The sequence below is a fragment of the Mytilus galloprovincialis genome, chromosome 1 (genome assembly GCF_965363235.1).
Source record: "Mytilus galloprovincialis chromosome 1, xbMytGall1.hap1.1, whole genome shotgun sequence".
Taxonomy (NCBI): Eukaryota; Metazoa; Mollusca; class Bivalvia; order Mytilida; family Mytilidae; genus Mytilus; species Mytilus galloprovincialis.
The window spans coordinates 124,895,257-125,017,112 of record NC_134838.1 but is presented as its reverse complement, the minus strand read 5'-3'; the positions used below and the strand labels follow the sequence as shown (position 1 = coordinate 125,017,112).

The window sequence follows — 121,856 nt, the reverse complement described above, 5'->3', positions numbered from 1 at the left end:
AACGCGATATTTATGCATTGTATAGTCAAAAACAGCTCATATTTATGTAACAGAAGCATTTTACTTTCCAAAATATAGCTCATGTAAAAACTACGGAAGGGAAAATTGACAAAATGGTAACGAAGTATGACGCAGAAATTGAGAATTTACGAAATAAAATTGACGTAAAAGACATTGAACTTATAAACCAAAAATCACAACTAGCTGAATAACATGATAAAAATACGAAGTTACAGTCTGAATTGAAACTGAAATCACAACAATTACGAGAATCAGAAGATGAAAACAGACAAAACGAAGAACAAAAAGAAACAAATTTTAAGATTTTTAATCGTTTAGAAGCGATCGATGGAAAATATAAACAGATGTCTAAGGTATCGAAAAAACAGTTTCCTGACGTTGTTAAAGATTCAAAGTTTTTAAAACCTAATATCGAATTTATAACACGAGAAAATGATACAGACCAGCTTGGAAATGAAGCACAAATTGAAAGCGTGAGCAACGACATTACCCAACGTACACGGATAATGATATTGAAATCACAAACGACCGTTTTAATCAAACTCTAAAACCTAATCACGTACTGTCAAACCTAGTTGTATTATCAGGTAATAACCAAATACAAAAAGGGAACACAGGACAACCAATTGAACCATTAGTTTCAGACAGCGATACTTCAGTATTTAGGGGAGTAGTTCAAAAAAGAACTAAACGTATTGTACTTTATAATGTTCGAGCCGACAAACCATATAAACTTGTAAATGGAGCCGTAAAATCGTTTGCAGAAAAAAAGGTGTTAAAATAACTTTTTCAAAACTACTTAAAGAAAGAGGATATTCTACATATATAATGCGTGTAAACATTGCTGAGAGTGACTTTGAGATCGTAGAGTCGAACGAAAACTTCTGGCCAGCTGGTGTATACTGGAGAGCATACATACCCTACACTAGTAACTTTAACAATAACAACCAAACAGAACAATCATGGAATTAAAACCTATATTATATTTTATATATTTTTTATTTTTTGTCATGATAAGGTTATTATGTTGGAACATGAGGGGTGCAATGTACGGTGTGTCGTACTTTCAAACTTTACTTAAGCAATCAGATATATGTTTTTTTACTGAACATTGGTTGAATGAAACTAATGTATGTTTTCTTCATAATATTGCTGACGAATTTCATGTTTTTTAAAGTATTAGTATGAATAGTTCAAGGGGCTCGGGTGGGACAGCAATATTGATTAGAAAATCATCAGGTTTTAAAATTAAGCCCGTAGAAATTCAAAATGACAGAATATGTGGTGCGATATTGTCAATCGATGGTTTTCAAGATATATGTGTAATTTGCACTATTACCGTCCACTAATTATTCTCAAGATGTATATCTAGATTATTTAGATGTTTTATCGTGTTATTATGATAGAATGAGTGAAGACTATATTACAATTATAGGTGGTGATTTTAATGTTGACATATCTTGTGAAAATGTTAAAACAAAAAGTAATGCTTTGAAATGTTTTTTTTGATAGTCGTAATATTAAAGTTCCCCACTTGTTGAATGAAGTAACTGGGCCTAATTATACTTTCAAAAATAAAGATAAAAGTAAAAATTTGTCAATAGACTATATATGTATACCAGAAATTTTAGAACATGATATTTCAAACTTAGGGGTAAAAGGTGACTGTCCATATGATTTTTCTGATCATTACCCTACATATATGTCTCTGAACATTGATCTACTATGTGGGTCGTCAGGTAGCTCCAAATTAGGCCGTCATGTTTTAAAATGGACGAAAGCTGATGAATTTGAAATAAAGATGTATCAAACAGAAATTGATAAAATTTTGGACATTATCAAACATAAAATCGATAATTGTACCATTAATGATCTGGAACATTATAGTACAGTTTTAACTAATGCACTACACATGTCGGCGAATGCATATGTTCCGTGTGGAAAGTTTCGTCACTACCTTAAACAATACTGAAAATCTAATGACATGAATACAGTTCATTACGAACAGCGCGAAGCACGTCGTGAATGGAAAAATAACAACAAGCCTCGTAACAAATCTAACCGTCTTTACAAAGAATATAAAGATAAAAAAAGAATTTTAAGGAAACGTAAACGTCAGGCCGAAAAACTATGGCGAGAAGAAAAGAATGAGGACATTAAAAATGCGGCAGAAGTTGACACCGGAGAATTTTTCAGAACTGCGCGTAAAATGAGGAAACAGGGACCGACAACAGATAAACTTGTTTATGACGATACCGAAGCAAAGACACCTGGAGATATATATATATGTTATGGGGGAAATATTTTGAAAATTTATACTTTATAAAAGAAGAGAACTGCTTTGACAAACAATTTCACGGGAAAATTTCCAAAAAAAGTCCATGATCTTTTCAACAATAAATACCAAGGTAATATTGATACTCTCGACAAACCGATTACTGTAGATGAAATCAAGGATCAGGTACGAACATTGAAAGCCGGTAAATCACCAGGACAAGATTATATATCAAATAAACACATACTATATGGTGGTGAAAACTTATTAAAACATCTGAGTGTATTATACAATTTAATTCTCGAATAGGAATATTTACCTATATCATTTAGACATGGAATACGTATACCTCTTTATAAAGGAAATAATAAAGACAAAACAAATCCAAATAGTTATCGTGCAGTTACTTTAACTTCTTCATTAGGAAAACTGTTTGATAAGATAATTTCGAATCGTATTCATAAACTCCTTGTTGATAACAATAGTGTGATGCCGCATCCACTCCAGTTTGGATTTGTAAAAGAACATGGTGCGATACCAGCTATTTACACCTTGAAAGAAGCAATTCATTATTATCTTGAACGTAATTCGATTGTTTATGCCATTTTTCTTGACAACGAAAAGGCCTTTGACCGAGTGTGGCAAGATGGCCTACTTTACAAACTGAACCAAATGGATTTCAAGGTAAATTGTGGAATCTGATATATATGTCGTATAAAACTGCAACAGCACATGTGCAGCATAGTGGACTAACAAGTCAAGTGTTTCGGATTGAACAAGGAGTAGGTCAAGGCCGTGTGTTGTCTGCCTGGTTATTTTCCGTATTTATGACTTGATTTGTAAACTCGTATCGACAAAGGTGGACTACTAGTAGGCCCAACAATCTTGTTAGCTGATGACATAACTTTATTTAGCGCAACTGTAAATGGTGCTCAGACATTATTAAACGTTGTTAACAGCTATGCGCTCAAATGGCGGTTAAAATATAATGCATCGAAAAGTAGTGTTTTGACTTTTACACCACCAAGAAAGACTCGCAACAATAATGACTCTGCAGCATGTCTTACCCTAGGTAATATTGAACTCGAAAGAAAACGTACATGTACTTACGCTGGAACACTTATTAACTCAGATGGAAAAACTGTCGATAGATCAGATAAATCCAGTAAAAAGTTAAAACAGAAACTTCACTCACTATATACTGTTGGTGTTAATCCACGAGGGATGAGTGCCTTAACATATAACGTGATATGGAAAAGAGTTATTCTTACAACTGCACTTTATGGATGTGAAACTTGGGGTCAGCTACCCTACCGTGAAACTGAAATGTTGGAAATAACTCAAAAGATTTATATTAATGATGGATAAACGTAGTCCCACTGACTCTTGCATTATTAATGTTGGTTTGTGGTCTGTCGAAGGATATACTGATAAAATGAAACTTTTTTTGGGAGATTGTGTCGTGCAAAATCGACAACAATACATAAACGGATGTTTAATTTTCGTATGGGACAAATATTAACCGGTGAGTCCAGTCAAATATCATTGACTTACGATTATATCAAAATTTTGATGAAATATGAATTTGATGTTTTTGTTGAAAACTTAGTGGCTGAAAACTTTTTCCAGACAAGCTACTGTGGAGCATAATTGTAAAACAGACTTTAGACATATACGAAGAAAACAAATGGAAACACCCAGTTGAACGGCGACCAGAACTTAAGCGGTACCATAAAATACATACATGTTTGACGGAGCATCGTTTGTTACGACTAGCGGTAACTTATCCATCTCTTAATTCAAAATTTATGACGCTTGTGAAATTAGGAGCCATTGCTATTCAAACAGGCAAACGCTCCTTGTGTAACTTATATAATACGGATATACTTCTGCATTATATACTTTGCTGTACATCTCTTTTACAAATTCGGACAGAAATGTCCTACAAAATTGTCGATATTCTTGACGTAGAAGATTCCGTTCGTTTCTTTAATCAAGATGATGAAATTGTCGAGTCGTTACTTGGAAGTATGAATCATACCATGCAAACTTTAAATGCTGATGTATGCATGGAGCCTCTTGGTGTGCCACATAGCAGATTATATGTATAAACTATATCAGGTCTTCAATTATGATCTTTATAGTCGCATATTTGATCTTAACTAATAATGTTCTTGTATGAAATTGGTGAATTATAGATGTTTTGTTTTCGACTCTATTTCATATAATTATGTAACTATCTATGGACTTTTTTTTTATTGCTGTTTATATACTTTGATGTTGTTTAGAATATGTAAATATGATAGTGTTATGTTGTTAAATCTGTTCTTATAATATAGATTGTAAAATCTTCATATATATGGAGGAAATAAAAATAATCAATCAATCAATCAAATATGCCAAAAAACGTCACTTTACAGATGGTTTTTGTCAAAAATGAAAGTGGCCGCATCCGTGTTTATCCTCAACCTTTATACATGTTTTGTATTATCATCAAATACAACTTACATTTCAATATTATGAATAAACACGAATGCGGCCACTTTCATTTTAGACGGAAACCGTCTAAAAATTAACCAAAATGCTAAAAATTTGAAGATTTCAGTAATTTAGCATGACTTAATGATGCTAAAACGCGATATTTATGCATTGTATTGTCAAAAACAGCTCATATTTATGTAGCAGAAGCATTTTACTTTCCAAAATATGGCTTACAGATTACATTTTCACAATTTTCTAAAACTGCTATATTTTGGGGCCAAAAGGGGTCTTACTGAACCTACTCCTTTGATATTTTCGGTAAGAAAAATTGTGCTCATTACGTAACGTTTTCAAATTGAAAAACTGTGATTTCTTATACAATCTTGCCAAATCTTTGTTGATTGTTTACTTTAAGATGACAATCGGTAAATTACGGCTTCAAAACAAGACAATTAATGTGCCGCCACATTTGCATATCATAACAGACAGAGACGATATGTTTGTGTAAAAAATGATAAAATCGTGCACAGAGAACTAAGTTTATGATATATACATGCATTGGTTTAAGAATTGAATAAACATTTTTTTCATCAGTCACTCGTTTCATATGACTTTAACTAATTTATAATGAAGAAAACGGATTTTATTCCGCCTTTTGAACTAATCAAATGTTGAACGGCAGACGCGTTTTCGTCTAAGAAAAAAAAACTCATCAGTGACACTTGAACTAAAAATATTTGAGTGTCACTGATGAGTCTTTTGTAGACGAATTTGTAAGCCTGGTATCCAATATGAGTTAATTGTTACACTTTCCAACAATAATAGATAAGAAATGAGCTAAAGGGAACAATTATTTAACACTTTCATTGAGTAAGTAAAAAAAGAATATGCTTTTTAAGACTTCACACACAGGTATGATATTAATAATGTGAACTATGAACCTTAAACAAAATGCAAACACAAATCAAATCAAGTTTAAATCAATATAACATTAGTATTGTTAGAAGAATTTGCTCATACAACATGGCACATCATATGATTTATCTTTATCAATCATAAGACCTTCGTCGCTTAATAATAAATGTTTACTTCTGTGGCAAATACCTTGTAGGTGAATCAATGTTAATTCTAAAATTGCCATCATTAATGAACTGGCAACCGAATTGCAACTATATCCCTTGTGAATAATAGTTGTCAGAGGTACCAGGATTATAATTCAATACGCCAGACTCGCATTTCGTCTAAATAAGACTCATAAGTGACGCTCAAATCAAAAAAGTTATAAAGCCAAACAAGTACAAAGTTGAAGAGCATTGAGGACCCCCAAATTCCAAAAAGTTGTGCCAAATAGTGCTAAGGTAATCTTATTCATGGGATAAGAAAATGAATAAGTCTGGTTAAATGTTTAGCTAAGGTGAATTTTGTGCTTAAAAGACAGGCTAGGAAATACTTGAACGTATAAGATGTCTGTATTTTGATTTAAATCTACGAATGATGGTCTTGCAGTGATTATAAGATATAGTAAAAGTTTTGGTGTAATAACTTTTCGGTTATACATAGATTTTTTTCGCAAAATCAAATACATTGTTACATTCACAAGCGAATCTAACAAGTTGAGATGTAAAAACACCATACGATGTTGGAAAGGAAACGCCACCCTCTGAAAAGTATGATTAACAAAAATAAATGAATTATTCTGTCTTTTACCGTAAATTTTAGTTTTGAGCTTTCCTCTAGAGATATTAATATTAGACAAAGTTCATTAAAGAAGGCTGTAGTGCACATTTTCTGTATGAAAGAGGGACGAAAGATACCAGAAGGACAGTCAAACTCATCAATCGAAAATAAACTGACAACGCCATGGCTAAAAATGAAAAGGACAAACAGACAATAGTACACATGACACAACATAGAAAACTGAAGAATAAACATGCATCACGAACCACACCAAAAACTAGGGCTGATCTCAGGTGCTCCGGAAGGGTAAGCAGATCCTGCTTCACATGTGGTACCCGTCGTGTTGCTTATTAGATATCAAATCCGGTAAATAGTCTAATTCGGTAGGTCACATTTATGAAAGGGAAGGGGATTGTAGTTACGACGCAAGGAACATATCCGATATCATTTGTGAAACGGTTATTCCATAACGGTCAACCAACTCGTGATGGCGTCCGTAAAATTTACGAAGAGATGATTTCAACTTCACATTTGGAACTCTTGATTTATTAGCTTCTTTGTGAGCAACAACAATCTATCAAGCAAATCATGATTGGAAATGCAAGTACGGGAATATCGTATCAATTGGGAGATATATACACCGTATGCAGGTGCTGCTGGAATGTTGCTACTTATAAATGGAAAGTTCACAATTGAAAAGCTGAAATCATCTCTTTTGTCGTAAAGTTTTGTTTTCAATCGACCCTCATTGTCAATTTCTAAATGTAAGTCAAGATATGAGGCCGACTTAACTGTATCTGTTGTATCCTTTATCTCTAGTTTACTTTCACTATGAGCAATCTGATAAACCAGCAAGTATAGCCTGTCACTGATTACAAGCTCCGGAATACAGGATTTACGTTGGTTATGGTCTGCAGTAATTGTTTTTGTTGACTAATTCGTACGCAATGGCAAATATACACAACCATCATTACATCCTGTTCTCCAATTAAAACACATCGATTTGTAATTTTTTAAAGCATTTACATTTAAAATTTTAACAGCAGTTTTTCCCTTTGATTTTGAATAAATATAACATCGTTTATATATATATACGATTGTTTATATGTATGTGAATATTTATTTTTTCATAAAATTATCCTTTTTTTCGAGGCAGCTTCACAAAAAAAGTGTTTAGGTGTTCCTTATGTTTGAGATGTTCTCTTGTCTTTATTACTAGTATATTATCATTTTGATTTTTCTTTCTCACTGACTATTTAATAAAAGAAGTATAATTTTATAGGTATGTTTCCATCTTACTTATAATTAATGATCGAACCCTTGCAACAAAACAATGTAAAATTACCAAAATACAACTTAGATTCAAAATACGTGTAAATACAAACTACATGCTTGGTAACATAAGGTTCTTTTCCTTTTATCGTTGGTACAGATCGATTTTGAATTGTAACACAATGATATTTATACTTAGAGCCAAGTTTTTAATAATACATGCATAATGAGCATTCAATTTGCATTTAAAACTTAACCGGTAACTTGTTGCAATAAAAATGAGTATTCCGTAGACTCTATTACTTCACTTAAATCTCAATATGTGCTCGGAGATTTATCTTTTCTTTTATCTTTATATATGTATATCAGGATTCATCTTTTATTGCATCTTTAAATGTCACAATCAAAGTTTTATTCATGTACATGTATGCGTGCACTTGCATAAGCTCGATTTTTCTCTGACACAGATCGTAGTATTTGGTGTTTGCTTTCACGTTTGCTGTTTAAGGAGTGCAGTTTTTTATGTTTCCTTCTGATAGTAATGGTTGAAGCTTATTTGCAAAAAGAGTCATATCACCACAAAACAACGTCGATCGAAATTTATTCAATATACGTATAATTACAAAGCACACTTCATACTTGGTAAGTAAATGATTGTATTTCTTCGATAAGATTACTTTTAAGATTGGTCAAGTTTAAAATTTGAATAATAGGCGAACAATAAGCGAACAAAAAAGCATTGCATTTAATATTTAAACGATATCTTCGTGCGATAAAAATGAGTATTCACCATAGACGCTAAAACTTCTCTCAATTTGTTTCTATGAGATTTCCTTAGTCATTTGTCTTTATTTTTCATAATCGGTTATTTCTAGTAAAAAAAGATTACCGTATAGAACTAAGTTTTGTTTTCCAAAATGTAGCGTTTATTTTATAAAAATGTCTACCAAGTCAGTAATATGACAGCTGTTGTCCATTCGTTTGTTGTATTTGAGCTTTTAAGTTTTGCCATTTGATAAGGGATTTTCCGTTTTGAATGTTCCTCGGAGTATTTTTGTGACTTTACTTTTTATGTAATACAAACAGCCACATCGGATTTTTTCCTTTTGTCATTATTACAATCCCGTTCCCTTTCACGAATGTGACCTACCGAATTGCTATTTACCGGTTTCAAAATAATATGAGCAACACGGCGGGTGCCACATGTTGAGCAGCACCTGAAATCACCCCCAGTTTTTGATTGGGTTCGTGTTGTTGTGTCCCTATTTGTGACATTTTGTTCACGTATCTTTGTCAATATAATGGAATTTGATTCTACTGTCGTACAAGTAAGAGGTTTAGCGCTATAAAACCAGGTTCAATCCACCAATGGAATATGACAGTTGTAACCATTAGTTTGATGTGTTTTATCATTTGATTTTGCCATTTGATTAGGAACTTTCCATTTTGAATTTTGCTCGGAGTTAGTATTTTTGTGATTTTACATTTTATAAACTGCTACTTTGTAAGTAAAACACTATTTCTCCAGTATTGTTCCTCCATTTTAATAATTCTTTTCACAAGACAAAAATACATTACATGAATATAAATATTGAATATCCACCTAATTTAATCTATTGCACTTTTGAGATCAAAAATACACAAAAATAAAAACAGTCATATATAGTATAGTAAATAATACTGAAAACAACAGAAATAAATAAATAACAAAACAAAACAAAGGAATGTCCAATAAATAAACACAAGAAATATCTACAAATTATGAACACAAATGAGGCAGATTATTAAAATGATTGCCTTTAAAGTTAAAAGTAAAACTTTTTTTTTAAATGTATAATGATAAAACAGTACAGGATTTACTCCAGTAACTTTTTATTTCAATGCAAACATGTTATCTCATTTCTTGGAATTTTAGCATCCCACGATATATGAAATTTGTTTAACTAAAAGAAATAATTTCATGTCATTTTCTTTGAGTAACCTGAGAAGTATAAGATTTTTCTTACTCCTAATATCGAAATCAATCATTGCACAACGTCCTCTTATATCATAAAACAATATTTTGATTCAATTCATTAATAAAAATATTTAAGAATTTTACATTTTTCTGAACAAGCCACATGGAAAATAACTGGTCAAGATTGTTATATCAAAACCTCTCATTCGACTATCGTGTGAAAGACACAAGTAAAGTCTCTTCATTATGATTTAAGCATATTTTAGATTAAAAAATATTAGCATATAGTTTGTACTTCAATATCAAAACCAAATATCTTTTTTTTACAAATAATTTATAATAATGTTATTGTACTATGTTAATAAGGATATAGTGTTATGGTATAGGAAAAGTAGCAAAGGAGACAGAAGGCTACAGGGTAAATAACCTGACCAAAAAATGTGTAAATGTCCTAAATTTGATATAAATAGTTTCACATTTCTTTAACTTTCTTTCGAGTGCTATGCCATTAATAAATCACAGGTTTATTCTCACATTATAAATGATAAAATAATGTAGCTTCAAAATACTTTTACTTTAAAGCAAAAACACAGAAAATCATTAATAGTGTACTCCAAGACCACGAATTAAAATTAACTCGTGTAGAACTGTTTATTTGCATGTTCGATAAGAGTAACACTCATTCGCTTTTCAAAAACAATAATGAAAGTACTTCAAGCTATTGAAGGTTTAAGAACAGAAAATATCGAAGGTTTTAAAAAGTTTACAACAAAATAAATAAGAAATGACTTAAAATCTAAGAGAATCTAGCACTTTCCTGGGATATTGTGACCACAACTGCAAATTCATACAAATATCAAACATTAAAAATACAAAAATAGCTCTGTAATTGTAAAATATAATATCAATCGAAACACAGACAAGTAAGCCCACAACTATACACATGAAAATATATAAATGTAAAATTTGACTAGTTATTTAATATCCCTGCAAGATCACAGAACAATGAGCTAGAGCATGAATATGCACCACATAAGTTATGAAAATCAGCCCAAAAATAATATGTTACAATTTATCCTGGTATGAATATATAAAAATCAATTCCGTATTTGAAGTTTTAAAAAAATGGATTGTCAAAAACTATAAAATTTGTAGTGACAAAGCATGAACCTTTAAAATATGCAGGTATGAATTTTCCTTGAAAATAAATATTTAATGAAAATTAAATCATATTACAACACTATATCCAGGATATCTCATTCAGACATTTAAACGCTTTAGTTTGCGACGATAAAGGATTCTTTCTAACCAATGCAAAAAGTTATCAAAGGTACCAGGATTATAATTTAGTACGCCAGACGCGCCTTTCGTCTACATAAGACTCATAAGTGACGCTCATATCAAAATATTTATAACGCCAAACAAGTAAAAAGTTGAAGAGTATTGAGGCAAAATAGAACATCGAGTTAACTCTCTCAATCATACAAAACAACAATATATTGTATATAAACCATGTTTAGTTCAAAACATGATTCGGGAAATTGTGACAAATCATACAAATTGGGGCCTTTCACCAAGTGAACAAAAACATTATGCACATGGTTGACTATCATTGAGAGTTTTCTTTACAAAAGAGTAGTTTTAAACAAAATACATACTATTTATAATCAAGTAATTACATTATATTCAAATAAATTTCACAAGTTTCAATTGAACCTCATCTACTATCAGTTTTGCTGCAGAAGTAATTGTTCAAGTTCGTCTGCTGATCGATACAGAAAGGCGGCAGATTCACGATATCCTGCAATGAGCTGCTTAATAGTTGTTATCTCAGTAGAACTTAGCTGGTTCTTTGCAGAATTTTTCTTCAAGCTTAAATCGGTTGGTCCTGAATAAGTAAACAAACGAATTAAAGTTACTAACTGTTGTAATCATGTTTGTGTACTTTAAACCTCAAACTTAAGGAGAATACATCATGAATTGCATATTATGCCATAGGGAATAAAAATCTCTGTTGTATTTAAAAACAAAAGTCCAAGAAAAAAGTAATTTAACCAAAATACCGAGCTCCTAGGAAATCCATAACGGAAAGTCAAGTCCGCAATCCAATGGCAAAACCAAAATCTCAAACACATCAAACGAATGGATAACAACTGTCATATTCCTGACTTCGTAGAGATATTTTCTTACGTAGAAAATGGTGGATAAAACCTGGTTTATAGCTACCTAAACCTCTCACTTGTATGAAAGTAGCATAAAATTCCATCCTATTGACAACGATGTGTGAACAAACAAACGGACATAAAAGGGAAAATTTGTCAAAAAGAAGACCATTCAAGCTTTATATGCAGCATTATTGTAAATAGTTATCAAAGGTACCAGGATTATAATTTAGTACGCCAGACGCGCGTTTCGTCTTCATAAGACTCATCAGTGACGCTCATATCAAAATATTTATAAAGCCAAACAATTACAAAGTTGAAGAGCATTGAGGATCCAAAATTCCAAAAAATTGTGCCAAATACGGCTAAGGTAATCTATGCCTGGGATAAGAAAATCCTTAGTTTTTCGAAAAATTAGAAGTTTTGTAACAGGAAATTTATTAAAATGACCACATTATTGATATTCATGTCAACACCGAAGTGTTGACTACTGGGCTGGTGATACCCTCGGGGACGAAACGTCCACCAGCAGTGGCATCGACCCAGTGGTGTAAATAGTTATCAAAGGTACCAGGATTATAATTTAGTACGCCAGACGCGCGTTTCGTCTTCATAAGACTCATCAGTGACGCTCATATCAAAATATTTATAAAGCCAAACAATTACAAAGTTGAAGAGCATTGAGGATCCAAAATTCCAAAAAGTTGTGCCAAATACGGCTAAGGTAATCTATGCCTGGGATAATAAAATCCTTAGTTTTTCGAAAAATTAGAAGTTTTGTAACAGGAAATTTATTAAAATGACCACATTATTGATATTCATGTCAACACCGAAGTGTTGACTACGAAGTGTAGACCTTAATTTAATCTACCACATTATAATCTGCTTGCCAAAAGTGAACAAACTGTTCTTTATAGTATGAGCGCTTATTGGTTTCTGCTTTCTACATGTAGTAATGATTTCTGTACATCGATTAATGCACCCAATTTTAGTTCGTATTCATTCTTTATAAAGCTATGCAGTCATTTTCAATTGTGAATACTCGTTCAACAATCGTTTATCTCATACATATTTGTGTTATGTCTTTCTTTTTATATCCGTTACCCATAATTTCATACGGCCTTTTAAAGAATTACTTAAAGAATTATTATCACATACCATTTTGTACAGAGTTTGCTGTAATAGAACTATGTGACAACACTGTGGGGTGATGATGGGCTGGATGCTGATAGGTTGGCGGAAAACCTGGACGGAAAAGTCCGTTTCCGTTCGGAAAAAATGGCGAATGAAACTCTGGAGGAGGCCTAAAGGCGGGTGGTGGAGGCTGATGTCGTAGGAAATCACTGTTACTCTGTGAATGTCTTTCAGCCTGAGAAGTTGCTGAGGGTTGTGGTGCTGGTGAAGACCGACTATGGGCAACCTGGACAGCAGGTGGCGCTGGTGGTGGTGGGGTCGTCTGCTTCTGTGATGAAGGCGTTGATTGTGGTGTAGATGTTTGACTTTGGTTAGTGGTGGATGATTCCTTTGCTGAGTTCATCACTGATGCCTTCAAGTAGAGAAAAACTATTTCAAAATTATGAAAAAAAATGAGAATTTGTTATAAATGTTTAACAACTAATAATGCAACCTTGAGTTTTCAAATTAATATATATATATCGATTTAAAATCACATTTTTTGTATTAAAAGAAGTGACTATCATTCAATTGTATAAAACATATTTTTTTGTGTCAAATTTGAAGTATCAAAACATTAAATTATGATGGCTTTAGGAATTTGAATGTTAAAGGCGATTTATAGTATTAATAATGGCATCGCCTCATAAACATTAATACACAAAACAATTAAATTAAGATAGCTTTCAAAATCATAGTCTTCCCTTAAAAAATAAATTAACACATTTCCGAATTCTTACCGGAAGTGGTTCAAGTCCCATGCGCATTCTCTTAGCATTATTACTCTCATTTTCACATGCACTACTTAGAAGACCTTCTGCTGCGGCTGAAGTCAGGTGGGGAGGTGTTGGTCGAAGCTGCTGCAAAAGTTGCAAGAATAAACAAGTTAGCGTTTCACAGTTAAGCCAATGCATGGATATTTACATTTTTTTTATGTTATCATAGAAGTGCTAATTAAACATGACGTCACACTTTATTAAATATTCTAGAATAGTTGTAATTCACACTAGTATATACAATTAAATTTATGTTTTAAAAACTATGCAAGTAACAAAAAAAAAGTTGTACTGTTATGTTTTCATTTATCTTACTCTTCATGCATTTGAAGATATTTTATTTGACTACGTTATGCTATTTTGGTGGCGTTTTTTTTCATGCAATTAGTTATTTATTTAGTAAGTAACAAATAATCGAATCTTAAACAGAGCGAAAGTTATGTTAAAATGCAATTGCAAAATGTTTCAGGATTGACGACTTTAATGATTTCGACACAAATAAATGGCACCAAGTCGGGTGAAGCGGAAAGACTTCTGTGTTTAATTTTTTTCTTCAAATTTTCAAAAGTGCACGCCCCTTATTATTCATAAAACATTTCATTATACAAACTTACCGGTTCCCAACCATTTTGCTCTTTAGTTCTTCTCATTCGTCTGCAGGACTTGAGGTAAGTTCTAATCCTTTTTCGTGATCTCTCGTGAAATTCCGGAAACTGACGATCACATGCTTCAAGAATTGCTTGAACTTTATCCTTAGGTTGTTTTGATATGGGTACTATTCTGTCCAAGTTTTCATCGACAAATAATCGAACAAACATCTGTAATTAAGCAATATCAATTTAATTAGATGATAAGGAAATGTTTTTGGATACTTGTCCTTCAACCAATGAAAAAAGGAGACGAATTAAATGATAAACTTAAAGGTTATTAATAACAATGCCATCGCCTCATAAATAAAAATAACAAACAAGGTACACCAACAGACGTCCGCGCACATAAGGTTCAGCATATTTAAAACATGCATTTTAAGGCAATTGTCACAAATATCTTTATTTATGAAGTGAGCCTGAATAATTGGCGTTTGTATAAAAAAATAAACTAAGGTCAAACGATACAAAAAATACAAAGTTTGTTCTACAAATTTCATATAAAAGATGCCTTTCTACTAGTTCCTTACATTGAAAGCTTTCAGTCTCTCGGGGTCAATTTCTTTCCCAACTGGAATTTTTTCGTCATCATCGTCATCATTATCATCGTCATCATCTTTGCCGTCTTGATCATCGCCCATTTCTACCTCACTAGTCTTGGTTGAACTCTAAATAATCATATTTACAATATTTTGAAGCAATGCAACTTTTTTCCATTCGTAAACTAGCTCGTTACAAAAAACAAAGGGAGAACGTTCAAGATATATACAGATGCCATACACAAAGGGTTTTAAAATTTAAAAAAAAAGAAATCTGTATCTATTACAAATTAATAAGGTTTATTCACTATAAAAGGAAAATTGAAATTATATACTTTTTTGTTTTAGAACTTACACCATTTAACTCAAAATAAAAACAGAAAATGAATGAACTAGTATTATTCAATTTTAATTAAACTTGTAATCTTCAATTTACACGGAAACAGAATTAATTACAGGTGTCAGATTACTATATAAAAAAAATACACTTAATTAAGATAGCATGGTTTTATTCTGTCATCATATACAGAGGTCCTCCGAATGGACCATTGGGTAACGTGTGTGGAAAGTGGCACGGCTGGAATACGTTAAAGATCCTTTCTGTCGATTTGGAGAAAAGATTATGCACAGGGAGCTACTATAAAAAAAATCTTTTCTGTTTTTATTAAACTCATCGTTATTTCTCATTCATGTCTCTTTGAGTCTCATCCCCTTTTTGAAATCATCTTTTATAATCAATTGTCATCGTTTCAATATAACCTTTTTGTACTTCTTAGTTTACTAAAAATATCTTTTCTTGGTTCTGATACCTCTTCTACGTTAGCATTAGTTTTTGGACTTTCAATATTTTGGGCTTCGAGCATCACTAGATAGACTGTATTTGTCGAAAATCGAGTTGCATTCTAAGAAGTTGGGAAAATAAGATTAAGTATGGCATTTTTCACCAACCAACTACAATAAACAAGGTGTTCAGGGTATACAATCAGAGTTGGTTGAATTCATTGCATTCTCTAATCACTATAAATGATCAAGACGAATAAAAATTCAAATAGCATTTACTTAAATCTACAATGGGTAATCCATCGCCTCCATTGCCCATTACTCACCTCTACACTACTGTCGTCGCTTGCTCGTCGTTTTCTGTCATTTCTAGGGGTTGGTGATTTAGCTATTGGTACTTTATCTTCTTCCATTGGACTATCTGTACTCCTTGAACTTTTTGGTGTTGATAAATTCACAGGTCCATTTACAGCGTCTCCGTTCTCAGGTGGGGCATCTGTAATAAAATTTGATTTTTTTTTTCATAAATAAGAAAATATTATCCAGTAAACGTCTGAATTCAAGTTAACTACATAAAAAACTCAACATTGTTGCGTTGATTTCGTTCTGCTTTTTATGATCTTTCTACAATTGACTTTTCTTATTCTATTATTGTTGTTATACATCTTGTATCATATAAAAATGAACTGCATACACACTACTGATACACATGCCTTTATAATCCAGCTGGATGAAGCAGGTATATATAGTCACGGAGGTTGGATGAGACAACATTTAACCTTCTTGATATAGTTTACTCTGTGAACATCACGGGTTTTAGTTTAAACATATTTATTTATAGTGGATTGGGAAACAAGTTATTGCAACTTATATTAATCCCTTTCCACTTTGCTGGTGCAAGTGCTTGCTTGTAGCGGCATTAGCCTGCTCTTTTACTAAATCTACAAATAGCGGCATTAGCCTGCTCTTTTTCTAAATCTACAAATAGCGGCATCAACCTGCTCTTTTTCTGAATCTACAAGGATGTCTTTTACGTGCAAGAAATATGGCTCTCTCTAAACAAGGGTCAGCCATTTATCGTACCCTTCCGATGGACTATCATCGTTTCTCAGGTAGCAATACACAGAAGTTTAGTTTCGCATTATGGCCATGGTGAATTTTTTAAATATGAAAGTTTTTGTACAATAAAATTGATTTTTAGATAATTGAAGAATAATATAGCCTTCTTAGTGTGTTTATACTAACATTTAGATTGTTTTAGCATGTTTTATATGCCATTTATCTGTTTGACAGTCCGTATTTCCTATCCGTACCGTCCATAGGTTCATAAATTATTGTAGTGTTTATCAACAAAGATTTTGCGCTCGATCTTTTCAATTCAATTTTATGGAAAAACGAGCATAAATGCATATCATTTTCTTTAGACCACTTGATAGATATAAACCTATGGTTTCAGGAAAGGTATCACTGTAATTGATTGAAATTTTCCTTTGGACTAAATTTTGGAGACTTTTGTGACATGTTCCCCCCCCCCTTTTTGCTATATTTTGTATCAAAGAAATGCAGATTGTTGCCATGGTGACACCCAAAAGGGATTATATTTCACCATTATGACCATTAAAAATCAAATCTATGGAAGATTCTCTTTCTATAAATATATAAATGCATAACACAAATATGAAGCCTTATTTGTCAGACAGGAGGAGACATGAGTGTCAATTTTAAGTTTTTTCCTAACTGTGTATCGCTACCTCAAGATCATACTCGCAAATGGTTTCAAAGGAGAGTCGAAAATTCAGTCCCTAAAATTTTCTCCCCGGATCGGAGATCGAACTAGGAACCTTTGTCAAATGCGTTAACCACTGCACCACGGCTCTCCTACGGGTACACACACATGTTATAAACCCGCTGGATAAAGTAGGTACATATAGACCAGAAGGTTGTATGAAACAAAATTCAACCTCCTTGATATAGTTTACTATATGACACAAGGGTACACATGTAATCAACCCGCTGGATGAATTAGGTCATATAGACCAGAAGGATGTATGAGACAACATTCAACTCTACTTGATATAGTTTACTCTGTGAACACTACTGGCGTACTGGTCAGTAATTATCGTCACACTCAAGGGAGTTTTCCCTAGATACAGTTTGAACTGACCAGTTTTATTATCTTTGGACAGGACGGCAAGATCTTGTGCAAATAAACAACCGAGAGTAGAGTAATGAAAATGATTGAAGTTACCGAAAAGCAAAAGGATTATGTATAGTATGTCTATAGAAAGAAACGTAAAGGTACATTACTAGAAATGTTTTAAGAAAAAAAAGACAAGGAAAAGTGGGATCACTGATCTTGATTTCTACTGCGCTGAATAACAAAAATGTTTTAACTTTAAATCATCTTAATTTATCACATTCTAAATTAAAATTTGCAAACATTTTAATAATATCTCCTTGTATTTAAGATAATTTTCTATAAGATTTAAAACTTAAATAGATCTGTGGAGGTTTGAATATTGTTTTCAATTTATACGTGTATTTATGTTATATAAATATATGTAAACTAGCTACATTTTTATATTAGTTTTGCAACTTGCGGTAAAAATGTATTCTGGCCATTTGAATCCATACAAGTTTCGATATCCGAAAAATCTTTAATTCAATGCTCATATACATAGTGCATGACTCGATGTCATATAATTTCACCCCAAGTCCTCATTTTTTAACCAAATTATGCAAGTTATCATATGAACATACTGGAAAGGGCACAAATGCAACAAATCACAAAAGACTGATATTATCCGACTTTTCGCGTGCATTGTCAAAGAACTGGAAGAAATCAACGGTTGCGTTGCCAAAATAATCCATTTAATGTCCCGGAAGAAACTTTTTTTTTCTTATAATTATGATTGACCAACTTAGGTACCAAATTTCCCCTTATTTTAAATCTTGAAAACTCGGATTATGAAATTTAGAAAGACAGAATTCGTATTATATTCAAATATATTTTCCGTTTTTCCACAGTTATAAAACGTGCTTCATTTGCTACCACAGTGAAATAGAATCAAACGTATGTTATGATTTTTTTTCTTACAAAAAGTTTGTATGGTTCATTCCCTTTAATTTCACACACAACTGCGCGTTCACTCATTTGAACAAGAGCACTGAGTGAAGTCTTTAAGTAGCAGATGTGTTACTCAAAAAATGAGAAAATTAAATTTCATTCATAACTGAAGTTGTGAATTCGAGCTTTAAAATTACAAACCTGTTATTTCTTTTTTTTTCCAAATTAAAACGAAAATATGTAATTGTAAAATGTTATATATATTTTTAATCAAAACTATGACTACTTGATCCTTTCTCTAATTTCGAATCACCATCCTTTTTCTATTGATTTAATTCCATATCGACAAAAAATGAGAAGGTTTTGTAAGTGCAAATGACAAATTAGATAGTTCCTGTGTACGTGATGGAAGGTCTGCGAGCTACAACTTCGATCAGTGGACGATTAGACACTTTGGTTGCCATAGAAATCCAATTTTCTTACCTGTCTCTCTTTGTGTTACCTGATAATATCTCCGTATCCAAAAATATCGATCTTATTTCAAAATATTTTTTTCTTACCTTGTAAAAGTTTATCCATCAACTGTTTATTCTGTGAAATTATTTTCAAAAGTATTTTAAATCACCATATTCGGTGTTAGTTACGCGTTTATGTAGTAAGCACAGGAGGTGATACGTGTTTCTCTTGCATGCAAATCCGATTCCTTTGTGACGCTTCATGAATAATGGTTCTACTCTTACATATTGATCGTCTGCTGAGAGGTTTAGCAGACGACACCATACCTACGGTTCCTGACTTTAATTATCCGGTATTAGGTTGGGATTTACCTTCAGCAAACACTGTTGACAACCTGTCGTGGTGATTTGTATCAATTCATCTACGATTTTATGTTTCCTTGACGATATTTCCAACTCCCCATTTTTTAAACAATAATTAATAGTTCCAAATTTTTTTTTTATTTTCTTAAAAATAAAATAACTGTATCGTCCTTTTAATATTGTCATAAAAAATGTCCTTAGGCATGTATTAAATGGAAAGTATCAATAAAATCATTGGAGCAACTGTCTTTGTCCTTCTCAAGAAAAGATGAAATATGAAACAGAATAACCGAAGTGTCTTCAGTTTCTATATAAAAAATATCATATATAATTGTCAAGGGAATGTTTTACGTTGATTTACCTGTCCTACATTTCTCCCCAATTCTACTCGTTCCTTTCCGCATAACTAAATGTAAATACGGATATGTTTACCTATTTCTTTTTTTTAAATTAAGAACGAAACGTATTCGAGTTTATTTGTTTTCCGCAAAACAATAGACGGAAAAAGGATTCCGCATAAGATATGAATACAAGGCAATAGATATTTGGAAATCTTTGTATGTATCTTGTAGCCCTGGAGTGTGCGTGCGTGCAGGTGTGTGTGAGCAATGATGACAGAGTAACAAAAGTCTTGAATGATGGTCTTAGAAATACACGAACATCAAATCCAATTCAAATATCAAAGTAAAAATCATAGACAAAGAAATCAAAAAAGTATTTTTTAGATAAAAACAAAAACCTAACAAAAAGTGACAAAAAAACAGCAGATCTAACCGGGCATTGATGACTTGGTAGTGTACTCCAGTGAGTCCAAGGACATTATTCACGGTTACAAAACAACTGTCAAATTTCTTTGAATATTCTGTTTTCATTAACCGTCTTGTATATAGATATAAGAAGATGAGGTATGATTGCCAATGAGACAACTCTCCATTCAAGTCACAATTTATAAAAGCAAACCATTATATTGTACTTATTATAACAAAGAGTTTAAACCAATTGGTTCCTTTGCTTATTTTTATTTTTTCCTCCATATTCTATTTACGTGTCATAGAGGATAAAAGTCCTCTCGTAAGTGTTTATAAATTAACCAAATGAATGAATTACCTTATTCGTCTAAGATAATAATCATACGTCATAAGCTTTAAAGAAAATACACAGTTGAGTGAGCACGTGGCTAAAATAGAACGGTTGACATTTGTTCCATCGTCCATATTGTTATTTTATAAGAATATGTTTTTTTTCACGTTTAATGAGTATTTTAAAATTTCTTTTAAAAAGATTTTCTTGCAAAAAAAAAATTAAATTAAAAAGTTTCAACTGACAAACATCATACTTATAACCAAAAAAGGCTTTTGAAATTCTGTCTGTTCAGGTCGTCATTTACTGTAAACAGCTATAAATGTGAGTAAATCTAATACTGTGTTTGTTATTAAGACATGCTGGGTGGTGTATTTGATCTGCCCATATCAAGCTTTTCTCTGATAAGGCATCGATTCCTGGTGGTTCAGAACCATTAATACGCTGAATCGATCATCTACAAACATCGCCAAAGTGGCACTCATACCATCAAACACAGTTCAGATGTCTCTACGGGGGCTCTCTACGCTTCTAATGGTAGCTATCAGGGAAATATTGGAAACTTCATCTCTCCCCAGTCATGGCGACAGAATAATGTCACATATCAATGTAACATCATCAATAAACACAATTTTATAACATCTTTACATTGCTACTCATAAAAGACGATAATATAACACAAGTGCTGTAAAATGTACTGATACATATGTCACCGAATACACGAAGGCAAACATTTACAAGTTTTTGTTAGGAATTGTTTTCTTTGGTTTTAATGATTTGACAGAGAAAATTAACATGCGCGCGGATCACTCAAAATGAACTACTCCAAATCGTGCACCTATATACTTGTTATAACTCATACTTATTACATTCAATGAAATAGTTCATTTTGTATTATTATACACCAAAAATAATAAGAAATGTGTGGTGTATACGTAAATAAGACACCAATCCTATAATGCATTTGAAAACATACAAGCTTTATTTGGTTATTATTTTTTTACAATTCTTAAGCAACTCATCTTAATGGGAAAAGACATGTTCTGTTTTGTTTTTGATCTGAAGCAGAACCTAACTTTGATGCCTGTCTCTTATAAATCTGAATTCCAAGGTTTTCTCTTTATTGTTTATCGTAAAGCATTTCTAGCATCATGACCTTATTTTGTTTTTATTAAGCTCCAAATCTTCTTACAAATAACGTCTATGCAGGAACTCAGAGTATTTACAAATCACTAGCGTATCAGGACTTCCCAAGCCATCGATTTTCTCTCTCCCAAACTATCTTATCAGTGAAATGAGCGATCAGTCAGAATTTTGGTCTCAGAACTAACACAGGATTACACATCCTAAAATGAACGACTGGTAATTCTATTTGAACATTATCGTGATAGTACGTAAACTCTAGCGTGCCATACAAACTGTAATTAAAGAAGCCGTTTTATACATTTTCAGTTCCTCAAAAATGATTTTAGAATTTTTTTGGGTTTATTACACATTGTTATATTTGGCTAACTTTAATAACATAGAATATCTAACAACAATAGTATAGCTGATATGAAAATCTTCGTAAAATTTAAATTTATTATATCTGGTATTGACTACTTTTATTGTCTTTTGTTCTCTCAGATAGTTCCTTTGGTGTTCTTTCTCGTCTTTTGTAAGCAAATGCATGTGCAAGAGCATATGTATAGAATAACCATACATTATCAAGAGCATACGTATAGAATAACCATACATTATCAAGAGCATACGTATAGAATAACCATACATTATCAAGAGCATATGTATAGAATAACCATACATTATCAAGAGCATACGTATAGAATAACCATACATTATCAAGAGCATATGTATAGAATAACCATACATTATCAAGAGCATACGTATAGAATAACCATACATTATCAAGAACATACGTATAGAATAACCATACATTATCAAGAGCATACGTATAGAATAACCATACATTATCAAGAACATATGTATAGAATAACCATACACTATCAAGAGCATATGTATAGAATAACCATACATTATCATGTATAGAATAACCATACATTATCAAGAGCATATGTATAGAATAACCATACATTATCAAGAGTATACGTATAGAATAACCATACATTATCAAGAGCATACGTATAGAATAACCATACATTATCAAGAGCATACGTATAGAATAACCATACATTATCAAGAACATATGTATAGAATAACCATACATTATCAAGAGCATATGTATAGAATAGCCATACATGTGCAAGAGCATATGTATAGAATAACCATACATTATCAAGAGCATACGTATAGAATAACCATACATTATCAAGAGCATATGTAAAGAATAACCACACATTATCAAGAATATATGTATAGAATAACCATACATGTGCAAGAGCATATGTATAGAATAACCATACATTATCAAGAGCATACGTATAGAATAACCATACATTATCAAGAACATATGTATAGAATAACCATACATTATCAAGAGCATACGTATAGAATAACCATACATTATCAAGAACATATGTATAGAATAACCATACATGTGCAAGAGCATATGTATAGAATAACCATACATTATCAAGAACATACGTATAGAATAACCATACATTATCAAGAACATATGTATAGAATAACCATACATTATCAAGAGCATACGTATAGAATAACCATACATTATCAAGAGCATATGTATAGAATAACCATACATTATCAAGAACATATGTATAGAATAACCATACATTATCAAGAACATATGTATAGAATAACCATACATGTGCAAGAGCATATGTATAGAATAACCATACATTCTCAAATGAAAAGGACAGATTATAGGAGGAGGAAAACCTCGTTTCCCCTGAAATCTGTCAGATTATAGGAGGAGAAAACCTCGTTTCCCCTGAAATCTGTCAGATTATAGGAGGAGAAAACCTCGTTTCCCCTGAAATCTGTCAGATTATAGGAGGAGGAAAACTCGTTTCCCCTGAAATCTGTAAGATTATAGGAGGAAAACCTCGTTTCCCCTGAAATCTGTCAGATTATAGGAGGAAAACCTCGTTTCCCCTGAAATCTGTCAGATTATAGGAGGAGGAAAACCTCGTTTCCCCTGAAATCTGTCAGATTATAGGAGGAAAACCTCGTTTCCCCTGAAATCTGTCAGATTACAGGAGGAGAAAACCTCGTTTCCCCTGAAATCTGTCAGATTATAGGAGGAGAAAACCTTTTTTCCCCTGAAATCTGTCAGATACTTGTGAAAGCTAGTGTGGATCACGTGGTGTGGAGTGTGTAATTGTATGTTTTTCTGTGCAAGATACAAATATGTTGAACCATTACTTCCATGGTTGAACATTTAAAATTTAAAATCAGTCTGTACATAATATAACCGCATAAAGGTCTTTTGATGGCATATTGTAAGGTTTATTGTTTTACACCAAAAGTTAAGAAGGTTTCGTATTGAATTAATAGGGGTATTCTGGAGAAGTTTTGTAGGTTGGTAGTTGGAAGGTTCAGATATTTTACATGTTCTAGTTCGGTCTGTAGGTGGTATGCTGTAATGATGGACTTCTGGTATTCTGGAGAAGTTTTGTAGGTTGGTAGTTGGAAGGTTCAGATATTTTACATGTTCTAGTTCGGTTTGTAGGTGGTATGCTGTAATGATGGACTTCTGGTATTCTTGAGAAGTTTTGTAGGTTGGTAGTTGGAAGGTTCAGATATTTTACATGTTCTAGTTCGGTCTGTAGGTGGTATGCTGTAATGATGGACTTCTGGTATTCTGGGGAAGTTTTGTAGATTGGTAGTTGGAAGGTTTAGATATTTTACATGTTCTAGTTCGGTCTGTAGGTGGTATGCTGTAATGATGGACTTCTGGTATTCTGGAGAAGTTTTGTAGATTGGTAGTTGGAAGGTTTAGATATTTTACATGTTCTAGTTCGGTCTGTAAGTGGAATGCTGTAATGATGGACTTCTGGTATTCTGGAGAAGTTTTGTAGGTTGGTTATTGGAAGGATTAGATGTTTTACATGTTCTAGTTCGGTCTGTAGGTGGTATGTTGTAATGATGGACTTCTGGTATTCTGGAGAAGTTTTGTAGGTTGGTAGTTGGAAGGTTCAGATATTTTACATGTTCTAGTTCGGTCTGTAGGTGGTATGTTGTAATGATTGACTTCTGGTATTCTGGAGAAGTTTTGTAGGTTGGTGGTTGGAAGGCTTAGATGTTTTACATGTTCTAGTTCGGTATGTAGGTGGTATGTTGTAATGATGGACTTCTGGTATTCTGGAGAAGTTTTGTAGGTCGGTAGTTGGAAGGCTTGGATCATTCCCTGTTCCTATAATTCACATGCGTCGCTAGTCTGTATTTCGTGTTCAATCAATCAGCTTTATTGACAGTTTTTTACAGTAAGTCCTAGTTTAAGTGGGTCTGTGTTTGTTTAATTTAGATATTCAAGAGAAAAGGAGAGAATTAAATGTAAACATTGAATAAGATAATGTTCATTCAAAATTATTTTTTTAACATACTGTCACCATTTTTTTTAAAGACTATATAGATAGAATAATTTATTGGCAACTCGAATCAAATCATATCTGTACAAAAAAATATTTTGGGTGAGATACATTCTGGATTACAAAATTAAAAATAATTGGTACTCATTCTCGTTTTCTTTCTATTCTTAAGAAAATAAAAAGAAACAATACAACACCAACTTACGAAACAAGCAACACATTCTAGGTGACAAACCCAGCATATGGCCATTTCAATGCCTGAATACAGTTTTTAACTCACATTAGTTAACTAGAGGCCTCGGTAGTGAGTGGTCTTAGTAGGCACGTGGTGACTTCTAATGGCAAGCTCATAATCATCATTATTCTAGAGAATTTGTGAATTATTTAACAGACGAAAGCGTTGAGACATATACTAACAAAACCAATGGCGAGGTTCCTGGCTTAGGACAACAAAACACGGGTTCAATAGATAAAGCTAAACATGTACTTTGAAAATAATATCCGGACCTTCAAAAATCCGAAAAAAGAAGCTGTTATAAAATCAACAAAAGACTTTTATAATCAATGACATCAAAAAAATAAACCAATTTTAGCGAAAGTGACAATCAGTAATTTTTAAATATGCTTTCAAGAGTCATATGCTGTTGATTATTACTGTCAAGCAAGGAACCCGTTTGAATAATTAAAAAAAAGTTATCTCGCGAAACTTCGTTAGCTTTGATAGACTGAGAATAGACTTCGTTAGCTTTGATAGACTGAGAATAGACTTCGTTATCTTTGATAGACTGAGAATAGACTTCGTTAGCTTTCGTCAGTAAACGGGAACCCATGGAACTTAGTTAGCTCTAATAAATAAATGATAACTCGCGTAATTTCGTTAGCTCTAGTAAATAAATGGTAAATCGCTAAACTTCGTTAGCTCTAGTTAACTATGGTAAATGGTAACTGGCGGAACTTAGTTAGCTCTATTAAACTATGCCATGGTCAATGGTAACTGGCGGAACTTAGTTAGCTCTATTAAACTATGCCATGGTCAATGGTAACTGGCGGAACTTTGTTAGCTCTATTAAACTATGCCATGGTCAATGGTAAATATCGGAACTTCGTTAGCTCTAGTAAACTATGCCATGGTCAATGGTAAATCGCGGAACTTCGTTAGCTCTAGTAAACTATGGTAAATGGTAACTCGCGGAACTTTATTAGCTTTGGTAAGAAAACTCGTCGAACTTCGTGACAGAGCTTTAGTAAATTAATGATATTCGTGGTACTTACTTACAAACTTTCTTATACTTGATATTTCAATGATAGTGTTCGTAAGTTAATAGTATCTCGATAATCTGGGTTATCTTTTGATAAGTTAATTATGGCAAAGGAGAAGCAACCTTACTTTTAGTCTTATTAAATATACGAACTTACAATTTACAATAACATTATTTGAAAAAGATTACATGTGCAAAGTCATGATTTAATATTCTTGTTGACATTTGTACGCATTTTTTTTCTTTTCAATCAAATTTGTAATTTATATTTGTTGATAAGTGTATGAACTTTACTCATTATGTTTTCCACCAAGATTGTGTTTACCTCACTACAACATCAAACGCGACCTCATGACTTACCTTTAACAGGTGTGCTGGTCCTAACGTCTGTTACAGGGCTCGCTTCACTGGCCAGACTGTCTGTAGTAGACATACTCTCCTACAAAAAACAAATCAATATGATAGGTTGACCGGTAGGATTGATTGATTGTTGTTTGCTTAATATCCAGTGGCAAATATTTCTTGCGTATTCAAGATGATGGATGATTCATAATGGATTAAAAAACATATATATCAAAATCACATTTGAACTGAAGTTGGGCTAAGGTTGGCTAAGTCCGATATTCGAGTTGCATATTGGCAAGGGAAAGTCGACCAGGCATATATTGAAAACAAGCATGACCACAGAGTTGAGCCTACCACAGTATGAGGTTGCAATCAAACTTGTAATATCTTCGAAATGATAAGCTACAGCTAATCTGTAAAGTTTTCTAAGAAAAATTGAAGCAAATTTAATTTTGTTGCAAGGTGTGTTGAGAATACGCATACAAATACCAATTTTGGCGTCAATCTCATAAATTTAACACCTTTACGTCACTTCTATCTTAAAAATCTTAAAAACAAAGTCGTATAAAGTAGGAGAACGCAGATGTTAATTTAGTAATAACTCTTTACATCACACACGCACATATTCACATGCTGAGGGTGTGACTAAATGAGGTCATGTATCTCAGAAATTATATAGCGAGTCTGTTTTTTTTTCACATCAGGGTTTTCAATTGCTTTCATTGGATAACATAGAATTCCAATCTAATTATGATGAAAAAAACATAATTTTAGATACAGTTTACCGTTTAACCCGGGTCTCCTGATCACCTTTCCGGGCAAGCAATTAGAGCTTAGTAAAAAATCAGTCTTTTATACAAGTATGAGTATATTTTTATGTATACAAAAATAAAAAAGATCGTCAAATGAGAGATTATACTAATATATACATTACTGAAATCGTTTAAGAGTATATATTTGATATGTAATGGGTGAGGTAGTATAGTACCAAACCCTTGATGGTTTCATTCAGATAAAGATCTAGAGTTGTGGTATCATTTAAAGACTATAGCGCTGGATATGAAAAGTCTAGCACTCAAGATGTTAATTCCAGCACTTGTGGTTCTAGGGAATACGATTAATTTAATAAGCTGAGAGGGATTTGGTGGTGAATATTGTTTAAATACGTTGTGGTGTTCTATATGTGGTGGTGAATATTGTTTAAATACGTTGTGGTGTTCTATATGTAACTGCAAGATAACCTGACAATTAAACACAAAAACAAATTGTATCGTATAAGTATTTCACACATAATATCTTTCTTCAGAGTGATATACATAAAACAAGGTAGACTATAGAACTGTGACCATCTCAATAATATTTATAAAGATTTTAACTTGTAAAGGTTGATTTACTTTTTAACCTTCTAAATTTAAATTTTGCCTATTTATCCGTAGCTTTCCATTGTTAACCATTTTAATAACGAATATTTAAGTACGACTAATACACATAACAGGAGTGTAAATATTATACACATTATATTTGTCTCCCATAAATTATTGATAAAAAATTGTCCAATAATGAACCCAATGTAGATCACGTTCCCCAAAACCGTTGATACTAATGTAGTAAAGTGGTTAATGCCGAAAGTAGCCGAGAAAATCAATATTAGAATTGTGTGACATGACTATGTCCGCTGAGAGTCTGCTTACATTATCATCCAATCTCAGTACCATCAACTGGAAACCTCATTTGCCCAATTCAAAGGCTTAATTGTCCCAGGTAAAATCAATACAGGTGAACCGTTACTGATCACAGAACTTTTCAGGTAAAAATATCGACGTCCTTTTTGAAAGAATATACATCTTTTAAAAAGGATTCCTTGTAAGATAACAAATTTTGCATCATGTCAAAGATAAAATAAAAAGGAAAAATGATTTTTACAACGTTAGTTCTTCGTATTTTGTAACCCTGAATTAAAATTAGTTCAACAAATGAAAAAGAACAAAAACAAAAACAAAAACACACGTGTAAAAAATTGTGGTGGTCACAAAAGTTCAAATCAAATCGTAAATTATATACGAAAAAAACTTACTGTTGAGCGATCCTTCATTGCTAAACAAAATCCTTTATCTCTTTAAACACAAAGAACAAATTTTTGATGTTTATAACTTAAAGACAAATCCTTCTATTCAGATCTACCAATAATATCTTCTTTATATTTTATTTTTACTTTAGGCTAGGTAAAAGCTTTAAAATAAGCAAATAAAAAAATGGGGTCACCGACCTCGTTTTCGATTTAAAACGCCATCTTTTTCACGGAATTTGGAAATTGGGACTTCTAGTCAATAGCAGTGTAATATTTTTTTTAAAGTCCGTATCCAATAAAAACTTGTCTGTTTTGTTAACCTAGTTGTTAATACAAACTATTTTAATAATATCACCCTTTACTGAATGGAAAATAATAATGATAAGTCGCTATAATAGTTTTCCCGCCTTTTTTTATTGTGAAATACCTATAAAAAAATAAGTTTAAAAAAAATTGACCAATAATTTCTCCATGAGTCTTCAATAGAATATGCGTTGTTTATATCTAAACAAAATAAGGAAATAAAAAGATGGGGTCACCGTAATGGAAAAAGAGATATTTCAAAAAAGGGGTTAACAATTTGAATTGGCGGGAACACATTGCGCCAATTCTAAAAACAACGTCGAAAGACGTTCGGCCGTTTTAGGCTATATTCTCACAAATTAGAGACAACCCAGTTCTCGTTATTTGCTGTTTTGTTGTTTGTTTGTTTTAAACTACGATAAATTCACAGTAGTCTACACATGATAGTACTTAGTTTTCAGTCAGTATCACAGACACGTAATATAAATGCGGTGGTTGGAAAACAATGCGTTGTACAAAAGTACACACGAATGCTTCTGTGAACATTTCATTTCAGGTTATTCATAGTGCTTACGTGTTGAACAGAAATTCTTTTTAAAATAGTGAAGACATTTTATATAATATCATTGTTCAATCAAAGTACATCTGAAAGACAAGACAGAATTTTGCTTCCGGTATCATGAATTTTATTTTCGTTTAAGAATGTTTTTTATTTTGATGATAATTACTTAAAATCATTAGAAATCTTAGACTCCGTTTCCAATAACAATAAAGATCGATCATTTCTGAGATCGCCGATCTTTAGTATTGCAAAAATGAGAAAGATCGATCTTCAATCGGACGTAAACATTCCATCCCCAGACGTAGTTTTAAAAGAACGATTTTTTTATGAACCGATTTTTCTTCAAGTGAAAACGCTTTAGATACATCGCGATCGACTTTTCAATCAATCAATCGATATAAAATTCCAAGTGTTTTATGTAGATATAAAAATAAATCTGCGCATGGTCAGTTTAAAAATGTTTTCAGTGTTTATTCTCAAATGATTTGACAAAACGTGCCATGGACATGATAAAAACCAAATTAATATATTCGACGTTTTTTGCGTCATTCTTCTGAAAATATATTAATAAAAAAAGAAAATGTGGTATGATTGCAAATAACACAATGCTCCACAAATGACCAATTGACACTGGAAATTATTAACTATGGGTCACCGTACTGCCTACAACAATGAACAAATCCCATACCGCATACACAACTATAAAAGGTCCCGAAAGGACAAATGTAACACAATTCTAACTAGAAAATAATAAAAAAAAAATAATTAATGAAAAACAAATGTGTGACTCTTTTGCAAACAACAACCACTTTAAATTACATACTCCTGAGTTGAGACAGGACTCGTTACAGCGCTCGACTGATACCGTTACTTATTCGTTCCTTATACGTTGAAACACATTGCACCTATTACGAAACAAATCTTTTGAATTGTTTTCTTGTCTCTGGTGTTAGCTATAGGTTCTTAAAAGTGAAATATACCTATTAGCGCGTATGTTCCAGTTTTAGCGTTAGACCGATGACCTGCTACTTATTCGCTTACAATATGCTTGTTATAGGTCGCACCTTTTTTGTTCTTGTCTCTGATACTATATATTGGTTCTAAGAGATAAAATAACCCTATTCTAAGGCGTAAATACTCGTTTCAGTGCTCGACTGATGCCCTGTTACTTATTCGTTCCATATTCTCTTACTATACGTGTGATATTCGGTGCACCTTTTTAAAACAATATCTTTTCAATTGTATTCATTCAGTATTTTTTTTTCTGTGGATTACTCATCTTCAAACGAAATGAGCGTTATAAGTAATTTTTCTGACAATTCTTTTTTTTTAATTACTTATGACATGTTAATCGAATATAATATTAATAAATGCAGAAGCATATAATTATCTAATGAACCAAATATTTCCTTATTCAATTTTTTACGATTTTTTGTCAACGAAATGGTTAGGCTGATTATTTTAGATATGCAATGTATACTAAATGTAAACGCACAAGTTCTAATTATCATATTCATGTAAAAATGTAAGTGCAGTACACATTCAAAATACGTCAGTGCAATTTGCCATATCCATACCTATTGCTAAAGATACAGTGAATTTTGAGGACATGATAAGAAAGATTGATGATTTTCGTACTTTCTTAATGATTTGTAAAATATCGATGTAATTAAGAACCTACAAAAGTCTATACATGTAGAAAATTAAGGAAAAAAGTATTATATTATAATTTGATTGGCTCATCTTGTTGTCGAGTATCCAGATTCTATTTCGTTTCTTTACGGTCATTTTTGTGTATTTTTTGTTGTTAGATTGCTGTATAGTTGACTCTCTTTTCATTCTCATATTTTATCCAATTCTGGAACATGTCTATTATTTAAAAACAATTTTCATTTTTTTCTCGGCAAATTAACCTATCAAAACGATTGTCACTCTCTCCATCGGCTCAAAGAGGAATAACTCTAATAAACGTTTCCAGTTCGCGGAAACCGCGACGTCATAAACCACTGACGGCATAGTACTGTTGCGCTTGTATATGCGCATAAACAATAGAGGGATTTGTCTTTAAACGTCAAAAATTTATGTCTAACTGGAGGCTATTTTCTCCCAAAAAAAGCGAACAAAAATACTTTCAATGATCCGTCCGCTATTGTCCCGATCCCGTTATACACTTTTCCAATACAGGTGGTAGTTATACACCCTTTGATCGTTGAATTAAACCCATTAACAAAGGAATCAATAATATTTTGTGAGACTATTATAATCGATTACCCCATCTGCACCTCTGCTAAAGGGTAACAGCTGTGTCGCGTGCCATGGTGTGCGACTTTTGTCAGCCTATGACCCGATGTTACCGATCGATACGAACGTTTTTCGGTAGCGTTGTGATTATCTATTGTCAAAATAAATTTACCCTTCTCTCATTGTTTGGGCTAGCTGCTACGATCATCATGTTCACTTTTTCAGATATAAATATTAACATTAAAATTGAGTTCCTCTCCTAACAACAGATATTAAAATCATCTTTTATACTTACTATACACACATCTTCTCCGCTTGGTAAAAATTCAATATCGACAAATAAAAAAAAATCTGAAGAATTCAAAATGTTTGTATCGATTCATCTTCACCCTACATTCTCAGTAAATGTCTCGTTCTATCTTAAAATCAACAGTTACATCACTTAATCAATACTAAAGGTTGAAAAAATTAAAACTTTTTACCTCGGATTTTCCTTTATCTGTTTTACTCGTCTTTTTCGACATATTTCGGCACCCACCTCTTCTTTCCCTCTGTTCCTGATTATGTTACTATATAGTCACTGTTCACTAAGAATTAACCAGTTTTAATAATTACACCTGGTACAATATTTGTATGAATAACGAAGGTGAACTACACATCAATACAACTGTCACCAATGTATTGGCGACGGATGCTGGATAACGTTCCTCTGAATATCGATCGCCAATAACTAAATATGGGTAAAGTTAATTTTCCAAATCTTTACAGAAGCTGACATTATCCGGAGCATGCGCCGTATCGATGACAAAAGCCCCCATTAACAATCGGTAGAATTTAGGGCTAGCTATTGATCTGATTCTTCAGTGCACCCATACGCTTGCCTCTAGGCACCTTCCTACGTATCGATTGGTGTTATAAATAATGAAGTACAGTGGTTTTGGAAGAGTGGTTTAACATCTAGCATCTGTTGTCAACTGTTTTATATTATATGGGAGAAACAAATACCCTTCACAAAAACATACGTTTCGTTTTAAATCATTTGAAATAACGGAACCAGTTTTAGATTAGGAGATATTCTTTTCCAATCGATGGAGGATAAGCTTCTCTGATGATAAATAATTGATTGTCGCCTAATAGTGTGACATTTTATATAAAACACTCACACAGTTCCTGAGAGAATGAGGGAAAATCGGGTAAAATCAAGTGTCTTCTCTTTCAACTTCTTTTTTTCCTTTTTTTAATAATTTATAATTTGCGACAAGGACAATAAATTCTTTAACTTCTTTTCCGTGTTTATACAGTAAATATTATGAATAAGTCACTTGTTGCCGTTACTAATACAATGAAAATGTGATGTAAAACAAATTTTATAAATGTTGCATAAAAAATTAGGTATTTTCATTTTTACAATTCTTTTAGGATCTTTCATTAATTTTTATTTTACTATTAATATTGTTTGTCAATAGAATGTTTTCACTTTTGTTCTTGGTCTCGTAGTAATAATTTAGAAAACTTTAGTAGTTGACTTTCACGATTTCCTTTTTGTTTTTATTACTCTTTGGTGCCTTTAAACTTCATTCTTTTGCAATGATTCGGCGTTAAACATATCAAATTTTTCCAATTTCTAATTTTGTTTTAAGATTCAGATTCACAGAATGCATCAAGATACCACAGGAACCACCGCTGGTTGTCGTCTCTTAACTTTCGTTTCGAGTCGACCTTATTATTTATTTTTAATTGATGGTGATAGTTAGGTTAAATTTATATAAGAAGAAGAAGATGTTTTATTTCCATTAAATTGGCTCAAAGAAATGGAAGTTTTTAACGACCTTGACTGGCTGTACAGCCCTTGCACGGTCGGTAATTGGCTCACAAGGAGCATTGTACAATATAACCGGACATTTATAATACAATAACAAAAAAGAAACAAGAATGTGTCCAAAGTACACGGATGCCCCAATCGCACTTTCATTTTCTATGTTCAGTGGACCGTGAATTTGAGGTCAAAACTCTTATTTGGCATTAGAATTAAAAAGATCATATCATAGGAAATGTGTGTACTAAGCCCGCATTTCTTTCTAACCAAATTTTGTAAACGTTGTGTGGCGTTTGTTCTGTTTTCTAAACGCTACAAAAGTAGAAACAAAAACATCGTTTAATACAAAAGTAGAAACAAATTCACCGTTTAATAAGTCTTTACTGGCCCTGTTTGAACTTTCAATAATGCATGCACATGTTGTTGGTAAACAAACTTTTTACAAACGTAGAAACAAATACTTCGTTTAATTAGGTTGAAGTTAGAAACAAATGTAGCGTTTGTACTAACAAACGACAAACGACAAACTGCAGACGCATTTCTAGTGTGTGCATAGTTTGTCAAAGTTTATGTAAACTTTTCAAACGTATGTTTGAAAGAAATGATCAAAACATGTGCGCGCTTAGTCGTTTTTATCGTTTGTGTTGCACCCTAAAGTTTCTAGTTAATTGAACTTCAACTTCATCAAAAACTACCATGACCAAAAACTTTAACCTGAAGCGGGACAGACGGACGAACGAACGGACGCACATACCAGAAAACATAATGCCCACAAATGGGGCATATAAACAATAATCTAGTATACATACAAAGAAAAAATAGGTACACCCCAACATGAAAAAATTCCTAAAATAAATTGACAATGTTTTGGATATTTGACTGCAAAATCTACCAACGGACGCTGCTGTAAGGTGTGATATAGACTCAATAAGATGGGTCTGATTTTGGGAGGTAGCACAATGACTTTTGACTTTTTCGTTTTATTTTCACATATGGCATTTTAATTTGAATTGTCCATTTAGTGCCTAAAATATGATGACACGATATGAAATTTGTTACTTGTAAGTTACATTTCATTTTATTTTCGACATTCCTTCGTCATGACAATCTTTTTATTTTACATGCAAAATTTTCATAAAAGTTAAATATATAGGACACTTAAAAAGTTCATTTTAATCTATGAGATAAAAAAGAAACTAAACTTTTACTAAAGACTTAATATAAGTTACATTAACACATTCGTATATATGATAAGGTCATAAACTTCAAACTGGCATGATATAAAATTTTTCTTTCATTTATTTTGAAAATCATTACAAATACGTTGATTTTAAAGATATAATTAAGAAGTGTTGGTATGAGTGCCAATGAGACAACTCTCTATCCAACATTGTTACAAGTTATAATTAGCAAAAAAGGTAATTTTCTTTTATAAACCAATAAGCGCAAGCAATGTACTATATCTTGTATGCGTATGTTAATTTGGGTAACCTATGCGTTTAATTTTATCATAACAAATATCTATACTATTAAACGAGAAGACATCATTTTGTGTGTCGCTTCTCTTCCTTCCACAACAAATCAATCATCATGTCTCTGTGTCCTATAGGTAACATGGAAAGTCGCATTTGTCATCCATTTTTAATGATTATTCAGATTGAGTTATTTTGGGAGAAAAACGACAAAAAAGGAGTCCGGATATGATACCGTCATCAGACTGACTTTTAGTCACAGATATGATTTCCGGTTTGATACATGCACAAATACAACCAATCGTATGATAGATAACAAAAATGAAAAATAAATAAGCCAATCAGAGCGTTCTCCATATAATGGTGTTTAGATCGCAAGAACCACAATTATTATACCTCCTTATAGAGGACAATTATTTTTCGCTTTAATCTACATGTAAACCACGATTATACTACTTTAATATATAGATACTCTCTGTATTCTGTCTACTGTTTTCTTTGAAATGTTTACTATTTAAGGGGTCATACCAGTTGCAGTGGCGGATGCAGAAATTTTCATAAGTGGAGGCCCACTGACTGACCTAAGAGGGGGCCCGCTCCAGTCACGCTTCAATGATTCCCTGTATAAGCAACCAATTTTTTCCCAAAAAAGGGGGGGCGGGCCCCCTGTCACCCTAAATCCGCCTCTGAGTTGCATATATATTAAAATAAGTAAAACATGTGACACAAGTACAACCAATCGTATGATAGATAACAAAAATGAAAAATAAATAAGCCATTTAGAGCATTCTCTATATCATGGTGTTTGAATCGCAAGATTAGAATCACAACTATTATACTTCCTTAGAGAGGACAATTATTTTTTGCGTTTATCTACATGTAAACTACGATTATACTACTTTAATATATAGAGACTCTCTGTATTCTGTCAGGGACTTTCTATGTAAGTATAAAAAGTCTCTGATTCTGTCTATTGTTTTCTTTGAAATGTTTACTATTTAAGGGGTCATACACTTGCATATATATATTAAAATTAGTAAAACATGCTCAACTTCATCTAAAACTACCTCGATCAAAAATTTTAACCCGAAGCTGGACAGAGGGACGACCATACGCACGGATGCACAGACTAGAAAAAATAATCCCCATAAATGGGGCAAAACAAAATATTGTTGAAAGGGAAAATAGTGATTTGGCAAAAATGAAAGTAAGGTAGAGATTAGAGGGAGGCAAGACCTTTTTCAGGGCGTCGGGATCGGGTGTTTTTAAGCTCGGGATTTGGGGATTGATCTTTACGGGATCAGGGAATATATTTTTCGATTTCGGGATATGAATTTCTTTAAATTCTGCATCTCGGGATTTCATGATTATAAGTCCGGGATTTTGGGATCAGGATCCCTCCGACCACCCCTCAAATTAGCCGTAGTCGGTTTTAGTCCTTTATACATGATTCATATCCTACCAATGGCATGTTAATAAGGCTCTTAAAAGAGAAAGCACTGATGGGTTGTCCTAGAAGCATATTTTGTTAGACTCATAATGGTCTATATATAAGCAGTTACATTTATTACATGTTTGAAAAGGTGCAAATTTTTTATTTGATTTGAGGAAGCATTGTAGCAAAGGAGAAGAATAATTGTGGTCTGAGGCCAGAAACACGAAAATGAATTGAATTTAACAGAAAGGAAACAAATATCGGACTTTGGAAAAAGGGAGAGGGCTTTTGGTACCTTTTATGCGATTCTTCATACATAATATGTTTTACAAAAAATCATCCTGCAACAGTTCACAAGCTGTATGCCCGCGATTTCGCGGGTGTGTTCTAGTATGGTTTAAAATTACTGATTGTCGTAGATTTCGACAAATAATCTCAATGTTGTGCTAACTTTGGAAGTAGTTATTTTGTTCATGCAGAAAAAAGCTTCTACGTTTGTCTATTCAACTTTGTAAACTTATTTGAAAACATGATAACGCCGATCACCTACACATTATGGTCCTCATAAACAATTACAGTGTGTGCGAACAGCTACATGCACATCCTGATAACAAAAGAAGCTGAAGTAGTTGCTAAAAAGTATCATGCGATGCTTTATTTTACAAATCTTTTGGGATAAAACATTTATGGAACCACAACAAATGGAAAGGTCAAAACAAGGTCAAGAAACAATCTTTAAAATGTGAGTTTTGCTTCCATCACCAGCTCTATTAAAAATATCATTTGTTCAGCACTCATTTCATTTTGTGAGTCATGATATTACCTTTTTTGTCATTAAACTTCATTATCATGTGTAGCCTTGTACTCATAGAGATAAAACGGAATAATAAATCAACAGTTGTCTTATGAAATTAAGAACAGGGAGTGCAATTTATGAACAAAACTGTCAAATTAGTATACATGCATGTTTTGTATAAAATGGCAGCATTAATCGATATTTTACAAACTCCTGCTTACTTTACGAATAGAATAGATTCTGATTCTGGCTATACACTATATATTTCTAACGTTCGTTGATATAAGTATCATTTTTTTTAAATACTGGCCCTTTTTCCACAGACGAATAGTTATATTCAATATAAAAGTCAATTTAACAGTTGGAGAATATCGCATGAGTTTTTACTTTTTACTTGACCATCTTTAAAACTGACTCATATTCATTTTTTCTTTTTAATGTTTTATACAGAAAAGAGCAATAATCCTAACACCAGTTCCCTTCTGCTTTAAATGGAGATCTTTCTATCCAAGTAGAAAGAAGGATTGGACAAGAAATACTTATTGGTATAGAATTAAAATAACATCCTTAAAAATATACACTTTTTCAACTCAAATCTTTGTTGGAAACGTGAAAAACATAGAAGGTTTTATCTCTTTCTATGTCGTAATGTTATTCTACTGTTTCATGTTAGGGTGAAAGTTGGCGCCTGTTTAATCGTTTGAACCCACTACATTTGTTTGAACCTGTTGTTCAGTGGTTATCGTTTGTTGATGTAGTTCATAAGTGCTTCTCGTTTATTTTTATAGATTAAAACGTCAGTATTCCTGTTTGAAACATTTTGAGTCCTTTATAGTTTGTTATTCAGTGAGAACCAAGGCTCCGTGTTGAAGGCCTATAATGTTTCACTTTTTACCTATAACAGTTTACTTTGACCTATAATGGTTTACTTTTTGTACATTGGGAGTTGGATGGAGAGTTGTCTAATTGGCACTCATACCACATCTTGAATAAAGATTTTAATACAAATTCAAACGTTATTTGAAATTTGAATTTTTTATTTATTGAATTAATTTAGTATTATTTTGATTTACCAAGAATTATTTATTGTTCGTGTTTAACACCACTTTTGGCACTTATATTGAAGGGAGTCGAGTGCGCGGAGGGAACCACCAACCTTCTACAGGAACATTGGCAATCCTTATTGATTAAGATTGGAGTAGAACACACCTGTCATGGGTTGTTCGAACTAACCATCTCAGTGTTACTGTAGATAAACTTGGACCACTCGACAATCGGGCTCCCTATCCAAAAAGATTGTTAACTTATGTTCCTATAACTGGATTCTGTTTTTTTATGGTGGGAATAGTAGTAGATTTGTTTAACTTTAAAATATAATTATGTATTGAATCGAAAAATTTTCAATTGTTTGGTTGCTATTACTACTCTCATCTTTTTCATTCACACATGTGATTTGGCAGAAGAAAATGTAGAGTTGAACATGATTTTTTTAGTTTAAGAATAGTCTTATCAGTGTATTTATGTTTTATATATCATTTCCAGGCGTAAGTTCTTGTAAAGTTATATCTGTCAGCAGTAGTCACCATAACAAAACATAAGATTTCCCCTAAAGAAACTCCTTTCCTATATCTTAACATTATAAATCGTGTTCCATTAATCACATGAAATCAAGCTCTTGTCTTGACTTCTGACGTGTCAACGAAATCCTCTAATAAATCTCCTAAATTATTCCAGAACAAAATAAGACACGCTTTCACCAAACCTTTCTTTTACAGTTAAAATAACATCGATTTTACACAGGTAAATTAAGAACACCTGAATTTGTCCAACGGTGTCCCTTTGTAACAGGTAAAAATCTTATCTAAACCGAACTTGTTTCTGTATTGATCTGACAGTAGTCAGGGCTACAAAATCACAGAGGGTTTCACGATTCTATTCTGTATTTGACCCGCAGCGCCACGTATTGATTTTGGTTGTTTTGTCTGTGGATAAGTTGTTGGATATTACTCGCGTCAAAGATATTTGGATGGAAACATCTTAATTTATTATTCATACGGAACAAAGTGACTCTATCGTCTATCGTATTCGCCACTCAAACATTGATATAGTTAATGGAATGTGTATGATGAATAGAATGGAAATCATTTCCAGGATAAACAAAAATGCTTAACAAAAATCAAATAAATAAAAAAAAGTATTGCTTTCTTTTTTAACTAGATCGAAATATTTTCATCGTAGTAATGTTTAAATAATCAAAAAAATAAATCAACAAACAAAAAAACAACAACATAATACATACAAGTAAAAAACATCCAAATAGTTTTTAATAGAAGAGAAAACTATGTTTCTTCTCAATACATTTTTGGGGCACTATATTGACATGCATGAACAGTATAATTTATTTTGAATGTTACTTTTTGATAAATTTGATGCCGGGCATCTATTTTCATGATATAGAAGGAGAAAAGGGTTAATTTTGTTTCAACCTTATTACATGGTGAATATTTAATGTATACAGCTTACCTTTTGAAACACGCACATTTGATATTTTCATATATACAGATTTAGACCTACAGGGAATACGAAAGCATAATTATTTTTGGAAGTCTCTAAAAATGCAATACGCAGGGAATACAAGACATTCGAACATTTCGTATTCCCTTTACAGTAAAGTCAACGCCAAAATAGATATTCCTCTTTTAATAAAATGGCTTTATACAGTTTGTATTTAAATATATGTTTGTTTTAAAACGTAAGCAGTATACATTTAACATTCACCCTGTAATAAGGTAGAAACAAAATTAACATTTTCTTCTCTTATATCATGAAACATAAATTCCATAAATACTTCGATTAATTTCCTAATGCAAAATAGAAACTTTCAAGCCTAATAATTGTAGTTAATTGAGGATCGGGTAACAGTTCACCATAATTTAGGGTAACAGTTCACCATAATTTAGATTTAAGAAAATTGTTGAGGATATACATTTGTACGCGCTATCAATATAAAGTGAAAAAAAAATATCAAATCAAAAACTTTTTATCTTTAAATCTGCAGATAGGTCGAGTGAAATACAAATACTGCTATTGCTGACGCACAGTGCAAATATAATACGCATCGAATACTCGTCGGAACGAGTATAAATGCAAACCATTTTATGTAAAACTCAGCAATGCGTCAGATATTGTATGTCATTGGTTTTCTCTGTACTTTTCCTTGTTAACCATGTTTATTAGTACTTAAGAATTATACAAATAGGAAAAGTAAAGTGCCCCTGTTGACATTTATTACGGGAACAGATGCACGGAGACATGTGTGTATCATCACGTTATACTCTGTCAGTAAGTGTGATTGCCATATACATATTATCTTGATGTACAGTTCTAAATATGCAGATCAAATATACACCCGTCAAGCTGTATATAAACTTACATCTGTAAAAGTGTGCACAAACTGTACATCTGTAAAGCTGTATGTAAACTGTACATTTGTAAAGCTGTATTCAAACTGTTCATCTGTAAGCTGTATACATATTGTACATCTGTAAAGCTGTACATAAACTGTACATCTGTAAAGCTGTATATAAACTAAACATCTGTAAAAGTGTATATAAATTGTACATCTGTAAAAGTGTATATAAACTGTACATCTGTAAAAGTGTATATAAACTGTACATCTGTAAAAGTGTATACAAACTGTACATCTGTAAAAGTGTATACAAACTGTACATCTGTAAAAGTGTATACAAAGTGTACAGCTGTAAAAGTGTATATGAACTGTACATCTGTAAAAGTGTATACAAACTGTACAGCTGTAAAAGTGTATATAAACTGTACATCTGTAAAAGTATATACAAACTGTACATCTGTAAAAGTGTATACAAACTGTACAGCTGTAAAAGTGTATATAAACTGTACATCTGTAAAAGTGTATACAAACTGTACAGCTGTAAAAGTGTATATAAACTGTACATCTGTAAAAGTGTATACAAACTGTACATCTGTAAAAGTGTATACAAACTGTACAGCTGTAAAAGTGTATACAAACTGTACAGCTGTAAAAAATGTATACAAACTGTACATCTGTAAAAGTTAAAAGTTAAACTGTAAAAGTTTTTAAGTGTATACAAACTGTACATTTGTAAAAGTGTATGTAAACTGTACAAGTATAAAAGTGTATACAAACTGTACATCTGTAAAGCTGTATATATGTCGTGTACAAGTTGCGATTTTGTACAGGTTATAACATGTACAAAAATATTGTACATGTTATAACTTGTATAATGCAAAAATACGAGTTATAACATGTACAAAAGTACCTCATACATGTTCTAACCTGTACAAATATTGCTTAAAAATGGTTTTAACTTGTACAAAATCGAAAAATCAGGATATTTTTCTAATATCGCAACAGATGATATTGACCTCAATAACATTTTCATAACTTTTGTATTATTCCTTCATGTTAGTGTGTTTTGTCCTTTTTTGATACAATTAATGTCCAGGGGTCGGTAACGAAGCATTTCTAAGACCTGTCATAAAATATATCTTAGGACATGTCTTATGATCCTCTTATGACTATCTATGGACACATCTTTATTTGATGAATTACAATTGTGAGTGTCCACTTTGAAGGCAATAGTAAAATACTTTCTTTCTAGTTGACGCTAAAAGACATAAGAGGATAGCCACGATAGATGTGTCTACAAATAAAATTGGGAATTGAAATGGGGTATGACTTTATTGTGTCTAAAAGACAACAACCCGCCCATGGAGCAGACAACATCCAAAGGCCACAAATACATGCTTTCAAAGTAGAGGATATATATTTAAAACATCAAAATGACATTTGCCTCATGCAATGATTTTATAGTTTATAAACAAAAATTGAGTTATAAATTAACATAAGTCATGCAGAAGGCCAAAAATGTTGAAGAGTAGATCCAAAGATATTGATAATGAAGCGTGGTCCAATGAAAACTATTTCAGCTCTCTCTTGCTTTTACAGAGTAAGCATAATAAGACATTGTGTTAGTCTTTACATGATATAAAACGAGAGGGAGGAGTATTGCCCAAAGTTATTAGGAATCGTTCTTCAATTTTTTGGAGGAATTTAGTTACTTGTATCTTATGTAATTGTCATTGAGGAATGCAAGCTTTTAGTAAATAGTTTCACACTTATTTAAGCCATGATGGACTGCATAAAACATACAATCACATGAAAACACATTTTGCCAACATAAGTCATGAAACATATATTTCTGAAACTTTGTGATCATTGTCCTCTACAGAAAAAGGCACGTTCTGGCCTATTTATTGTTGTTCCTTATGCATTGGTGAATTTAAATGTATATTTTACTTCATTAAGATTAATTTTAAATTTTGTATACAGGTTATAACATGTATGAGGTACTTTTGTACAGGTTATAACTTGTATTTTTGCATTATACAAGTTATAACATGTACAATATTTTTGTACATGTTATAACCTGTACAAAATCGCAACTTGTACACGACATATAAACTGTTCATCTGTAAAGCTGTATATAAGCTGTACAGCTGTAAAGTTTTTTATGAACTGTACATCTGTAAAGCTGTATATAAACTTTACAGCTGTATATTGCTTGTACAGCTGTAAAGCTGTAGATAAACTGTACAGCAGTAAAGCTCTATATAGGGACGACATCAGAGGTTCAATTTATGATTAAAAAAAACTTAATTCACATAGTTTTTTCACTGACCACCCCAACCCCCACTTAACTTAATTTGGAAAAAATGATTGACCAGTATGGAATGGATATATGTAAAATTGATTTTGGATAAACAAAACTTATAGCAATGTTAACCCCACACCCTCAAACTATTTGACTTAAGTTTTTTTTATCATACATTGATCTTTTGATGTTGTCCCTTAAGCTGTATATAAACTGTACATTCCTAAAACTGTATATAAACTATACATTTTTAAAGTTGTATATAAACAGCAACTCTGTAAAAATTACTTTAAGTGAACATTTTTAAATCTGTGAATAAGCTTAAAGGGGCACTAGCTACGAGATAAATAAAAAATCAAATATATCATTTCTTTTTTTGCTCAATCATTAATGAAATGCAAATAGTGAAATAACAATTCGCTTTTAGCAGCCAGTATGGTTCAGTTTTGTCAAAATAAGCTAAACACAACATTCCAATAAGACAACCTAAAATCACATGATGATGATCTACACAATTATATGGCACTGTATGGTCTTCAACAATGAGCAAAACCCCAAAACTGTTAAAGGTAACTACATGACGAAATGTGAAACAATTAAAAAATATCATGTTAAATTCGTTCGAAGAACAATAATAAATGAAAAAAAAAATAAAAAAATAAGACAGACAGAAATAAACGACAACCACGGAATTATAGGTTTTTGACTTTGGACATAAAGAGTGTGGTTGGGTTATTGAGTAGGTTTGTCAGCGCTCAACTTTTTCCTTCCATGAATAGTGGTAAATCAGTACAACATAAGAGTAAACTATAACAATCAGTATTGGATTAATCAGTCGTCCAGACCAGAACAAAAGTAAAAATATGTCATAATATACAAACACAATCAATGGACGAGATAGTAAAACACATGGAAGACAAGAAAAGGGACAACCATATATACAACAGTCAATGAACTGACATCTAAAATTGGAGTGACCCCGGACGAGAAAGCATGTCCGGGTTTACTGTAACACATCACAAGCAAATAAAAAAAGGAAGTCAGAGGTCATTGCAATTTTCGACTTACCATGCTGTACTAAAACTAGTACATTATTGACAATAAACTAATCGACGTCATGACAAATTTCGAGAAAATACAACCTTTTAAAAAGTTTTAAAGTTTAACCTGCAATATATGTTTTACACTGAGAATGACCGAAACTATTTTCTTACAGTTCCTTTGAACTCAAACCAAATATTATAATTATCTTTTTTCAATTTACAAATAGCATCAGACATTAAATATAATTTATAAGAAAGAGAAATATGAGTGATTTATAATACACAACTATACACAAACAATGACCGAAAGTTATAACATTAGCAATTTTGATTACGTAAAAATTAAGGACAGTTATTTAGTTAAAAAAACCCAAAGAGAATGAAAGATGCCTATGTTGATGGCCAAGTGTTTTGAATAGTTTAACTTCTGCCAGTGGTAACAAGCCTGGCATCATTGAGATTGTAAGTTCGAACCCTGCTTTGGTATTGTGCGTTCAACTCCGATATTTATTGACTTTTGATTGCAAGTTTCCTAGAGAATGTCGGTGATTCTCTACGGCTACACCGGCTTACTACGCCAATTAACTAGTTGCCATGATATATGACATAGAGACAAGTGTTTAAACACCAATAATCAATCAATTTACAGTTGATTTTATAAAAATATTCTCTCTATCAGAGTACGGTATTCAATGTTAACTCTCCTAGTATGTGCTAATGCGCGTAGTTTGCATATTAATCCTCTTTTTTTTTTTCTTTTTTCAAAATGACTTTCCTTTCCTATTTTAGTATTTAGAAAAATGTATGTGACGAGTTTACCATCTCTCATTAAGTCATTTCAATGATTCCAATAAATTAAAGATTAAATGTTCTTTCATCATATGACATAATGTGTTCTTTAATGTCAACAATCTTTAATGATTTTTTCAACTGAGGTATAAGTTGTCTTATTAGCAGGAGGAAGGTTTTTGTCTGAGTAAACATGTATCTTGCAACAATGAATCTCTGATGTCAGATTTTCTAGTCTACAAGAAGACTGTGCTTTTAACAATACAATACAATGTAAAAGGTTTTAAAAACATAGTATGGTACACTTTTCTTGCTTCTAACAAATGATAGAATTACAAAAAAAAAAGTATAGTATTATCAAATCTGTTATGTGAAAATTGATATTTCAGAAATTATAAAAATTTCAAAGTCTTTTACATTTAAAATATTTTCAATTTTATAAAATGGCAATATAAGCTATAAATTTAGAAGAGAAATATCGGTCGTGATGTAAATATGATGTTGTAAACATTTCACAATTGACATTTCAACCCAAAAAATACAATATGTATATACACAGTCTTTGTCAAAACATGATATGAGACATAGTCTTACCTAAATAGATATTCAGTAACCCATATTAACATCTTTAACATCTTTGATATCCCAAAATGCGGGTAGTTTTGGAAGTTTTACATTAAATGCAAAGAAGTTTAAACTATCCATTATTAAAACGAATTTGGTGGTTGTGTGCTCCCGATATACATGTATATATGGTTTATCAAGAAAAACAAATAGACACCTTCCACTGGCAAAACTGCCATCTTAGAATCTGTTGTTGAAATTGTAAATTCCGATTTTCTTAGAAATACCAACACAAACAGTAATGGTAATTATCTTAACCCCCTGAGGGAGCTGCACTGAAAGACTTAGAAGCCAAAAAAGAAATTATCAGTTATATTGCAGACAAGCGCAACACAATTATCAATATGAAAAAAATGAATCCATATTCAAAAAACTTAACCTCAATTTAGAGATAAACTTGTTCGAACTTAAACTTTATGCAGACCCAACCCCGATTTTCACCGGTGGTAAAACCACAAGACCGCCGGGTAGAAAGGCAATAAGAAGGCGCCGTCGATTAAACAGCTGTGGAATATTTCAAACTATAAAAACTAAGCGTATTTTGTATCTTTAATACATAAGTCAAATAACCCAGGAAGATCCAGTGTGTTGGTGTACGATCATTTTGATTTCCACGGATGGTAACTTCTGGAAATGCATGCATCCAATGCTCTCATTGCCGACACGAAGCTTTTGAATGTTACCTCCCTTTGAACGAATATTACCCCCATGCAGATGGTATCGATACATGTGAAAAGTTTTGTTATTCTCGTACTACCAAATATTCGTCCACCGAAAGCTTGTTTAAAATACACCTGTTCCTACGGAAGATAAAGAACTGCACTTTAAATGGGTATCACTATTTAAAAATTAATAAAACGATAATGCGAACAAAAATGGCTCCATCTGATGATAGCATATTTATGGCTAAATTAGAAAAAAAAATCACAATCCTTGAATCTTCACTCAACTATGAGAAGGTAATTGTTACTATAACATAATAGAAATTTACCGTCCATGTCAATTACAAAAATTCCTGTATTTCAAAGGGGCACTAGCTACGAGTATTGAATACTTAATGCATGAAAGTGACATAGTGCAATTAAAAAAAAATCGCTTTTAGCAGTCAGTTTGGTTCAGTTTTTTCAAAAAAGCAAAGAAACATCGCTAATGAATTATTCAGTTGCAAGTGAATAATTCGACCTCATTAAAAAAAAAAACAACATTTTATGTGAACTTCAATTGAACCTCATAGCTAGATATGGATTACGCATGAACTAGGTGTGTTTAGTTAGTAAAAGAAAAAAATGGCAACATTGGAAGTAAAACCAGGGTAAACCATTTGATTGATTGATTCGATCTACAAAAACTCATTCTTATACAGGTAAACACTATTATTAACATATTATTTAAACATATAATGTGAAATCAACAGAATTAGACAATTTCCCACAGTACGAGTTCGCTATCTATTTATATGTATGTTTATTTTTATATAGGGTCAAATAACCGTAGACAGTCATCGGAAGGTCAACTCCATGGTTAATTAGATGGCGTTAAAAAAAAATACACACGAAATTTTTGTATATAATTTCGAGTTTATGCATCGTTAATTGTTTGTTTTAGTTGTGTTTTTTTTTTTAAAGTCGTTTAACTATGTTATAAATCGAAAAAGAGAATTTAATTCAAATCGGTGCTCATGAATTTGACAGCTTAGCCCCTTTAAGAATGTTTTCGATTAGCCATGGTCTCACTGATGAACATTTTAACGTTTGTTAAAACAATCTTTATATAAAAATAAAATTGCTAGTTTATTGAGCTAATCCAGGCATCAAACTATATTTAAAGACTTGACGAGAAGTTAGCTGCTGACGAATTAAAGAGTTTTGACACATTCAGTATTACATCAAAAAGATGGAAAATCTATAAATAAATACAGATGTCATTCTTTTACAATATCATATGTATATCACTGAGGTTATATTAACTCCTCTAGTTTAATATAAGATACTTTACTATATGTCATCACCCCCCCCCCTTTTTTTCCCATTTGATTTAGAGGTATACGGTATCATTATGCACCCTTATGTATTTGCTTACGTTTTATATCAATACTTATTTATTTTATTTTATTTTTAGTATCATACTTATCTGAACTTTTACTAGTATGTCAACTGCCCAGAAACCTCTTCTAATATGGCATACTGATTTCAAAAGATTAGTTTCATATTTTGAACTATATTAACAGCGCACTTTCAACCAATAGTCTGTGACATTCAAAGGGAAATAACGCTATTTAGTTTTGAAGCCCAATAACATGATTTTTTACGGATCCTAAAGCTATGCTGTCAATATCTGATTACATATGAAAAAATAGCCCGGCCAACCTATATGATCCATGGACATTGATTTATTGTCTCCAATCAGAGTCCCCAATGTAACACATAATATTGATGAAAATTAAAAAAAAAAAAAAGTCATAGTAAACTAGAAATAAAAATTGTTAAAAAAAGTTTTTCAATATCCTAATTTACAGTGGAAAAAAAACTTTTGAAACACTACTTTAAAAATTATCACTTTCATGGTTTTTCGATGCGCTAACTAACCTGCAAGGACTGGGGTACATGTCGAATAAAAATTATTATTTTAAGTTTCGGTTGAAATTTCGAACATTCGAACAGCTTTTATAAAAAAAAAAAATGACAAATGCGATACGCCCATAAATAGCTGTCAGATTTTAGTTCAAACATGTTTATATAACCATCATATTGACCGATTCAGTATTACCTTTGTTAAGTCATTGGGGGAGGGTTTCGTTATTGTATAATTGGATTGTTTGTATTCACAACTTTTATTGACTTGGGACGATTTACAGCTTGGCATATTGTAAAGACACCTGTCTATTGTTGAAGGCTTTACGCCACCTTCTGTATGTTGACATTTGGTTTCTTTCTCATTTACATTTTACCCACGTGTGCTTTTTGGTGAAAAACAAAAACATTTCCTGTCAGGTCTCTTTTTAGTTTCTTCAGGGAGCAAGAATTAAACTTCAAGGGTAGGGAGGTGTGTTAATGGTTTTATCCAACAGTATCCTTTAGATAAACTGCAAGAAAATTTAGAAAAAAAATGAGTGGATTGTTATTTTATATCTTGGGTCAAAGTCCTACATGTTTAAATTGTACGAAAGCTTCAACATCCTTCATAAACTGTAGTCATACCTTTTGGGCTGAAATCTAAATCTTATCTTAATAGTACTGACGTATGTATGGTTCAACAGTAATCATCATGACACTCTTTTCTTGTATTAACTTATTTTCAGGTTGTTATCTCATTTAAGTATATCCTAATCTCTGCTTAAACATTTTCTGACAGAAATATAGCTAATTTTTCAAAAAAAATATCTGATTTGGGGTGGGGGAGGGGGGGGGGCTCGTTGGCCAAGGGGTCTAAGTTGTTCTACTTCTGTAATCACTAGCCACGGTAAACCTGCTCATGCGGGTGCTCTCGACTCTTTAATCTTAATTGACTAGGATTGTCAGTTTTATTAACGAAGGTCGGTGGTTTTCTCCGGGCACTTCGTCTTCCTTCACCTATAAAAACTGACTGCCACAAAATAACATAAATGTGGCGTTTAAAAGTGGCGTTAAAAAACCAACAATTAGACAATCAATCAATCAATCAATCAATAAAAAAAAATGTTTTTTTTTAATTTTGAATGTAAAAAAGAAGATGTGGTACGAAACAACTCTCCACAAAAGACCAAATGACACAGAAATTCATACAAGAAAAAACCTTACTGGTGTTCCTTATTTGTTCCTTTAAGATAATCCAAGTTTCTGAAATGCTCACATTTGAGAAAAAAAAATCTATGTGAACTTTTCGTGTAAGAAATATTAAAATATGAAGATGTAATATCTATAATCAAACGCGAAAAGACCAAAGAATGTTAACACGATACGGGATTCAACAATGAGCTAAACTACAGTAAGCTTACATTGCTTACATCCACTTTGACAATAATACAACATATCCTTTATTTTTGTATAAAAGGCCACGAAATCACAAAATGTGGACAGTCACATCATAGTGGGGTTAATATATAAAAAAAAAGAAGAAGATGTTGTATGATTGCCAATGAGACAACTCTCCACAAGAGACCAAAATGACACTGAAATTAACAACTATAGGTCACCGTACGGCCTTCAACAATGAGCAAAACTCATACCGCATAGTCAGCTATAAAAGGCCCCGAAATGACAATGTAAAACAATTCAAATGAGAAAACTATCGGCCTTATTTATGTACAACAACAAAAAACGAAAAACAAATATGTAACACATAAACAAACGACAACCACTGAATTACAGTCTCCTAACTTCGGACAGACACATACATACATACTGTGACGGGGTTAAACATGTTAGCGGGGTCCCAACCTCAACAGATGGACAAACATACAAGTGGACGTGGCCGGGTACTTGTACATCCCAACAACAAAAAGACACTAAGTACAGATCTGAGAGTAATTCCAGTTAACTGTCAGCTAGTGCAAAGCCACTAACAACTAATAAAAAAAATCATGCATCTAAGATTTAATTATCATGTTAGTGAGCTTCAACAGACAAAGAACCAGCTGGAAAGAGTTCAACGGACAAAGAATCAGCTGGAAAGAGTTTGTCTCATCATATCTGTCAAGAACAAAAATACACAGACAACAAGTGAAAGGTAATATGCAAGCCAATTCCGACTGATGAATAACCTTGTTCCTATACTATGATATCAATCAGTACACCTCCGTCGGATTGCCATAACAATATCATTATTGTAGTACAATAATGTAAAGTATGTTCCCTATTGGATTTTTTTAAAGCAAGGATAACAATATCGGACAATGAAAACAAAAAATAAACTCTTACCTCGTCGCTGTAAACTTCTGTGTGGAGGTTTCTGTACTTTAGGTGATTGAGGTAAGTTTGAGTAATTGGCATGTTGAAGTCTACAATGGGTACACTCTGTGCCTCATTGTCATGCTCTGTAGTCCTGAAGCTATATTGTGACTGGGGAATTACAAAACTGCTATTTACAGATTCGTTGTTTGTACTGTCGGCAGAAGATAAGTGCATCCTCTTTTGGCAGTCAGAACATGACATAAGAAACCGTGTGACAGCCTCTCGAGGTAAAAAGGCATATTTCTCAGCAATCTGAAATAAAAAAGAATGAATAAAACACTTTGGGTCGACCCGATTACTGATTAAAAACAACAATCTTGTACATTTTCAGCTTGATCCGAACCATTGCAACTCTTTAAATACTTTTCGGTATGCTCCATGTATAAAGGTAAGGTATGCTTCTTTTTTAACAGATCTACTACATTCATTTGTAATATATTTTTTTTCTTTCATTCGGGAAAGTATTATAGCATTGATCTGATAAAAAAACAATATTTTTTTATGTTATCTGTTCCGTTTTTAAGTTTAATTTCAGACAAATGAAAATAATTATGTTCAGACACCCAATTAACGATCTTTCAAGATTTGCTCATTCTTATTTCATAGTGTTTAATATTTGTTATTAACATTGCTATATAAATGTATTGGATATTGAAATAAATGGGACATAAACACCTCACTACTTATAGAATAGCGAAGATGGAGTTGTCCTCCTTTCATTATGTTTGCCAACTGCATAGATATTCTAAAAAAAACTATCTTGATTAAAGAAGGTATTTTGTTAATTACAGTATGCGTTCACCTCTCATGGAATAAATAAATATAAGTATCAAAACTTCAGTACTTGTATTGGTGGACTGAATTTAAAGAATTAAAAGTTTCTGTACATAGTAAAACTCCTATATATAACAAGGATATTAGTTTGAGTGAAATAAATCGAATATATAGTTGTTGAAAGCACGGCGATGATGGGATTGGTGATAAACGTCCAGTGGTGAATATTTCATTCGTATCGGGACGAAATCAGTTTAATTAGATATGAATGTGAACCATAATTTGTACTTTAAAGACAGACACGTTGAATAACATGCTTGTTAACAATGTAATCTACAGGAAGACACATGACAGTACACGTACACTTTACCGTACACGGACACATTAATCTTATTCCGAGCCGATAAGTGCTTACTCTTACTCCCAAATGCTGTCTGTATACATGACGTAAATTCTACGTCAGTATCAGTTACCTTTATAATAACTTCAAGTCAAGCGTTTTTATATAGATTAGACCGTTGGTTTTCCCGTTCGAATGGTGTTACACGTCATTTTGAGGCGCTTTATAGCTTGCTGTTCGGTGTGAGCCGAGGATCCGTGCTGAAGACCGTACTTTGACATATAACTTTGACCTATAATGGTTTGCTTTTACAATCTATGACTTGGATCGAGAGTTGTCTCATTGGCACTCATACCACATCTTCTTATTTCTATATGCACTGACCATCATTTTTCTCCGATCTTTAATCCTAAAAGTCATTTAAGTATACCGCCCTCAGCCAGTTTTTTTGCCATTTCCAAAACCATTCCCCACAGATTACAAAGATTCTCTCTTCTCTGGACCATGTCTTGGTGTGGTAAATTGAATGCATGGGGTATCATGAAAGGGTTTTTGGATAGGCGTCAATGAAACAGCAACCCGACGACAAAAGTAACCAAGAGACAACTAAAGTACAACAATAGACAGGAGTTTATACAATATTTTAAGCTTTAAATCGGCCCGAGTATTCAAAAAAATGAGCATAAATTAGAAAGACACACCCAAAGATCTGCCATTTGCACCCAGTGCTGCAGTTTATTAAAATCTGTCTTAGCGTGATCAGTAGATCTCAAGATATTTGACACTCTGATAGGAAGGCTGCCAAGAGAATTAGTATAATTATGTTTAATAGAAAACAAAAACTGTTTTGCCTTTTTTGTTAATTCAGCTGTACTATGACTGAGATTACCATTTGATTTAATCAGAAGACCTAAGTAAGGATATTCTAAAACATTCTCTATTTTTTTGTTTTTATATACAAGTATAGGTGTTTCAGGCTTTTGCTTTGTCGTTGAAAATACCATACTTTTTGTTTTATTTATGTTTAGAGAAAGCTGCCAGTTTTCACAAAACATGGAAATTTTATTTAGACTATTTTGGAGACCCTCCTTAGATTCTGAGAGTAAAAACAGATCATCAGCCAACAGGAGGGAGTCTAGTTTACTATTTATAAGCTCCAATGGACTTGAGTTGTCATCTTCCAAGCCTTTAGTGATATCATTTATAAAAATATTGAACAAAGTTTAATATTTCTTCAATTAGGAAAAGTGTAAGTTTCCCCAATAAAACCCATATAAAATAACTGCACGTTCAATTAAAAAACCAAGGTCCGTGACCCCCAGTTTTTATATTGAAAATTGAAAGTGCATTGACCCAAAGTCTTTTACAGAAGTTTAAGAAAAATCTATCGTCGAACATCTAGACATTCATAACAATAATAATGATAATATTTTATTCAAATAAATATCAAGCATGCATATTAGTAATTACAATACACAATATATACGATACCAAAAGACAATACTAACACATATATGGTAAAATATATGGGCATTTTATGAGTGCAAAATTGCGGATATTTTATCAGAGATAACCCATGAAAGCTCTAAAGCTTGTTTTCAATGGGGTCCCTTCATGTAAACGGCTCATAGTTTCAATCTAACACAAGACAAAAGGGGAAGATCTAGCAGATATGGTCACGGCAATGACCATTTAAACGCTAAATGAAATGGCTCTGTTGACTATATAACCAACACACTTCATTTGGCTATGGTTGGCAAGTGTTACATTTTAGGATAAGATTTCAAAATGAAAGAAATAACTACACATATCAAATTTTCTGAAAACTGCTTTTCTGAATAAATTTCATCAGGTATACTCGATCGAGTTCAAAGCTTGGAACAGCAAGGTATTTAAAACATTGGAGAGAAAGACAACCAAATGGTCTAAAACAGCAAGGTATTTAAAACATTGGAGAGAAAGACAACCAAATGGTCTAAAACAGGAAGGTATTTAAAACATTGGAGAGAAAGACAACCAAATGGTCTAAAACAGCAAAGTATTTAAAACATTGGAGAGAAAGACAACCAAATGGGCTAAAACAGCAAGGCATTTAAAACATTTGAGAGAAAGACAACCAAATGGTCTAAAACAGCAAGGTATTTAAAACATTGGAGAGAAAGACAACCAAATGGGCTAAAACAGCAAGGCATTTAAAACATTGGAGAGAAAGACAACCAAATGGTCTAAAACAGCAAGGCATTTAAAACATTGGAGAGAAAGACAACCAAATGGTCTAGAACAGCAAGGTATTTAAAACATTGGAGAGAAAGACAACCAAATGGGCTAGAACAGCAAGGTATTTAAAACATTGGAGAGAAAGACTACCAAATGGTCTAAAACAGCAAGGTATTTAAAACATTGGAGAGAAAGACAACCAAATGGTCTAAAACAGCAAGGTATTTAAAACATTGGAGAGAAAGACAACCAAATGGTCTAAAACAGCAAGGTATTTAAAACATTGGAGAGAAAGACAACCAAATGGGCTAAAACAGCAAGGCATTTAAAACATTGGAGAGAAAGACAACCAAATGGTCTAAAACAGCAAGGCATTTAAAACATTGGAGAGAAAGACAACCAAATGGTCTAGAACAGCAAGGTATTTAAAACATTGGAGAGAAAGACAACCAAATGGGCTAGAACAGCAAGGTATTTAAAACATTGGAGAGAAAGACAACCAAATGGTCTAAAACAGCAAGGCATTTAAAACATTTGAGAGAAAGACAACCAAATGGGCTAAAATAAAATTTAGGTCTAACGCAAACTTTGCCTAAAGGAGTTACAATCATAGCTTTATTACATTAATAGTTTTATGATATGGTAATCATATATAATTTAAAGCATGTCAATGTGAAAGACATTGTTCCTAAGTGGACGATACCGTCAGTGACAGATATTCCAACAGAAACGATACAGACCAGTTCATGTTTACAATCGGCGGACATTAGTGAAATAAGCTTGGATGCAGTTTGATATTCACCCGCTCAGTATCGGTTTTGATAACTTATTCAACAAGTTGACAGACGACGGTTGCCTAGTGATGGGACAGAAATTTATACACTAGAACTGATGATACTTTTAAATTTCAAATTAAAACGATCAGTCATTCAACCGATTAAAACCTATTCTTAACTTGTTTAGTCTCTCCAAATTTCTTTAATAAATAACGGTTAATCCTCTGCTATTTCCTATTAACAGTTTGTGTCCTACTCAATATAAAGGATTTGTCCCATCTCCGCAATGTAAAATGTTCCTCGTTGTCGCAGAAATCTAATCAAGAGAGAATTCTGAAATGTTTGTAAAACGAGCCGAAATAATTCAATAGAGTATTCCTAGCGTCTTACGGACAAACTTCACATAAACTCAATGAAATAAACAGCGATCAAGAATAAAACAAGTGATTAGTATTCTGTTAACGTTCTAAACATTCTTCAGAGGGAATAATGAACGGGACAACGACGACAAAAAATATCACTTTACCTTATTGAAATAATTATTCTACAAAGTAAACATTCAAACTTGATGGAATTGAAGGATTCACATGACATAGTTTAGTTTAACATCGATTTTACACCTTAATTCGAAAAACAGTTTTACTTTTGACTAAGCGGCTGAAACATATTCATTTTACTCAATATATTGGATATAAGTATAAGTAAAGCACTCCAAACTTCAATACACTCCCAAGTTATGTTTTTAATTTTAAGTTGAAAAAATAACTAATTCACAGCATTATATCTTTGAGAATGCCAAACGCAGATACCAATGTCTTGTCCTTGCAGTAGCGGAATAGTATCATTTCTTGTCTAACGCTTTTATTAAGACATAAACTAATTTTATGAACAATTATGAATAGTCCCAATTAACTATTATCAAATAGTCTTAACACATGGCAGCAAATGAAAGTCTATAAGAAAACAAACTTTGCTTTCAGGATAATGGAAACAAACAATTTCTTTACAATAGATAAAACATTAAAAGAAAATACACAGAAAGTAAAATTAACATTAACCCCAATAAAATTTAGGACTGAACTTCAGGAAAGGCAAAGGGCATTTTGGCTTTGGCAAATTGAACTTATCCGTGGTCACCTGAGACGAAGTGTGCTTGTCATAATCAAAAATAGATTTAAGAAGGAAAGTTCTTGATATGACCAAAAAATAAAATCGTTTTACTGCTGTTAATAAATGGGATAAAATATGAATTAAACGAGTAAAAAAAACCATGAAATATTGAGAAAAAGATAAGTCATTCTGTTTTGTTCGATTGTTTCCCGGTAATGTTGGTCATGTTCGTCCCTGAAACTGGGCCTTAACCAAAAACATATTTTACTAACACTAGAATCTTTTTAAATTTATCTTGTAGACAAATCGCGTTTCTGGTAAAGTATTGGTCCATAATTTAATATAGATAATAAGATATAAAAAATGTTGCCAATTTGCGATGCAGGAAAAAAGGCCTACATCAAATATGTGAGAGAAAAAGGTCAAAAATAAAAATTCTGATGGACTAATATCTAATGGACATCTGACGAATGATTTTTGATATATTTGTAATACTTTTTTTATTTAACATACATTCTTCTTCGTTAAGTTAATGACTGTCATCTAATAGTTTGATAATCTCTGATGCCTCTTACACCGTTCATATTTGTGGTTTATTCTTTGATAAAAATATATTTGTACTTGGAATATAAGAACTCTTAATAACATTTACGATTTTAGAATTGTTGAAAGACATAGAAAGCGGCCGATAAACACAACGTACTGAAGAAAAACATTCTGTAATATTGTCCTTGAAAAAGATTCCGAAATAATGGCCTGTGTTGTTTGATGGATTTAATTTTCTAGAGTCATTCTAAAGCTTCAAATCTCACTTTCGGCTAAATTTACAAGCATTCTAACATCTATTGATTATGAATATCTCTTGACTAAAGGCTTCCGCCGTGAATTTCATGGGCTTCTCTGTAAATGTCCTGGAAGGTTTTTAATCGATCTTCAGGAAACTATCCAGTTAGAAAGTTTGTAAGCAAAATTTCTCATATAATTTGAGTGCACAGTCTGTCGAATGTTGCAGGGGCAAAACAAAATTTTTACAAAAAAATATATCTAACGAACATTATCTGATATTATTATAAAAAAAATATCATCTACTAGTATTGATCATAATTTTAAATCTTCAATATTTCTAAATATAAACAAGTTTATTACTAATTAGAACACGAGACTTTTGATATTTTAAATCCATGCGGCATGCAAAAGCAGGATTTTTCAAAAAAAAACAAAACATCCACTTGAACCACGTATACACAAGTATATACATATACATTGTTAAAAGTATAATAAATCTTGCAAGGCGATACTGAAGAATATATTAACTATCTCACACTATTAAAAAAGGTTAACAAAAGATAAAATAGTCAGTCTTCACCAGTCACATGTGTGTTACATATCACAGCCATTTATCACTGTCTCATGCGTTAACTGTCACATGTTTTAACTGTCACAGTCAACCGTCATCTTAAATATGTGTTAACTGCCACAATCTGTGGTCTACTTGATATGTGTTTACTGTCACAAGTCTGGTCATATGCTAACGTGTTAACCGTCACATTCAGTCGCCACTGTCAACGTGTTAACCGTCACAGTTAGTCGTCATTGCATATACGTTTTAACTGTCACAGTCGGTCATAACCTGTTATTTTAATTCATTGTCAGTTGTCACCTGCTATTACGTTATCAGTAACAGTCCATCGCGACTGTCCTAAGTTCTGCATTAACTGTCAAAGTAAGCAATCACTTGTCATTTGTGTTAAACTGTCATGAAACAATCAGTCGTACTTACCTCTTTTATGCGTTACTGTAACTGTCAGTCGTAACCAAAAGCACTGCGTTTTGAAATGTTTTCTAGAAATTTGATTTCAAGAATGTGAAAATCCATTTTAACGAGTTAAGAGCATTAAAAGAAATCCTGTATCATCCGTCTTATTCAATTTTCTCGTTTGCCCTTTTTTTTTTGTTGAAAAGTCATATTTTGATAAATGTGTTATGGAACCATGTAAATGGAACAGTCGTCATTTTCAGTAGTTTTTTCCTAAACCGTTAAACTTTCTCCGCCCTGAACGGCCTTCAATAATGAGCAAAGCCAATACCGCATAGTCAGCTATAAAAGGCCCCGAAATGACAATGCAAAACAATTCAAACGAGAAAACAAACGGCCTTATTAAGGTACAAAAAATGAACGAAAAACAAATATGAAACACATAAACAAACGACAACCACTGAATGACAGGCTCCTGAATTAGGACAGGCACATACATACATAATGTGGCGGGATTAAACATGTTGTGGGATCCCAACCCGCCCCCTAACCTGGGACAGTGGTATAACGGTACAACATAAGAACGAACTATGAAAATCAGTTGAAAAAGGCTTAACTCATCAGATGAACAAAAATACAAGTGGACGTGGCCGGGTACTTGTACATCCCAACAACAAAAAGACACTAGGAACAGATCTAAGAGTACTCGCAGTTATCTGACAGCTAGTTGAAAGCCACTAACAACTAATAAAAAAATCATGCATCTAAGACAAAATTATCAACCCGTACACATCCAGCATCCAATTGATTTAGTGTAAAGACGTCATAAACGGTCAGAGAAAAACATGACCTTGTGCAATGCCAATAAGATACAGGTATCGACAGCTTGTAGATCCATGAATGTGTATATGTATATAACATACTGGTAATATTTAGTTTGCTTTTAAGGATAACAAAATCAATATTTATACCAATAAAACAATATTCAATGATCTTATTACAGTGTTGAATTGGTAACCTTATAGAATAATTTTATTTAAAGGAGCGATAAGTTTACAAGGATCATTTCTAAATTTCCGGGCACGGTTAACAACATTTCCGTAAAAATGAGGATGTGCTATCCCGTTTGAAACAAGTTTTTTACAGGTACAACCAAACTTCAAAACCAAATCTTTATATTTATGGAAAAATTTAGTACAGGTTTTAATTAATTTATGGTAACGATATCCCTGGTTTAATAATTTACCAGTTATACATAGATGACTTTCGTTAAAATCAAAAACGTCACAACAGACAAGGGCATAGCGAACATGCTGTAAACACCGTAAGATGGTTCCAAAGGAACATCACTATCTAAAACTGGAAAATTAACAATAGGAAACGAAAAATCGTGTTTTGTCGTAAATTTTAGTCTGTCAATATAAAATTTTACTAGTTGTCAATAAAGGACTTTACCATTTGTCATTATAGTACTTTTAAAACTAGTTGTCAATAGGTTCTTAACTAGTTGTCTATTGATACAGTACTTTTCTAGTTGTCAATATAGTAAATTACTAGTTATCAATGTAGTACTTCAAAAGTTGTTTAAACAGAGCTTTCCTAGTTGTCAATAAAGTACATTACTAGTTATTAATATAGTACTTAACCAGTTATTAATACAGTACTTAAAGGCCAGGGAAAGAGTATAAATAGCAGCCAATGAACGAAATAGTGGTAAATTCAAATTTCTTTGCCACATTCATATCAGGGACATATTTTTTAGAATAACATTGTTCAAAGAGTGATTTTTAGAAAAAAAATTGTCACAGAACCTAGAACTGAACTATGTTATCTGTTGCACGAAAAATAAAAATTATTAACTAATTCTATTTTGTTATATTCCTAAAACAAATCATGAAGCAGAGGTACTTTTCATTTGAAATATTCTTTGATTGATAGCTGGGCGGATATATACATTTTAATTTTTAATTTTTTTAATAATTGCTCTCCAACCGGATTTCTATCTAGGTCAGCCCTGGCCTTTAACTAGTTATTAATATTGTTGAACTACCTAAGGATAAAAAATATTTGTGGCTGTTCACAAATGAGCATTTACCAACTCTCATGTGCCTAGGAAGTTACATTATTAAAGATCCAGATGTAAACAAAATATATAAAATAGTTTTATTATTATGAGATTTGATATAATAGTTATGTAAGACACATGTTGTGTTAGGCTATGATCCTGTTCATAATATTATAGTATGGTATTAGGTTTCTGTTTAGGGTTTTTTCCAATCATATTGTGCATAATATTGTTGTAAAATGATGCCCTTTATGGGTTCTTGATTAAATTAATAAAATTCTTATCTTATCTTATTTTATCTTATAGTACTTAACTAGTTATCAATGTAGTACTTCATTAGTTGTCAATACAGTACTTTTCTAGTTGTCAATATCATACTTTATTAGTTGTTGATATAGTGCTTTACTAGTTATCAATATATAGTTCTTTACTAGTTATCATTATAGTACTTAACTAGTTATAAATGTAGTACTTAACTAGTTATAAATGTAGTACTTTATAGTTATAAATGTAGTACTTAACTAGTTATAAATATAGTACTTAACTAGTTATAAATGTAGTACTTAACTAGTTATAAATGTAGTACTTAACTAGTTATAAATGTAGTACTTAACTAGTTATCAATGTAGTACTTCATTAGTTGTTAATAAAGTACATTACTAGTTGTACTTTACCAGATATGACAATACAGTGATGTAATTGATTATATGTAAATACTAATAGACAATACATAACTTTTTTGAACATACAAACAAAGTCTTCGGTTTTTAAAAATCAATGAAAATGGTTTATATCAAGATAATTGTTTTTTTCAGGCTTCTCTCAGATGTACGCTTCTGCCGAGTAAAATTTTTATGTTTCTCTTGCAGATAGCCAATACGTGTCCATTATGTCATTCTTCAAACACAGTATTTATTTACACGTATTTATGTCAAGTGTGAATCGGAATGACTTTACAATAAAACCTGCGACTGTCTGATATGAGATATATTAAACGTAAAAGTTTAATAATTCGTTGACAGCGGCATGTCGTTCGATACTCAGGGTTTAATTTGACCAAATTTGAACATGTCTGTAGATGATTAGCAATGAAATTACCACCTAGGGTATATTCTAAATATCGTAACACTTTCTGCTAATGGTAGTGACACACATGCAGGTGCCCAAAGCCGGAAAGTTAATTAGCGGGTCGACAGAAGCCGTTCAGAGATTCTTGGTGTAATTGTAACATATTCTATAAACTCTATAGATCCTAAGCTGGAATCAAATTTAATATCTGTCATTCTGATTTTAAAACGCTGATACAGAATAGTTATATTTTGTGAAATTATACCACCAGTCAAATAACATGGACACATTTTTCTCATGGATGTGTAAAAATTGTTGGCATAGAAACATTAATTGTCTTTTACATAGAACGGGCTTTTCGACCTTGAAATTGTTTTTTTTTTTTTATCATTTCTAATTCACAAAACATTAATTGATAATAAAAAAATGTGTAAGTGGCTAGAAATATTCCTTTTTTTGACATTTAAATTCTATGAATTTTTCAATAATGCTGACATTCAGTTTACTTTAGTTCCTATGCTTTATGAACCACGATTTTTTTATAACACTTTTTTAAATACAAAACTGATTACTCTTGTCTATTACCGTAACGACTGGATTATCCGGAAAAAAGCTTGCGTAGTATACAGGTCGGAGTGCTCGGAAATCATGTGGAAAATAATCAGTTTTAATGAAAGTCTTCTTCACCGCAAAAAAAAAAACAACATGTGTGTTGACCTCTATAGATCAATATTCAGGTTAAAACCTATCAAATCTAGAAAAAATATTAATTTTCTTCGTTTGCAAGAATAATCAAAGCAAAGAACTCATTAGAAATTGTAAGTTATTAACAATAATATATCTTCCTACATAGAATGTAAAAGATTTAAGGAGAAAACAATAGAACTTCTAAGTTCCGCGGTTAGTTATCAATCGGTACACTCTATTTACACTGGTTTTGTGTCCTACTGACAAATATTAATAAAGTATTTAAACAATTAATATCAATATCAAAATATATTTATTTCTTTTTCTTACAAAAAAGTATGTATTAAGTTATCGACACTCGTCAACCGTTTTATCAAGCTCTCAATCCGGTGAACTCGTTTATTTATTTTTTTTTTTTTTTTGCTGTATATGAGATGATTCCGCTGAGAATAATTGCACTGAATAAGCTTTGGGTTTAAAATTGCTTTGAAATAGGTTTATTATAAAGATATTGATTATAAAAGATATTTCTGGCAATATAATAAAAAAGAACTCGAGCAGAGTTAGCTTGAAAAAAATCAAGACACCAAACAGGCAAACATTAACAAGTTTATAGGTTGCTTTTTCTTGTTTCGAAAACTATAGAAACGTTCTAGAGATATTCACCAGGCTCAAGCTAGCAAAAAAACTAAAAACAGATTATTTTGTGATTATATGATTGATAAAAACATTTAAAGTACGTTTGAATCTTTTGCAACTTTTGGGTTTATAGACATATTTGAAAACTGGCTGCTAGCGAAGTGGCTGCTAGCGAGTGGCTGCTAGCTTGAGCCTGGTAGATATTCTTACAGACAGACACATACAATTTTTTTTTTAATTTTAAGAGCATGAAATATAAAGCCTATTGAAATTATTTTATTTTTTTTATAAAATATCCCGAAAGTACCATTTCACTCTATCAATGCACCGTATGCACTTCATATTATCAGCTGGAGTCTCGACAAACCAAATAACTGGTGCGGTTACAAGTCTGATCGTTAAATTCAGCGCATGCTCTGTAGTGACTGAATTTCTAATATTTCTGACTTACTGCTCGGTATGTTCTTTTTTGTCCTGCGTGTTTTCCTCCTCGCCCATCCATCTCCACGTGTACTCCATATATGATGTCGAAGAAATCCTCCACAATGGCCACCCTTTTATACTCCTTACTAGTATCATTACTGTTAGAATCGGTCTGAAAAATAATCATATACAAAATAAGAACTATGGTTAACTTGAAATATAACCTTGTACTGGTAGTCCTTTTTGCTGTTTAACTTCTATTGTGTTTTTCAAGATAAAAGGTGAAGACTTTAAATTGGTCAAAACATCATGTAAAGACTCCTACAAAGAGTCCGTTCGCTGATATTTAAAGACAGGCCAGACATCACAACTGTCTTTTGAATCGTAGATAATAGATATAGGAAGATGTGGTATGAGTGCCAATGAGACAACTCTCCATCAAAGTTACAATTTATAAAAGTAAACCATTTTCGGTCAATTTACGGTCTATAACACAGAGCATATGCTCACACCGAACAGCAAGGGCCCCCAAAAAAGTAGTGTTAAACCATTTAAACGGGAAAACCAACGGTCTAATCTGTATAAAAACGAGAAACGAGAAACACTTATGACCCACATAAACAGACGACAACCACTGAAAATCAGATTTCTAAGTGAAAAAGATTATGTCATTTTTACCGGAAAATTGAATGATTACCATATTCAAAAACTTACGCTTCCATACTCTCATAATGCTGAATTCCCTTTTCTATCTTACCACAACAAAAAAACATTCATGAAATGTAAAAATAAATTATATTAACTTTTAAATAAAATCCTAAAAGTAAATGACGCTTATTATATGATGAAAAAAAAACAAGAAAACAATATTTTAAACCATTTTTACCAACATAGTGTACAACAATAAACAAGATTTGAATTCTAGATGATCTCCTCGCCGTTTATATATAAGAAATGTTTAGTTGTAATAAACTCCTAGTGGCAACAATGTAATGTGATGCATGTACAACAGTAAATTAAAACAACAACTTATATGTTGGTCACCAAAATATGAACAATGTGACCTTCAACAATGGACAAGCACCCACGTTGTAAACATTACCTCTAAATCACTGAGAGTGAAGACAAGTTAAGTATACAATAACAACGCACAAAATATAAAAACAGATGACGAAAAACCCACTCCTGACTTGAGACATGCGCACCATCATTAAAACTTTACTATGGGATAAACTTTACTATGGGTACTCATCCCGAATTCTTTTATCAGTGAAAGGACAAAATCATGCTTTCAAAACACATAACATTAATTTTAACTAGAAAAAAAACCTCAAATCATATGTGTTAAAAAAATGAAAAAACCCAAAATGATACAAACAATACTATATCATGCAATTACAACGAATGCGAAATCTTGATAACTGAAAACAAGTTAAAAGTACTTCAATTCTTTTGATATAAATCATACCTTCTTACACTCTAATAGTTATATTACTAGATGTGGCCTTTTATAATATTCTATAGCGATATAGTAGGATGATTTATAAACAGTGAAATAATAGCTATTGAGTGTCCCTTCTGGATTTTAGCTCCAGGTAAAGACAAATTGACAAGCCTGTTAAGACGACTGTCTGTTTTGTAAATATTATTGTTTTTAATCTCAAATAAATGAGCCTACGCATCGTATATCAATAGCCAGTTTTGTTTCATGTCCCAAAGTCATTGTTTTGCGCTGAAACTCATTTGGATCCCGGATTCCGATCACCTGCTACCCGATACGATCCCACGGAGCATTATTACCACGACTAATAGTTTAGTAATAACCAGCTCTGTTTGAAGGAACCTGAAGTCAGATAAAAAGAGGCTCTTATTGATCTCGGACGGACAAATTAAAATACACTCGTATTAGAGAACAAAGATTTCTAACTAACTCAATCATCCCTTTAGAAGATGATTTTTATTAGAAAATATAATTTTGCAGAAAACATCAGTATCAAATTACCGTCCTAAAATTGTTGATGACAGCGTCTTATTGAGGTGTTTGTCAAAGGTTTTACCTATTTGCAAATATTACGTTCTATGGAATTTAATACAAACCATTCTGCTTTGATTTAAGCTTTCTTTTTTACATTCGTTATTTTATTCTTTAAAAGTGTAATTTTAACAATTGCTGTTTCAAAAGAATTCTTTAAAGTGTGATGACTCTTCAGTTAAGATTGGCCATTTAATTGCGACTTGGCCATTTAATTGCGACTTTGCAATTCATAGAATAAATAACGAAACATTGCAATCAGTAGAAAATATATGAGATTGCATATTTCAAATGTAAATGCACACAGTAATGCCACGGGCGGATCCAGGCTCCGATGAAAGGTGACGTATATGTCCAAAATGATGATATCTCCGAACGTGGCGAGAAGAAATTTTCAAAGGTGCTACATACGCACTCAAAGTTACCCTGAATTAACCGCTGAGAAGCTTAGAAGGCGTAGTGCGGAACACACATTTTAAAATAAGTTTATTAATTTCGAAGAACACCAAAACTACAAAACAATTAGAAATTAAAAAAACAGCAAAAACGAAAGAAAGGAAAAACACAATTATAGCTTTATAATAGATGTAAGAAGGTGTGGTATGAGCGCCGATGAGACAACTCTCCATCAAAGTCACAATTTGTACAAGTTAACCATTATACGTCAAAGTACATTGCAAATGACATTTCAGCATAATTATTCTTTTAACTATTAGTGTGGAGTTTCTTTTTATATTTGAAGGCAAATAAATTTACTAATTTGTAACATATTTTTTAGAATTATATAGTGCGGCTGCTGGTCTTTCGACCGGCATTGGAGGAAAAATATACCAGCGGAAAAATCTTTTTACGAGGGAGAATTTTTCATCGAAGAGCCGTGGAAGATGTTTTAGCGGGATTCCGCGGGTCCTATACGACGAGCGGGGCAGAAAAAATATGCCGTCGGGATTTTTTTTTTAACGCACGGTCCCTTTTCAAATTGTCGCTGCTGGTGGATGTGACATTATATCCAAAGTAAGGTTTACTGTATATTATGCTGTCGTCTCAAACTCAGTGAAATGTTAGAGGTTAAAAAGAAGTTTTATTATATATACCAAAAAACATTTACACTTTAGCAAACATATATGCTGCAGTTATAGCATTCATAGTTATTTTTCTTTATATCTAATGTTTCTTCTCTTTTTAGTACTTCTCTTCTTTCATTCCTATAATTTTCTTTAATTCAATTCGTCGCTATGGTGAAATAATAAATGTCTTTGTAATAAGTCTAAAATTACCAGAAATGCCCACGTATCCCATGGAAATAATATAAATTGTGTTTTCGACAAATCTTATTAAAACCTGGCATGTGTTTTACTAGTATAAAATGATCCAGTCCAATTTTAACATTTATGAAGTCAATTTCATGTATTTTTTTAATGTAACTTTATTGCTTTGTACAATAAATTCTGTAATGATGCAAAATTAAGACTGAAGGTTAAAAAGACGTTTAGAAAAAAACTTGTAGATATCTTGAACCCAGATTACATATTGTTTTACGATGAAAGGATGTGTGTGGATTTTCTTAAATTGGAGATTGCAGTTTAAATGATAGAGACTGTCGCAATGAATGTAGAGCAATATAAGGGACCGGTCAAAATTTATCGTCACATAGGACCGGTGCAAAAAATAAAAACATTTAATAAAAGTTACAACCCTATCGCTTTCTGACTGAAAAAAAAAAAGCAACAGTTTCATGTTTTATTTTGTTGATTCACAAACAATTACAGGCATGGCATTATCATAAATTATACTATGAATATAGCATTGAAAAAAACAAAGACATTGCATAATGCAATCAAACCACAAATAGGTGTTTGTTAAACTGAAAAATTAATGAAGCTGCATGTATCTTATATAGAATTTTATCAATACCTTTAAATATTAATTATAAAAACAAGCTCCAGGAGAAACATGAAACTCAATAGCATTTGGTTGAACTCTATATATATTTTAACCTGAAGACCCATAGGTTGCCTTGGAATGTGTTTTTTATTAGGAATGGTAATAATTGCTTTAACATTTTCCCACTTACAGAAAATGTACCTGATGTGACCCCCGAATTTTTGCTACTTTGTTGGATGATATAATGTACATGATGTACATGATGTATGTTTGTTGCACTTCACCATATAAGTGAAATTAAATTTTACAGCAAAACAACAAAAAACTAAATGACATTGGATTCAGTAAGCTTGATATATATCTAAGATAGCTGCATAGTTTGAGTTGAATTTAAAAAGTTATAAAAAAAATTAAAGTGTACTATCTCTATTTTGTTCGAACTGCAAATTCTAGCTTTTTTGACCTAGATTAATTTAATTCTTGAATTTGACAGCAATACAACAAAAAACAAAATGACCTGGGACTTAGTAAGCTTAATATATATCTAAGATAGCTGCATAGTTTGATGAAAATCCAAGTTGATTTGAAAAAGTTATTAAAAAAATTAAAGTGTACTATCTCTATTTTGTCCGAATTGCAAATCCTAGCTTTTTTTTACCAAGATTACTTTAATTCTTAAATTTTATAACAATACAACAAAAAACTAAATGAAATGGGATTTAGTAAGCTTGATATATATCTAAGATAGCTGCATAGTTTGATGAAAATCAAAGTTGATTTGAAAAAGTTATAAAAAGAATTAAAGTGTACTATCTCTATTTTGAACGAATTGCAAATCCTAGCTTTTTTAAACCAAGATTACTTTAATTCTTAAATTTTACAGCAAAACAACAAAAAACAAAATGACCTGGGATTTAGTAAGCTTAATATATATCTAAGATAGCTGCATAGTTTGATGAAAATCCAAGTTGATTTGAAAAAGTTATTAAAAAAATTAAAGTGTACTATCTCTATTTTGTCCGAATTGCAAATCTTAGCTTTTTTTACCAAGATTACTTTAATTCTTAAATTTTACAGCAATACAACAAAAAACTAAATGAAATGGGATTCAGTAAGCTTGATATATATCTAAGATAGCTGCAGAGTTTGATGAAAATCCAAGTTGATTTGAAAAAGTTATAAAAAAAATTAAAGATGCCTATCTGAATTTTTATATAATAATTTTTATCTTTACATATTGTATATTATACTTGTTATTTTAAGTTTTGTTATAAATGTATTAAAAATTATTTAAAAGTAATCGTTTGAAAAAAAACTTGTGTCCTATGGATATTATCTGTGAAAAAAGTGATGTCCCAACAAAAGCGATTCCGGAAAAAAGTATCTGTCCTACTGCACTTTGGACCGGTCCTATGTGTAGATAAATTTTGACCGGTCCCTAACATACCAGGGATAGTAATACCGCAGAACACGAGCTCAGGAACGGAGAATTTTGAAATGACAAAAAATTTCAAATCAGAAAAATTCTTATTCTTAGACAAAAAAAAACAACAAATTTTATTGGTATTGAATGTCAGAAAAAAATATTAGTTCTGTTCTTAACACTACAAGGAGCCATGGTAACCACATAGGGAGGGATAAATGGGTCTTTAAAGCAGCGAGAAAACCCCGAATCCAGAGGCGGGCTTCAGCTAGTCCCTTAACACTTTTGTATACTATACCTCAGTGAAATGAACGCAACACTAAACTCCGAAACATATAATTGAACCAAAATAGAAAAAAAAAGACTAGAGCTTGAAATGTCTGTTCTCGAGAAGACAGCCATGGTTAAATATTTGAATAAGTATTCGATATTCGTCCTGTCCGATGGTTAACAGGTTACCAATTTACAACATCTATAATACTAAAATAACGAGGTCCAATTTGTCAGCCGTTATCGGGTAAAAACGATAAATCAAAGAATTCAACTTTATATATAACTAATATAGGAAAATGGTGTAGATTAAAAATTACACCACTCCAAACCCTTTTGTAATTAGGATTTTGCTATATACACGGGTCATAATCACGGAGTTGACACTACTAAATTCAATCATTGTCAAATTGTTCTCTATTGTAGTATTTTAATCAGTAAGACTTTCTACGATAACATACAAATACTTAAAATCTGGACTTAAAATAAGGTGTATAGGTATACAGCTTTCCATTTGTTACCGGGCATGACGTAAAACAGCGAATAAAAGAATTCAACTTTATTTACAATGCTGTTGATTAAAAAATACTCCATTCCAGGACCTTTTGTTTTCCAAATAACTAATGTTACAAATAATTGATAAGTTCCAGGTCGACGAGTTCAAACAGAAAGATTTTGAAAGCAGAGAAACTGTGTACCTTATAATAAGCATGACTTTATCAGATGACAATACCAACACTGAAATAAGGCTGACGCATAGTTATATACCTTAATTCAGTCACGGACCCGCAATATCACGGGTGTGTTCTAGTACATTATATATTTGGCCATAGAAGAAACGACAGTGATAATCTAGTAAGTCAGTAAAACTTGAGAGGGAAAGTTATACAAATAATATATTCCGAAACTAAACAGACGAAAAGAACGACAGAAAAACCTTGAAGATTAAAAAAGAAACTCAAAAGAATGAAAATAACCAGAAGTAATCCACCAACAATTCAGTGCTCACAGAAAGCACTTCTCGTATGTCATTCTAATCATGACACTTGGTTTCCTTTTTGAAATATGATGTGCAATCTATTCATATGAAATACTAATTATTAAATATTAATTTAAAACAAGAGTGACTACCATAATTTTGGTATTACCCGTTTGGGATATTTTTTATTTTTCAGCTACAAATTAGAAATGAAAACTCCTTGTGATTTGGTAATGAACATTCCATGACCATTATTAATATCACAACGTAATATTACAAATGGTAGAAATTTTAATATTTCCCAGTTTTGATACCTTAATGTTTGTTTTGTAATGTAGGATTTTATGTTCAGACATAACGATCGGTTTAAGCAATGGATTAAGAGATGGAAAGAATTACAATGTACCACTCCTGGGTCTCGTCTTCTCCGATTGGTGAATCCGGATTGTGTTTCCAGTGTCCTGGGACGCATCAAAATTGTTGTAAAATAATTAAAGGAAATTGGAACGGAGAACAAGCGGCTACATTGCCCCGTAAACGAAACTTAATTCCTTTGTGGCAAATTTTCTTAAAGTTTCAGTAGTTAATACGTCATTAAAACGAAGCTTAAACTTAATAGAGAAAAATTGTCACTCTTTTTGTCAATCCTGATTTTATCTTCTGTCGGGAGTACGTTTTAGTATGATGTACATGAAAATGATAAATTCTTTCTCATTTTAGTCGTTCATAAGATCTGGGAAAATATTTTTAACGACGTAGGCGAACTGTATAAACACATTAACAAAGCCAAAAAATATTTGTTTAAAATCCTGAGGGAAGTTAGTGTGGGAAATTAGAAGGTTGGACATTTCCTTTTCTTTTTTTATACAGACAAATTATCAATATCCTATTTTTATCTGAAAGTCAGTTTACTATCTTTCTTTAAAAAAAATTTTAACAATTTTTCAAAAAAGGTTTTTACACACATTTGAATTTTTTAAAAATAATTTATTTTAATTGTTAAATATATATCAATTTGAATATACAAAACATAATGTTTCAATCAATTAATGAAAAAATGACACCCATTCATGTCTTCAGAAAGTTGCTGTCGAGTCAAATCAACATTTTAACATTTGTAGGAAGGTATAGTTAACTTGATGGTCATGATACAGCGTCACGAATTTTAATATAGACACTGGAACACATTTGTGTTTAGGGCCAGTTGAAGCCCGCCACCGAGAGTTGGGTTTTCTCGTTGTGTTGAGGACCCATTTTGGCCTTGGGCTGTTTTTTGCTCTTTGGTCGGGTTGTTGTTTCTTTGAAACATTCCCCATTTCCGTTCTCAATAAAATTGAACAGCAAGCATATTTTTTTGATACAAAAATACAGTCTGTATATCAGTCAAGCAAACACTATTAATGTTGCGATGTCGGTGTACAGACATAACAAAACCGCAAGCAGCCATACGTGTTTTATCTTACGTTTACCTATACGGGTTTTTATCTTATTCTTTAACTGGCAACAAAAAGCATGAAAATATAAAAAAAAAGACGTTACTAAAGATTAGTAAATATATATTTATAGTTTCTCGTGGTGTTGGGTTACTACTCCATTGATTAACCCACTCATCTCATATCAAATATATGTATCTATTTGTCATAATCTTTACATAGAAATATAATTCAAGGGAGAAAATATCAAATAGATATTTTATTATATACCTTTTAAATCGGTATGTAAAGTCCTCCTTTCATTTTTTTCCGGCCCTCTAAGGTACCAACCTTTTTTTCTAATTTTTTTTAAAGGGGGTGGTTATTTCAAGAAACAAAATACTTTGTTTAGAAGGGAAAATAAAAAAAAAACATGTTTTATTCCAGTGAAAACTAAGAGAAAATAATACAACATTGAGTTGAAAAATCTTCTTCCTGTATAATATTTAAAAAAAAGTGTTTATTTTGTAGTCGTATTTTGTTTTGTCCCCAACCCCTCCTCAAAACATAAATTTAAAAGAAAAAAACAAATGATAGAAACACCAAATACGAAAGCTCGGTGCTTTAATAATTATAGCATTGCCTTTTGAATGGTTTATAATTTTGCTTTAAGTAGTTATTAGTTTCAACTATCAAATATATGATTCAATCGTATTTGTTTCTTTGCAATTAAGATACAAGTAGTTTGAAAGATTTATTTGATACAATCAGATTTTTCTTTAATTTCATTTTTCTTTTTTTTTTTTGCAATTTAGATTGACGTACTTGTGACAAAATAAAAAATCTGCAAAACCACAAACCATACTAAAAATAGCTTCACACTTTGACGAATATGCTTTTTTCTGTTTTTTTTTTCAAAGAAATCATATATAAAATTGTGATACATTTATTTTATTTTCTCATCTCTCTAAAAAAACATCCTTGTAATAGAGGTTTTCTTTCATTTTAAGTGGTTTATTTAAAGTTCAGGTTAAGAGAATTTGTACTGCAACGGGATAGATAACCAGGAAAAAGGACGGATGTTTAACTATCATCTTCTTTCCGGTTTTGACGGGACAAATAAGATAAACCACGGAAGTGAGATGAGTATCCCTGGTGATAGAAACCGATTTATTTTTGAAGTCCCATCTGAGTTTACCGGATGATAGAAATTAAGTTTCCATGGAAACATAAAGGCAAGGTAACCACGTTGTTTAGCTGATGTGACAATACCAGAAGTTTCTCATCGATACAAGCCCTCAAGTTGAAATGAATCTAAATAATTACTAATATTTTCTTCTGCTTCTTCCTTTTTACTCCTTGTCCCGTTATATCTATTCTAATTAATCATTGCTTTTGTCCCCTGGTTTCTCATTAATGAACTATTTTGTCAAATCATTTTTGCTATCCATTGATTCATTCGCTTTCAATATCCTTTCTTACTTTTCCAACCATATTTGACGACATGAAAATTATATATCTGCCTTAACAATTCCTTTTGTTACAAATATTAATCTGCGGGCCTAATTAGCCCGAGTTCTGTAGCAGGTAATCTTTTCTCCTACAGAAACCAGGAATCAGCACGAGGCGTTTCCGATTAGCTTAGACTGGCCGCGCACCTGTCCGTAAAGGTGATAGCTATAATATATATCGTTAGCTACTGTAATTACTTATCTGATACATATACCTGTTTCCTAGGTAACAAAATCTATAAAACCAAAACGACCAAGAATTATTCTTAACAAGACTGACGAAATAAAACAGCAAATGCGTGCAAGTCAAAAAGATTTTTTGGCTTATATATCTTAAAATATTTTTTTTTCATTTTAAAGTTTATATTTAGAGTTTTATTATCAGTTGTTTTTTTTTTGATATATAACGATTTACTTTGACAGTTTGCAAAAAAAGAACTTTAATATATAATTGTTATGGGACGGGGTGTTAAACTTATGTGTTAATGTGACTTATATAAATATCAACAAATATGGCATTGGAAAGGACAAAGACGACAGTGTGATCATTCCAATAACAGTTTGCAGCCATGCAAGACACCTGCCTATTTTACTTAGCTATTCATTCATTTTTGTAATATTGTCTTTCTATTCTTTCAAAGAAAGTAGTTTCCTTAAAGCATCCATTAAAATATATCTTGTTTTTGATCAATAAAGTGGAGTTTGATGAGAGAGTGGTATCACAGTCAGTTTTTAGTTTGATGGATAATATAGTTAAGAGTGTCTTAGCGTGAACTTAATTTCGAGTCATGGATTTTTTAAACTCTCGAGAGAATTTTAGGTATTAAATGGGACAAAATTTCTCATCACCGGGATGCAAAAATCCTAGCAGTGGTGACAGTCATATTGATGTCTGCCATTATAAGGCTCAGAAGTGTCCAGTAATGAGACACACATAATATTCTACTGTCCGGTCGACCGTCAAACTAATTTCGAACATTAGTATTGAATAAATAGTCGCCCTGTATATATACAAGATCGATGTTTCCTTCAAAACAACGTAAAAAGTCTGAGAGATTTTGTGCAGTTGGTCGAGACCTGACTGAGTACATATATATGTAAGCTTCAGGATATCGTGGTCGGATTAAAGTATATAAATATATAACTATCATAATGCGTTTCTAAATAATTATTTAAATTTTAAATAACTATCTAAGTTTTAATTTTGTTATATTTCAGAAACATATACATGGAAAAAAATTATATATATATCATTAAAATTCAGTTAAGCAACAAATCATTTTTCAAAATTTGAAAGTTTCACTACTTACAACAGGTTTTGTTGGAACATATAAGCAAGTTCTTGATGGATCACTGCCGTCTACAGGTCCTAAACGGAATCCTTTTGCTTTAACCCAAAATCTGAATTTAGAATTTCCAGCTGTCGGTGGCTCATCTCCAGTCAGGATATCTGTTATACGTTGGTACTTTTTATGTGTCACTGTTTTTGTTTTTCCACTGTCCCCATAATTCTGGATGGCCCAGTAGTGAAAAGATTCATACATTTCCCTCTTTCCTTCGTCTTTCAGAGAGTAAGATAAACTGTCACTATCCATTTGCAGACGACAGCTTTCAGGACGGCAGAAGATTCACGTTTAGGTCTTTATTAGTAAGGCGGGACTTGCGTACATCGAGCAATCACGTCCAGTAGTAAAGTGTCACAAACATAACGGATAACTTATCCACATGTCCAATCACCAGTTATAGGTAAAAAAAATCCTAATTATCAAAACCAATATGATATTTCTTCTGTGGATGTCATAAATGAAGAGTTATACATTAATTATTTCCGCTGTCTGTAGAGAGCATATTAACAGTGACAAAACTGCATATCCTTTTTCTCAATCGATTGATTTTAAGTCGAAACTGGACAATTTTATAAATATCTTTAAAGTACCTAAATTACTCATAAAATTAATCCTATATGTAGTTGTTGTATATATACATATTTATTTGTTATATAATTAAAACGATGTCCCAGTCATTGCTAAATATCGATTTTATATCAAATTAACCGGTGAAATGTTACAAGTTAGTTAGAACAAAGGTGGAAGCTTGTGTAATTTTATGTATACTTTACTTATAATACCACACGAATAAGTATTAATAATTAATTATGATTCAGATTCAAATTCAATGATTTATTCATAAATGTATATATAAAGTCTCACCACAGATAATAGGATTCATAGGGTAACATATTTAAAAAAAAAAATATGAGAGACTTTTATTAAAACATATATCTATACATTTTTTATACTAGTATCTACACCCCCCAAAAAAGCATTTTTTTTTAAATCCTGATGTCTGAAGGTAAACTAAATAAGATATTCGTATGCTAAATGGTAAAAAAAAATACCAAAACCAACACGATGTAAACTTAATGTATTTCAATGTATTTCAATGTTTTGAAAAAAATTAAAATGGCACACCTCTACGACATTTGGGCTCTGGACGTCTGACGATAGTAATTATTTTCGTTTGCAATTACACCACATCTCCTTTTTTGTGTATGCAATCACACTACATCTCCTTATCTTATATACATTGATCAAAAACATTCCAGATGATGCTTATTATTCAGATATAATCACGTTAATTGAGATTCTATTATAAATGTTGGTGTTTTTCACTCACTTGAGTTAAATTGTATGGGATATTTTGGTAGCAGAACGTCTTAATTGAGGATATATCTACTTACATACCATTAAAGTATTTACTTTTTTGTTTTAAACTCTGGTAATAAAGTACATAATCAGCGCGGGACACTTCTTATGTCGACGTTCTCTGTCAAAGTTCAGATCATGATTAGTTTAATATTCAATGGCTGGGAGCAAAGAGGGAAAATAAATGTCAATGTGATTTTTCTGTGCAGTACTGGGACTGTGTTCCGATTTTAATTCCTTTATTTTCCTCGATAATATCGGTTAGCTTGAATACTTCAAATACCTATAGGATCCATTTAAAACAAGCTCAGTGTACATAAATAAGAGGAATTCGTTTTTACTTATGACAAGGGGTTCAAGTAGGACATGGCTTAAGACATTATGCCGGAACACAATGTCGACTTCTTTACTCCTATTTTGGACATTTTTACCTATTATGTCTGTTTGTTTTCAAACATCGTTGTCAATAAAATGGAATTTTATGTGACTGTCATACAAGTGAGAGGTTTAGCTAACTATAAAACCAGTTTTCATCCACCATTTTCTACATGTACCAAGTGAGGAACATGACAGTTATTATCCATTCGTTTGAATGTGTTTGAGCTTCTGATTTTGCCATTTGATTGAGAACTTTCCTTTTTGAGAATTTCCCTTGGAGTTCAGTATTTTTGTGATTTTACTTTTTCCCATATAAGGAAATTCGTCAGTGGTTGTCTCTGTTTATATGTAATTGTTTTGTTCAATAAATAATTGAGTGTTGATTACTTTGATATAGTCTCTGTCAACTTCCTCGACATGGTGAAAAACCGGTACAATCTAGAGCATGACATCGTGCTGTATATGACATGTTTGTCTTAGTGTGCTGCATATGATATTGTTTGTCTCATTGGGCTGTATATGATTTTTTTAACTCTTAGGGCTGTATATGTTTTTTTTAACTCTTAAGGGCTGTATATGGTTTTTTTTTAACTCTTAAGGGCTGTATATGGTTTTTTTAATTCTTAAGGGCTGTATATGTTGTTTTTTTTAGCTCTTAAGGGCTGTATATGATTTTTTTTAACTCTTAAGGGCTGTATATGGTTTTCTCTGTCTCATTGTGCTGTATGATTTTTTTTTTCCTGTCTCATTGGGCTGTATATGATTTTTCCTGTTTTATTGGGCTGTATATGATCTTTTTGTCTCATTGGGCTGTATATGATCTTTTTGTCTCATTGGGATGTATATTATCTTTTTTATCTTATTGTTCTGTAGATGATTTTACTAGTCTTATTGTGTTGGTGGGGTTGCTATCTCATAAACGGAAACTACACTCCTCCCTTTTGGTATAGACAATAGGAGTTACACAATTTATATATTTACCTTTTTGTAATCTCTTTTAGAGCAAAGAAATGTTTCCGATTTAGATATCAAGTTTTTATTTAGGTTATTTTTGGGATAAGCAACCCAAAACCAACCTGTACGTTATAAACGTTCCAGGACTATTAAATTTATGATATTCATATGTTTATGATATATTTCAGATACTACTGCCATGACTTTTTGTGACTATTGTAAAACTAAATTCTCCGGAGAACCGAAACTTGAAGAGACATCTTGTGGTCGTATTTAACGCGATTATGTTTTATCTAGTCGGTCAAATCGCCTTGATTATCTTGTAATTGTCAGTGATAGACATCTGAATGAATACTGGGACGGGACAGGAACATCTCTAGAGACGAAAACACTTAGTATATTCCGAACATAACTGCAAAACAGTAATGCTATTTACTAGGTTCAGAGCAATGTAGATTAAAGGCGTGCTATATCTAAAAATCAATGGATAGGTATATCACAGTATGTCTAAACTACTAATAGAAGAGATAATAATTCCAACATGCACAAACCTCTGAATACTTTTAAAAAATATAGTCTCAATCAGCCTTTACAAAAGAAACGCTTATTTAGCGTAAAGTACTATAAGCCTGGTATCGTTGATGACTATTTACCACTTTCACTACATACAGTACTATAAGCCTGGTATCGTTGATGACTATTTACCACTTTCACTACAAACAGTACTATAAGCCTGGTATCGTTGATGACTATTTACCACTTTCACTACAAACAGTACTATAAGCCTGGTATCGTTGATGACTATTTACCACTTTCACTACAAACAGTACTATAAGCCTGGTATCGTTGATGACTATTTACCACTTTCACTACATACAGTACTATAAGCCTGGTATCGTTGATGACTATTTACCACTTTCACTACAAACAGTACTATAAGCCTGGTATCGTTGATGACTATTTACCACTTTCACTACAAACAGTACTATAAGCCTGGTATCGTTGATGACTATTTACCACTTTCACTACATACAGTACTATAAGCCTGGTATCGTTGATGACTATTTACCACTTTCACTACAAACATTTCTAGACATGGCACCGAAACAAAAACATGAAGTACCGTGAGAAAAAAATAAGATTGAAGTCTTTGTGACATCATATTTTTGCAATTCGTTCACTTTGAAACGTGTCAAACCTACATATATATAGCAGCCAAGAAGCTTGCACTTTGCATGCATAAGATAAATATATTGAACAGTTTTTATACCAAATAAAAAAAAACTTCAAGTTGTTAGAATTTATAATTTAGCAAAAACATGCGAATGCGTCAAAACATGTTGTTTTTTTATATATATATAAAACTTCACAATATCCCACTTTGAGTTTTCACAATAACACATTAACATTGTTATGGATAGTTTTTGCTCGTGTCAAATTAGTAAAAGTGTAAATACTAGTTAAACGAACAGCCTCATATTTTAACATTCATATGTGCAAATTCGTCTGACATTTTAAAAGTAATTTCCGTGGTTGGAAATGATGTGACTTTCAAAATGTTTTAAACCAAAACAAATATGCCAGACAACAACCAACGAATAACATCACTTAATTGCAAGAATTTGAGTTTGGACACTCATACATACAGAATATGATTGAGTTGTAAGTGATTAACCCTTTTCAAGTCAGGAATATCACAGTTGTTATCCATTCGTTTGATGTGTTTTGGTTTTTGATTTTCTCATTTGATTAGGGACTTTCCGTTTTGAATTTTCCTCAGAGTTCAGTATTTTTGTGGTATTACTTTTTTCTTAACTGGAACAGTAATATCACCACAAAAATTAACAACAAACTGCACGAAACACACAAAAAACTAACAAATACACAAAAGTCTGTTTATTTCCCTGATAAATATTTCACACAAATATATTTCTACGTTTCTGTATTCTTTGTAACACTTCATAACTTTTATTTCCTTCCCTATGATAGTTAATATAAAAATGTCTACACCTCTAATACACTTCAAAATTTTGGTTTCGTTTCCTGTCAAACTTTTGTCATAGAAGCAAAACTTAATGCAAAGAAGTTTACGTATCTCTTATGTATAAGACATAGACGATAATTTCTCTGCTGAAGTCAGTATCTCGAAATCTTTTATTTCTTTAAAATGAAAGTCAAAGAAATGATTCAACAACTGCAAGGACTTTAAATTAAGACAATGCTGTTGCTTGCTATTCAAATTTCGAACATATATTTTTTAATCTCTTAGAGATTTCACTTTAAAGAAAATCTCTGAAAATGAAAATAAAACTATATAAATTTGGTGCGTCCGTATCATCATTTACCCTCACTAGAAACGTTTAAAACCACATAACTTAGAATGCCAAGGTTCTAACAAATACTGCAATGCACATTGACCAAACGTGTAAGGTTAGATTTGCCCTATGGAGTTGGAAGCTTAGGTTTTTTGTGGATAAAATATGGTGACTCAACAACACTCTTCTAGATTAACCGTCATCAGGAACGCTCAGCCGTATATGCAGTTAGACAAAATGTGTACTGAATGCTCGCTAACCAGTTTTCAGACTAATGGTGCCTTTTATTTGACTGATGGTGGTAGAGTAAACTTAACGATGCCATCATGGTATTGTTTTATGATGAGTTTGTCTTAAACAATCACCAGGAGAAGGTTATTGTTGTTGATAACCACAAAGAAAATGTGCTACTTAATACTGCTGAAGGAGGACCAGCAATAGCATTGCGAAAAGTACAAACAACAAAAAATAAAATATACTGTCCAAGTAATTATCAAATGAAGTAGAAGGGGGTCCTTGTTGGATCAAGACATAGATGACCGAATACCGGGTAACATATTTGACACGAAATCTGGAGATCTTGAAATATTATGGTGTAAATACTGTACTCTTGGTCCGAAATATATAGCAGAAGGTTAGTGGTAGAAAATGTGATATTGATATCAATCGAAATTGAAATCAGTTCAAATTTAAATGAAGTGAATATATAATGAGCTATTCATCTTATTGAAATAAATAGTGAGATGTTTCACAGTTGAAATCAAGTTACTAGTATTGAAATATATTTTTTTTAAATTACATATAATTGAAAACTTCAGATTTGAATTACTGTTTCATCCATTACTTTGACCAGTAGTCGAAGAGTGTCTGGTGATAACTGTGCTTAGATATATTTTGGGTTTGTTAGGTTTGCTTTAAGGTTTGTAATTGACATAAGAATAATTAATTTATGTGTCAAATTTCACTTTGTCTCTTGTATTATTAGATATGTAGCTATGGACATATTTCAGATTGCTAACATGTTTGGTTCCCAAATATTATTTACTTACCGTTCGTTTATTTCCATCCATTTGCATATTTGTTTCTATGAATGTTGACCAAAAAAAGTCCGACGCCTGTACACCCACTATTTCAAATATGGAAGCTACGAACACCATCGCACAACCCTATGGCAAATGACGTTGTGGTAAGATATAAAGATACCCTAAAAGTCATGTTGCGGATTCATGAATAATTCCTGTTAGAACTTTTGAAATAGCCTGAAGGTTAGGGTAATTTGGACTAACGAGGCAATCAAAAAGCTCCATGCATTATGTAAATGAATTCATCATCGATACCACAATAGAAGGTTGTAAGACAGACACGCATTTCGTCTGCAAGAGACTTCAATGACACTTGAAACAAAAAAAAAATTGAAAAGGCCAAATAAAGTACGAAGTTGAATAGCATTGTGGATTCAAATTTCCTACAGGTGAAGTAAAATACAGCTAAGGAAATGCATTGAAGGGATTTTCAGACTTGCACAACAGAGCAGAGAAGTTGATTAGCAGGTGCGGATAGATGGCAATACAGTACTTCAAACCAATCATATAAATATGTTGCGTTTAAGGTATTTAAACTGTCTCATTGCCCTCCCTTTAGACAGTTCACCAACAACATTCAAATTGAAAGCTGGGGGATGTTACAATCAGTGGAAATGTTTCAATAGAAAAGAAATATAATTAAGAAAATATTACTAAGTGAGTTACTGCAAATCTTTTTACATTTGAAAATGCCTGTACCAAGTCAGGAATATGATAGTTGTTTTCCATTCGTTTGATGTGATTTATCATTTGATTTTGTCATTTGATTAGGGACTTTCCGTTTTGAATTCTCGGAGTTAAGTATTTTTGTGATTTCACTTTTTTCTTTGTGTTAAAAGCCCGTAAATACAGACCTGATAAAAAATGCCACTGAACTCAAGGATGAGAAATAATAGAAGAACGTCATATCAATTCGGATTTTTCAATGTTACTCGTACCGATAAAGTATGTTTCTGAACGTTTTTGCATAGACCATCGATAATTTAGTTCTATGTCCAAGTACAAGGCATATCCGATTCCACGACTGCGACCTTTAAAGTACATGATCTTGCGAAAGGATACTAGCAAATTCAGATGATGATATTTTTTTAGAGCTGGCTGCTTTGATTCCCCTTTGGAATATATAAATTTTGAATTCTGCTGTTTTCTCTTAACTGAGCTCCAGTAACATTTTAATCTATTGTTGAAAGACAAATAATAATACAATGGAACATACTTTTGGGTACAACATATTTAGAATATAATAGTTATCAAAGTTACCAGGATTATAATTTAGTACGCCAGACGCGCATTTCGTCTACATAAGACTCATCAGTGACGCTCATATCAAAATATTTATAAATCCAAACAAGTACAAAGTTGAAGAGCATTGAGGATCCAAAATTCCAAAAAATTGTGCCAAAATACGGCTAAGGTAATCTATGCCTGGGATAAGAAAATCCTTAGTTTTTCGAAAAATTCAAACTTTTGTAAACGGGAAATTTATAAAAATGACCACATTATTGATATTCATGTCAATAGTTATCAAAAGTACCAGGATTATAATTTTATACGCCAGACGCGCGTTTCGTCTACATAAGACTCATCAGTGACGCTCATATCAAAATAGTTAAAAAAGCCAAATAAATACAAAGTTGAAGAGCATTGAGGACCTAAAATTCCAAAAAGTTGTGCCAAATACGGCTAAGGTAATCTACTCCTGGGGTAAGAAAATCCTTAGTTTTTCGAAAAATTCAATGTTTTTTAAACAGAAAACCGAAGTCACTACTGGCCGAAGAAAACATTACGATACTTAACATGTTCTAGCTAGGATTCATGTTGAGGGTTAAACTATTTGTTTAAATGAGGTAAGTATGTACTGGGCGCATCTAATATAGAAGTTGTTGGACACATTGTTTGTCAGGAAAAAATCAGAATGAAATTCATGCAACTACATGTAATAGAGTTCAACATTCAGATAGCTTATCGGACAATTTATTTTATTTGCGTACCACAAGGGTCAGTGGGATATTCCTGTTTTAACTTTTAAATGGTCGGAAGGTAACGGGACCATTGGACTAAATGGGGGGAAAAGACGACAATATCTTTCATCATGCGTCGGGAATGAGGTATTGACTTCGTTATATTTCTTACCTAGTCATAAAGAGTTACTAGTAAATGGATGAGCAGATAAAACAAAGCGCCTACTCTGACAAAAATGGTACCAGGATTATAAATTTTGAAAGATTGACACGCGTTACGTCTCCACGAGAGTCATCAACGACACTCGAAACAAAAAGATTTAGAAGACCAAATAAAGTACGAAGTTAAAGAGCTTTGTGGATCCAAAATTCCTAAAGGTGATGCCGAATACAGCTATGACAATGCATGCAAGGGATCTTTCAGAATAACAAAACAGATCAGAGATGTTGATTATCAAGTGCAGGGATTTGACAATGCAGGATTCCGAACCAATTATATAAATATGATTTATTCATCACAGGAAAGGCAACTGACTATCTACTTTCCAACCATTTAGATAGATTCGACATTCAAAACTGAAAGTTGGATGATGTTAAAATCAGTAGAAATGAAAGATAATCAAGAAAATAAGTTAGTTCAAGTTAAATTTTACATTAGAGCCCATAAAGACAGACCTGATAGAACATTCCAATGAACTCAATGATGAGAAATTACCATAATTAAGACACAAGTAGTCCCGAATTCCAGAATGAATAAGGAAAAACTTAAGTGGAGCTTTAAAACCTTTAAAAAAGTGTTAATATAGAAGAACACAATAGCAATTGGTATTTGCCTATGTTGCTCGTACCGATGCAGTACGATTTTTAACTATTGAAAGTTAAGTTCCATAGTTAAGCACAAGGCATATCTCATTCCTCGACTAGGACCTTTAATGTGCATGAATAGTCTTGATCTTGGGTAAGGATACTGGCAAATTAAGATGAAGGATGTTCCAGAGAGCTGGCTGCTTATCATTTATATTATTGTAAAAACGCATACCTTATTTGCACAATAATATTTTCTGTATTAAGTAAAATAAAAGTTTAAATCGAATCGCTGTCTTATTTCGATTTGATTAAAAATTGGGATGCAACACCTATTGCAGATTTTCGAAAAGGTATGTAAAATAAGTTTAGATATTTACAGACGGGCCTCTCCTTTTTATTTTCATTTTCATTCTAAGGTCAAAGATTCTGTCTTGATAGCGTTTTATAAAATAAATACACCCATTATTTTTCGGAAAATGAGCAAGATATGCGACCATGTAATCTAAACGATTTTTATTTTAATTGGTTATATGTGATTGAAGTTTAATTCGATGGTAGTTGACTGATTCTGTAATGCTTCCTTTCAATTAGACTTGTAATTTGTTTTCTTTGATTTACTTTAGTGGATATTTGACTAGAATGACCAAGTACTAGTGAACTTCTGTATAATTTGTCCCATCAATCCTGCCATAACCTCACATTAATGAGAAAACAAGTAATTGTCGAGTTAGCTTACATTCATTAGACAGCAATTTTAGCCCACTAACTGTATTATAAACTATAGTTGGGTCTGTTTTACACAGAACATGTAATTCTGATGGAGTACTTGAGAAAGACATTTAGTTTAAATGGAATTGCACATCCAAAGTGAATGTCCCAGTCCGACAAATTATTCATCTCGTTCTCGTTTTTCTCTGATATACGACGCTATTGCAATTTACACATGGATTGTAATTGATTAGATAAAGGAAGTGTTCGTTCTATGTCACTTGTGCAATATTGTCACAAGACATGCCAGCTTATTAAATAAAGAAGAAATTTCTTCATTATCTCTCACACAATATAAAAAAATAGTTTGCTTAACCGGGACAAAATATTTTAAGCCAAATGCACGCGGGACTTGATTGAACGTTTTCCAGAACGTGTTGAATAAGAGATCAACAGGAATGGTTTAAACATTTATTGTTCCAAATCATTTGTAATGAAGTCATTGGGTCTCAGATCTTTCCAAGGTCATTTCGTCTTACGTATGTTTTATTAAAACATATCTTTAAAAATATGGTTGTCCTTAAAAGGCCGTCATCATTTAGAAAATAGAGACCCTGAAACGGATTGAGAAAAAGTAAAACTGAGTAATTCTGTATTTCAATGTCATCATTTCAAGGTATTTTTCTTAAAGATTTCTATTTTTTTATTTTGGCACATATATGTTTTAATTTTTATATAGTTTGTTAAAGGACCAGCCAGATTATTTATGGTGGCTTAGAGAAGTGTCAACCGGAAAAATGATATTTTAAGCAACAATTAAAGGATTGTGATCTTAGTAATCTCGTCCAATAAAAACAAACTTTTTTTTAAAAAAATATGTTATTAATCATATAAACAAATATCAAAATGAAAACATTTAAACATCGCATCATTTTGCAGGATCTGAAAATAAAAGTAAATTAAACGAAAGAAAAATGGACAATTCTAACAATTAATTTGGACAAGGAAGTTTTTGGTGGGTCGAAAATTGTCCTAATATGACACCAGTAATTCTTTTCGAAGATGGCATAATTCTTGAACTCAAGGAAAATGTAATATTATAAATACCAGTCAAGATAAAAAAAAACAAAAAAAGTTGTAGATGAGATAAACAAAGTTGTCTAGAGGTCAACATGCAGCTATCAAAAATATACAGGTGACCAAACCATATGTAAAGCTACAAATTGCACAGATATTATATATGTGAACAATATATAACAAAGGCATAAGATATCAACTCGTTAAGATATCAAGACGTGTCACGGTACTTTTCTATCCCAAATTCATGTATTTGGTTTTGATGTTATATTGGTTATTCTCATCGGATGTTGTCTAATGCTTTGTCCGTTGATGTGTGTGTTACATTTTAATGTTGTGTCGTTGTTCTCCTCTAATATTTAATGCGGTTCCCTCGGTTTTAGTTTATTACCCCGATTTTGTTTTTGTCCATAGATTTATGAGTTTTGAACAGCGGTATACTACTGTTGCCTTTATTTAACTATGGTTCCAGAAGTTCTTGATCCAAAATTGTGCATGTTTTAATATATTAAACTTATCTACAGCATAGATGCATGTTAAAAAAAGAAGCTGATAGATTTTGATTTATGTAACGTTGTTGAAGACATTAAGACTCTTCATCATTTTAATTCTATCATGTTTCAACAATTTTCAAATTTTAACCCTCAAAATGTAACAGGGTGTTGTAAATGTGCACTTGCGGTTCCCAAATAATGATTTAATATCAGTTTTATGTTTTGAGAGTGTTAAATGTGTTAATATTTATATATAGTTTCTGTGACTTTTTAATGCACAGAAAGCGTACGTTACATTTTTAGTTATTAACTATATTATCAGTGCCGAAATGGCGCAATTTCGTCATGCACGGTTCAAGCGCAGCCATTTGATAAATATTCTAAGTACGGATCCAAAATTACACAAGAAGCATAAGCTTAAGTTAATCTATGCTTTAACTTAATAGTTTTACCTATTTTCTTACAAAGAAAGAATCATTTTGAGTCGAGGACTACCATGTTTTTGTCAGCGTTTGACGTTTCATTTCTGTTCCGGATTAGAATATTTACTTCCGGTAATTTAAAATAAATACTAGTGCAAAGGTCAAATTCCTCAGTCTTTGCTGTTTACATTTTGGCATATTGCAAAGATCCCGGGTGGTTCCTTTAGAGGTAAGAAGCAGCGCATTAGCTGTATGCCTCGCATGGTCTAAATTATTTAGTTTACATATATCGTTTGGCAATTCCTTGTCCTAGTTTCAAAAAACACATGCGAAATAATATTATTATTGAGATCAGCTCCGCCTATTTATGCAAATTTACATGACAAACTATTTATAAGACAAGTATCTTGAGAAAACGTACGGAATTACATGTTATATATTTTACAATAGTTTATTCTGTACATTGTTGAATTGTGCCGTAATAAATATACTATTTTACTACGAATTATTCATTCACGCTACCAAGAGAGAACAGACAACATATTTGACGTCCGTATTTATTTACCCTGTGTATTTACTAGTTTTATGAGATATTCGTATTTGCTGGCTTTATAACTATATCAAAACATAGCGAGAAGCAGAAATTACAACACAGGGGATAGTCGTACCTCATTTAATTAAAAAATGTTTTCATGGTTTACACGTGATGTGTACGTTTGTTATAGTTTTATTAGGTCATAGTTAATTGAAAGTCGTTGGTTGGTATAATCTTGAAGCAGATAATTCGACATTAAATCATTGGAGTTATTCCTAGAGCAGTCACATGAAAAACAAATGATGGTTTTCTCAGTGCTAAAACTGCGATCGATCACCTCTGAAACGATGATCAGACGGGACGGATACCATACTCCAGGGACAGTATGTTTCTATGTGTACCCATCATATACAATCTTAGTTTATAACCGTGTTTTCCTTGAAATTCAGTCATGTTTAGATTTAGATGTTTGTAAATAGGGGAAAAGGATATAAATAACATGTGCCAAAGAAAATGAGACTTGAGGGTTTTGAAGTATAATTTATTGTCAAATCAAGACAGAGTGTCACGTATTTTTTGTAAAGAAAATCTTGTAAAAAGTAAAATAAAAAATGGTGGAATGATACTGTTTTTTTTTCTAGCTGGAAATTCAAAATGAAATTGGCCACGTAAAAGGTTTTCCCATAGTATCTCAAGAAACATGTCTAGCATTCGAAAAACTTTTTTACTTATTATCTTACTATTAATTACTTGGTTGAAAACTACAACTATGAGTCCACGGGACGAAATGCGGTACTGCATTTCACGCAGGCCACCTGCACTTTATTAACCAGTTTTACTACATGTGTTTATAAATAATTGGCTTGTTCAAAAGGACTTACATAGTTGTAGTACTGTTCATTTTGAAAACAAAATACGCAAGGAAAGCTGTATGAACTCATATAAAATAATGAAGTAATGAAATCGCAAATGACTGTCCAGTAGAATAATGATGTACAATACATAAACAAAGCACGTTCAGATCTCAGAAAATAGAGAAGTACATGTTGTAATTGGTTACTGGCTTCGATACTCGTAGTAAACATTGATCTCCAAACAGTAGGATAGTTTTGACATAACCGTTATATTCAACTTAGAAACGGATGGCCCACAACAATAATGACAAGTACAATAGTCAAACTTAACCAAGCATGTTTTGTTACAAAATGTGAATGCTATGCAATAATAATTAGCATTTGTATATATAAGTTTAACATAAGTTTTATGATGACGATTGAATATTAGTAAACCTTTCAAAATTGTGTTTCTAATAGTTGTTGTCTAATTATCGTTTTGTGGAATTTATCCTCATTACCAAATTGATATTGTATTATACATATGATGAAAATGAATATTGAAGTAGTTTGAATAGTTCTAGATTCAAATGTCTTCGATATGTTATTTTGTCATTGAACTCTTTAAGAAATTTGTCTTTTTAATGAGTTAAGTATTTGTGACAAGGCAAGACTAATGTTACCAGGGATACCAAATTTTGTTGTCTTGGAAAGGGATTGAGGGAAATGAGCACTTCAATGTAAAATCGATCGAAATGAAGCATTACCACAGGCGGTTCCCGCGCTCTATGTTTTGTCTCTTAATAAGTTCAATCCTGGGACATTTCTATCTTCCTGACAAGAGTTTCTTTAGAACAAATTTAAAAGAATTGATTTTGTAAGTGGGTTATCATCGTATGAAGCCATGTTTTCAGCTTTAATTCTCGAATAATTGTCGATCCGCAATTTAAAATATGAAATTACGTGCACACTCACGACAAGCTTATACAATTTAATCCGGCAGAAATATTTCCAATTCCATTTAATTTACATTCCGCTGTGGTCACGGAAGATTTTAAGCATGTAATTGACACTTCAGGCTAAATGATTTCTACCATACCATTCAACAAACGTCCTGTTAAAACTGACAAAAATTATTGTTAAAAGAATAGTGATAAATTGGGGTCTTGCAATTTTATTTCATTCCAGATTCAATTGAATAAAGTTTATGAATATTGTATAAAAAGGAGATTTTATAATAATATTTGGTTTGAAATTACACGTTTGTTTTTGAATATTGTTGTGCTTTGAGATTTTGTTGAAATAATTATAATTTTCAAATTTTCAATCTAAGAGATTTCCAGGAAATGGTCTAAACACGAAAAAAAAGACGTATATAGATACTTTTTTCCGAATGAGTTAAGGCTTAGAGGTCGTGGATAAAAATTATTTTCTACTTACAAAAATGCCTGTACGAAATCAGGAATATGACAGTTGTCCATTTGTTTGATGTGTTTGGGCTTTTGATTTTGCCATTTGATTAAGGGACTTTTAGTTTTGAATTTTCCTCGGAGTTCAGTATTTTTGTTACTTTACTTTTTAGAATAAAAAAAAATATGGATTTATGAATAAACTCATCATAGATACCAGGACTAAATTTATTATATACGACAGACGCGCGTTTCGTCTACAAAAGACTCATCAGTGACGATCGAATCAAAAAAAGTTAAAAAGGCCAAATAAAGTACGAAGTTGAAGAGCATTGAAGACCAAAATTCCTAAAAGTTTTGCCAAATACAGCTAAGGTAATATATGCCTGAGGTAGAAAAGCCTTAGTATTTCAAATAATTCAAAAATTTTGTAAACAGTAAATTTATAAATTTAACCATACCAATGACAATCCATGTCAGCACAAAAAGTGCTGACTACTGGGCTTGTGATACCCTCGTGGAAATAAATCTCCACCAGCAGTGGCATCGACCCAGTGGTTGTAAATAAACTCATCATAGATACCAGGACTAAATGTGGTATATACGACAGACGCGCGTTTCGTCTACAAAAGACTCATCAGTGACGCTCGAATCCAAAAAAGTTAAAAAGGCCAAATAATGTACGAAGTTGAAGAGCATTGAGGACCAAAATTCCCAAAAGTATTGCCAAATACAGCTAAGGTAATCTATGCCTGAGGTAGAAAAGCCTTAGTATTTCAAATAATTCAAAAAAAAAATCCTACGTCAATCTATATAGATCACAATGTTATTAAACACCTGTACTACCTTCATGGCAAATTTAGATGTGTAGTCGCAGATAAAGCCCCAAATAACATTGCTTTCGTGTGTAAATCACATATATAAACTGCTTGATAACGGATTTAAATTAAGTATTGATAACTCACTTTAAAAATCCATATCCACATACACCACCACGACATTTACCAAGGAGAATATTCTGAATAATCATAGGTCTGATGTTTCTTTAAAATTCAACCAAAGATTAAGAACTGGATCTTCCTTCAGTGAATTGGATAATTTTACCTAAAACACATAAGTGTCATTGCAAATAATGTCATATTTGTGAGTCTTTGGAGTGCTCCATGAAACCTCTTTCAAAATCATTAACATCTATTTTATCAGCAATCAAAGTTATTGTGGAACTGCTTACTCTAGGAACGGTGTGAATCAGATGTGGATACTTAAATATTCGAAAGATCTTTTAGAGTACATACACTCTTAGTCTCTTTCCTCTTAAATTGTATCAAAACATTTGACTGTTCTACCTTTTACACAAGTATTCCAAATTCCAAACTAAAAGACAAATTAAAGGAATTAGTTTAAAAAAAATCCCTTTGGTCTTACGGCTCTCTCTTGTAGAATTTTTCTATCAAAAGTAATTCGGCTGATTTTTGTGACACACAAATGTTCTCACAGGTTTGATCTATATACTAAATGCACAGGCACTCGTCTCAGATTTTGTTTCCCTATATATTTTTTTCTGAGACGAATGCCTGTCACTAAATGCTACATTTAGATAATGTATTGTTTACATATGAATAAATTGGTTCCAGGATAATCGAATCAGCAAGTTTGTACCAGATCGGTCATTATTTTCAAAAATCTGGTTTTAAAGTTGGGTATAGCATGACAATGCCAAACAAAATCCCCTCAAATTCCATTAAATAGCCTTGATGATTCTTTTACGTGGTAATGTCCCATCTTTGTCTTCTTTTATCACCAAACTTATAATTGTTCCTCACACTGGGGAATAACAGTTTTGATTCATACCCCTAGATAGTGCTTATAGAACCCTGTGATAGAACCAACGACTTAACGAAATTCTTCATTTGTTACCCGATGTTTTAATTATTACTTATTTCGTTCTCGGTCTTCTATTTGTTTGTTTGTTAGAGTAGTTAAACCTTTGACCTTTCCTCTTTGACTTCCGATACTTTTGGAGAACAAAAAAATAGGGTATTTGAGGCGAGTTTCTTCAGAGAACAGACAGAAAAGACAAATAGTTCGCGTACAAAAGAGGGACGAAAGATACCAGAGGGACAGTCAATCTCATTGATGGAATATAAACTGACAACGCCATGGCTACAAATGAAAAGACAAACAGACAAATAATAGCACAGAAGACACAACATAGAAACCTAAAGACTAAGCAACACGAACCCCACCAAAAACTGGGGGTGCTCTCAGGTGCTCCGGAAGGGTAAGCAGATCCTGCTCCACATGTGGCACCCGTCGAGTTTCTTTTGTGATTACAAATCCGGTAAATAGTCCGATTCGGTAGGTCACCTTCATGAAAAGGGAAGGGTATTGTAGTTACGACATAAGGAACATATCCGATATCATCTGTGAAACGGTTATTCCGTAACTTTGATGTAATATTTTTACTGGACAAAGTAATAACGGATTTACACAGACAGATTGCTGCTGATACAAACTCTGGTTGTAGAAAAAGGGTATACTTACCAACAATAGCCAAGCAGTGAAAACAAAATTACTTTGAACAGAATTTCACAACATTCGAAGAACAAAATATTTTATCGTCTACTTTGATGGAGATCAATTCTTAGATAAAAGTACTTTTCTAGTCTATCCTTCAAAGCATCTTGAGACGGAGGTATCGTTACAATTTTTTTTTTTAATTTACTGATTCAACAATTAACATATCTGAGAGAATCGGTAAACACAAATACTGCATACGCAAGTTAAATGTGCGTTTCGTTTATTGTATGAGGCTTTTCAAGCATTAACTGCAGTCTTGTACAGTGACGGAATCAGAACTCATTGAGAGATGTTTTACTTGAACGACTGTAATTTGAAGCCCAATTCAACTAACAACCAAACCAACCACAGTTGAAAAAAGCTGTTATTGTTTTTTTTTAAAATATCCAAAATCGAGAATCTATGGAATTACCATTTTTGATTATTCCTCCGTGTGCGAGAATGGCCTCAATGATTTAAGATACATGTAACCAGACCAAATCTGGCACCCAAAAGATGATCAAATCTTCCCTATATAATTATAAAAGGTGGTAGGGGTATATTCCCTTACGTAATTGGAAGTGACAAAGGTAGTGATTAAGAGTATGTCAACAATAAGAAAAGAGAAAATCCATTAACCAGAGTCTTGAAAATATGGGCGGGAAACAATCATAAGTATACAAGTATACAGTATAACCAGACCTTGTCATAACAAAGAAGCAACAGAAGATAGAAAATGAATACTCAGAATCAGAATCATGGTTTTCCCTGGCAAAATTTATTGTTTATATCTTCAAATCTTTACCATCAAAACGTTTTCCCTCCCTCGGGAGAAGCTGCATGGGTGCTCGCTAATGGGATTTGAAGAACCCATTCGATAAAAGGTGCAATAGCGCAGATTAAAAAAAAATCGTTGACCATTTGATAAAAAAACACAGAAAGGGAGAATCGAACAAGAAATAAACTCAAACGCCGAATATTGTTTCAGAATGAGAAGGATACGGAGACCGTTGGCTTCTTTGATATATGTGGTTTATTAGGCAGATGGACCAGTTCAGATGTTATATGCAACAAGTATAAGAACGAAGGCTTTAAAACACTGTGTTGATACGACTCATCTTTATTGGTCGAGATATTGGACAACTTTAGAGAAGTGTTAAGTCGTAATAATCTTCTAGACCATCCAAACAACATTTTGTATTGTTTACCACATACGTAAATTAAATTGTTGGAAAAAAGAGACAAGAAAATACTTCAAAGCTAAAAAAAAAAAGAAGAACGAAATGTACTTTAAGCTGTCCAGCATTTCAATTATATCCATGGGATAGATATATATATAATGAAAATCCTTAGAAAAAAATCATCAAATATATCAGTGTGTATTCCATACATGCATTTATGCATTTAGTCTTCATGACACATGTTGGTCTACATGCGTGCATTTTGTCTACATGACACGCATTTTGCCTACATGACACGCATTAAGTCTTCATAGGACGCATCAGTGCTACTTGCATCATAAAATTTAATGGCAATATAAATTACAAAGTCGAAGAGCATTGAAGCAAAAAAAATAAAAGTTTTGCCAAATTTGGCTGAATATATGTATGTCTGGAAGATGATTTTTTTTTTTTAAACAATTTTAATAAACAGCAGTGGACTCAATCCAGTGGTTGTAAAACCTTACCAAAGATACCAGACTTTAAATTTAACAATCAAGACTATTGTTTGGACTACATAATACTCATCAGTTGCATTCGAATTAAAACAATTGAAAAATTTAAAGACCAAATCAATGATGAAGCTAAAGAGCTTATTAACCAATTCGTTGGTGGTTGTTTGTTTTACTTCCAGCGGCAAATTTAGTATGCATATTCAGCATGGAGATATGGTATAAAATATATCCAAATAGAAAACTATTTATAAAAACACAAGAACAAAAATGTGAAAAAATATAAGACACCGTACGTCCTTCAACAATGAGCAAAACATGTACAGATAGTAAGCTAAAACAGGCCAGGCATGACAAAATATGAAAAAAATCAAAAGACAAATCCATCGACCGTATTTACCAATACAAAAGAAAACACCGTGATGACAGACCCCAACCAATGATAACCTCTGTGTTACAGGGTTTTGGTTTGGGCCAGGCATTCCATAATGAGATGCAGCCACATGTCTATGAACTATCCATGTCCTTTCTTACCTGTGATATTGGTGTAACAACACAAAGTAAGAACAATATGGAAAATAAGTCTGATGCAGCTTGACTTATCAGATCGATGGAAGCACAGGCACTTGTCTCAAAATCCCCCCCCCCTTTTTATATACCTTAATATCAAAGATCTTAAAACATTTTATTATAAACTGAAAATCAATAAGCGTAAATGAATCCAATATATAACCTTTGTGTTTAACATAATAAAGATTGTGTTAAAGAAATAGAGTTTCAGGAACATCTAACAGAACTAAGCATGATTTGTGGAGTATAATATGGATCAATACGAGTGCCTGCTGTCAAACCACAAATTAAAAAAAAAACTAAGAAAATAAGTTCATTTTAAACAAAACAACAAGGACTTGATTCTGGAGGGATATTCAAAATTATCACTTTCTCGAATCGTAGGCACAGCCATCATTATTACACGTATAATTCTTTTTTCTCCGCTTTTTTTCAATTGTAGAAATCCTTCAGCCTTAAAACTTGTGCAGTGATTATCACTCGGATTATCAGTACAACTTGGATTGTAAAAGATCGTAAAAGAACAACATAATTCAGGGACATTTTTATTTGCTACAGAAAAACAAACGTAGTTCATAAATGTTTGTGTGTCAGTCTCCGCTGGTTTTAGTTTACAATACACCTTCTCGCTATTTGTCAGCCATTACGGGATATTACACAGGTTCCCGTAAAAATATGACGTCACAAAACAAAATATCTGACGCCACAATGGAAAAGTGATTGTTGTATGCGTCAAAAGTTCAAGCGGCCGGGTCAGCCGGGATTCAGCGATAAGGAGAGCCGGTGGATGTCGATATGAGAACGGACGTGAAATTTTTGCAGAGAGAATCCATCAACATCATCCAAATTAGTCTTCTAAATTGCTTTCTTGAATGCATTTTATCATCCATAGATTATATACTTTCAATTTCGGTCATTAATTTCTTGTTGAGGAAAATCTCTGCAGATATTTTCAGGTATGTTTGAGACATATGCTCTGCCCATATGGGATCCATTAGTAGTTTCCATTGGAAACTATCAGACCTATCATTTGAAGTCTGAGAGTTCTTGCTGTTCTCCTAATGGATCTGTAGTTTCTTTCCGAGATCCTTTTCAGTAGGATTTTCGGCTTTCCTCTACCATTGATACAGCAGGCAAGGCCGTAGGTTGGTCCCCTCCGTAAAACATTCAGTATGCCTTCGGAATATACAAATATTAAGCGGCAAAGAGGAACAACAATGCGTAACTGCGCATGCTCGAGATCGTTCATTTCAAATAGTATAATTAGCCCATACCGGACGGTATTGTCAAGTCTGTCAAGAATTTCAATAACGGCCGGGAAACAGGCCAGGGCATTTGGTAGTGTCGGTTTTGATAGATTTTGTCCTAACCGATTCCTCGTTATTACCTTAGACGTATTTTGCCAAGGCATTTGTGGGGCATCCGTGGTGACCCTTTCCAATTTAAAACACATATATTTAAAAAAGGATATTTGATACATAGAAAAAAATACACTTTTTATACTTTGAGGACTGTGCGAATCAGGTGAGTGTGAGTTGGTATGTTTTATTTTGTTATATTGTATTGTGTTTAGGGAAGGTTAACTTTCTGGTAATACTTAAGACCCGTCACGGCCTGGCTGGAGAATTGGGTAGGCAAATGCTTGCATTAATCTGTACCGATACAGGCTCCAAATGCTTCCTTTATACGCCATAACTCATGGTGGTGATCCTTATAAAGGATGCTTATACGGAGACAAGAAGAAGAAGAAGTCATGATTTAATATCGATATTAGTCGCTCTATTACTGTTTATATAATTATGTATGTGTGTATTTAATTTTGATATAAAAGCTGTATTGCTTTGATAATAAAGTATCAGTATTATTCGACTATCCGAAATACCTGAATATATTCCGAATTGTCTTGTTGTAGACTGTCCAAGTTGTCCTCGGACCGGACTGAAAACACATGCTATTTTCTCAGTACACCAAAAAAAGAAATAATCATACTTGGGAAAAATTCAGACAGCAAAGAAATTTGGTAAATAAGTTAAAAAAAGAAATCTATGAAAATATATTTTTAGAACGCTGTTCTGGAGGATCAAAAAGTGCTGATTTTTGGAATACCGTCAAACCTTTCTTTTCAAAAAAATGCAAATCCCCAGGGGAAAAGACTATTTTATTTGAAGAAAACAAAATTATAAATAATTCAAAAGATGTATCAGATATTTTTAATAATTTTTTTGCTACTGTTGCTGAGAAAATAGGAAATGATGTTATATATGATCCATTAAAAAATCATAGCATAAATGCCATACATGAACAAAATCACTTGAAAACAGATGCAAATTTTAAATTTCAAAAGGTAACATCAGAAAAAGTGGAAAAAATCATAAATAAAGTTAATGTCAAAAAAGCAACCGGAGCAGATGGGATACCAGCAAAAATAGTTAAAGCAAGCAAATCTGTCGTTGCACCTCAGCTGACCAGTCTTATAAATTTGACTGTGGACACGGGCATATTTCCAGACAAACTTAAAGAAGCCCAAGTTACACCCTTACATAAAAAGAGCGACTACTTATCATCCTCTGAAACTCTTCTTGAGAACGCAAAGGTTCCAACCCTACAAGTAAGACGCATCAGGACAATGGCACTTGAGACTTATAAAATTATAAATAATTTGGCTCCTGTATGTTTACAAAATTTACTCAAGATTAAACACACTAAATATTCTTTTAGATACAGTAATATTTTGGATATACCACAGGTAAGAACTACCTCATATGGAAAAAAATCTTTTATTTTTGCTGCTGCTTCTTTATGGAATAGCTTACCAGACCACTTCAGGACTGTTAACAGCTTCTCACATTTTAAGAGTCTTGTTCAGTCCTGGAGTGGAACAGAATGTTTTTGCTCTGCCTGTAGATAACTAATGTGTTACAATATTTATGCTTTTTATGCTGCATTAACAGCTTGCTTTGCAACTGAAATTTTTGTTTTTTAATTTTTAAAATTTGAAAGATTTTAAATTTTTACTTTATAAATCATAAATTATTTCAAAAATATTTTTTAACAGAAAATTTTTAAAAATTTTAGTTCTTCATATATATATATGTTTTGGTAGTTTGCAAAGAGAGGGACGAAAGATACCAAAGGGACAGTCAAACTCATAAATCTAAAACAAACTGACAACGCCATGGCTAAAAATAAAAAAGACAAACAGAAAAACAATAGTACACACGACACAACATAGAAAACTAAAGAATAAACAACACGAACCCCACCAAAAACTAGGGGTGATCTCAGGTGCTCCGGAAGGGTAAGCAGATCCTGCTCCACATGTGGCACCCGTCGTGTTGCTTAAGTGATTACAAATCCGGTAAATAGTCTAATTCGGTAGGTCATATTCATGAAAGGGAAGGGGATTGTAGTTACGACGTAAGGAACATATCCGATATCATTTGTGAAACGGTTATTCCATAACGGTCAACCAACTCGTGATGGCGTCCGTAAAATTTACGAAGGGATGATTTCAACTTCACCATTTGGAAGTTACATGTATATGCTATTTGCTTCGAGTTAATTTTTGGTGCTGCTTTTTATTATTTATTGCATGCTGCATGCCTTGTTTTATTTGTTATTGCATATGTTTTTATATTCGGTGAAAAGCTCATTAGAGCTTATGTTTGTATTGTTTGTCAATATGCCGAATCCAAATAAAGTTTTACTTACTTACTTACTTAATTTTAGACGGTCCGAGTTGTCTCTGGGCCGAGTTGCCCTACACATTAATTTCACCGGAAAATATTGAGTAGCTTCCCCTTAAAAATTTTAGAAGGTCATTCAGCTACTATTTTTTTCCGTTGAAAAAGGTACTTACTGGTTTCTCAACTAAATGAATTAAGTTGATACATACAGTTCATACATTAGACGTTAAGTAGGAACTTTTAATATGAAATTAGGAATCGTGAGGGACGTATTTTTTTTTGTTAAAAATATCCCAAAATTTCATGACATAATTTGTGGTAGCAGACTCATGCGAGTCATGGCAGTCGATATCACTAAGCTTGTTTATAGTTCCTAATGCAAACACCTTTTTGATCAAATCTGTATTGTTAAAACAGTTCGAAAACTGTTCACAGTCACAGTTTTCTTCATACTGCCACTGGCTGACTGGGAATTGCTAGTTTGAAATCTGTAATCGTTGACCTGTAAATCTGCACCGCCTGAACATCAAAAGCGCAATCTAGTCTCAATGTTGTTCACCATACTCTCTTTCAGTCACTTTCTCATTGGCAATTTTCAATTTTACCAATACGATAAAACATATTATGTAGTTGTCTTTATGACACGATCCCTGTTGCTAAACTTGTCGAAACAAAAAAAGGTGCTTTTTAAGATACTGCAATTTAGTGGTACCATGAATGACCGAATAACACTGTTAATATCCGAAAAACACTTGAAATTTTAATATTAGCATATATTGGTGACTTTTAAACAATTATTAAATAATAGTATATTATCGATGTATTTTATAAACTTATAAATGATTTACAGAAGGCAGATATCATAAGTTCATTAAAAAAACTTATAAAATTAAGTGTGTACATCCAATATGGCGACCACAGAAATCACAATGGCCGCCATGCTCGATTTACACGCTAAATTTTATTTAAAATGATCTTTATAAACTTATCTGCTTTCTGTAAATCATTTTTTAGGTGCAAAATACATCGATAATATATTATTATTTAATAATCAATGTTTAAAAGTCACCAATATGTTCTAATATTAAAATTGCAAGTGTTATTCTGTCATTACAAGTGTTATTCGGTCATTCGTGTTGCCCGCAATTTAGTGCTAGTCTTAGTGCTGTTGTCTTTTTAATCTTTTTGTAAATTGACTATGCGATATACAAATGTACAACCCCCTGCATACTGCTAGGTATCCACTCTTGCTATCCTACATGTGCCATAAAGTATAGCTACCATAGATACAATGTAGGTGTTGAACTTGGTTCACTTTTATCTTTCTGTTTCAATATTAATGGTAAAGGTAATAAGCACGTCATGTACATGTATGTTTAAAAAAGAAGAATGTGGTATGATTGCAAATGAGACAACTCTCCACAAGAGACCAAAATGACACAGAAATTAACTATAGGTCACCATATGGCCTTCAACAATGAGCAAAGCCTATATGGCATAGTCAGCTATAAAAGGCCCCAAAAATGACAATGTAAAACAGTTCAAACGAGAAAACTAACGGCCTAATTTTATTAAAAAAGGATATTTTTCTTTAATTTTATTGAAAACATTATCTGAAAGGAGTGTACATGTACTATTGTAAACTACATTTAGAACAATTAATCAGAATGTGACAGTGTACAATTATGCTGGACCCATGTTAGATTTTCTTTTTTCTTTTACAGATGGCGACCAAACTTCCCAAACCAGTCATGAAAGGATTGTGGGTCAAGTCTTATGCTTACCACATGAAAGTCGCAACTGTTCTCACTGTTGCATCAGTTGGTTTATATAAAGCATGGGAAGAATATTTTTTCACTTCCAGATGGACAGCATTTGAGAAGTAAGTGTCAGAAATAGCATTCCAAAAGTTTATTTAGTAATCAGTTTGCAAAGATGAAAAGATTCTGAGAAATATGCCAAAACTAACAATGCAAATAGACATTAAAAAACTAAAAGACATATATTATTTGATGTTTATTTGCTTATGGCAGATTTTACAGTATTGTGTTCTGTCTCCTACTTTCATGTTGCTAACGTGACGGAGACAAAAATGAGTAACGTTAGCGACATTTGGACATGTCACATGAGCAACAACATCTTTAAAAGTTAAAGTGTATGCACACAGTGATGTTTAATATATGCCTGAAGTAATAAAATTGTACAGTCTGGTCTAGAATTTCTAAATATACAGAATGTCATTTGCAGGTGTACTTTATATCAAATGAATACACAAGAAACCAAAAAATTAGTAACGTTAGCGACATTTGGACATGTCACATGAGCAACAACATCTTTAAAAGTTAAAATGTATGCACACAGTGATGTTTAATATATGCCTGAAGTAATAAAATTGTACAGTCTGGTTTAGAATTTTTAAATATACAGAATGTCATTTGCAGGTGTACTTTATATCAAATGAATACACAAGAAACCAATTCGTAATAGTAACATTAGCAACATCTACTATCATGACATTACGTTTTGTTGCGAACGTCTTTTTGATGGACGGAATACATTTAAGGTCCTCTTGTAACGATATTACATACAACTTACCTTCTTTGCTTCCCCATCATGTGAAGGAACTGACTCCGAATCTATTTCTGCAAAGGGCGATATCGTAACTCCTATACAGGAGAGTTACAGATCTAAATATATGTTGCTCACGTGACACTGATTTGGACGGAAACCTCGAGCAGTAACGTTCGCAAAAAATAAAACAGCCAATGATATTGATTCCTCAAGTCCTTTGACCCCCTTACGTCATCCAAATTTAATATGATTGCTATTTTCAATTATTTATAAAACCCGGGATAAAAATAACTGCAATAGGCTGTCTGAGAACCAACAAGAAAATTGCGATCGTGACATACCACAATGGACGGAAAAGTCGTGACGTTAGCAACAATATGATTAAATTACCTTTTTTAGCCTTTACCAATAAAAATCTGCCTTAAAGTTATGATTAAAACACAAAAGAAGACTTTTTATTAAAATATAAGTCCATGTTATTAGGCTCCACTTATAAATAATACTTCAAAATTCCACTCCAAATAAGCTGGATGTCAGTAAAGTAGGTCATGATGTCTATTCCATGTCCAATATTTTGAAATTGAAAACCCTCTAATTCTAACAAAAAACACAAACACAGAGTAATTTTTATTTTTATTTACTCAGAAAGACACATTTTATTCAATAACATAATGCATTACTCCATTACACAGTCTGTTTCACAGTTTCAGCAATTGCTTTTTTGATGGATACAAAAAAACAATAATTCCTTCTTATTGTAAAATCTGCCTTATTGTTCAATGTCAAATATGTTTACTCAGGAAAAAATATCTACAAAATGTAAGATATGAAAGAAATTTGTCTGTTGACCTCACCCACGTTCACCAATTATCAAGTGTATATAGTAACTGATGGATTGTCAGTAGTACTCAATACAGTGAATACTGCCAGCTACTGCATAATTACAATGTAGTCTTACTATTGCTTTTAATATGTACTAACTTCAATAAGATTTAAACTCCTTTATTATAGTAGAAGTTTTGATTTCTGTATACCAGTAGGATTATTTGTGTTGAGAAAAGGCTTGGATTGAACAGATTTGACCATATAGTAACATTAAGACTGGTAATTCTCAGTATCAAAAAGTTTTACCACTTTATCTAAACATTGGAAAATCTTGGTAACCCTATAATGTCAGCATACATGTACATTCTTTTGTATTCTTATACATTTGAAAATTTTCACTTATATACATGTATTGTACTGCTCAAAATTGTCCGGAATGAAATATCGTTTTGTACCATCTTTTTATTCATGCACAATATGATATTTTGCAGGATATAGTATTTACCTATATTCTTGCAATAACCTTTTTATTGTTCGCAAGATATTTTATATTATGGGCCATGGCATACACAGTTTCACTACTTTATTAGTTAACATCCTCATTTCCAATTGTAATAAAACAAGTGCTTTAAAATACACAAAATTAATATAAAATATCAGCTTCCGGAGTCCTAACCCAACATCCAACTGCATTGTTTACTGTATAATAAAAAGGCTTCAAATTGTGATTTATAATAAGTGATATTTAAGTACCTGCTGGTATAGTACATGTATTAAATTCATTATATGATATATACATGTACTAACATACTTGTTTTCTCTTACAGAACTTATGACATGGAAAAAGATTTCCAAAGGAAGATGAAAGCTGGAGTCTTCCAATGTATAGACAGTAATGGTGTGATAAGGAAGGATGATGATTGATTCAACATTTTAATGTTTAGTGAAATTTACAATTTGTCTGTACAGAAGTGAAATAAAAATAAAACCAATCTTTCAAATATTATTTTTAGTACAATATAGAAATGATGTATTGGAGGGAAATAACATGGGGTGTAATTTAGGCAAAAAAGTAATGAAACTATGGTGAAAAGATCTGTCCAGGGAATAATATTTGAATGAATATGAGTAAAGGCCATATATTGTAGTCTTACTTAGCCAACTTGACAGTACAGGGTCTTCTGGTTATTGAGGGCTGTAAGATTGCCTATGGTTGCTTCCACCCATTTCATTTGAACTAACAGAACTTTGGTGGATAGTTGTCTCATTGGCAATCATATCACACCACCTTCATTTTATATGTCAGAGACAACAACCTAATAATAAAAAAGAAAAGAAATATAGTCTTACTGATCAACAAGTGTCCAAACCATATTTTAAGCTCTAAGAATTAAGACAAGTTGTGTATAAAAAAATCATCAGCGACTATCTGCCATCAGCCATCAATATCCCATTTCTAAATCAACAAAAGAAACAATGACATTTTAACATGTCAAGCTTTTCACAAAACAACGAGATTATGACGTGAAGTCTTCACAAAGCAATGTTGGCCATCTATGAATTGATGGAATAGGTAGTTAGCATTCCAGGGTTTATACATACAAACTTATTTTAAGGATAATGAATCTTCACAGTAATGAGTATGTGGCTTAATGTTTCCTATAATTGTTAATAACTTGTCTATTTATGACACTTCATTAAGATGAAGAGTATAGGTTTTGCTCAATGTTGAAGGGCATATATTGACCAATAGTTTCTAACTATGTTATTTGATTTCTTATGGAAAGTTGTCTCATTGGCAATCATATCACATCATCTTATTTGTATGCTACACAGCTACTTTTGCATAGGTACTATTTCTGTACTTAAAATCTGTAGTACTGGAAAATTCCTTTTAATATTTAGTACTTTTTCTTTACTTTAGAATTACTGTAATATTTAAGTACTTGTATTTTCCATTACTTGATTTGTACTTAAAATATTGGTACAAAAATAATACCAAAAAGGATCACAGTATTCCATGTTAGAACATCATAACTTTATGAGATTTGAAGAAGACAAACTTTCAAAATGCTGAAAATGTAACCATGCAACAAAAAATCTGTAGTACTTAAATTTCAAGTACAAATCAAGTACTGTAAAATACAGGTACCTAAATATTACAATAATTTCAAAGTAACAAAATAGTACTGAATATTAAAAGAAGATTTCCAGTACTACAGATTTTTGGTACAGAAATAGTACCTATGCAAAAGTAGCTGTGTAGTACAATGTAAACAATAATCCATGAATATCAATAAGACTACAATCTACAAAACATTACTAAGGTTAAAAATCCAGCTAATTTAATGTTGGAAAAAGTAACATTTTATGAACAAAGAGAGGTAATTCTTTATTGTTATGATAAGGATGCTATTGTTGTTTATAGGCAGGATTATGTTTTAAATCTTGCAGTGTAAAACCAAATTATAAAAATGTACAAGAAAATGAGTTGAAGGTGTGTTGTGCTCTACATAGTTAATAGCTGATCTTGATTTTGTCAAATTACAGAAACAGCAACAAACAACACCATCATGCACACTGTCCCAATTCATATTTTCTTTATTGTTGAAGATTCTGCAACTCATTTCACAAAAGCTTTTAAAGAAAATATACTTGCATGTCGGGAACAATTCAGTATGAATTACCAGTTAAAGATACGATCTTGAGATTTGTTTTGTGAAATGAGCCCCAACCTTTTGTTTAGTTTGAAATTTGTGACTATGTCATATTAAAATGTATTTGGCTTTTTTACAAATCATCTACCTCTCAGAAATTAATGATATTTTCCATTATTATTGATGTAACCATTTTTCTTTAGGCACATGTTAGAAAAGATCTTCATAACACCAGAATACCTATGTCTGACACCTGCACATTTTGTATGCCTCCAGACTTCAAACTATGCATGTGTTAAGTATCAATTCAAAAAATTCAAATAAGATTTTACACGAAAAAAGTTAAATATAAGATATCGAGAACAGGTAGAGCATGGTCACTTTGAAATGAAATCATTAATTCGATAAATAATTTTAAATAGAAATTCTTATTTAAAGGGTCAAAAAGTGTATTCTCATCATTGAAATTAATTTTTCTTTTTACAATTTAATTTTCAACAGATTTGCGTTGTAGTTTCGATTTCTTTGATAACCATTGACTTGTATATCAGTGCTATTAGTTCCGGATAAATGGATACAAATTTTTCGTTACCAGAGAGCATTCTAAGACCAGCTTTGAAAGCCTACTGAAGAAATGATGTTGAATCTATGCTTAATTTCCGTTTCGCTATGTCTACCTTACTTATATAGTAATTCGTTAAATGTAGACATTTAATCAAACCAACCAGAGACATATAATGCATTACCATTTTAAAAATAAGGAGTACACTTACTTGCAGAAAACATAATGTGTTTAAACACAGTTACACTAACATGTATAGTAGACATTATGATTATTTTTCCTTATTATGCGTTAACCTTTTTTCGTAAGTAACATGTCGTCGGGTTTTTTTTGTTTGTTAATTTTAATTACTAGTACATCAATTTATTCGATAGCCTTTAATCACTACAGCTAATTCATGGAAACAAATCAGTTCTATGTAGATGTTCAACATAGGTCATTGAAATCAAGGCGAAGTATATGTTCAAAATAGGTCAATGATTTATGGTTGCACGTTTCTTCTTATCGAATTTTGAATAAGTTTGTAAAATTTGGAAGACAAACAAGTTCTTGTCGCAAGGTAATATACTTATAGAAGATATCCGTATCTAAATACAAACCTATGCTTTTTGAAGCATGATATACGGTACTATGATGCTCTTGTTTCATTGTCTCACCAGCAACTATGCGAGAACACAGGGATTACAATGCAAGAAACACAGTGGTTACAATGCGAGAGACATAGGGGTTATAATGCGAGAGACACAGGGGTTATAATGCGAGAGACATAGGGGTTATAATGCGAGAGACACAGGTGTAACAATGCGAGAGACACAGGGGTTAAAATGCGAGAGACACGGGTTATAATGCGAGAGACATAGGGGTTATAATGCGAGAGACAAAGGGGTAACAATGCGAGAGACACAGGGTAACAATGCGAGACAAGGGTGTTACAATGCGACAGACACAGGGATTACAATGCGAGAGACAAAACTTTTTGTATATCAGTTTTATATAAAAGACCGAAGACCAGGAAGTTTCATTCCTTGTATGCATATGCCTTATGTTACGAACTTTTGGACCGTCATATATCCAATGTTCTTGGCCTCAGTCTTTTCCATGTTTCAGCTACTGCTTGAACATTTTTTTTCATTTTTTTTAATGAAGTTCTCTCTCATTATAACTTGTCTGATCAAAACAAAACATAAAAAGACCTAACTACGTAGATGTTAGCATCTGTAGGTCATTAAATGGCCTTTTCCAAAGAGCAAAGCCCGTGACGCATACTGGTCGACATGGTAGAACAAGAGAAAGTGACTTCAACTCCTTTTCCAATCAGACAATAAAAAGAAAATAGTGCTGAGAAGACAAGTATTGTAAATAATACATAATTTATAAAATGTGATAATTATTTATTTGCAACTAAATAACACAAACAAAAAATAAGTTAGATAATATCTTTTGCATAAAACATGACGGCAAAGAATTATAATACTATTTAATGATACAATTTAGACTAGATTAGTACTGGCATGCTTGCAGCGGAGACCACTATCAAAACCATAGAGTAATAATACTAGTAGTAAAAGCAATTAAAAAAAAAAATCAAAACTTTAAAAATGTATTAACAGGTTTTCTTGGTATCTATCAACTCATTAACAATTAAAAAAAAATAAAAAAGGATTTGGGTAAGAAACGAGAAAAAATACATATCTTTCGATGCATGATATTTTTGCTTTGGCATAGAAGATTGAGCTTAAAGCATAGAAATCTTTGGTCTGATTTGCATATTTTGTATTAGATGTATCTGTATTAAACACTCTTGTTTTAATTTATAATATAATTTAAATATAATGTCCGATTTATACGCCTAGTTAATAGTTTTAGTCTAAATATTTCCTGTTTTTATTCTTTGTATAGCACACGGAGTTTTCCTGTAAAATATAACATGTATTAAAATAGCTCCAATACAATATGGTCTCCTCGGTTTGTCTTGGTCCTTAGGTATATCTTTAACAAATAGGTCTATTATGGCGGGTCCTTAGGTATATATTTAACATATAGATATTGGTTTCAAGTCTATTATGGCGACATAGATTCTGAATGGAATGTCATTGCATGATCTTCGCAGTAATATCACCTCTTCCCTCTTTTGGACAGTCTCCGTAGAAGTTTTCTACCAACGGATTGCTCTGTAAATAAATGTAAGTAAATTATTTCAGCAATTGATTTTTGAATAGCAAACAAATTGAACGCATCATAAAATACTTTTTGTCAGTTACTATATACCTTTTAATTCGTGTTATATAGATCATGCATTTCAATTGTTTCGGTACCCATTGTCTATATTGCAATCATCATTTTCGTCTCCGTCCGTTCGTCTAACGCACATCTTCGTCCCACTTTTTTCAGACGCAGAATGTATTCTTATTTGTGCATGATGGGTTATAACATGTTGGCACTCAGGTTATGGTGAGGTTCGTAAAGCGGCTGAATCTTGACATTTCGATTTAATGTTGTGTCGAATATTGTTTGCCTTTTTAATTGTGAGATGGTATTTTCAGTGTATGACTTACTGTTTTTCTCTGGACGTCGAATAGCACCTGTGTAATCTTCATAGATATTGTCATCTGAAAAAATAATTGAGAATGATATATTTTGATAGTCGAGAATTATCCTGCATTACAAATCTGAGAGAAGAAACAAAATTCAAGTTATTCTTAACAATATGACATGTTCAAACAGTGTGATAGTAACATTGTACCAAAAGACAATAGTTTTTTTGTAAAAGAATTGATTTATTAGTATTACTGGCATATGATATAACATTGTGTCGGACGATTTTTGACTTCCAAAAGTTTTTTTGGTCTTCATTATTTAATCATTTATTTACTGCATTGACTTATTGAATTTTCTAAATGAGTTCAGGAGAAGTGTTAGATGTGTTCAGGACAGGAGTAGTGTAAGATGTGTTGAAGAGTAGTGTAAATGTGTTTAGGAGTGTTAGATGTGTTTAGGACAGGTGTTAGATATGTTAAGGAGAAGTGTTAAATGCGTTCAAGAGAAGTGTTAGATGTGTTCAGGAAAGGTGTTGAAGAGTGGTGTAACATGTGTTTAGAAGAAGCGTTAGACGTGTTCTGGAGAAGTGTTTTACGTGTTCAGGAGTGGTGTTGGATGAGTTCAGGAAAGGTGTTAGATGTGTTCAGGAGAGGTGTTAGATGTGTTCAGGAGTGGTGTTGAATGTGTTCAGGAGGGGTGTTAGATGTGTTCAGGAGTGGTGTTAGATGTGTTTAGGAGAGGCGTTAGATGTGTTTTGAGAGTTGTAAGTTGTGTTCAGGAGTGGTGTTAGATGTATTAAGGAGTGGTGTTAGATGTGTTCAGGGAAGGTGTTAGATGTGTTCAGGAGTGGTGTTAGATGTGTTCTGGAGAAGAGTAAGATGTGTTCTGGAGAAGAGTAAGATGTGTTCTGGAGAAGGGTAAGATGTAGTCTTGAAAAGTGTTTGATGTGTTCAGGAGTGGTGTTGGATGTGTTAAGGAGGAGTGTTAAACGTGTTCGGAAGAGTTTGATGTGTTCAGGAAAAGTGTTTGATGTATTCAGGAGTGGTGTTGGATGTGTTAAGGAGGAGTGTTAGATGTGTTCGTCAGAAGTGTTGGATGTGTTCAGGAGAAGAGATAGATGTGTTCAGGAGGAGTGTTTGATGTGTTCGGAAGTGTTGGATGTGTTCAGGAGATGTGTTAGGTGTGTTCTGAAAAAGGGTTAGATGTGTTCAGGAGAAGTGTTGGGTGTGTTCTGGAGAAGGGTTAAATGTGTTCAGGAGAGGTATTCAGAAGAAGTGTTAGGTGTGTTCAGAAGTGTTAGATGTGTTCAGGATGAGTGTTAGGTGTTTTTAGGAGTTATGTTAGATGTGTTCAGGAGAGGTGTTAGATTTGTCTAAAAGTCGAATTACTATTTCTAACTATAGTTTATGACATGCATATGACTTGAACAAACCGTTGTATCTGGGGTCACTTTCATACAAATTGTTAGATACTCCAGGAATATTTGTTTCGCTTTGGAAAGAGTAGTTCCGTCTGAGGTCAGGTGTTTTCTCCTCTTCTGGTACATTAATTTGACTGGTTGACCGCGTCATCTTCAGTGATAAACGAGATAACCGTCGAACGCCATCTTTCATCCTATAAATAACAGTAGAAAATGAAATATCAGTTATTCGTTAAGAGTGTTGTTCGAACGAACGAAATAGCTAAATTTTAATGAAGTGTTATTTCCATTTGATTTTAAAAAGTAAAATCCCCAAAATACCGAACTCCTAGGAAAATTCTAAAGGGAAAGTTCACAAGCAAGTTGTACTGTTCTCAGAACTGAAATAATACATGCATGAAGAAGACTTTATTATCCTCAGACAGACATGTGTATAAAAATGTACAAGAGTAATATATATATACGATAAAAATACACATCTTTGACAGCACAAATATGACTATATCACACTTATGACAGTAGTGTGAAATAAAAATGGCATTCGGACCTTTTCGAGACTTTTTCACTCCTAATTCATGAATGACTCGTAAAGGGGGTTATCAGTGGTTTAATATAAATAACGTAAATTGTGAGTTAAAAGACACTTTTAACCCGAAATACCATTTATTCAGTTGCTTATAATGAAGCGAAGACCATATTTATTTTCTGTTTATTCTTTTTGATGTTGGATATTTATTTATTTTGCTAAGGTATATTTCGTTTTCGGCTATCTCTTCGGTCTATAGGGTCACCAATCTTGGCCAATAACTTTTCTTTTGATGTCGATATTAAGTGTTGATAGTACACTATACATTTGTTTGTATAAATATATATAGTAAATATACTAGCATAATATATTGTTATGCATGACAAAGGAATTTACCTGTCCACAAAATTAGTATTTCCCGAGGCAGTATCAACTTGTTCATCTTTGCATTCATAATCTTCGTAAGCTTGATCATTATATTTTATTAAATTGTTGTATGTTTCAAGGGATATTTTCTCTGGTCCCGTTGACAGCCATTTTTTCCGTCTTGGCAGTATGAAGTAACTAGGTGGGAAATGTAACCGTTCTCTGAGATGTAATGTCAAATCATGACGTAAAGGCACCATTAAACAAAGGTCAATTTTGGCATCGAGACATGAGTGCTTTGTATCAGAATTGCGAGGTATAGGCGAAATGAGTACAAGAGGGTCAGAAACGTAATGCTCGAAACGGATACTTTGATTAAATGGCACAAAGCTATCACTATCTAACGAATAAGCGTCCATAGGCACTTCAACGCGATACTGTAAAATGTTTGACACATCAAAACCGTCGTCTTCTGCAATTTCTAGCAACGTCACTTCAAGATCTGCAGGTAGTTTAATTATTGCACGACCACCAGTGTCATCTAATATGTCCCACTGAACAACTTGACATTCACCATATACCTTTTTGCCATATCTTATTTTTACGTTTTGTATGTTAAAATTTGTGCATTTAAGAATGTCGCCACATTTTAAACAGAAAGGTTCTGGAACATCGCATGCTATTGCTTCTGTTACTTTAAGTTTTATCTTTTCTCGTGTATCTAAAACTGCTTGAACTGAATTAAAACGTCTGCTACATTTGTCGAATTTACCCTGAACGTCACTTCCTAAACTAAATATATCACATTTGGTACTTGCAAGAATTCTATCAACATCTTTATCAAAACGATGAATAATTACTTCAGTTCCAGGAGAAAGATGATCTTTGAAACGAGTTATTTTGTTGCCGTAATTAGAGATTCTTGCAATAACAGGAAGGTCTAACTCGAAATTGTCTATGAATTCATTCAAAGGCATGTCTCTGGTTGATGGTAGAAAATCGTCTAGCTGATCCATCACTTCTACTTCTTCTTCGAGTGAAATTTTCCACTTTATATCGTGATTATCTTGTGGTGAAACAATGACAAAGAAGTTAGGTTTGCGCATAGTAATCAGACCTTTGTAAGTTAGAGGTAGTCCTGTTAGCTTGGTCAAAATTTCTCCATTACTGCCTACATTTGTATAGAATGAACTTTCATCGTTATCAACAGCGATTAACTGAATGTTTTCCTCTGAAAATTTTAATTTCCTTTCCGTATCCCCGAATGCCACAATTTCCTGGAGATTATAAGACTTGGGATCGTCCAGAACAGTGAAATCTCCTCTACAATTACTGGGTAAGGTCAAAATATGTCCAGATTCGTCCTCACATTCTAAACACAGTTTCCTGTCCTTTGAATTCTGAGCTCTCCGAATGAATCTAAACCGTTCACCTTTCCTGAATATTTGAGGAAGATAAGGATCCTCTCGTCCATAGTTAGCTTGAAATCTTGTCGGCCAGGCTTCCAATAGTTCACCTACTGTAGTGTAAATCCTTTGAAAAGCTTCTTCTGATCTGTGTACGATATTAAATTTAATGTGACTGTCTGGAGGGACCTTTACCTCACGTCGTATACCTGTGTCTGTGTCAAAAAATGACAAACATATCCACTCAACCGCTAAGGTATGTAGGTATAAAGAGTCACCCACTCTGAGAGCGGTAGTATGGGCATTACTGTATAATCCACGTCCCCCTAGAACTTTGAATGTTTTAGGTGGTGTGTAACATTCCGTAAAATCCTTAAGCGTAAAAACTGTCCTGTTAATAGTCCTTTCATTATTATCCGCCATGTTTTGTTTTTATTACCTGGCCGATAACAATATTTAAGTTTTTCAGATATCGCATTTATCAAGGTAAACGTCGCCCGTTATTATAGTACGGTTATCTCCCATGTCATCTGAATGTGACTTGTTCTGTGATGATGATGGATTCTCAAAATCCGCTCAGAAACTGATATGTGAAAAGAAAGTGCGTTAAAAACACTAATTCAGACATAGATGTTCTGATCATTTCGACGTTTGTATTAATGAACTGATCACTTTCAGATGTTAGTTAGTATTTTGCTAATTTTTGTCTCCTTGACAACAGGTGTTTGCAATATGCACAATATGATTCTGAGATTTGTAAGACATGAAGCAATCATTATAACATCGGTTAAACACGCTGTAGAAGTGAGAATATTAGCTGTAATCATCTATCATATGGCAACATTTCAAATCTATTTTGACATAATGATTTGCCATGGGTCATGAATGTTACATGAATGACCATCGGTTAAATATGTTACATACAATTATCATTAAACAGATCATTCAAATTACTGTAATGACCAGAATAAAAAGATTCAAACATTTTTAAAAGTTTCTCTTATAGTTTCCAGAAAATATTATTAATCGAATCCTATTTAAATATATTATTTATAGTGATAACCAAATACAAATGTACTAGTCTAGGTATTTAATTAGTGTTCTCTTACGTCTGTGAATACGTAAACAGCTTTGTATAAGGAAATGACCATTCTTCTTGTCTGTGTGTGTGGTGGGAAGCAACAGTTGTGTTAGTCTTTGGATTCATACACTTAATCTATTATCAAATATACAGGAAGATTAAATGCAATCGTCAATAGGAAAGACTCCTATAACAGAACAAAACACAATAGGCGTTTAGTATTGTTTGGGGCCCTTTATAGCTTGTTGTTCGGTGTGAGCCAAGGCTCCTTGTTGAAGACCGTACCATGACCTATAATGGTTTACTTTTATAAATTGTGACTTGGATGGAGAATTGTCTCATTGGCATTCATACCACATATTCCTTTATCTATCTAGAGTTCAACATACGGTCTGTAACCAAAGACAATTGTCTATGGATCGGCTAGAGTCAAGACAATAAATTTGTGAATGAAGTCTTTAATGATATTGTGTATAGGATAGTCATTGTTTTCTCCCTCAATTATATCATATGCTCAATATTTCATTATAAGCTCTATATAGTATGTATTTAAATTATTATTTGGTAAAGTTATCACTTTTTGTACTAATTTTAAAGAACTGTCTACCAAATGATAAGAAATATTTATGGCTGTTCACAAATGACCATTTACCAACTCTCATGTGCCTAGGAAATTACATTATTAAAGGTTTAGAAATAAGATCCAGATGTAAACAAAATATATGAAATAATATAATATTTTATTGTTATAAGATTTAATATGATAGTTATATAAAACACATGTTGTGTTAGGCTCTGGTCCTGTCCATAACGTTATAGTATGGTATTAGTTTTCTGTTTGGCTTTTTCCAATCATATTGTGTTGTAAAATGATGCCCTTTATGGGTTCTTGATTAGATAAATAAAATTCTTATATTTATGTTTGACGACGAAAGATGCATGTAATGCCGTGTTGACGATGTGTGGATGAAATAAATCAATTGATGAGTGTGTCTACCTTGTTAATCGTGAGTTACCAAGTGCACTACCTACCAATTATGCTGATTCAGTGACTGTATACTAAATGTTCTATGTATCATTAAGATTGATACAAATGTGTGTTGCAAAGTACTAATTGCAAATCACAGAGAACGATTCTTCAATGTCAGGAAAATGAGAGTTGGTACTATACTAATGTCAATCGAAATGTACATCGACCGAGAAAGATCCTCCGGCTATACATCACTTGTCTTACCATAAAACCATTTCTGCATTTTTAATTTATCCGATAACTTTAGTCGCTAATTTATTCGATTTATGCGATAACTTTCGAAGTTATTTTATTCAATTTATGAGATAACGTGTAGTGCAAGGTTGAATCGACTTATTATCCATGCATAAACTGCCATTCTATGCGTTAACTTGTTATCCATGATTAAAGTTATTGTATGCGTTAACATGTTATCCATGTTTAAAGTTATTGTATGCGTTAACTTGTTATCTATGATTAAAGTTATTGTATGCGTTAACATGTTATCCATGTTTAAAGTTATTGTATGCGTTAACTTGTTATCCATGATTAAAGTTATTGTATGCGTTAACTTGTTATCCATGTTTAAATCGCAATCCCAAAACGTGTTACTTATTATTATTATTATATATATATGTGTGACCGTCCTCACATTATTAGCATTATCGACATCTAGCAAAGATTTTATACCAATATAGGTCTTGGAACCTGCAGCAGTGTTCGAGTTTGATCATCGTGTTGTTTTGAGAGCTTAACTGTGGCACCGAAATGGGGAAAAACAGCACTTTTATGTTCGTGTTCGGATTTGTTTAGCACAGATAAGGATTTCGTGTCATGATGCCCTACAAAGATATTTTGACAGTTATGACGTATTTTTCCGAAATGTGTGTAAGACGCTTATGGAGTGGGTCTCATTGGGGTCTGAGCGTGACGCGGGATTGCCGATTTTTTGTAAGCGTGACACGTGAAAGTCAAACTATTGTGTCGTGAAAACGGGAATTGCGGTCAAGATGGACCCGGGAAATGACAAAAAAATGAGAATTGCTTACGTACATAGTGTAAGCGGGATACGGGAATCTGACGAAACAGTAAGCGGGATCCGGGATCGGACCCCCCCCCCCCCCCTTTCCAATGAGACCCCCTATGGAAGTCAAGGTCGTTAAAAACTACCCTCATCATCATCATGACAGTTGCGTTCACTACTTCAATTCTTCACTTTCGGTCTCTGTATTCATTGAAGTTATCATAAACATGTATACGGTCCGTGAAATCAAACACGTCATATATGACAATTATTATGTGAACTGTGATCGTCTAAATGTTTTGCATGTAAGAATTAGACGTGATATCGTTCTACTCAACTTCTCAGTAGTCTGAAGTTTGTTGATATTACCCTGCGTATTTGGTACGACTGTCTTCAATACTCAGGACTGGTGAAGAGATATCGACATCTAGTATAAGAACTCTACAAAACAAGAGAAAGAGTCCGTCTTGGCATTGCAACGAAGTGTGAACTTTTGCTTCTAGTTAAAAATCTCCCGGGTGGCTAAATTTGAAACGACTAACAGCCAAAACAATGGAAAAAAATAACAGCAACTACAAAATACTGTCATTTGCTTCAAGTATTGTTCACTTCATGTCGAGGTTATAATATGATAATGTGTGTCAAAACGCCATATCCCTTCTTTGACAAATAGTTCTTCTTTTAAAAAGTACAACCTTACAAGATGCACCATAGTTCGTAGACATTAGTAAAAGAATAATATAACACGTTTTATTAATTTTAAACAATAATAAATGCATTGTAAAGACATATTTAAATATAAAAATAACATCATATTTTATACATGAACAAAGTTAACAATTTTATAATAACAAACAAAAACCAAAAGTTCACACTTACAAAGAGAAAATTGCAATCGGCAGAAATTATATATGTTTTTGTAAAATTCGATCGAAATTTAATGTATACATTTTTTACCATCTACAATATTTTATCATAATTAATGACAATGGTCGATATAGTCTTTTCTTAAAACATGTATAGTTTTCGAAACTATCGCATAATAAGTAAAAATGTAAAATACTTTCAAATGATGGCAGAAAACTGAAAAATCAGTATTTTCAGGTAAGAATATGAGTGGAACACATCTTTGGTTTGATTAATTTTTGATTATGCTAAAATTAATTAGAAGCATCTTTATTTAAAAGACAACAGCCATGGTTAAGCGTTTTGGTCCGGGGCAGGGGTAAGGGGCTGGGATTTTATAAATAAAACTGTTGAATTTTGATCTTTCATTTAAATAAGAAAATTTCATTTATTTTGTCTATACCTGTAGTGTAATATCATCCATTTCTTTGTGACATTCTCATGTGTTAAATACAGGTTTGATATCATTTTTCAGTTTTTTAGGTCGATTTCCTCTAAAGATATACATCCTTTGTATATGTATATCTTTGTTGAAGAAGAACAGCCTATTAAAATAACATACAGTGTATATTTTATATATGCATGTGAAATGTATACCCTTTTCAATATGCAAATGGTTTGAGTGGCCGTTTATTAGTACAGTTTCTATAGACATTAGTGATATCAAGCATCACGAAATATAATTTTATAACGAAGGTTATTGTTAAGAGTCACAGGAATTAAACATTAGCAATTCCTCAGAGGACTCCAGTTGACCTTAGTTAGGTGTGTGGATAACGAATGGTAACTTCTTATGATATACAGGATTAAGGAATACGCAATTGAGAAATACGTTTCTAGGACAAAAACCTTTTATGTTTTAACATTTTTAAAACAGCAAAAATGACCATAGATGTAATAACAATCAACATATTTATATATTTTAAAATAGTTATTCTATTTACATTTTGAACCCCGCTTGTATTGACCGACAATACACAGCCAATTGGCAGCAACTTTTGTTTTTACGAAATTTGAATGGATAATATGGTTTTATAAATAAAATAGGTCTACAACAGGAGATGAATATTGTTTCAATGTGAGAGCAAAATGACTCAATTCTTCCTCATCTAATTTCAAGTCCATGATAAACTATTATGATAGAGTGCATTAACAAATTCATTTTTCGTTACTCAGAAAGATAAATTTACTAACAATAATATAACCTAGTCAAATTCATAAATAGCGGTATCAAAAAAAATATACTGCAATATATAGACACCCTGCATAGTTATTTGTAAAATTATACATTTTCTACTTTTCAACCCAATACATATCATGGACCTATGATAAAATACAGATCAATGTATGTTTTTAAAAGTCAATTAAAAAAATGACCTCTCAAATCACAAAATTCACAGTCTTAAAAAACCACCATGTATTTTAAAAATGTACTAGTATACCCGTTTACATAAATAAATGCTGATTATTTGTCGTTCATGTTGTTACTACATGCATATATGATATATAATAAACATATGGATTTGACCAATACTGGTCCTTCTTATCACCTCGTTATGATGAGAAACGCCAACATTATTCCTATTTCTAACGATACCTACAACAAAACAAAAGTACATGGTAAGTATGACAATGTTACAAGGGACTTATGAGTTACAACATAAATGGTGCTGACTTTTTAGATTTGGCACTGCTTTTGTCTCTAAAATATATTATTATGGGATTTTTAATCCCTACATTTTCCAATTCTGAATCACTAAGTCTTGAAAATCTTTTACCGTCCACACTTTTCTTCCTTAAATGGTTAACTATTCTATCACTAACTCCCATATGTTTGAGGAATGTTAAGAGTTCTTCTACTGTAAACTTTGATACGTTCCCGTCATTTGGAATGGTTATGTCATGTTCTGGGATAAACTTGGAAATTACTGAAAAAATAAACATTAGGGTAAATACGAATGTATGTGTACATATATCCAATTATACCCACTTTGAAAGAAAAAGACAAGATTTCCAATTTGTATGTGTATCCTTATTCAATATATATATATAGTTCCACAAGTTTAAATATGAATGCATATGAAACTATGAAAAACGAGTTTGAATCGACCTCAAACTCAATTGCAGCCATGCTAAACTATAAATCCATAAAAAATAAATTTTATTTTGTTTTATTTCTCCACATTTTATTACAATTTGACAATAGTCCATGATGTGCACTTTGAAAGAAATGGATGCATGTGACATATTTTAACTGACTTTTCGCACGAGACCTTTCCATTGATTTAACTTTTTTCACTGAATACTTTATTTGTTGTTATATAATGTGACCGTTTCTTGGAAATTCAGCTACACTGAGAGACGTGTATAATGGTAAATTATATAAAAAAAAAAAAAAGAAAACAAGAATGTGTCCATAGTACACGGATGCCCCATCCGCACTATCATTTTGTTTTATGTTCAGTGGATCGTGAAAATGGGGTAAAATATCTATATTTCTGTTTTATTGAATTTCTATACGAAGATATTTATCTGAAATATTCACAGATATGTGTATGCAATATCAATGCAATGTAAGTACATATTAATAAGAAGCGGTATGAGATGCATGTCAATGAGACAGCAAATCTACCACACAAATAACCAAAAGTCATCTTGAGGTAATTACTATTTACAATATAACAGACAGGTATTTGGTTTTTCTATGTACGTACCTTGCTATAATTGGACGAAAGTAGAAAAAAATATTTATATTTCCTGTTGTCAGCAGACCTAATATCTTTTAAAAAAGTTAAAGGTCATATGAAGATCAACAATCCCTCTGAACTAAAGAAGTTTTGAATATTTATTGGAGTCGAAAAATGCCTAGGATCACCTGCGTAAAGACCATCGTCCGTTGGTTAACGAATATAAATGTCTGTTTGGGATATGCCTAGTCACTCTCAAGTAATAAAAAAAGTAGTTAAGACTATATATATATATATCTACCTGATGGTGGTCTGCTGACTGTTATCCGTGGAGGAATCATCCTTGGTGGATTAACCGGAAGTGATGGACGAAAGTCATTTGGCACTGGTGGAAGTTCTCTGGTACTGAAATGAAAGATAACACACTGAATTTTGTTTTAGTTATCAATCTAATTGAAATAAAGATACATGTATCTGGTTTCGTTATACTGCATATGAGCTCACATGTTGTATAACAAAATCAGAGATCTATATTTTAATTAGATTGACATATCATCAACATATTGTCCATAATATAACAGAGAAAAAGGTTCAGTCATATATAAAAAAGAATAAAATATTTAAAATGATTTTAAAATACCTGTAATCTCCTGTCATACTGATGTATCTCTGTTCCAGGTAAACTAAATTATTCCATGAAATGTGTATAAATACTATATATACTTTGTAGTAAGATTCCAAACACCCACAACTAATGTAATCCTCAGTCTTATCAAGCCAAATTATTTTGTTTTTTATTGTGATTTTAATCTATATTCACAATTTAATAAGCTATAAAAGGTTTAAATCTTCATTTATAAATAGAATGAACCAATGGAATACATGATTCATACAATGTAGGAGTAGGTAAAATGTTACAGATTTTGTCAACTGGAAATATTCAATGACATTTTAAATCTAAATAATCTTGTGATATTTTATACTTCATAGATATGTGTCAGGTAGACATTTGCTTTATATCAGAACAATACAAGGACAGTGTGAATGATCTTGTGTTTGTTTGTTGAGTAGTTCAGATAAAACCTCCACTCTTTGTGTATTTCAAAAATATGTTGATAGATAGTTTTACATTGTCTATGTTCCCAAAATATAGTATACTTCAGAAAAAGGATAACAAGTCTGCTCACTCATTGTGAAAAAACACCAATACACAACATGTTAGATGTAAACATACCTTAAAGCTGGTCCAGTGGTCAAGTTCAAAGTTGAAACAAATCAATGTCCAGTTTAAACTGTCTGTCTATAAGTCGATTAAAGTTTTGTTATACGAGGAAACTTAGATTTAAAATAATCCCTCTCTTAACGTAAGGAGATCGATAGAATAGTATAGAACAAAAGAGTGCCCACTAGGAACTGATGGAAGTAATTCATAATCAATGAAAAGATATAAAGTCACTTTGATAACTGGCTGTGTTTCCTGTATTATTTTGTTTTGCTAGATATCAAACAAATAAAATTCCAGCACAATTCGTCGAATTCCGTTCTCTCTTTTTTTATGATTTTCTTATTGTAATTATTCAGATTGTATGTTTTGTTTTGTGGGTTTTCTCATATTTATTTTTCTATATATTTTTTTTCTCATTTGATTGCTTGATATAAGTCCACTGTCCATATATTCGTGTCTATCCTTTCTGGTCCTTATTTTTTGTTCCTTTGATCATTTTGTTTTTCATCTTTTGTACTTTTCATTTAAATGACAATGCTATTTGAGAAATGCAAATGACTTTCAAGTTAAAAAAAAGTTATAATAAGAACATTGTCTTGTTTTGTTTCTTGAATTGAACGTAAAGATGGAACCACGAGTCGTCAAGAAAAGTTCGAATGATATAAAATATAAAATGAGTAACTGGCCTTACCTGTCATGACCGTTAGTCAGTCGTGATGACCCACTGTCTGGCCCTCCGTGACCATTGACTGGTAGTGTTGACAAATCCGTAAATTTACTGACAAAATTATCGTCCTCCTCTGCCATGATGTTTATACTAAATAATAATCATTTAAACTCTGTCTAAGCATGCGTAACGTTACCTGTCCGTTTACATGCTAGTTATTGTTGTTAATTATAAAATTCAGATGTCAATAATATATTTAACACGGAAGAATGACAAAGAATGGGTTAAAAAATCGGTCACACAAAACAGATCTGTGGTATACCTTACATCTTTGTAGCAGTTCATGATTTTATTTAATTTCGATTACCATTGCGCTGTTTCCTACTGATATGAATTTAATTTCCATTTGAACGATGTTTTATAAACATGTTTCAATAAAGCCTTTTATCATGAAAAATCAAAATTAACATACATGTCACATGGTAATTTGAGAATCGCGTGCAGAAAATTGTAATCATACTTGAATAGAAATATTAAATACTGCATAAAGTTGTCTTTATTTTATCCTTGAATTTCTCAATATAAATTGACAAACGATTATTTTGACAAATGTGTTTTTTAATATATACAATACCGTACAAACCTGCCAATTGTGATGTCAAAGTGACATAAAACATCAAAATAAAGATAATATGTACACCTCGGTATAGATATGCAATATTTAAAACTCTCCGTCAGAAGCATAAACAGGACTAATAATGCAAGATACCGACCTTTGTGTTGTGGGGCATATCAAAATTCAAAATGAAAAATAGACAAACTTAAAAAAAAGAGAAATGTTGCATCTAAATAATGAACGAAGAGATTAAATGAGTTTTGTTCATTGACGAAGCGTTGTGTACGTCCTTGTTTTTTAACCTTGTTAAATTGACAATCATGCTTATATATCTTTATTCTCAATAAACCATATTACATAGGTATAGAGAAGACAAACGAATTATGTACAATATTTACAAGAAGACAGAACAAACAAAATAGTTGCTAATACAATATATGAAGTCCATTTCAGCCAGGGGCACATACACCTGTGTTAATAATCTTTATGAATTTACATAGTTTAATCAATTCTGATTTGTTTTTTGAAGACATAATCTGATTGTATTTGACAATATTTGCATTTTTTAAATAATAATTTGACAGACAATGATTCCTGTTTTCTTCAAAGTATTTACATTCTAATATATAATGCATTTCATCACCAATATCATTTTTGTCGAGCCTTCGACTTTAGTCGAAAAAGCGAGACTAAGCGATCCTACATTCCGTCGGCGTCGGCGTCGTCGTCGGCGGCGTCCACAAATATTCACTCTGTGGTTAAAGTTTTTGAAATTTTAATAACTTTCTTAAACTATACTGAATTTCTACCAAACTTGGACAGAAGCTTGTTTATGATCATAAGAAAGTATCTAGAAGTAAATTTTGTAAAAATAAAATTCCATTTTTTCCGTATTTTACTTATGAATGGACTTTGTTTTTCTGCGAGGAAACATTACATTCACTCTGTGGTTAAAGTTTTTAAAATTTTAATAACTTTCATAAACTATCCTTGATTTGTACCAAACTTGGACAGAAGCTTGTTTATGATCATAAGATAGTATCAAGAAGAATATTTTGTAAAAATAAATTTCCACTTTTCCGTATTTTACTTATAAATGGACTTAGTTTTTCTGCGAGGAAACATTACATTCACTCTGTGGTTAAAGTTTTTAAAATTTTAATAACTTTCATAAACTATCCTTGATTTGTACCAAACTTGGACAGAAGCTTGTTTATAATCATAAGATAGTATCAAGAAGAAAATTTTGTAAAAATAAATTTCCACTTTTCCGTATTTTACTTATAAATGGACTTAGTTTTTTTTGCCAGAAACAAAACATTCACTCTGTGGTTTAAGTTTTTAAAATTTTTATAATGTTCTTAAACTATCCTGGATTTCTACCAAACTTAGACAGAAGCTTGTTTCTGATCATAAGATATTATTCAGAAGTAAATTTTGTAAAAAAAAAATTCACTCTTTCCGTATTTTACTTATCAATGGACTTAGTTTTTCTTCCAGTTAACATTACATACAGTCTGCAGTTAAAGTTTATAAAACATTTATTAGATTCATAAACTATCCTGGATTTTTTACCAAACTTGGAAGCTTCTTTCAATCAAAAGACAGTATCGAGAGGGAAATTTTTATTGATGTTTTTCCTCATTTTGTTGAGTCTGCGATTAACAGCAAAAGTAGGCGAGACACTGGGTTCCGCGGAACCCTTACGAATTTTTATTACATAGAAGACAAATTCTATTGTTTCTAGCTATATTGTTCCATCTACCCTGTTCAATAGGGAGCTTGTGATTTGTGGTCCTAAATCTACACAAATCAATAGACAATTTGTTCCCAAGAATTTCAAAATAACCTTCTTTTCCAAAAAAATCTTTAAAAAGTTTGTAATTTATTGCTTTTGGCGAGTTTTCAAGTAAAGAATGCCAGACTTGTACATACTGATCTTTAAGTCTAAGTTTGATGAATGAAACTAACCACTTACAATTTATAAAAGATTGCGTTTCCCATACATTTGGGATACCACATTCGTTCAGAATAGTCTTTATTCTGTTTAACCATGAAAAATTCACATTGTCATTAATAGACATGTGATAACACAATTTATATAAAATATATGATAGTTTTGTCTCTTTACCAGAGTTTAATTTCCCCCAAAATGAAAAAAATATTGAGTTTATGAACCATTTCAAAATAAAAATAAAAACTTGAAATCGATACTTCACTTTTCCCATTTCCTTTCTATGATAATATTCTTTGCACGACTAGTTCTTAACGATTAAATAACAATTCTGAGTTTGAATAATGTTATTCCTTTTCTACGCAGGGAGTGAACGTTGTCTCTTATTCTCTTGTTGAATGTGTATACACTTCTTTACTTATTTCTTTTCATATCCATAACAATAAAGAAACATAATATTTGCTTAAACTCTCCATTCAAAGTTTACAAAAAATCATTGACCTCTAATATCCATAAATACCATTGATCTAGGCTTAAAATTAAATTTTTGGTAAAAAGTTCCATGAAAAGATATTAAAAAGACTAAGATATTTTACAATTATAGGATGAATATTTTACAAATATAGGATGAATATTTTACAATACTCCCCTGATAAACAGCAAAACACATTAAATAATAGGACTCCTTGTGCTCTTCTAGGTCATTAAAGTTACTGTTCACAGACGTCTCGTGGTCCATTCATCTTAATTTTTTTATAATGAAAGACTACTTCGTCAGACGCTGAAAAAATAAAATATTCTCAAGTGACACTATTTTGGTTTTCTGAACAAAGATTTTGTTATTCTGTATACGCTCACAACTCGTGATTAGCAATTTCAACATAAAGACATCGCCCTATTTTATGTTTATTTTTTTAAATATTTTATACTTGAAAGGTTACAACGAAAAATGAAGATGTATCATACATACAGCTATAGAAATAATTGTTTTGTTTGTGCTTAGTGTGTTATGTAAGGCATTTACACATTTTCAATTCTAATTGGTTAATATGTAAATATACAAGCATTTGAATATTTATCATAGCTATCTGCTATGAAATTTAAAACGCTTAATTTTATTTTTGTTCCTTTCGACTATAGACACAAAAATCCTTGTTTATTACAAAAATGGAAAAAACGAACCCCAAAGGATGATCGAAAACGATTGTTTCTTCGAGGACAATATATATATATTTTTTTAATTTTCATTCAACAACAATATTATTACACATGCTGTTAACATATTTCTTCACTGGTAAAAGCTATTTCAATGGAGATACCTGTATATAAGTACAATTTTAGTGTTAGTGTATATACAGAAAAAGAGAGACACAGATACCTAAGTGATATTCAAACTCATTAACTCGAACACATGACAACGCCATTAAAAAACCCGAAAATCACAACAATAAGACATAGTCTACACAACACAACATAGAAAACTATATACCGATCCGAAAGGGTAAGTGGAACCTGGTCCACATGTGGTACCCATATGCATATCAAGATTCAGTTATGTCCCATTCGAGGAAAAGAGGACTTACAACAGAAATCAAAAGTTGTAAAAAAGTATATTACTCTTTACACGATCGAGATAACCACAAATGCACACATCG

At 32.2% G+C, this 121,856-nt stretch overlaps 4 protein-coding genes across 4 annotated transcripts; 1 reads left to right on the top strand and 3 right to left on the bottom strand.

The window, feature by feature from the left end:
* Positions 1 to 9,960: 9,960 nt before the first annotated feature.
* Positions 9,961 to 73,821, bottom strand: LOC143057158 (nucleolar protein 4-like). Its single transcript, XM_076230410.1, has 10 exons — positions 73,305 to 73,821; positions 62,512 to 62,655; positions 50,596 to 50,880; positions 26,853 to 26,931; positions 16,087 to 16,256; positions 14,972 to 15,109; positions 14,409 to 14,612; positions 13,759 to 13,878; positions 13,004 to 13,391; positions 9,961 to 11,571 (listed from the first exon to the last, which is right to left on the bottom strand). The coding sequence occupies exons 1-10, from the start codon at positions 73,587 to 73,589 to the stop codon at positions 11,411 to 11,413; spliced, it is 1,974 nt and encodes a 657-aa protein (XP_076086525.1). The 5' UTR covers positions 73,590 to 73,821; the 3' UTR covers positions 9,961 to 11,410.
* A 22,431-nt stretch (positions 73,822 to 96,252) lies between these two features.
* Positions 96,253 to 100,549, top strand: LOC143056892 (cytochrome c oxidase subunit 6C-like). The gene is made up of 3 exons (XM_076230107.1): positions 96,253 to 96,326; positions 97,886 to 98,043; positions 100,385 to 100,549. Exons 2-3 carry the CDS (start codon positions 97,886 to 97,888, stop codon positions 100,479 to 100,481), a joined length of 255 nt encoding a protein of 84 aa, XP_076086222.1. The 5' UTR covers positions 96,253 to 96,326; the 3' UTR covers positions 100,482 to 100,549.
* A 3,871-nt stretch (positions 100,550 to 104,420) lies between these two features.
* LOC143057153 (uncharacterized) lies at positions 104,421 to 109,580 on the bottom strand. Its single transcript, XM_076230398.1, has 4 exons — positions 107,657 to 109,580; positions 106,747 to 106,928; positions 105,332 to 105,385; positions 104,421 to 104,947 (listed from the first exon to the last, which is right to left on the bottom strand). The coding sequence occupies exons 1-4, from the start codon at positions 109,453 to 109,455 to the stop codon at positions 104,892 to 104,894; spliced, it is 2,091 nt and encodes a 696-aa protein (XP_076086513.1). The 5' UTR covers positions 109,456 to 109,580; the 3' UTR covers positions 104,421 to 104,891.
* A 3,302-nt stretch (positions 109,581 to 112,882) lies between these two features.
* On the bottom strand, positions 112,883 to 117,989 carry LOC143057142 (uncharacterized). The gene is made up of 3 exons (XM_076230386.1): positions 117,656 to 117,989; positions 116,041 to 116,144; positions 112,883 to 114,980 (listed from the first exon to the last, which is right to left on the bottom strand). Exons 1-3 carry the CDS (start codon positions 117,769 to 117,771, stop codon positions 114,706 to 114,708), a joined length of 495 nt encoding a protein of 164 aa, XP_076086501.1. The 5' UTR covers positions 117,772 to 117,989; the 3' UTR covers positions 112,883 to 114,705.
* Positions 117,990 to 121,856: the final 3,867 nt, after the last annotated feature.

What these genes read in the sequence shown, in the direction of transcription:
- LOC143057158 (XM_076230410.1), bottom strand. Translation starts at nt 73,589, where the DNA reads ATGGATAGTGACAGTTTATCTTACTCTCTGAAAGACGAAGGAAAGAGG. An exon ending in GCGACGACAGTAGTGTAGAG is followed by an intron (nt 15,110 to 16,086) that starts GTGAGTAATGGG and finishes ATGATTATTTAG; the next exon opens with AGTTCAACCAAGACTAGTGA. An exon ending in AGCAAACTCTGTACAAAATG is followed by an intron (nt 11,572 to 13,003) that starts GTATGTGATAAT and finishes TTACTTATTCAG; the next exon opens with GACCAACCGATTTAAGCTTG.
- LOC143056892 (XM_076230107.1), top strand. Translation starts at nt 97,886, where the DNA reads ATGGCGACCAAACTTCCCAAACCAGTCATGAAAGGATTGTGGGTCAAG. An exon ending in AGATGGACAGCATTTGAGAA is followed by an intron (nt 98,044 to 100,384) that starts GTAAGTGTCAGA and finishes TTTCTCTTACAG; the next exon opens with AACTTATGACATGGAAAAAG.
- LOC143057153 (XM_076230398.1), bottom strand. Translation starts at nt 109,455, where the DNA reads ATGGCGGATAATAATGAAAGGACTATTAACAGGACAGTTTTTACGCTT. An exon ending in AAGTGACCCCAGATACAACG is followed by an intron (nt 105,386 to 106,746) that starts GTTTGTTCAAGT and finishes TTATTTTTTCAG; the next exon opens with ATGACAATATCTATGAAGAT. An exon ending in TCGACGTCCAGAGAAAAACA is followed by an intron (nt 104,948 to 105,331) that starts GTAAGTCATACA and finishes ATTTATTTACAG; the next exon opens with AGCAATCCGTTGGTAGAAAA.
- LOC143057142 (XM_076230386.1), bottom strand. Translation starts at nt 117,771, where the DNA reads ATGGCAGAGGAGGACGATAATTTTGTCAGTAAATTTACGGATTTGTCA. An exon ending in CTGACTAACGGTCATGACAG is followed by an intron (nt 116,145 to 117,655) that starts GTAAGGCCAGTT and finishes CTTTCATTTCAG; the next exon opens with TACCAGAGAACTTCCACCAG. An exon ending in AGTCAGCAGACCACCATCAG is followed by an intron (nt 114,981 to 116,040) that starts GTAGATATATAT and finishes TTATTTTTTCAG; the next exon opens with TAATTTCCAAGTTTATCCCA.